At 38.4% G+C, this 144,179-nt stretch overlaps 1 protein-coding gene across 3 annotated transcripts; it reads right to left on the bottom strand.

The window, feature by feature from the left end:
- Positions 1–375: 375 nt before the first annotated feature.
- TPP2 (tripeptidyl peptidase 2) lies at positions 376–71,243 on the bottom strand. 3 transcript variants are annotated; one of them, XM_053564088.1, is made up of 30 exons: positions 70,978–71,243; positions 64,065–64,193; positions 54,872–54,967; positions 52,941–53,045; positions 49,807–49,931; positions 46,687–46,850; positions 45,038–45,192; positions 44,267–44,343; positions 42,197–42,324; positions 41,678–41,777; positions 38,403–38,551; positions 36,330–36,445; positions 35,663–35,831; positions 34,576–34,733; positions 33,810–33,886; positions 31,775–31,881; positions 28,626–28,780; positions 27,396–27,512; positions 27,070–27,170; positions 25,811–25,907; positions 24,944–25,081; positions 22,833–23,077; positions 22,537–22,615; positions 20,506–20,544; positions 14,564–14,715; positions 11,178–11,274; positions 10,010–10,140; positions 5,256–5,463; positions 2,844–2,963; positions 376–1,309 (listed from the first exon to the last, which is right to left on the bottom strand). In XM_053564088.1, exons 1-30 carry the CDS (start codon positions 71,140–71,142, stop codon positions 1,220–1,222), a joined length of 3,789 nt encoding a protein of 1,262 aa, XP_053420063.1. In that variant the 5' UTR covers positions 71,143–71,243; the 3' UTR covers positions 376–1,219. The 3 variants fall into 3 exon arrangements, with proteins under 3 accessions (XP_053420063.1, XP_053420064.1, XP_053420065.1); XM_053564089.1 differs by lacking the exon at positions 20,506–20,544 and having other exon boundaries at positions 70,978–71,218; XM_053564090.1 differs by lacking the exons at positions 376–1,309; positions 2,844–2,963 and having other exon boundaries at positions 5,293–5,463; positions 9,999–10,140; positions 70,978–71,218.
- Positions 71,244–144,179: the final 72,936 nt, after the last annotated feature.

The following is a 144,179-nucleotide window of genomic DNA, read 5'->3' on the forward strand; positions in this document are numbered from 1 at the left end:
ACATGTATCATATTTTCTCATAAGGTTCTTACACTTTCATGAGATAAAATACTTACGAATGTACAGACTAAGTCTTTTGCAGTGGTAAATTTTAAGAGAACAAGATTAAAAAAACATAAAATTCACAATCTATTAGATAAAAGACTAAAGACTTTCATACTGTCTGTGTGTGTGTTTATTTCATGGAGAAATGATGAAAGCTGTAGCCAAAATGATAAATAAGTGGAACATACACAAAGTTAATCACAGGGTAAAAACTGGAAATACATTCAAATGATTGGAAGCCTTTAAGAAAAATTATAAATTACCTTTTTATCTACTGATTTAATACATTGCTATAGCCCCTAATTTTCTTCATGAAAAATTAAGACCAACTTTAAGAAGCTTCAATATTCACTTTTATTATTTATAAAAAACATTAAGGTATAGAGTGCATATGGTGTACTGTGATCTTGGGTTTTGCACATTTATTCACGTGTTTACATTATTTCAACTTTAATAAACATACCGTATGTGTATCTTTACAATACCTGATAAAGATTTAGCTGTCTGGCACTTATACATGTATTATTAGTTCATTCGGATGCTCTGAACTTCAAGGGGATGTTCAAATGACTGCCTGTAATAACCCCAAAATGAACATTTACTGAAGCAGTTACGCTCCAGCAATTGCCAAGCATTTGTGCAGTTTCCCCCCTTAATTAAATGTAAACGTTCGTAAAAAAAAAAAAGAAAAAGAAAAAAATCTGGAAATGAAGTTCTTTTAATTTTTAGTCCAATAAATAATTTTAGCTACACTTAATGTAGCTTTTTTAAGGCCTTCATACAATTGACAAAAAATTAACATTGAGCATGTTAAAACCCTGTTCATTTATAAAATAAAAATAGAATTTTACAGGTTTGCAGTTGGAAGTTACTATTCAAACCTATCATGCATGTAATAAGCTGCAACCCTACTCAAAGTCCTAGGTGCTGGCAGGCAGGGTGCACCCCTGGGCCAGCATGCGAGGCGATAAGAAAACGCCAGGATGTCAGAGGTCTAGATTTACATGTATTAAGCCACACGCCAGTGAATTCTCTGATAAATACACTTCATTTTAATAATCAGTATGAGATAGTGGATGAAAACATGCATTAGACTAAAAATGCCACAAATTTGTTTTTATATCCATTCACTATAAAACTTTCTTTTTTAAAATTTAAAGTCTTGGTTTCTATTTTAGAATACGCAATAATCAGGAGGATACATGATGGGGAGCCAGTTTTCAGTAAAAGACGCACAATGAGTCCATCCAAGTAACTTCATCAGCTACAACAAAACACAATAACATGTTACTAAAGGAAGGAAGATTTTAAGCTCAATATTGATGGTAAATACTGTATTAAATATTTAGTAATAATAAAGTAATAGTATACAGAACAGAACAGGGGTATCTGACCTTTCATTTTTTTGCCACACATTGCAAGAGTAAGAGCTATCCCGAGCCACACACTAAATACACAAACACAGACACTAATGGAAGCTGATTAGCAAAAAAAGGGTCCATGTGACATCTGACACCACAGATGACCAAAAAGGGTCCTCACAAAATCAGCATGCAGGCTGCTGGTTGGACACCACTGAACAGAACCTTCCTTCCATCAACCAACCATCAACCCACCCTCTGATCATCCTTTTTACCCATCAACTTTTCTTATGACTAATCAACCAACTTTCCTCCTGATTATTATCTCTACTAACTTTCTTTCTTTCCTACTAATATGTCTTCCTTTCTTCCTTCCAACTTAACCTACTTGTTCTATTCCTTCCTATCAACCTAACCTCCTTTCATTTTTTTTCCTGAGTGACAACTATTAAGTCCAATATTGTTCTAAGGATCAGGAAAACAGCACTGAACAAACCCCCCCTCCTCCTTTCAGGAAAAATAAATAAGTAAATTAATAAATGGATAAATAATAATTAAGATATTTGTCAGGTGCACAGGGTGGCCATAAAGTTTGTGTGCAATTTAAGTAGTTGTAACTATTTAAACTGCACATGAACTTTATGTCCACCCTGTATAGCAAAGAGTAATACCTGATAGAATACAAAGGAACCAGGGAGTTAGTCAGGAAAGGATCTCTGAGGAAGTGACCTTTAAGCTGTAATTTGAATGACTAGAAAAATTCTCTGATAGCTAGGGGAAGAGCTTTCCAGACAGCTGTAGTAGTGTTAAAAATCCTTCACTGGGAAAGGTGTAGCTGCTTTAGCCAAGCACAGAGAGGCTGCTACGGCAGCGGCAGGGTTTACAAGGACCAGTGTGGAGGAGATAGGGATGGAGAGGTAGGCAGCGGCCTTCTAGACCACGGGGAGGAGTCTGGACCTTGTTCCAAATGTTGGAGATTCACCGACTCTCTTTTCCAGGTTTTGTACAGAGAAGAGACTGAGGTGGGAAGGGAGCAGAGTGGAGGGGGGACAAGTTCTACAACACCCTCTGATGTGAATGTCGGGGGGAGATCATCAGCTTCACAGATTGTACTCTATGTGATGAGAACCACCCGACACATCAACAACTGGCTCCAACAATCTAGCCGAAGGTCTGAAGGAGCTAATTTAAAATGTTTACGATTTGGACTGGTTAAAGACCAAAGTTCTAAGAGTACAGATAATTAGAGCTTACTCTATCAAAGATGTTCAGAAGAACCTACTAGTCCATTTTATATCCAAAGCATACCTAGAGCAGCCCCTTAGCCAAATTCGGCCCCACAAAAATCCTTGGGGGGTGTGTACCTTGGTGTACACTTCAGGCATAAACCTGAAGTGAAGTAATACTTTTAACAGTGACGTTTTAAAAATCACTTACTTGAATACAATTTTTCCAGTTTTCTTTTGTTGGTTTTTCTTCCACAAGTTTAGTTGCAAATTTAAGGCCTCTCCCATACATTTTGTTCACTAACGCATGCTTATATGCAAATGTCAAAACCTATAAGAAGAAAAAGCTTACTTATATTTGCATTTTAAGGCATACAGCTTTAATAAAAACATTAAGGTATAGCCCTAAAATGAACGTGTTGTGTTGTATTGCATAAATTTTTAAAAACTTTTTTTTTTAAAGTCTTGCTCTGTCACCTTGAGAGCCATGGCATCATCACAGCTCACTGCTATAATCTCAAACTCCTGGGGTTAAGTGAGCCTTCCACCTCAGCCTTCAGAGTAGCTAGCTGGATTTATGGTACCTGCCATGCCACCTAGCTAATTTTTCTATTTTTAGAAGAGACAGGGTCTCACTCTTGCTCAGGCTGGTCTAGAACTCCTGAGCTCAAGTGACGTTCCCTTCCTGGCCTCGCAAAGAGAGGCAGGAGCCACTGTGCCCAGCCTTTAAAATTTTTTTAAAAAAACAATTGGTATCTTCAAAGGAGCCAGATATTTCACAAAACAGATCGTTTATTTTTGGGAAAAAACTTAATACTATTAGAAATCACTAGCTGTTAAAATCCATTCTAAAACAACCTTTTCATGCAAAAGAAACCAGAGCTAACAAGTTAATTACAAAAATGCAAATGAGGATAGAAATACAAAAATGTAGTCATTATAAATTACCAAAATTGCAAATGAAGAAAAAGTGAAAAACAAAAAATGCATTGGATTATATAAACATGTTCCTTTTGTACAAGTTTTGTACTGATCAAATATAGTTGTAATCATTTATTTGTATTTTTGATCTCTGCTTTAGAATGTGGAGAATGTAGTCCAAGAGAGGAATCCTGTTACACTGATTTATATTCCAAAGCCAAGCAAAGTGTTCAGCAGCTGTTCCATAAATGTAGCACCTAGGTAATATAATGCAAAGCCCTCATGCAGTAGTGCTCCTACAAAAGCAGAATTAACAGTAACAATTTTATCATGATGGTCATTAATTGTTTATCTATCTCTGTTATATTTCTCTAAGACAGGCACAAGGGTGTTATTCATTTTTATGTTTCCATCAGCCAGTTGTGTCTGGCACATAGCAGGCCCTCGAAAACTGTTAACAATAACAGCAAATATTGGTGGGGACCTTCCAAGTACTTAATACTCATAACAGACTATATGGTAGGTAGGTGGCTCACACCTGTATCTCAGCACTGTGGGAGGCTGAGACAGGAGAATTGCTTAAGCTTAGGGGTTTGAGACTTGTCTGAGTGAGAATGAGACCGTGGCTCATTATAAGAATGAAAAACCCAGCTGGGTGCCATGGCAAGCACCTGTAATACCAGCAGCTTCTGGAGTCTGAGGCAGCAGAATGCCCACAGCCTGAGCCTAAGGTTGCAGTGAGCTAAGACACCACTGCACTCTGCTCAGGGCACGGGGTGGGACTCTGTCTCAACAACAACAACAAAAAGGAAACAAAATTTAGTAATCTGCCTAAGGTCACAGATAAGAGTCGTAGAGGCAAACACAAGGGGTCTAATTTTAGGTCCAAATTCTTAACCTCTGGTGCAATCCCGCCTCCTTCAGTTTCCCGACTATGACTGAGCACCTGCCATAAATGTACCACTGCACAGGGGGTGAGGCTGGGGTGGGGGGAAGCTCTGCAGCACGCAGGAAGGGTATCTCCGTACTTCCTCGATCTTCACTGCGAATTATCATAGTTAATCCTGAGAACAAGCATCTGTCTACCAAACAAAATGTTGATCTGTGCTGGGGGAGAAGAATCCCACTGAGTTCACTTACTTTATTCCCTTTATCTCCACAGGAAAGAAAGATTGGTAAAAACTTGTAGTTCCATAACCTCTACTGTTAGGAATTAAAATGGAGAGCTGAAAGGGACTTAACATGTTTTTATAACCAAAATCCAAAAAGGTTCATCAATATTACTTTTTCCAAACTGGGTTTTAAAACTCATTACCTATAAATCAAGATGACAAGTTATTTGGGGGTTAAAGAGTTTTGAGGAAAACAAAGAACAGCTAAATTAACCAGTGTACTCCCTCCCTCCTCCTGCTCACTGCACACACCAACAGATCAGCACATGAGTACAACGTGGGGAGGCCTCAAGACAATTCTTATAAGACTGTTTTAGCTTTACACACTACTACATATATTCTCAACATATATGGTCAATATTGTGGTAAAACAGCCACTTTACAGACAGGCAAAATAATGGTTAAGAGTTTTTGAAACAGGGAAGACAGTTGCAGTACAGAATGGCTTCTCCTCTCTGACTACCAGGAGGCACGGAAGAAGTGCCAGGTGACCCCAAGACCCGGGGTAAAACAAGCAGCAGAAAGGTTACCTTATTGTCAAAAAGATCAGTCCATTTTGTGGTTTCCCAAAATGTTTCTGCCAGACAATCCAAAGTACTTTCTCCCTCTTCTTCTTTTCCTTCCATATCACTAGAAATAGCCCCATCTGGAGCCTGTGTGTGAAGAAGATGGTCTGCGAGGGCACATCCTTTCCTACAAAGGGCATCTACCAGCGTGGATTTTTGTTTGTCCATATCACTGCATAGCAAATCAAAAAATTACGTAAAATGTCTTTAACAGAAGAGTTGTATCTGAAGTTAAATTCATGCATTCTTTGGCCTGAAATTTACAATGCAGAAATACTGTATGTCCATGTACACACACATTTGTATGTGCAAATAAAATGCCTTATTATTAACAAGTATCAAATGAGCCACTATAATACACACATGATAAATGAGTTAGGGCAGCTATACCTAGTTGACACAGAATGTCATAAACAATAGACTTGAAAGACTATAATCACTATTCTAAATTCTGCTACCTAATATAACTCTTACCCAGGCTAGTATCTTATCATTCTTTAGACTTCTTATAAATAGCAATTATTACATTACTTATTAGTCCATGTATATGTACAGAGGTTATTCGAGCCAGGAACTTTCACGTTCATGACTGGAGAAAACAAATATAATACTTGCTTTGAACGAGCCAGCAACTAACTGTCTTAGTGTTTTCACATATTAATTCATTCACAGGCAAAATAATTCTACGAGTAAGATATTATTAATCATTGCCATTTTGCAAAGGAGGAAAATGAGGCCCATAAGGATGAGAGGCAATTTGTTCAAGGTCCTCCAGGTAGGAAGTGGCAGATTTAGGCTTCTACGCTTAGCAGTCTGATTTTGGAATCTCTACTCTTACCCATTATGGTAACTGTCTTGTTTTGGGGCAGGCATTTTTGTTTTCTATCAATGCATTCCAAGTGCCCAGGAAAATGCCTGGCATAGAACAGACACTTCACAAATCATTTCACTACTGAATGAAATATAATAACAAGCTACACTCCAAGAAAAACTGTTAGTCTCTGGAATGCTTATTTGAAACATTCTGTTCAACTTGGATACTGTGTGAAGACAGTGAGGACCAGCTAACCCAGTTATAACCTAAGAATAGGGGGAAAGGGTGAAGGGAGGAGAGAGAGGGGAGGGAGGGGGGAGGATGGGTAAAGGGAGGGTGATTGGTGGGATTACACCTGCGGTGCATCTTACAAGGGTACATGTGAAACTTAGTAAATGTAGAATATAAATGTCTTAACACAGTAAAAAATATATATAAAAGTGATGAGAAAATGACAATGAGACACTCAGATGTGAGATGACTTGTGAGAGTTATTCTGAAGAACCCAGAGTGAAATGCAAAACCTGTGAACTCGCTAAGACTACGTACTCAACAAGATCGGCAGGAAAGACCATTACCCAACCAACAATTTGAGGGCTCCAGGGCTCAGCCACTCATTCTGCAAACCTGAGCCCTGCTAATTTAAGAGGCTACATGGAAGGGAACATGAATAAGTGTCATGGAAAATGCTGCTGCTGAAACGTTTCCCAAGACTGGGGCATTCTCATGGGTTCAAAGCTCATTTGATCTTTGGGGAGGCAAAGTGGCTACAAGAGCTGCCTAATTCTTTCACATTTGCAGAGTGCACCTGAGAGGGCAGCTACCGACCTCAAAGCATTTGCAATGCAGAAGAAACTATGCCTAAAAGAAACTATGTCTGAGCATGTGTCAGCAAAGTGTCAAAGCTCTAAAGAACTAACTTTCATGCCTGTTTTGTAGAAATTTGTCTGGGGATTGCCTGATTACTTTGGACTGAAAAACAGAGGATTTACCAAATAGCCTATTGGGACTGAAAGGCTGTGGGACATGGACAGAGCTTCTCAGATGCCAGGCACCATCCTGCATGTCTCCCTAGCAGTAATTAAATTCCCTTATGCTTTACAACAACCCTAAGAGTCAGCACAACCATCCTCCCTATTTTGTGACGAGAAAGGGGGCCTCGAAACAGAAATGGATGGACATGCAGGTTTCCTTATCCATGCTAATACTGAAGGGTCCTGGCTGCCAAGAGAAGGACTGGAAGAATGCAGAATTTGGAAGGCTACCTGGAGGTGACATAGGTGTTTTGTAGTCACCAGAGTTCAATTAAATTACCTCTGATTCAATAATCTGAATTCCATATACCTAGAATACTCCTGTCCTGTCTTCTTATAACTTAGCTCTGGCTGGCTTAGGTTGAAAACCTTGTTAATCCATAAGGCTTTATATCCCATACGTGTTTAAATTTTAAAATATTTACTCTATTTCCTATCTCATAATCACTTCTTATCTGGCAGTCTCACTTTCTGTTTTAGATTGTAATTTTCTAAGATTAGGGAGGGTCTTGTTCATTTCTTTCTTTTTTTTTTTTTGTAGAGACAGAGTTTCACTTTATCGCCCATAGTAGAGGGCCGTGGCATCACACAGCTCACAGCAACCTCCAGCTCCTGGGCTTAAGCGATTCTCTTGCCTCAGCCTCCCGAGCAGCTGGGACCACAGGCGCCCGCCACAACGCCCGGCCATTTTTTGGCTGCAGTTTGGCCGGGGCCGGGCTTGAACCCGCCGCCCTCGGTATATGGGGCCGGCGCCCCACGGACTGAGCCACAGGCACCGCCCTAGGTGATTCTCTTGTCTCAGCCTCCCAAGTAGCTGGGACTTACAGGCGCCTGCCACAATGCCCGGCTATTTTACTGTTACAGTTTTGGCCGGGGCTGGGTTTGAACCCACCACCCTCGGTATATGGGGACGGCGCCCTGCTCACTGAACCACAGGCAAGTCCCTCTCAGTGATTTCTTACATATGACAGTTGCTCAATAAACATCTTTTGGATTAAATCTAATCAAGTACCCACAAAAGTGATGAAAGGTATACTTTAAGAAGCAATTTAATTTGAATCAGATACTTTAATGCCTAAATAAGTGCAGTTTCAATTCAACTAAAACATAATACTAGATGAGAAAGAAAAAGTTACCACTTTTAAGACTGTAAAAGGGAGGGGTGGAGAGCCTGTGGCCTCAAAGCCACCTGTAGCCCCCAAATCCCCAAGGATAGCCCCTCAGCTGAATCCAAATTTTATAAAACAAATTTTATAGAATTTGTTCTGTGAAATTTGGATTCAGTCAAAAGGCCTGCATTCAAAGAAGCCCACTGGTTTTCTACCCTTGAAAGCAACAAGGATGGGGAGGCAGGAAGGTGATGCTCCTATTTTTCCTATGAGAATTTTTGAGTTACATTCATCTTCTTAAGAAGAGAATAGGAATATAAAGAGAAATGGAAGGGCACAAGCTTCAGACACAGACACTGGTTTGATGACTGGCTTTCCTACTTCCTAACACTAGAACTTCCTAGCCTGGTCATCTAACGTCTCTATTTCACACGTGGTTTGGAAGGCAATGTATTTAAGTTGAGTCAAATAGTTCCTCACACATGTACCTGGCACCTAATAAATGGTGGCTACACCGTTATTTTATCATTAACAACAACAAAATGACAATGTTTTAAGATGATTCTTTCAGAAAACCTGAAAAGGTACTACAATGTCAAATAACCACTTACAAATAAATTTTATTCTACTTCCAAATTTCTGCTTATAAGAGTCGTAAGGTCCTATAACATCAATATAAACAATACAATAGCAAGAGTTGTAGCAGTTTAGAGTCCAAATATTTTATGTAGAAAAAAAGTACTGACTAGAACTGCTAAAAAATTTTTAAGTAAAATTACAGTATTTTCAAGTGGCGTGAGCAGTTTTAGTTTATTAGTTCAAATGGTAGCATGTTTCAAAGAGTTGTTGAACCACCAAACCAACGTACAGAAAACACACTGTTACATGGAAGCAATCACCCCAATCATTCATCAACCCTACTCATTCATAAGCTTCTCTATGTACATACAAGGTCAGATAGTTAAGTTCGCAAACTGCCCCTAGAAAATGTGCTACATACCTCATTGCTGAACACTGTTACAGTCACCTTTGAAGTACTCCCTGTAGGAAGCTACACACCAATGCCCACGCCTACTCCACCCTTCAAAGCAATTTTGGAGCTCTTTTTCTGAAATGGCCACCAGAGCTGCTGTTGTATGAGGTCTGACAATTCAGTTCACAAACTCATCCTAGACAAAGTGCTTTCAAGGGTGGACTAGGTGCTGGTGTCAGGGCACAGCATCCCAAGGGGAGGACTCTGAAGGGGACCACAGTGATAATATTAAGCGTGCAGCACTTTTTCTCTGAATTCAACTGCCGGACCTTGTACAGCATCAACTAAACTATAAATTCTCCCCAATTCATACTGTAAAAGCCATTTCCATAAAACTAAAGTTCCCAGGTAATAGTTTTAGCCCATTTCTTATCACTTATTCCACTAAGCGTTACAAACAAAAATTTAGGTTTTTCATGCTTTTCGGCAATAAATAGTTTAAATATTAATTTTACAGGTGCTATGCTTTTGCCTTCTCTTTATATGGCACAGCTATTCAAGTCTCTCTACCTCAACAACAAATGGTAGAGAAAAGAAATCTAATTTTCTTCGGCTTAGTTTTAAAAGATTAGAGAAAATTATTACAAAATTTCTAAGGAGGGACTATGTAAATATTGCTAATCTCAATTATAAAGACATAACGCTCATCAGATAACATTAGTCCCTAACTTTTTAAACAAGTTAACTAAGAAATGAGATGCAAGGAAGATTATTTACTGGTTAGGTACTTTTTTATAGTAGCGGCATCAGGCCTGGGATCAGTCTTCATTGCAATATACACTGCCAGGGCCGTCTGATCTATATGAGAAATAACAGCATTTGCAGCTTCAACAATTTCATTAAGTCTTTTCATTCGTTCCTGGGGAAGAAGAAAAAGAATAAAAAAAAAATCAGTATATCAATCAGCACACGCAAGCATTTTCACTTCTGTGGCATTCCGGCTACAGCATGAGAGGATCACACAACTATCCCTGTAGCCCAGGGGCTCTGGGTCGTCACCTGATGTGACTTGTAATTGCCAGTGTCTCTAGAAAGCTTGAAAGCTCAGATGTGAAAATACCTAATTTATATTACCTGCTTGAGCTCAATGGTGACAAAAAGCAAAATATAAAGTCCACATAAATGTGAAGGTTTTTTTTTTTTTAAACCAAAGGCAACTCCCTTTCTGAGTTATCTTAAGATTCTAGAAATGTGACTGGATATGTTATTATTCTGGACCCACACTACATGAAAACAAAGAAAAAGTCTAGCTGATGAAACAAATTCTCTCTAATCCATCACTGAAAACACAAAGATGAGAGAAAACAAGATCATAATCAATAGAGTCTACACATGTGATTCCAGAGTGTTCTCAGAAATTGTTTCTTTCTTGTTAAAGTCTTTCAAGAAGTGTCCGTTAAATACCTCCTACTTCACATTAAACCCTTGATGATTTTTAGCTGATTATGGCTAGCACCTTTCTCCTGCCACCATTACTAATGAAAGCTGGTTAGTTCAGTCTGAAACTACAGCCAATTCTCCCAAGTGAGAATCATTAACAAAGTCAATGCAGGAGGAGGAATCTTTCAGGGAAGGTGTTCAGATTTCCAACTGGCCAAGATCACCGCCTTTTGTTCCTTGCCCTGAAGGTCAAGGTTACAAAAGCAATCTTGAGGGTGTTCTATTACTATTCTCACTGACCAAACACGCACAAGAATCCTAAACTAAACTCACAGTAGTGGGCGAAGTCCTGTACGTACCTTAATAAAGACAGTCTAATACAACATAAAGTTTAAGGAAACATGTTTCTAATCAGCATGAACAGGGAAGACAAAGATAATAATGCACTTTTAATCAAAACATAATCCTTATCTGACATTACAAACAAAATACTATTAAGAATGACTATGCTCCAACCTTTTCAGCATCCAACTGATGAAGTCGTGCCACGTACAGGGGAAGGTAATTAGGATATGTTTCTTTCAATTCATTATAAATATCACTAGAATCCAGCCTACATATGTAAGAAAGAGAGAAACATTCACTTTTTTCTTTAAAAATACATGTCTTCCCCATTATCTAACACTGTTTGGAAGTTTTGAGTCAATAAAATAAGGCATCAATTTGAAATGTAAGTATAGTAGTTAACAAGGATTATTATTTTGACAAGTATTATCATTATTGGCAGATAGTATAAATGCTTACCTTGAAAACAAAATCAAACTGCAACTTCAATTAAGAGTTCAATATGAAATTCAGATAAAAATATGCATTAATAGCTTTCTTACATACTTGTATTATTAGATATGTAAAAAGGAGGACGATACTCACAAATACCTTGAAAGACTAAACACCTCTTGGGGCCAGGACACAATTTAAAAGAGAGACTCTACCTAACAAATGTAAACATTGTAACCTATTCTTTGTACCCTCAAATTTTAACCTGAAATAAAATTTCAATTACCTATACAGAACATTAAAAAAAAAAAAAGATTTATAAGTAACTAAGAGCTACAAGAAGTTTAAACTTTTCTGAAAATTCTAAACTGACATAAAATTTACTTACAATATTATCAAAATTGCGTAGTAATAACATAAACTGGGATTTTGATAGTGAAACTTTTTACAAAAATAAATTTAACGTATAAACAACAAAATCAACACTAATTCTTAGTACAAAAACTAAATCAAGTTTTTTTCCTGTTTGCCCCTGCCAACAATTATATTAAAGCAAAACCAACATTTTCACCTTATATTTAAAATCACTACAGATTACACAGAGGAATTTTTCCAAAAAAATATTTTAAGGCTTCATAAATTCTATGAAGAACCTCTAAATTCTTTGCTGTTTTCTTCTGTAATACCTATTGGGTCAAGAACCTTTTCAGTTTTCTGAATAATCTAACTACATTTATTATGGCTTTGTGAGTAATTTATCTTGTTCTCCAACGTAATTTGCATTAATTTCATTAAAGCTTGCATGTTTTGTAAGATTTGCAATTTCAAGTTTTAAAAAGATATATTTCACATGTAATTTATTTTAAAGGATGTATATTTCAATGGTTTTTAGTATATTAATGGATATATACAATCATCATCAAAGTCAACATTTACAACATTTTCATTAACACAAAAAGAAACCCCTATACCCTTTAGCCATCAACTTCCCTCCAGCCTCCAGGGCCCCAAGCAAGCACTCATCTACTCACTGACCTATTTTCTGTTTCTACAGATTTCCCTACTGTGATATGAATGTATTTAACACTACGTATGAATGGAATCTTACAGTATGTGGTCTTTGGAGACTGGCTATTTCTACTAAGCATACCCTGATTTCAAGGTTCATTCATGTTGCAGCACCCATCACAGAATAATATTTACTTCTATGGCTATACCACATTTTGTATAGCCATTCATCACCTGATGGACATTTTGGTTGTTTCCATCTTTTGGCTGTTAAGAATAATGATGGTATAAACTTTCATGTATTAGTGTTTTGTGAAAATAAGTTTTTATTTGGGGGGGGTATTATATGCAGGTGAGTAGAATTGTTGGTACTCATGGAAACTATGTTCAATTATTTGAAGAACAGCAAGATTGTTTTCTAAAAGGCTTCATAATTTTGCATTCCCACCAGCAATGTCTGAGGATTTTGCATTCTTCATACACTTGCCAAAACATAACCGACTTTTTGATTCTAGCCATCCCAGTGAATTTGAAATGGTATCTCATTGTGGTTTTGATGTGCATGTTCCTGAAGACTAAGGATGCTGAGTATCTTCTCATGGAGCTTATTGGTGTTTTATCTTTGTAGAGATGTCTATTTGAATTCTTTGCTCATTTTAAAAATTAGGCCTTTGTATCATTAACTTGTAAAAGTTCTTCATATATTCTGGATGTAAGTTTCTTAGAGATGTATGATTTGCAAATATTTTCTCTCATTTTATAAGTTGTTTTCACTTTTGTGATGTTTACAACATCCTACGAGCAGCTAGAGATAGCCCTACAGACTGACTTATGATAGAAATTTAACCTGGTTTTACAGAGAAAGGTATATTTGAATGTGAACTGATATAATGGTTCAATCTTTGAAAATTATTCTCACATTATGACTTCTGTTCCCTCTAAAACCATATACAGGGGTCCTCAAACTACGGCCTACGGGCCACATCAGGTGGTGTGATTGTATTTGTTCCCATTTTGTTTTTTTTTACTTCAAAACAAGATGTGTGCAGTGTGCATAGAAATTTGTTCACAGTTTTTTTTTAAACTATAGTCCGGCCCTCCAACAGTCTGAGGGACAGTGAACTGGCCCCCTGTTTAAACAGTTTGAGGACCCCTGCCATATAACTTGCATACATAGTCAGCTAAAGAGGACTCCCACTAAAAATCAGTGGCAAAAGAAGTACTGCAGAACAAATTGAAAAAAGGAATAGATTTGACTACATAGAATTACTTTCTACTATGTAAAAAGCTGAAATTAAAAATCCCAAATCTTTTATATTAAAAGTTTAAATTGACAGTAAGAACCTAATGTCTTCATAGAAAAATGGGCAAGGAATATATTCAACTGAAAGAAGTTAAACAAAGAAGAGTGACATTAAACAAGCTCACCTTCAATGATAACAAAGCAACGTAATTAGGTGAGCAAGGAGGGCTTTCTGTGCCTTTAGTAGGAGCACAACATACACTGTTCAATGGGGCATTAATTATTACAGTTACTCTAAGAAAGCAATTTGGCAGAACATATCAAGATGACTTTTAAAAATTAATGATGCTTAATTCAATAATTGTACTATAAAAATGCAACCAATGAAATTTTCAAAAACACGTATAAAGAAGTTATGTACATATTATCAAATAAAATATTTAAAGATATTATACTGCATCCATAGATGTTGTCATTAAAAATGGTATTTTATACCATTAAAGGCTATTAAATCATAATCAAAAAGTAATTAAAGGCCTAGGATATAATTTTATTATAATGGTACATGTACAAGAAAGAAAAATAATAATGGGACAATCACTATCTTAGGAGTGTGGGCCAAAGTGATTTTTGTTTTTTTATATCTTCCAATATAATTCTCTTCCAAGAGCAAATTAGAGTAATTTACTAAAATAAAAATTATAAAAATTTCTTATCGCAAAAGGTAATTACAAAAAATACATTAAATGCAAAGAAAATTGAAAAGCAGCTGTAACCCCACCATTGCTGTTCGCCCCTGAAGACAGTCTGTACTGCTGTAGCTGGGAAAATGAAACAAAACATTTGAAGAATTAAATTACAGTTAAAAACCTACTTTGTCATCCACTGAATTTTAAGATCTCGTAGTGCTTCAGTAAACTCTTCTTTTAAATCTTTCTCTTTTTCTGGGTCTTTTTCCTTATCTTTGTTGCCATTCTTAGTCTTCGTTGGTGGAGGTATTAGGTAGTAATGAACAGGGATGACATCCTGTGAGTGTGGAGAGACTCAGGTTAATATGCTTCATTTTATACACTTGAAATCCTCTTTGACAGCTAAGTCTCCCATAACAAGGAGAGCACTTAGTCGCACTACACTGTGTTTCAGATTGCAAGGGTCACAATACATCAAAAATTCCAATCCGCAATCATAGCAATTTTCTAACAAACTTTAAAATGCTGATACTTCTGATGTCTCCTTAAAATAAAAAAGAATGTATTTCTCCATTTGAATGTACTTGGTATTCTCAGCTTTACTTCAGATTACTGACAAAAGTACACTGACCTTTCAGATTTTAAATTTGAGAAGGGAAGGAAGTTAAAATTAAAAAGAAAAGACTGTCTAGTCTAAGTAAATTTAAGGAGATATTTACTCCTCTGTCCAATCAACAAGACTTTCTGAGCCCCTGGGATGCCAAATCAGGCTCTAAAGCAAAAATTTTATCTTGGCCAGGTGCAGTGGCTCGCTCCTAGCACTTGGCAGGCCGAGGCAGGAGGATCACTTCAGTTTAGGAGTTCCAGACCAGCCTGAGCGAAAGCCAAGACCCCATCTCTCCTAAAAATAGAAAAATTAGCCAGGTGTAGTGGCACACGTCTGTAGTCCCAGCTACCCAGGAGGCTGAGGGAAGAGATCACTTGAGCACATGAGACTAAGGTTGCTGTGAGCTGTGATGCCAAGCACTCTATCCAAGGCTACAGAATGAGACTGTCTTACACAAACAATAAACAAATAAACAAAAAACCCAAACAACTCTCCCCTACCCATAACAAGTGAAGAACAGAAGAGACAAGGCCCTTTTCTGCCCTTACAAACAGACATTATAATTGGGAAAATTAAACAATGATAAATCACTTCTAACATGACACGTGACATGAAGAAAATAAAACAGAATAAAAACACCTTCACTGTTAAGGTAAGAGGAGGGAACCCATGTACACAAAGTGGTTCTGATCTAAATGACCCCACATGTCCAGCAGAAGATGAGCAAGTGCTAGAATCTTTGCATGGCATATAGCAAGCACAGCTCCACGTGCTACAAAAGCAGGCCGCAGCTACATCACGGTGTGAAACCTGACTTTATGTCAAGTGCACTAAGAAGTCTACAGAAGAGTTTTATGCAAGGCAGTGACATGATTAAAGGTTTTTGCTGTTTAACTCTAGATCCTGTATGGATTAAAATTTTTACTTTGTTTTTAGTAACTACTAATACTGTTTGGAAAATGGACCCTAAAGCGTAAAAGTAGAGGCAGGAAACCAAGTCAGAAAGTCCAGAAAACGCCATACTGCCTTGGACTAAGGAACAGGATGTAGAAATGGAAGAAAATGAATACATATGAAGTAGAACTAATGTGTTTGCTGGCAGTATTGCAACTGGGCTGGCGAATGGAAAAAGCATCTAGTACCTAGACACTATGCGAGTGAGAAAGGTAGAAAGCAAAAAAATTCTGGGGTCACAGAAACCTTAGGAAAAACCACTGTGTACAAAGAGGAAGCAATCGACTGAGCACGCAGCTGAGAGATGGTGTACAACAGGAGCGGTGCTCCAGACAGCCCAGCAGGGACAGCCAGTGTCACTAAGACCAGTGTCAGGGCACGGTGCAGGCCAACTCAGACAGACATGGAGACAGGATGGGAAGTAGGCACATCTAGAGTTCTTCTGAGAAGTTTTGTTTTGAAGAGAACAGAGAAATGAAGAGTAATTAAATCTATTCTATTGGTTAAGTCTTTGCCTATCAAAAGTAAAGAATTATTTGGAAAACAATCACACTGTTACACCTGCTAGATTTGTTTTTGGCACAATACCCAGGTGCCCTTAATTCTTTATTAAATGAGTCTCTCAAATTCTATCTTCAGGTTTATATTAAAGCTGTTAAGTGAAAACATATTCCTTTTTTTTTTTTTTTTGAGACAAGTGTCTCACTTTGTCATCCTTGGTAGAATGGCATAGCGTCACAGCTCACAGCAACCTCAAACTCTTGGGCTCAAGTGATTCTCCTGCCTCAGCTTCCCAAGTAGCTGGGACTACTGGTGCCTGGCTATTTTTAGAGACGAGGTCCTGCTCTGGCTCAGGCTGATCTTAAACTTCTGAGCTCGGGCAATCCACCTGCCTTGGCCCCCCTAAATGCTGGGATTACAGGCGTGAGCCACTGTGCCTGGCCCAGAAAAATACATTACTTTTAATTAATAAAGTTTCTAAAATTGGAACAAATGATGTACCGAAAAAACTTTCATTGCCCTAATCACAGTAATCTCAGGAAAAACATTATATATGTTGAGTAAAAAATAGGACTGCAAACCGCCACCTTTCCCAAAACAGAATTTTTAGGTAAATACATAAATATTTCCACTTTAACAATTTTCACAATTAAACTCAATTTGGGGTATAAAAAGATATAATGGTAAATATGAAAAAGTACTGCTGTTATTCTAAAGGTATTCCAACACAAATAATGACTACCTCCATATGACTCAGTTAAAGCACAGAAAAGCACCACACAAATCCACCTGCAGCTATTCAGTCTCACTCTCCTGCTGGGGTCAGGGAGGCAGAGCCTGTGGACAAACACCTACTGTTGGGGCTAGCTCTTTTAGGACCTTGTCACCCACTCTCCTCTCTACCTTAAGGTTCACTCTCCCAGGTAGGCATCGCCCAGAGCAAAGCCAAGGGAAGGTGTCTGCAAAATCTAAGTTGATAATCTACCAATTATTTCTTACAAAAAGACATTTTCAGTGTCATCTGTATAGCACAGACAACATATCTAGGAATTAAAGGTCTAAGTGGCCTCCAATATTTATTTTGTCACATATTTACCATCCAGTGTGGTAGAATGTGAGTGCCACCTGCGCAGCTGTCCCCATTTACTAAACATCATGCGTTCCCCTTAGCTCCTCATGCCTCCTTACCCCTTATCAGGGAGAGAGGGGACACTTCCAGGCAGGAAGCCTATGTCCTGGGAGGCAATTCCTCCTCTGAAACTCTCTGCTGAGGTATTTGCTATTTTTGTTTTAGTATAGATGAGAGAAAATAGAATTGAATTTAAAATGAACAATCCATTAAAATTTATTATTAACCATGAATTCTAACAAAGACCTGTCAGAAGTAGGAAGAAATCACATACCCTGGCAATACTGAATTATCACTTAAAAGCACAGAGACAAAGAAAATTTATGATGAAATGATCTTAGGAAAAAAAAATCTAGGTTTTGTAATCAGCACTCTATATATTAAATATATCAAATTAGCACACACACATCCATTTTTGTTTTATGAGACAGAGTCTCACTTGGTTACCCTCAGCGGAATGCTGTGGTGTCTTTAGCTCAAAGCAACCTCAAACTCTTGGGCTCAAGCAATCCTCCTACCTCAGCCTCCCAAGTAGCTGAGACTACAGGTGCCTGCCCCAACACCTGGATTTTTTTTTTTTTTTTTTTTTTTTTTTAAGAGATGGGGTCTCGCTCAGGCTCAGGCTGGTCTCGCTCAGACTCAGGCTGGTCTCGAACTCATGAGCTCAGGCAACCCACTTGCCTCAGACTCCCAGAGTGCTGGGATTACACATGTGAGCCACTGTGCCCGGCCAAATTAGTACTTATAAATGTTAGTATAATCCTATAAAATATTTTAGGACAGGAAATTTTTATTATGGAAGACTGTGAATCTGGTAGTTTTAATATAGAATCAAAAGAAACAGGGCACTGTTTTTCATTTGTTTTATCATAGTCATTTGTTCTTTTTGCCAAAAAGTATTTTTACAACCTACTTTTCTGCAGGGCTTAATATAGGGTCAATTTAATAGAAATGAATTTGTACCTTAAATCTTAAGAAATGTTGATTATTGTTTAAAAAGTCAAAAACAATCTTCCCAGCAGAAATGCTATGAACAGTTCTCTATAGTACATATTTAATAACAAGTTTTTAAAAAATCATTCTGACTATTCACAAAGCATTTCAATAGTGTGAAAACTGAATGATTTTTTTTTTTTTTTGGAAGGTCAGACCCACCCATCAAACTGGTAACTACTCTGGGTAACATAACACACCATCATTTAAATTGGTTCAAAAATCACAATTTCTTTAGCTCTTAAATTATTCATAACAATATATGCAAAAATTTAAAAGCTTTACACAAACTATCGCAAAGATTTATATCATACATGAATGCTATTTATGACCCATTAGAAGCAGCTACATTCTTTCATATTACCATGGACTTAAAATTCAGAGTGATGTCCCTTTCCAAATCAAGTCACAAACTTGAGATCAAGTCCATTGAGAATTGTGTACAAACATGTTACCTGGCACCTTAATTAACCAAAAATTATATATATTTCTTCTGTAATGTGACCATAAAACTATTAATACTGACCAATCTGAAAATAAGAGCTTTCTGGTGGACTTGTGCCATAGACAGTGGGGAACGAGCAGAGGTGACTCGCCGTGTTCTTCACATGAAGCTTTACCCACTGTCAAGCAATAAACTTCCTATGTATTTGATACTTTCTTACCTCATACAACTCAATCCAAACAAAAATCCGGAAAAACTCCCAAAAGGTTTACCAAAATTTACAAAAGGAAGGAAAAGTCCACTATGGCTTTTGTGTTAAGCGCCTTCTACTTCTAATGGGTTCCTAGGATACCTTTTCCTCATTCTCTAAAGAGGGCTCTCAAACTATGTTCACGATGACCCAAAGATACACACATCGACACATACAATTAAATTAGTTTTATGAGTCTTATGAACTAATATTTCCTACTTCAAATTAATTTATAATACCCCAAACAGGTTGAGACCCCCTGTGGAGAAATATGTAGTAGTGGCCTTCACTCCTTTACCTGAGAAGAAGATTCCTAGGGGTGCCTTTTGTTTGAACAAAATGTTTACTGTTAGGTAATAATGTAGACATTTCAGAAGATAATTTAATGAAGAAATTTTAGCTATTACAAAATGGTGACCCCAGTTCTGTATTACTATAAATTAAAAAGTTAAGTTATTTTTTATTTACATATTAGAAATCTACTGATTCTCCCACTGTGATGTTTTCTGCTTGAAGGAAAGAAATCGCTAAAATGCTGATATCAGCAGGTCTTCATAAGAGAGCTCATCAAAGGTGTCCCTTTCTCTAGAATATACTTAAAAACATAACTTTTCTTTTTTGAGTTAAATTTGGTTCTCTTACTCAATCAAGGATTGCTAAAGCTATCCTTTAAGAGGGAAGTCGATCAGACCACCTCTCTGTAGTTACGGTCTTAGAATCCGCGTGCGCTCTTAGTGTAAGCTTTAACTTCCGGTCTTTGGCATGTCCATTACTCTCTTTGTGTCTCTACCCTTCCAGAACTAGGATAGATGGGAGTCAAGTTCACTTTAAAGAGCTGCAATATTTTATTAATCAAACCATCCACTTAAAAAATGCTTTTAGACTAAAAATAACGAAGCACTTTGGCCTGCATGGTAAAACAATTACACTTATCTCTCTGCAGGATTTTAGATACACACCATTTCAAATATTGTTATTTGGCAATGTGTTTATAGCAAGAAATGAACAGTATTTCTTACTACGAATGAAGAGAAAATGGGTCTTCCAGGGATTTATGGTTGAAAAACAAAACCTTTAGAAAAGCAGTATGTCGAAATTGTAGGAATAACTAAAAGCACGATACTGCAGAATGTAAAGAAAGGAAACTATGTGAGATATTAAAAAAAAGATTTATAATAGTGACAGAAAAAAGGTTTAATATGCAAATAAGGCTTTAAGACATCTTTTTTAATAACTGACAATCAGTACCTTTTTAAATTTTCCTTGTCGTTTTGCTGCAGACTGCCCCTGGGAGTTAGAACGACATTCTGTAAGAAAACATGCATAATCTACACAAGATGGAGACACGCCTCTGTCTAATTTTCTTCCAGTTTACGTTCCATCTGTGTCATGGCACTTGGAGGGTCAAGTATCTAATCAAAATGGCATGCTCTTAAGGAAGGCAATGTTGCCACTTTTTTTTTTTTTAATAAAAATGAACTCAAATGTTATTCCTAAGGGCAAACCTTTTTCAACTTTTTATGTGAAAAATTTAGTTCAAAATCCATTTGTGATAAAAACATTTTTTGAAACATTAAACTTAAATTAAGCTGTCTACAGAGTCTGATTACATGACTATCACAATCTATACATTCTTGTAAAAAGCATCAAAGTTACTATGAAAGTTAAAGTGAAGTAAAATTGTTATTTCCCCAACTACCAAAAACAAGAAACACACAACTACTGAAGAAAGACATTAAATAAACAATGTGATGGACATTATAACAAACTTAGTCACTTTAGATTATGGTTTATTCCCAATAAAGTCTACCATGATAAATAACCACAATTAATCTCACAAGTTTATCATTTAATACCATAACTGCCTCTGAAACAATACAGGTAGGGTGGAGTAACTATTTCTGAATCGCTAAATGGATACTTTTGCTACTTTTGCCAACAATGCTTTGCTGCTATTCTCTTTCCAAGGAAGTGGACTCTTGGTAAGAGTTGTCTGTCATCGCAATGTAAACTTCATAGCTGAAGTAGCTAGGCTTCCTGTGATACGAAATCTACCCAAAAAAGACTACTAGGATTTTTTACATCAGGGCACGTATGAATTCCAATACCACTAACTACTGAGTTACTTCAAATTATACTGGAGTATGCACGTATAAATAGTATAAACTGAAATGAGACCCAAGAAATGTCAGGGTAGGCAACTTTCCCCCAAGTCTTACTTAGGTTCAACAGTGGCAAGAAATAAATAAAATTTTTAAGATGTATGAGATCCACTCATTTTGAAAACAGCATTTAAAGATTCTGGCATAGACTGTAAATTTAGTTAGCTTTATAAGAACTAAAACTAAGGAGAAATGCAAAACTGTGAGAATGACAACTTTTACTGCCTTGAGCTAAAATGATCTTACAAAAAAGGTGATAAATCTATATAAACACCATTTTCAAATAAATTTGTAATAAAAACACAGATGGAAAAAACAGGTACCTATAGAATTGTACCATTTATCTCTAAACTACAACCAGAAACACGTTTCTAACAAAAAGCACACTTTTGAACTGATAAAAAGCAATGCCAAAAGACATACTTCATATTTACTACGAGGTAAAACTCCAACAAGAAAAAGGTCTGTACTTGTGTGAAAAAACCATTCCTTAGTAATAATTATTTTGACTAGTTTTTAGAAGCAATCCAAGAGAATCTGACTTATTCCTGTATCCCTAACATTATGTTGGTTAAAATTATATAAGTTGTTTTAATTTTAAATATCCTACTTACTTAAGCAAAGTTTAATTTGGATCTACACATTTCACAAGAAGTCTGCATGTATTAGCTGTGTAAAGTAGCATAGGTTCGGGGCTTAAGTACGTACTAGGCTCATGAAAAAGAATACTAAACATTTAAAAAATGACACATTTTAAAAGATAACCAAATATTAATTGACTTTCACTAATAACGTGGGAAAAAAACTATAGTAGAATCTCCACAGTTGACCACTGCCCTACACTGATCACCTCCTTCAGTTGACCTAATTCACAGACCAGACATGCACCACATGTACGTATCTGTACAGTAGGCCTAGTTCCTCATGGTGACCACGTCCATATGTTGACCAGTTACAGTTCCTGGGGTGGTCAACTTAAAATAGGTTCCACTGCATTAATTTACTTTCCAGGGCAATCTTGTCTTTTACCCATTCTAAAATGAGGAACCAATTCACATCTTCGAAGACATGAAAATTTTGGAATAGGAAATTTTAGTGTAGAAGAATTAATACTTACAGCTTTCTTTCCAAGTTCAGTCTTTGACAATGTTAAAGATCCAGCAAGGTAACATCCAGGTCCTGCCCCTTTAGGTATTCTAATAAGAGAATTCAAAGAGGGGGAAAAAAGCAACAAAAGAGAAAGTTTCACAAAGGTAATTGAGGGAAGAAACACCAAAATAATTCCATAATGAATTTATTCCCATAGCAAAGATTTCAAAAATCAAAAGGGAGAAATAACAGCCTACAGCCACACATTAGCCTTGTGTAATGTGTCTAAGATGGGCATTCAGTATAAGGAAAGTGATCACTTACTTATCATCAGGCAAGGAAGTAACAAAGAACGGCTGGTTATATTTGGGTGGTAATGTCAAATTGCTTGATTTCTTCTTTCCCAGAAGTGCAAGACTATGATTTTCATGAATATCTAAGCTCAAGGTATTAGACAATCTATGAGAAACAATAAATGGAAGATCTTTAAGACGTTCCAAATCACTGATTTGCTCATGGCGAATCTGTAGCCGAATTGTATAATCTCCTTTCTCCAGTTTCAAAGAATACTAAAAATAAAAAACAACATTTGGAAAAAGTAAGTTTAACCAAGCAAACTGAAATCAATCACAGTTAAGAGGATAAAGTGAAACAGTTCCACTTACAGACTGCTCATGTGAGGTACGGTGCAAGCCATTATACAGACATTACATTCACACCAAGCCCCAAGTATGCTGTGAGCAGACAGATTCAGGGACATCAAGTGACTTGCCTAACATGACACAAAACTACAAAGGAGCTGGAGTCACGTCTAACTGCAAAGCCCTTAAGTCTTTCCACAACATTTTCCAAAATGTTTCCAGAACATTCCCATATTTTTGGCAAAAAAATTAGTGTCTGCTCGAGACTGATAAACCCACGATTTTCTAGTTTATGTGTTCTCAGAGACATGTATAATGCAAAGCTGAAAAGTTAGCAAAATTGAGGTGCCATGTAATATCTAAAACAAATATACACACTTATGTATACATATATGACTTCTGCTAATCTTATTATTTTCTCTTTTTAGAGATGGGGGTCTCTCTATGTTGCTGAGGTTAGAGTCAAGTGGCTACTGAGAGGTGCAAACGAGCACACTATAGCTTCAAACTCCTGGGCTCGAGCTATCCTCTTGCCTTAGTCTTCTGAGCAGCAGGGCCTAAGTGCACCACAGCGCCCTATTAATCTTTATAATATAACCTAAAGGTCACACCCCTTTACTGCAGAAAGGGAAAAGAGGAAGCCAACAGACATCAGGAAATACAAATCTACTATGCTCTACCAAGTTAACATTTTCAAGAGGACGGGATGCTGTACTCTGCGGCAGCAATTTCGTCTGAGAAGATTTGAAAAGTAACCAAAGTAATGCACTGCAGTAATCCAGTCTATAACGGGATGTAATTGCTGCTTGCTTTGAGGGAAAAAAAAGATGTCATTCCATGAATGACTAAGCAGGAAAAAAAAAACCTTCACAAATTATTTTCGTTATTCAGCATAAAATTATAAACGTTACTATGTCACTTCCTTAGAACAAGCTTTCGTTCAGAGGTAAAATTTCTATAAATTACATGACTACAAGACTTTTTCTCTTCAATGTGACAGCACAAAGCACAGGGCCTGATATACGAGCAATACACGGTTGTGCAAGGAGGCAGTGAATCTGAAGTCCCAGTAAACTGAGGACAGGGGACCTCTGCTGTCGTGCTCTCTATCCCATTCAGATCTGGGACCATTTCCAGGTGCTCATAGCTCTCTGATGATTTGCTTCCCACCCGGAGGCCGGTGGAAGCAGTGTGTAGGAAGGAGAAACACTATAAACAGAAAGCCATCTTGGCCAGTGTGTGCAAGTGTTTTCCACATCCCCTACCCTGAAACATGATTCTCCACAACTACACAACAGAAAAATTGTCACAATCTGTTCAACAATTATAACAAACAACAAAGCTTCTTGTGGTTTGCAAAAGTACTAGATGCATAACTATGGCATTTAAAAAAATAAGAATATTATCATAACAAGAAATCTGAGGTTCATTAGTTCAAGAAACAGAAACAGCTTCTTTTAATTCTTTTCTTTTTTTGAGTCAGTCTTGCTCTGCTGCCCCAGGCGAGAGTGCCATGGCACCAGCCCAGCTCACTGCAACCTCAAACTCGTGGGCTCAAGTGACTCCCTTGCCTTAGCCTCCTGAGAAGCTATAGCTACAGGCACCCATCACACGCCCATATAATTTTTCTATTTGTAGTAGAGACAGCGGGTATCGCTCTTGCTCATGCTGGTCTTGAACTGAGCTCAAGTAATCCTCTGGCCTCAGCCTCTTAGAGGGCTGGGATTATAGGCATGAGCCACTGTGCCTGGCTACTGCTTTTGTTAATTCTAAAAATTACTGGGAATTTTATACCTGATGTGGATAGGCATCGCCTGAGCCCATCTGTCTTTTGTTCTGGTCAAAAATAATCCATAGCTGGCTGTCAAATTCTGATTCATATAATAATTCACAGAGCAGTGGGCAGCTTGGAGTTACTTCTCCACTCTTAGGCTATAAAAAAATAACAATGATTACATATGAGTTCTAATACAGATTTTTAATATTGTTATGAACATACTTTTTCATTTTTTGCACTAAACAATTTTGAAAATGTACAACATCTAGTATTTTGGCACTAATAAAAGACTTTTACAGAGTTTTAAAAATACAAATCTATTTGTATTCATTAATAAGCAATATATAGTCATCAGGACCTCATAAAACTGAAATCTGCCAATTTACTGAAATCGATCAGTAACATCACAATCAAATTGATAATGTGTTTCAACAACAGTTTTACTGACATCTCATCAATCCTACAAAACTCTTTGATCCAGCATTCCCACTAGTCTCAATTACTTTGACCATTCATCCCACCCTGGAGCTAGTCCAATCTTTCACCGCTGTGACACCTGCTTCACGGAAAGCGATCAGGCCCAGAACCACATCAGAAGGCACATGGCATTCCTGACACATCAACTGCCCATGGATCCGATGGCACTGCTGGCCAGGTATCAGTATCAGTGATTCTAATTACAGCTCAAGGCCAGGTCACCACTAATTTACACTTTGTGACTTCATCAATTACAAATTATAATTTCCTAAAGAGCAATTCCAAATTAATTTCATTTAATTACTTTCTTATATATCTCATATACATTTTCTATTTTTGATTTTATAAATCATAAACAAAACAAAAAAGTTCATCATAAGGGTATACTTTGTTAGGTAAACACTTACTTGATGAAAGTTATACGTCAGGACCATCTCATAAAGTTGACGATTATTTGGCAAAACATCCCTTGATCCTAAAGGTTTCGTTTTTGCACTCACTGGGCTATAATGAGGAAATCGTATACCTGATTTAACAGTTCACTGAATGAGACAAATAAAAGCAATAAAATCTGTAAAGTGAGAGATGAGCATTCCTGAAAACTGTCCTTGTTCAATATACTTCATAATATTTTAATCAGTAGCTCATACAATTCTTTACTGATACTAACTGATCCGTAGCAATACATAAGAGTTTAAATCTTACAACAAATATTACAAAGGTAATCTTTCATGATAAAAACATTTTCAAGTGCCAACAAATAGCTTTTAACACAACCAAATCCCAAATCACTCACAGTGTTGAAGGGCAGGTTTGGATTTGAACCCCTCTGTCCAAACTTCTGACTACACCGCCCATGTACAACCTGGGCCACTCCTGCTGGTGCTCACCACACTCCGGGGCCACACTCAGCCCTCATGTTGATTGAGTGAATGGTATTTAATCTTTTTAGTCATCTTCTGAAGCAAGTTATTAAGGTACAGAATTTATAAAGATGGGGAAAATAAGTTTTGCACTCGTACATAGTTCAAAAAGTTGATAAAACTTATCTACTATAAATTTCTATCCAATTTTAAAGGTTTAGGAAGAACATATGAAGATGACAGAAGTTGGATATACCTTCAAAAATTACAAGTTTGAGACATTACTGTGCCACTCTTAACTGATTATCTTTATGCACTCATTACCAGGCTTTATGCTGATATGAATTAAGGTCAGATTAAGCAAGACATTAAGACATTAAGGTCAGACATTTTTATACTATTGTGTGTGTGTGGAAACAGGGCAAGGGGCAGCTGCTGAGGCACCAACAGCAGACATGCTGTAGTTTCTGAAAAGGACCGGACAAAGATTCACAAGATGGAATCAGAGGGAATGTGAATTTGTTCTTTTAGGGCAAGAAATAAAAAGGTTAATGCCCACTTATCCGAACTAGGCACAACTGGGATTGGCTGTTCACCATCCTTAGCCACGCTCCTGCTGGTCAAGAGGAAGGAGAGGCTAGAAGCTGTTCCTGGGGCTGCCTCCCAGAGGGCTGCAAAGATGCATTCTCCTCTCCAGCACTTAGACGAATTAAAAAAAAAAAAAGGGACTGTTTCAAAAAGTGTTAAGAGATTTCCCTCAATCAATATTCACTATTTATACCCCTAAAAACATGGAATGGTACCGTAATGTTTGGACCCAGCTCTTCAAGGTTATGCAGGGAGCCAGATCTTCATATTTCAAGGAGGACTGTACATCAAAACGGTTGATTCCTTCCGATGCATGCTACAATGGATATTTATCAAATTACTTTCTCAAACTATTAAAAGTATTTGTACCTAAAATAATTGTGATTCATACCAAGTTTATAAGCACCCATGAACAATGACTATTGCAATTTTTTGAGCCACAAGTAATTGCCCCATTAAAGTTTAAATCTAACCAATGAAATTACTTGTCAATAATGCAAAGAATTGACATTAAAAATGATGGAAATGCTGTGGAACTTACGATGTTTAACTGAGGAGCAGTGCACACTATCCCATGGAAAGAAATGGTATAGTCAATATTGACATCACTGAGACTTGCCCACCAACGAGCAATACAAAATTCAATTGCTTTACCACCCTGAAAAGAAAATTATAAAATATTTTTTATTTTTCCTCAAGTTACAGAATATAAATGCTATTTTAAAGAAATTCTATGCCTTTAAGCTTTCCTATTTGTAGTGAGAAAACACAAAGAACCTTTACCAGCTATGCTAAGAGACAAATTATAATTGCATGGAAAGGATGCCGGTATTTAAATATACATAGTTATTTACTCATAATCTTGTATTTTTTGTCATAAAAGATCTCAGGCAGCTTTTGAAAGCACAATAAAGTAATGGTGAAAAATAAAATGGAATAAAAATTAGGACCAAGAGAAAAATAATTAAGAATAATGACAAGAGAAAGGAAACTCTTAACTTTGTAAGTCATATTCAACAAAGTTGAGTTTTGGGCTGCTAATCAAAGCAACACGAAGTCATGGTTAGATCATTCTCCTTATTAAAAAATAATGAGGAAGAACTTCCAGCACTAAGTCTTAAGTTTTCTAGTAATTAATGAATTGGAAAGTTTAAAAAAAAAATGAATCATGTAGCTGTAACACTGATGTATGGAAGAATGCAAATGAAAGTAACCAAAAACATGAGATTAAAAAAAAAAACAAAAAAAAAGCACAACCAAGTAAAAACAAAGAGAAGTTTAAGAAACAGCACCAGTACATTCACCTTCCAGTCATCACTTCTAATAGCTTACATACGACTAGAGATCTGGCATCATCTGAGATAACTCAGACATGAAGCAGCAGCAACCTAACTCAAAGATTCTTAACAACAAGGCATCGGTAAAATAACTGACATGAAAAGAAGTCTTAAAGAATCTATTGTCAATGAGGAAACAATCTAATCAGGGTCTAAATTATGAGGCATCAGAATCTACCAAATCTACCAGAGTAGCACTTTTTTTTTTTTTTTTTTTTTTTACTAAATTATTCAAAAAGTAAAGTGATGAACATTTACCTCCAATTGGTTTCAGTACTGTAACTAGACTGCCTTTTATCTTCCTACTTCATTTTTTGGGCATTAACCAATATGCTCTGAATATAAACTACAAAATTAAATTCAAATTCTTAGTCTTAGCCTGTACCAAAAAGGAAGAGAAACAGATTAGGATTTCAAATTTTAATCAAACTTACTAGGACAGGGAAAGCTTCAGTCAGTGTTCCTTTTTCTGGAAGAGAACAGAACTTATAGAATTCATGACTCCGATATGCTCTTTGCTTCACAAGCTGCACTGCATGAAGAACAAACTTGGCCGACACCTCAGAAGAGCATGAACACACTGTAACTTCTAAAACAACAGGGAGAGAAGCAAAAGTTTAAACTACTAAGACTTTTTTTTATTTTTATTAAATCATAGCTGTGTACATTGATATATTCATGGGGCATCATTCACTAGCTTCACAGACTGTTTATCTAAGGTTTCACATATACCCTTGTAAGATGCACCACTGGTGTAATCCCACCAATCCCCTTCCCTCTACCCACCTCCCCCATCCCTCCCCTCCCTTTCCCCCTTCCCCCTATTCTTAGGTTGTAACTACTAAGACTTAAAATAGACACAAAGTTTAAAAATTCCTACTTATTTAGAAAATAAGGTATCAAAAATAAAATATGAAATCTACAAACTTTCTTAAAAAGAATCAACAAAATATTAACAAAGCTAGAAAGATAGAAGGTTTTTTATGGTAAATAAATTGGTATAAAAATGAAAATCCACGGGCGGCGCCTGTGGCTCAGTCGGTAGGGCGCCGGCCCCATATACCGAGGGTGGCAGGTTCAAACCCAGCCCCAGCCAAACTGCAACCAAAAAATAGCCGGGCGTTGTGGCGGGCACCTGTAGTCCCAGCTACTCGGGAGGCTGAGGCAAGAGAATCACCTAAGCCCAGGAGTTGGAGGTTGCTGTGAGCTGTGTGAGGCCACGGCACTCTACAGAGGGCAATAGGATGAGACTCTGTCTCTACAAAAAAAAAAAAAAAACATGAAAATCCATCACGGCTGCAGACATCAGGAAACAGCAAGCTGTCCACAGACACACACACAATTGCCCTAAGCAAGTGCCTTTTAAAATCTTTCCTTTCTTCTTCTAGCTGAAAATCAGTCAATTCCTTCTATAGAGGATTATAATTTATCATGCCTCACTTCCATCAGTACATTAATAATTTCCCCTCATCTTTCCCTCTTTCCCTATCTGCTTCTAGAAAGTATGTCTATGAGAACTACACATGCTCAGCTTTACTCTGATATGGAGCTGGAGGCGTGCCAAAATCACGGTGAAGACCAGCAGCTTATCTGAAGAATACCTGCTCTAATTCCAGGGCACTGAGCAAGGCCTGATCCCCTGGTTCACAAAGCCAAGTAGGCACAGAGCTTTTGGAACCTTGTCAGTTTCCTAGAAACAAAATCTAATCTAATGTTACATGCTATTTCTAACTATTTGAAATAGAAATCATCTGTAGGCTTCTTACATTAAGACTTAAATGCTCTGAGCTACTTCCATTCTAGATCATTTAATATATTTTAAATTAAAGAACTATTTTCAATACTAGTTCAAGACCTAATTATAATTAGAGCATTTTATAATTACTGACATTCACCACTAAACAATTTCAATCCATTATGAATTAACCATAGACTTTTGTTCTTTAATATTTCTAGTGTGCCTTTACCAGCGCCATGAGCTGTAAAATGTCAAGGGTCCCTGCATGAATGACACCACAGCTGCTCAATGCCACAACTCTAGCTCCACTCCCTAGAAGAACTGTCAAGTGTATGAACGTAATCTCAACAAGGACAAGCTACGTACCAAAGACTTTATAAAATCTCTAATCCTTTCAACAGCAGAATAAACACTATCACCAGGAGAATAAGAAATATTTACAGTCCAAACAGAAGTTCAGATAATTAAGAAATCTGCCCCAAGTAACTGTTAGTGTTTGAAGACTCTGGACCTGAACCCAGACTTGTCATGTTCAAACAAAGCCTGTGCCTTTCCACCACGCCACACTGCCTCTCTCTAACCCAGGTTCTCTTAACTGCAAAATAAGCAAGGGGTTTGGACTACATGTTCCTCAGGCACCTCCTAGAAGAGGTCTCTGGAAGCAGGGTCCTATACGTGGCTTACCACCATAGCCCTTTAAAAAGAGCCTGGCACACAGATGGTATATAAATAGACGTTTAATGAGCGTGCCTACTACAACTCCTGATTATCCACAGGGCTATCAATGCTGCAACAGCTCACAGGGCTCTGCTGGGCTACACGAGAGACCATCTGTGTACAGCGCCTGGCAGAGGGCCCGAAGCCAGAAGTATTAGTAAAGTTGGCTGCTAATTTAAATTAACCTACACTCTCTTAATGCCCATATTTCTTTCTTTCTCTTTTCTCTTAATGTGAGTGAGCTCTGACAGCTTACATGCCCTGCCCCCAACTGACTTCTGAATTATATATTTAGGACAGGGACCTTGTGAAGGAAAACACAGTATAACCACAGCCTTGGGTAAAAGCATGACATGATCACCCTCATAAGACTGTAACACAGACTTGAATAGCATTATTTAAGGTAATCATTTACTCTCAAAGTTTCAGAGACACTTTATGAACTTAAAATTTGCTTATAGAGCTTCAAAGAGTAACACTCCACTTCTAAAATTCTAAAAGTTTAACAGTTTCATGTTTAAGCAATAGATGCTTTGCTTAAATTGATTTGTAGCATTAAAAAAAAAATAAAAAAAAAAAAAACCTTCAGATGGCCTAGATCTGTGGCCCCCAATTCCTAGGCGACAGACAGATATAAGCCCACAGCCTTTTAGGAACCTTGCCACACAGCAGGAGTGAGCCGCTCCCTTCGGCTCCCCATCGCTCCCACTGGAGCACCACCTGTCACATGAGCAGCGTTAACCCCACTGTCAGCTGTGCATGGAGGGATCCAGGCTGCATGCACCTTATGAGAATCTAATGCATGATGATCTGAGCTGGAGACACTATGTGCATGAATCATCCCCCGACCACCCTCCCCAGATCCGTGGGAAAATAGTCTTCCAAGAAACCAGTTCATGGTGCCAAAAAGGGGTTGGGGACTGCTGGCCTAGATAATTTGCTGTATGAATGCAACCACTACTGCATTTAAAAACAACTTTGACTCTAATAGCAAATCTAAGATGTTAAATGTATATAGTATTGTTATGAGAAAAGTATATGCTATGATAAATAAAACTTCAACATAGGTCATTCCAGAGGCAGAAAGCACAGAGATAAGCGGTCAAGGCAGACTTTAATTTTACTTACCAGCCCACGTTGCACCCTCAGGAACCTCAATAAAATGCCTTCGAATTTGACCAGGTTTAAAGTGTACATCTGTAAAGGCTAGATCATAATGTGATGATTCGTTTACTCTGAAAATTAAGAAAAATAAATTATTGAATGTGGTTCTCTCAAAGAACAGCTTTATATTTATAATAAGCCCAGTAAATGCAAGAGAACAGTTCAGTAGAAATAAACAGGGACTTAAAAGCTAGTCACAAAACAGTACATACACTATTCTCCAATTTTTGCAACATGCTAACAGAGATAACCTCTGGGTAGCTGAGTATAGATAATTCTTTTTACCTATTTTGTAATTTGGAAGATACATATATACACACTATGAAAAAAGCTTTCTTTTTTTGTTAGAGGAATTCTACAACATTCATAGAATTTCCCAATCACCAGATTCCAAATGACAGTGAGTCCTAGATATTAATTAAAATCAAGGGTAATGTTTTGTGTCAAAGGAAAAATAATCTTATTACTTTGAGACTGGTATTAAGTGCCTCTTGTGGCTTCAAAATGCTCCCAAACTGTAAAATAGTAAAGAAGAAACAAAAACTACTTTCGAAGCATTTTTATAAGAAATCAATGAGACACCAAGGTTATACTATAACCACAGGCTATGGATACAAAGTAGATGTTAGAGAAATTCTTGTCCATGTGACAAACATTTAATGAGTGCCTACCACAGAGCAGGCACTGTTACTGAGAGCTAGAAACATATCAATGAAGAAAACAGGACCCTTTGCCCTGATCTGGTGGGGCTAGAAAAACCACTGGAGGCATTTAACATAAGATACTTCAGGTAGGCAGGAAGCATGGGGGGTGGGTGGGTTGGTGAAGGATTCTTGCCACTCCCAGGGAATCTGGGAAAGCTTCCCAAGGGGACATGTGTAAGCTGGCTCCTGAAGGTCTTATAAATTACTTTATCTAAATGCCTTCTGGACTCCAAGGGAAATTATGGCTGAGAATTTAACTGTTGCGTAATTTTTTCATGTGTATGCTGCTTTTTAAGTTTAATCTTCTCAATTTCATTCTATGTTTCTCATGGAGTAAAACGTGCTGCTTACTTAATATTTGGCCAAATAAGTAATTTAACAGAAATTATTAATTTAGGACTTTTACTTGTTTTCACTATTCTCACCTTTCATCTTCTAGGCAATGTGCTTTGCTTTGTACATATAATAACGGACTCCTACAGGAAGGAATATACTGTCCCTATGCCTTCAGTGGTCTCACAGTCACATGGTGTAAGTTAAATAAAAAATTATAATATTCTGGCTAACATCTGTCCAGGGGCATGTAATGGTGCCACAAGCCATCCTGGCGATGACCAGGAACATCCCTGGTCAGTAAGCTGGGAGAGAGACAATCGAAGCTAATGGTCATCTGTGCCAATGCACAAATCCCAAGGAAACCTGGAGTATCACGATCAGGGAGTTGGTTAAAATGTGCAGTCTGGTACACAGAGTTGACAGGAAACACTGGCCACAAATATAATTGTCAGGGATCATTGTTTGCTATTTTTAAGAAGCCTGAATTTGATACTTAGAAGTGCTACTGATATATTTTACACAGTCCCTGGGTGGATAATAGGAAAACGTAAGTCTAGAAACATTAAGAGCCCAGAAGAGCCAGGAGAAGAGACTAATCCCAGGCCCAAGGGGGACAAAAGGCAGGATGGCGAGTGATTTGCCACTGTCAAATCCTGCAGAGGGACTGAGCGAGGTGATGGCTGAGCTGTCCTCCCAACTGGGGAAGGTAGAGGTTCTCAGTAACCCTGATGATGTGGTAGAAAGCGGGGCAGATGCCAGCGGCCATCACTTGTTCTCACGGTTAACAAAGAACGGCATGGCAGATTCATACCATCTGAAAACGCCGGCCAGGAGCAGAACTAAGCCTACATCCCGGATACTTAGTTCTGGACTAGTGCTCCATTAAAAGTCTGACTACTCTATACACAGTCATTAGGAATTTCAATTTAACAGTAAACTGTGAATAACCTGTTACTTACTTTGCTGCTATAACTGCAGTGATCGGAACTCTGAACAGAGGACCTGCATTAGGGGATGCTATATCATAGCCACATACCTTAAAAATAAAGTGGTAAGTTTCAGTATCTACAAATAAACTTTTAAAAGACGGAAAAATAAGAGTATAATCTTTTCACAGAATAAATTAATCTAATCTTAGAAATTAAAGGTCCTAAGCACAAGGTGAAACCAATTTCCCAACACTACATATCACAATAGCAAATAGGCCAAACAAATTCACGTATGACAACCTCTGACCTATTCAGACTAATGGGGAAATGAGGCATTAAGTACAAAATAAATACATTTTAATTATTCTCAACTGAAAATCAGCTCAAACAAGTATCACAAACAACTTTAGAGGTAGAGACACTGTTGTGATCCTATCCTATTCTTGTTCACAGCCACCATTTAAGAGATGCTTTATACAGCTGAGTATTAAAAGGTAACTGCCGCCAGTATTAGCTGACTGAACAAATGACCAACGAGAAAGAGACCTAAGTGAGAAAGTCCTGCTGTACCAGTTCTTTCCCTCTGCTGCTTCACAAAAGGACACAATGCATTCCTAATGCATCTCACTGCTTAAACGGATGCAGACAACCAGAAGAGCAGCAAAATCTGGGAAGTAAAAAGGTCTAGGTGTTTCTTAACAATAAAACAATACATTGCAAATAAACTTGGGATAGTTTGTTTTTTACCTTTTAAACATTTTAAAGAGTAAAGAAAAAAATGCAGATACATCAATACCTCTGTGTAATGCAATCCTTCTCTTAAGCCCCTGGGGTCCACACGTATGTTTATGTGTCTGCATTGATTCATGAGTTCCAAATGGCTGGGACATTGAACCCAGGACGAATTTGAAGTTAAAGCTAAATGAAGCTGAAGGGATATTTTTTCAGAGTTTTCTGGCATTAAAAAGACCAAAAATTAAAAATTAGTATTTTTTTCCTTTTCTTCCATTTTAAAAAGTTCTGTCTTCTCTCAAAAAAATTTACCAACTTTGGTTAGTTGGTTGTAAAATGTACTCAAAATACAGGTTAAATAAAACAGTCACAGAATCTTCCCTACAGTTCAGTATAATCATGATCCAGCCGTACGTTTACCAAACACCGATACAGCCTTATAATACATTTCAGTGGAGATGCGCTGCTATTGAACCGGGCCTGGGCTGCTTTACTACTCTAAGTCTGTAAGATTATGGCAGCTCAACTGACAATTGCCAAGATGTGGAAACAACCCAAATGCCTATCAATCCATGAATAGATTAATAAACTGTGGTATATGTACACCATGGAATACTATTCAGCCATAACAAAAGATGGAGACTTTACATCTTTTGTATTAACCTGGATGGAGTTGGAACACATCCATCCTTCTTAGTAAAGTATCACAAGAATGGAAAAGCGGGTACCCGATGTACTTAATACTAATATGAAGCCAGCTGAAGAACTAACACATGTCTACACAAGAGAAAAACTCAATTCAATTCAAGTTGGATGGGGAATGGAGGGATGGGGGAAGGGGGAGAGGGGAGGAGGAAAGGCAACTGGTGTGCTCCCACGTAATGGGCACAACATAAGGGCATATGGCACACCTGGGGGGACACACAACTACAACAGGTACCTCACCTAACAATGCAAACACTGCAACCTAATTTCTGGTACCCTCATATTAATCTGAAATTAAATAATTTTTTAAAAAATGTCTGTAAGATTTAAAATAATCAAATTGTCAATTCATGCTCTCTTCAGAACACTGGTCAAACAGCTTCTCTGTTGTGACATCATTCAAACAACAAATGCAGAGCCTTTGGCTGTAGCTGCCTATTACTGACCTGTGTCCTCTGGAAATACAGGTTCGATGCCAACGCCATGATCTGAAGGTGCAGCCACCTGGACAGGGTCTCGGAGGTAGATGCCACGATTATTTCCAACAGTAACGGTGAAACCTAATTTATTAGCGAATGATGTATTCTGAACGAGGTAGTCATAGGCTTTATCAACCTAATTAAAAAATGGCTGTGTCAAGAAAATACTTTGTTGCAATTTACCAATCCACTTGACTTCAGTTGAAGCAAGTGCCAACAGTTTCCCCATGCACTTCTCTAAACTATCCATTACCCCAACTAAAGAGGACAATTCTACATTTTTGGACACCAGTTGCATCTTTCACTGCTCTTTATTCACACTTACTGTTTTCAAGTAATCAAATTTAGGAACTAATCTCTGGGCCATTATGATTGACCAGTTTTTGACCTTCTGTGCTTTGACTTTATAACCTCTATATGGCCCCCATCTATTGTACTTTCTTTCCCATCTTAGTGCAACAAATTTGTCTTAAATATAAAATTTGTTTTTGTGTTTTTGCTTACAGTTCTCCTGTGGTTATAGAATCTAGAATTAGATATACTGAATCACTGTTATAATAGTAAGTATTACCCAGTAGCATCTAAAACATTATCATGATGCTTTACAACCTGTTTTTGATATGGGCAACAATACCTGAATAATACCATGTCCTTGGGCAAATACTTCTATGTTGTCAGCTTTCACTGCGGTGTTTTCGAGAGCTCTTCTGACTGAGTGCACTGTGTAGTCAACATTATTGGCTTTTAGACCTAAAATTAAAAAACAGAAACAAGAAAAGCAGTGCTACAGAACTCACCATCTGAAACCTCAGCCCCTCACCAACCAGTATGATGACACGTAGACGCTCTGGTTTTAATGCCTTATGTTTCAACACCCATTTTTAAAACTTTTCTCAAAGTGATCCAAACAATCCGATTCAAACTGCTTACATCCCAGACTTCATTCCACAAAAGTCGCTGCATGTCCATTATGCAGTGGCACTAATGCAGGTTATGCAAAGGCAATATATTAAATGTACAAGCAAACATCTACACATGTTGGAATGATTTTTTTCTTAAAATATTTTTCTTTAAAAACATTTCGCCTTGACGCCTGAAGCGCAATGGTTACAGCGCCTGCCACATACACCAAAGCTGGCGGGTTCAACCCCTGCCCAGGCCAGCTAAGCAACAATGACAACTGCAACAAAAAAAATAGCCGGGCTTTGTGGTGGGCGCCTGTAGTCCCAGCTACTTGGGAGGCTGAGGCAAGAGAATTGCTTACGCCCAAAAGTTTGAGGTTGTTGTGAGCTGTGACGCCACAGAACTCTACCGAGGGCGACATAGTGAGACTCTGCCTCCAAAAAAAAAAATTTTTTTTTCCTTCAAAACAACATGGCTGTTGGCAATGGTTTTCTTTTTTTTTTTTTTATTGTTGGGGATTCATTGAGGGTACAATAAGCCAGGTTACACTGATTGCAATTGTTAGGCAAAGTCCCTCTTGCAATCATGTCTTGCCCCCATAAAGTAACACAACTGCACATCATAAACACCAGGGAAACTTAAGTAAAAAAGATGCTGAGGTCTTAGAACAAATCAATTATATCAGAACAGTCGAGGACTGGATCCCAAGGATTGCTATCTATTAACAGCTTCCCAGGTGATTCTAGGGTACAGCTGGGTTGGGAAGAATATGAAGGCCATCAATTTGTAAGCTTTGTTATGCTGACTGTTACAGATGAGTAATCTTCTGCTCTCCAGAAATCATCAAACTAAACTATGATATCATAAGAAGCAAACAACAAAGGCAAAGAAACATAATATTATAAGAATAAATCATGGAAGTAACCAATTTTGTCAGTGAGAAATGAAAAAAGTGAAGCTCCATCAGAGGAAATGATAGATGAGCATACAGGAGTTTACAAGGCCAAAGAAATGACAAAAAAGATTTCTAAGCAGAGAGAGCAGTACACTCAAAGATAAGAGATCTTGAAATATGTGGAGAGGTTCAACAGGACTAGAAATGAAGGTAGAGTCACATCAGGGATCATTAACCTAGCAGATCAACTCATCCTGGTAAATGAGGTGAAACCGACAGGTGTTTAAGTCAGTGGAATATAATCCCTGGTTGTATTGGTAGTTCTGTGGCACCAGCATGGATGGACCACTTTGGGGAGATGTGCTGAGCAGACGAGAGCTACAAGGGTAAAGAAAGGGGTGAAAGAAAGACGCAGAGGAGATGCAGCAGGAAGAGGGACATTTCTGAGGTGGGAGCTTCACAACAGCATGGCAACCCTGACTGTGAGTGCTGGCTGACCCCACTGACATCCTATTTAATACTGCACACCAACCCAGAATTCCCTTCTTTCCTTTCTAATTCATTTTGCTTCGTAGCTTTTGACTTCTAACACTTAACATAATGGTTATTTTGTTCCAAGTCTGTCTCCCGTAACTATAATATAGACTTCACCTGGGTAGGTATTTTTGATGTTTTATTCACTAATTTACCCTCAGAGTTAAAATACTACTTGAAGGTCCCTAGCAGGTAGACAGCCAATAAGCATATTACTGAATGAAATGTAGATTCTGTCATTATCATATAAATTATTTTCTAACAAACTTTACTTTGTGCCCAAGACATTACCAATTCTACATATGTTCTTACAACTTCAGAAAACAAAAATATTGGTTCTCAATAAGGTAACAGGGTAGTAAGCAATGTCCTTACCTGAAAGTATCAAAGCAATACCTCCACAAGCATTAGGGGAAGACATAGATGTCCCGTTCATTAGCTGAGTCCCCCTCAATGTCCAGTTAGGAACAGAAGCGATGGCTCCTCCTGGAGCGCTGATACTCACACCAAGGGCCCCATCAGCACTAAATGAAAAGCCAGTGAAGTTTGCTTAGGTGGTGAAATTTGGGGACACATGGACATTCTTAAGGAGGCCACTGTTCAAGTCAATTACAGTATGATACTGTGGACTATTTATAGTCATTTCAAATAGTGACAAAGATATTACTACAGAGAATCACTGGGGAAAAATATTCAGCTTAACTACTTTCTTATATACAGCATTTATTTTTTCCCATAGAAGTGAACAGAAATCTGTGTGTGTCTGGCTTATGTTTGACAGACCAGGTATGTCAGGTATATCTACACAGAGAACGTAAATGAACATCATTGCTCAGACTCCTTAATGAAAGTACTTCTCTTATGTATAATAAGTAGCTTTCTTTCCCTTTTATTAGTTTAACAGATCACTGTGCAACAGAAATATAATGTAGACCCCATCATATAAACTTTAAATTTTCTACAAGCTAGATTTTATTTTTTAAAGCCAGAGTCTCTGTCGCCCTTGGTAGAGTGCCGTGGCGTTACAGCTCACAGCAACCTCAAACTCTTGGGGTTAAGCAATTCTCTTGCCTCAGCCTCCAGAGCAGATGGGACTATAGGCACCCACCACAATGCCTGGCTATTTTTTGTTGTTCTTGTTGCAGTTTAGCCGGGGCCAAGTTTGAACCCACCACCCTCAGTATATGGGGCTGGCGCCCTATCCACTGAGCTACAGGCACTGCCCTACAAGCCCTATTTTAGAAAACTAACAATCTTAAATTTTAATAATATACTTTAGACACATCTAAAGTATTATTTCAATACATAATAAAAAGGAAAAAACAAATTTATGTTCTTTTCTGTATTAAGTCTTCAAAATCTGGTATAAATTTTATACTTATAACACATCTCAATTCATACTAACTCCATGTCACTGGTGGCTGCCGTACTGGACAACACAAATCTAATAGGACTAACCGAGGGCTTTAGTTAAGCAAAATCTAATGAGATAAAGCCCTCAGGGTTCATGATCACTTTCTCAAAAGGCATTTCTAGGTGTTTAAATCAGTACTAGAAAAATTAGTTGCATGAAATGTAAACAAGTGTTTCTTTAAAATTGAAAAACTGCTCATGATTCTTTTCTTTTAAATTACAGGGGTGGGATCATGGTGTGTGCCACACCTTTTGGGGGCAAGACACAATTGTAAGAGGAACTTTACCTGACAAATGTAATCAGTGTAACCTGGTTTCTTGTACCCTCAATGAATCCCCAACAATAAATTGAAAAAAAAAAAAAAATTACAAGTGTAATAAAAATTCAAAACTTGTTCATGCAGACATTATTTGGGAACTTGTAGACACTCAAAGCTAAATGATAGCTGCCTGACAGTCAAGGATGGCCACTGTGGCAATGGTTTTCAGAATACAGAACACATTCTCTTCAATAATCATTAGTAATGTTTTATATATTTTATCCTATAATAAAGTCCAATAATTAAATATTTTATAATATTTCTTGCTTAAAATATAGTAAACATGAAATAAAGTCTATCAATTCTTAGAACATTTGGTTTGTGAATCATTATCTGCTTTAATCCACTTTTCTCCCATAATTCATAAATTCCTTTGTGTTTTTTAAAAATTATTTTTCAAACGTTGTACGGCAAGTAAGATTGGCAAGGCTGGTTTAAACATTCTCTCATACTCTGTTCTTACATTAACTGTAAGAAAAAACAAAATTTAAAAATCAATTTTAGAAGAAAATTAACAAGTTTACTGATTTGGTACTTTTATTAACTGAACATAAAACAGAAACTGTGTTACCTTTGTGTTTTCATTCCTCGTCACTCTTATTCAGTGACACTAGTGTGCTGACAAGAGCAGGAAATGGAGATGGTACAGGGCAAAGCTTTCTGACCCATGTGGAAATCCACAGCTTGTTTTTAATGACAGTTCATAAAAAACTACTAAGTTTATTCTTTAAAAAGGAATTTACCTTAGAGAGGACTAGGAATGTATCTGTTAAGTCAGAGAATTAAATACAACATTATCACATTTAATCTGATCCAAGTCAATTTCTCTCATTTTTTTTCTTCCAACATTCCCTAATATCTCTTTTATATTTACACACACTCAACTCTTAGGTATTTCCTCAAAAACTTTACCCTGACGCCTGCTTATTTCTGTGTTCATGTTATTCTTGGCGTATTTGTTTCTCAACATCCTTTCCATCCTTCAAGGTCAACTTGAATACAATCCCTCCATGAAGGGTCCAAGTGAATTCTCCTACCTCTGTAGCCCCATCGTCCTACAATGGCACTTTGGACTCAGATCACAAACTGTTCATTTATGCCCTGCCAACTTCAGGCACTATGGTGTTTGCTGAACTGAGTTCAAAGGCTATTCTTTTTCTAAATTAACACCAAAGATGTAGAAATGAATTAAAATAAGCTTTATTTTTCAGAAAATAAAAGCTGTACCCCTGATGTCATAATGAAAGATTATATAAATTAGAACTTGAAATGCCTCTTGAGCAAGATAATCAGTTCTTGGAATCAGATAAATATAGTTCATAGAGGGTGTCAGGAAACCAAAACAGATGAACTTCATTTGTCAATCAGAATTTTCGTACTTATGGATCTCACCCAAAGTGTTCAAAGCAGGTCATAGTTTAGAAACATAAACCTTGGTATGAAGTCCCTGTACTGTGATGCTTTACAAAAAGTACAGAGATTAGTGGCGCCTGTGGCTCAAGGAGTAGGGCGCCGGTCCCATATGCCGGAGGTGGCAGGTTCAAACCCAGCCCCGGCCAAAAAAAAAAACCACAAAAAGTACAGAGATTTTATTTCACCGAAGTTCAAATACCAAAATGACTTAAAACAACGCCATCACTGTTTATTAAAGATAACCAAGTCCTTACTTCTTCTTTAGATTCTCATAAATAAAGGACTTTCAATATAGGCATAAAAATTTATACTCAGAATAGTTAGGTTATCTACCCAAAATGAAGTAATTTTAATTATGTGTCCCTGAGGTGAGATTGTTAATCAAAATGAAAATTCTGAAATAAGTAAAAACCAATAGAAAGAAACAGTATCTACGTGTGCTCTTCCCAATTATGTAAAGCTTGACCAAATACATGTAATGGTCCCTGTACCACTAGCACCTACCTAGGGCCTCGAGAAGACCAGGTGTATTGATTTGCAGGTAATTTCTCTCTCAACGAATACTCAGCAACCATCATATCAGGAGAAACATAAGCACCAACACCTATGGATTGAATTTTATCATTTAACAAAAGGAAACAAAATGTGTATCTTAATTCTAAATCCATTGTTCCTTTGGGTAAATTGCTTAATCTCTCTACACTATTCCTGTCTTATAAAACAGAAAGATAAAATTTGGTAAAGAAATAAGAGAAGTCTACTATGAACCAGACATTATACTAAGTATTTTGCTTCTGGGCATAAAACAGCTGTCCTCCAAAAAGTATGCATAAAACCACTTTTTCCAGTCTACTTTAAATTACAGTAAATTCCAGATACACTGGTTTCTGTACTAGATTGTAAGTTTCCTGAAGACACAGTTCTTGTCTTCAGCATCTTGCACATAGTAGAGAGTTAATTAACTTTTAACTGTCATTTGTTTGCTTGTTTTTAAACAAATACATTTCTAAAACAGGCACTAACCTATCACACTTGATGTAGTTCCACCTGGACAGCCGACTGTAGAGAGGCATGGACCATTATTTCCAGCACTCGAAACATAAATTATATTGTGCTTCCATACTGCTTCATTAATTACTTCACAAATTCTCCTGAAAAAGAGAGGGAACTGTCCCACTTTTCAAGAAATACATTTTAATATGAAAAAAAATTTAAATATAGTTCATATGTAAAACACATTAAAATATGGGTTCCAAATTATAGAACTGAACAGCAACTACAAATAAGGTGGTGTATATTACAATCACTTAGATACACTCAAACTATTAATGTTCAGTCTCTATTCCCAAGGTGTTTATAGTACCAAAAACTTGTTCAATTCTGGCACTGACACATGGTGGAACATGATACACCCATTCTAAGTGATGTACTCCAGTTGGGTTTTAACAAAGACTCATGAGGCCAGAATAAACATGGGAAAAATGCTAGATACCAAACTTTATATAGGAAAATATGAGTATACCACAATATTAAAATCTTAGCATGACTGCAGCAATAGGTGGTCCCATTTCCATCCTTCAGTTAAACTAATGTATTCAGACCTAGATGATTCTCCTACATATCTGTAAGAACTGTTTCACTAAATGAACTAGTTCCTTTAGAGGCACTAGGAAGAACACAGGAGTAAAATTTTAAAATATAAGAAATCCAGAGTTTGATAGTAAACAAGAAAAACCTGCTTATAGTAAGTAAGAAAAGCTTTCTGACATTAAAGAAGATGAAATTAGACAACAATGAAGAAGTGAAGAAGAAAATAGAGTTAATATAAAAAAGGTATTTCCAATGCATTTATCCCAGACCACAAAAAAGGTATAGGGCAAAAGGACCCTTCCAAATTATAAGCTTGAATATTTGCACAAGAAAAAAGTATTTGGGAAAGAGGAATTCAAACGATGAATATTAAGGAGAGGAAAAAAAATACACTTACGTAAGACAATGCAGTGAGAAAAGACAGGGCAAGATTGTATTAAAGAATGAAATGAGTGAGGATGACAGAGTTACAAGGGCAATAAGGTGACATTTCCCAAGAAACCCAGTACTAGTTCTTTGTGAAAATTAAGTAATTTGATAACAGGAAACTAAAGGATCTGACTTGGTAAAATTTCCGTTCTGAAAGGACATTCTTCAGAAAGCACATAATGGGTATATTTGCATGGCTTGGTGGTGAGATTAAGGGAGAGATGGCCAATAAGTAAACAGTAGACATAAGATTATTTCCAATAGTTATTACTGTGAAGAAAAAGGGCAAAGTAACCTAAGGTCAAGGACTTTAAGTTGGATTCGGTGGCAAAAGATTTTCTTTCTTTTTTTCAGTTATTTTAATTATACTAGACCCTTTTGGTGGCAAAAGATTTTGAAGACAGAATGAAGAGGAAGTGGTGTGTGTGATGCTGTAGGGCAGTAGTTCTCAACCTTCCTAAAGCGGGGACCCTTTAATATAGTTCTTGTGGGTTGTGACCCACAGGTTGAGAACCGATGCCCTAAGGTGATATGAAGAGATGTGGACCCTGAGCAGATGGAGGCAGTGAACGCACACAACCAACAGGCAGTTCTGCACATCAGGTACAAGGTCCCTGAAGGGCATAGTAGGGCTTCAGCAAGTCTGTGGGTCTGTCAGGTACACAGCTTCAGCGTGCCTATGAAATGAGTAATTATAATGATGGATGGACCATTGCCTAAATTGCCTTGGAAGAAAGTGAAGCAATGGAGTCAACAGTGAGAAAGTACCAGACTGGTCTGTGGGTTCCAAGTCTCAGAAGAAGAGTTACAGCGGGCTGATATAAGAGCTACCACATGGACAACACAGGAATGTCAGAGGTAAAGGTTCAGGCCTGGTGCAATGAATGCGTTAACAACACTGAAGATATGACCATGGGAACTGTGGGGGGCCTGAGGTCAAGGAGACATATAGTGGTTATCTAATCACTGCAAATGTTCTTTTATCCACTGTGACTGTCAATCTACTTATGAAAAACATTTAATCCTCTCTATCAGCTAAGGTTCTATGACTAACAACTACCAAAGGATACTCACCCAGAGTTTGGCCAGTGAGTTGCTTCTCCATAGCTGTAGTTGACAAGATCACACTTATGATTTATAACTTCTATCATCTATTAAAAAGATTAATAGTCTAGCTTAGGCAGCAATTTATAAAAACACATTAGCCAGTAAAATAAAAGTATACACATAATCCTACAGTTTCTTGAGCCAATCGTATTTCAAGTTACTTTCAGGCCTATCAATATGCCTGAACATACAAACAAGTAAAAACAAAAAAGGTAAGAGGAAACACACAATAGTCAATTAAAAATACTAACTAACATTTCCAGAATGCAGCGGAGTTAGAGGTTAAGGGAACAGAATGGTCCTTACTAGATTCTAAAATCACTCAAACTGAAGTAAAATAAAATACAACTGATATGTTAAGATGAAGTACCAGCTGTGGTTCTGAATTTCCCTCAGTCTGATGGAACAAACTGGGTACTTACCTTTTGTTAAACAAATCATCTCATAATTGCTTAGTAGGAAATTTATACTAGAAATGATGAATATAAAGTAATTCTTTAAAAAAGGTAAAACAAAAAACTTTATTGTAATAATTTTGAAAAAAAAATTTTGTAAGAACTTAAAACATTTTTCTTTTTAAAACAAAGTCCTATATATCACCCGCTGAGCCACAGGAGCCGCCCCAAAGTCCTATATATCAAATATAGTTCAATGTATTTTTCATAAATCAGGAATACTTCATAAACTTAAAAATATCCAAAATCATTAATCTTATAAATCAACAACTCAGATACTTACAGCTCTTATGAGGCCTGTGCCTGTTTCCATGGTGCTTAGTCTCGTATCACCAATCTTGATGGAAAGAATCTGAGCCCCAGGGGCAATCCCATTCCTCTCAGGCTCTTCTGGAAAATGCCCGGCAGCTATACTGCCCACGTGTGTCCCATGAGCTCCTAGAGGTGAGGGTGGAGACGAGTGACAAATACTCTCACAAATGGCAAGTTTTAACCATCCAATTCAATTTACATATTATTAATCATAATAAAATCAACCAAATAACATACTCTGATCCATACATCTAAAGATATATTGTCTTATCAATAATCATATATATATATATATATATATATATATACCCACGATTCTACTACCTTGTTCAGAGAGCAAAAATGCTAGTCACAGAAGAAAGTATCTGCAATATACATGACAAAAGTCCCATCACCAGAATAAAGAATCTTTCAGATTCAAAAGGAAGACTCCTCCAAATGTTTACATTTGAAAAAGCATTTCAAAGAAAATGATACTCAAATGGCAAATAAATACACGAATACATGTTACACTTCATTAGTCATCTGGGAAATGTAATTAAAGCCACAAGGGGATGCCTCTACATACCTTTCAGACTGGCTAAAATTTAAAGGCTGACAGCAAGTGTGAATGGGAGTCCTCATCCACTGCTGTAGCTGAACATGGCCAGCCATGCCCTACAACCAGCAATCCCACCTCTAGCTACACCCCCAAATTGCATGCTCATACAACTAAGACAGCCACAAAAAATGTTCATGGTAGCACTATTTATAAAATTCAAAAACTTAAAAAACTTCAACATCCATTAATAGCGAATAGTCAATATGGTCTACTGATTCATAGAACTAACAGCAATACACATGAACCACCTCCACGCACACTGAGATAAAGCTCACAAAAATCAAGTTAGAAAGTCACACACAAAAGGAGATATACTGAATTCCATTTATATAAAAAAAGGCCAAATATGTGAAATTTCCACTTTTTTAGCTTTTATGACCATAAGAACAGCAACATCACATGGTCCAAACTAATGTGTTGAAATCAGGATAGTAGTTTACTCTGGGAGGAGGGGAGTAGGTTAGTGATTAAGGAAAAGCACAACAGACTTCTGTAGCTAAAGAATGCGTGCAGATTACATGCAAACACACTTTATATCAGGGACTCAAGTATCTTCACACTTGGTATCTGAGGCAGATACTCGAAACAATTCCCCACAGATACCAAGGGACAATTGTATTTCATTGCAAGAACATACAATTAAAAAAATATTTTTATTATGAATGCGTATTTTGGTAATTTCCAACTTTACTGAATTTACATAGAACACTGTAGTGAGACTCCCTGTACTCTGATTTTTTCAAGGGTTAATATAAGGAAGTGAAATTACTGTTCACATAATAAATTATGTTGATGGATTTTCTGATGTTGGACCATGCCTGTATTCTTGGAATGAATCCTACATGGTTATGGCTTTAAGAAACAACACTTCAACTGAGTATCAAATCATATCTATGATTCCAGACCTAATCCTACTACTAGGATCTCTAGTTTTCTACAAGGTTGCTCTGGGCTAAAGAAATTTACCATCTTACTACCTTACAAAGTTAGATCTCAATAGTCAATCTGAAAGAGAATACCTCCACTGGTCACGATGGAGAGCAGGTTCCCATCATCATATATGTTAACAGAGTAATTCAACATCTCAGCTGTGCCAAAAGAGCCATATTCTTGGGCCTCTTTGTAGTTTCTCAGTATAGTAGACTTACTCAAGTCCCCATCTTCATTAGAATCAACGCAGGCTCTGTTAATTATAAAGAAAAGAAGATACGAAAATTTATGTTTTCTTACCTTCCTAAAACTCATGTAAGTTTTTCTCTGTTACCTTCTTACTACCTACAATTTCTACCACATCAAATATAGTCACTGCCTGGTTTAGGTGTTTCATGGAGTCAGCAGTACAGAGTAGGCAAGAGAGCTTTCAAGAACCAGTCCTCATGCCAAGCACAAAGGGCTTCCAGAATACTGTCTTCCACGAAACTGGGTAGAAAACCATCTGGTCACTTAATTAAAACCAAAACCTGGCCTACAGTTTTGGAGCAGTTTAAGATGGTTTAGAGACATTGCATCGGCCTTAATTCTTGCTGCTGCCTTTAGTAATGGCCAGGGACAAGCCAATCCAACAGTTTACAGGTGCTCCTTGACACTAAACGAACTTCATGGAGCTTTAGTCCCATAGTTATAACAGACTTAGGCAAATCTTATTTTTTACAAAAAACATTTGCTAGGCTCAGCACCCGTAGCACAGTTGTTACAGCACTAGCCACATGCACTGAGGGTGGTGGGTTTGAACCCAGCCCAGATCAGCTAAACAACAATGACAATTGCAACAAAAAAATAGCCGGGCGTTGTGGTGGGCGCTTGTAGTCCTAGCTTCTTGGGAGGCTGAGGCAAGAGAATTGCTTAAGCCCAAAGAGTGGGAGGTTGCTGTGAGCTGAGATGCCATGGCACTCTACCAAGGGGGACATAGTGAGACTCTGTCTCAAAACAAACAAACAAACAAACAAAACATTTTCTATACAATTTTATGATTGTCTTCCTGCCTGCTCTTTTCTCATTTTACCAACATTTAAAAAATATATATATATTCCAAAACCTTAGAAGAAAGTCTGATCAAAACTAAATAAATTTAATGCTTAAAAAGTCATAAATGAAATGCACATCGTAAGTTAAAGGCCAATATTATGTTTTTAGCTGTTAGACCTTAGTACACATTTTTTAAAGTAAGAATTGTGTTTTAACAAGCTAAGAAAGTTAGTTAAAATTACTGAAATGAATTACTGGAAGCCCACCAGTATAGCACAGAGAGGACATTTATCACAAATACTAAAGCATACATCTCATTAACAAAGAGTCTGGAAAGCAGCACACTGGAAAGTTTGTTTTTATGCATACCCTAATATAGTATCCTAAAATAACTGATGGTGTTTCTAAAGACATAGAATATACCATGGTATAGGAGATCAAACACTTATGGGGAAAATGAAGCAAAGAGAAAACAAATGGAGTGACAACCAAGGTTAATAGGAGAAAATACATACCACTAAATTTTCTATATGCTACAGGAAGGAGCCATTTGCCTCTAAAATGTATATAATTGGCTAACACCCATCCTAGAGGTGTTTATGAAGTCCCCTCTTTCCTTAGCCCATCTAACCACACTCCTATGACCCTAAAGGCCTTCCATGGGTCTTCCAATCTAAACTTCACAGCAACGTTCCTCACTATGTACTTATCTCCAACATCTCCTCCCCCATCACACACAGTGTCCACAACAAACTTCTCACAGTTTCTTCCTCTGGGTCTTGTCCCTAAACCTTCAACACCCTTTCCTACCCCCTTTGCTTAGCTAACTGTACCGATTCTTCAAGCCTTAACTCATGTTACTTCTAAGAATTCCTTCCTGAGGCTTCCTAGACTCATTCAGATGTTCTCAATACACATTTCTTGGAGTCTAGAGTCCATGAATTAGCTTGCAAGGGTGTCCAACCTCAGCCCACATGCTGACTGTGTGAGTATTTTTCTGCCTTATCTGTGGTGGTGGATATCATGAAAAAGCACAGACCTTTTTTTGCTGATCAGCTTTTGTTAGTGTTTGTGTACTTAACATGCAGCCCAAGATAACCCTTACTTTTCCAATGTGTGGCACAGGAAGAAAAGGCTGGACACCCCTGTAAGAAAGTCTTCTTGGTACAAAGAAAGTGTTCAATAAATATTTGCCCAATGATGAAAGAATTAGTGAACATTTTTAATAACTTTCTCATAGTAAATACAGTGACGTGCTTCATAAGTCAGTTTCTTATAACCTCCATCAATGTAGGGTGACTCAACAAATACAAGCACCACATCAAAACAAATTACTGACTTCACTAACTCCACAGAGGAAAAATATGAACACAGGGCAAAGTTACTGCTTTCTGAAGGTCTGGTTAGCCTACTTCAAGTAGTAGTTGCTAGAATGCAGAGAAAGGGAGTATGAGAATGAGGCCCATATAATGTGTAAGAGTGAAAAGGAAGAGGAAGAGGGTTTATGTTTTATAAATCTCTTGAGATCTTCCACACATTTCTTCGCTCATTTTCTATTCATCAAGAATCACAAAGGAAACATGACATAAGGTCAAAAACCACTGAAAAGAAATCAATTAATAGCCTCTCCTTTGTATAATCCTCTGTAAATACTGTTTTTCTCAACCAGTATCTGTTGATAGTACATTCTACGTGACAGTACACATCCTGACAACTATTCCCAGGAGAGTTACTTTAGGTTCTTAAGCACGGTATCATACTCCCTAGCTTCAACTTAGCAACTCTATCTCTGGTTTTTAATCTTCGACCAACTTTCCTCCTTTGCTCTTAAAATGTCTGCAGTAAATGATTTGTTTGCAATATTCACTTGCAGTTACTTTCCAAATTGTCCAGCTTCAATTAGGAACCAATAGTCAATCTCCTATTATCCGGTTAAGGAAATTAAGTTTCCTTAACAAACACAGGTAAAAGTCAGATTTAATATAAAAAAACTAATTAGAAGTTCAAAAGGTTTGTCCAGAACTACCCCACAGCCAGTTTGGTTTTCAAATACTTTTTCTAGGTGCTAATGTCACATAAACCAAATCTCTGGGCAGCTCTGAGGGTGGAATGTTCATCAGAGTAGATAAAAACATTTTTAAATGTAGAAGATGTGCAGGATGGATTAAGTTTACCTCCAGGTTTCACCATCGTGCCACACCAAGCAATCGTACACAGGACCAGGATCACTGTATTTTTTCTCAAAAGAATTTAGCAATTCCACTTGACTTTGAAGCTCTTCCTTGATTAGTTTATTTGCCTAAATCAATTTAGAAAACACATTAACATTAGTATGTGCTGTGCTTCTGAAAGTTGTATTAACATATAAACAAAAATACAATGCTGCCCAATAGCAAAATCATTTTACTCCAGAAAATTTTAAGAAAAACAATTTTTTTTTTCTTTTGAGACAGAGTCTCACTCTGTCGCCCTTGGTAGAGTGCCGTGGCATCACAGCTTAGGGCAACCTCAAACACTTAAGCAATTCTCTTGCCTCAGCCTTCCTAGCAGCTAGAACTACAGGCGTCTGCTACAACGCCCAGCTATTTTTGTTGTTGTTTAGCAGGCCCAGGCCAGGGTCTAACCCACTAGCCCCGGTGCATGTGGCTGGCGCTCTAACCACTGAGCTATGGGCACTGAGCCAGAAAATTTTCTTGTTGTATTTATAACTTATAGTTCAATTTAATGAGCAGATATTACTGTATTAAACATTAAAAAAAGCTTCTTTTACTCCATATCATCCAGACACTCATGTCGTTGATAAAGACACTCTGCTACATGTTGGTCACATATCTGTAATCTACGTAACTATTTCCTAGAGTACTGCTAAAATAAAATTGCTATAAAGTAGGTTATCTATTAACTTAGATTTTAATATTGGGACCTTTTCCATCTCAAGTTTACTTTTTTTTTACATGCAAATAAATAATAAAAACCATGAACTGTTTTATCTTTTTAGAATTTGCTAAGTTAAATATATAGAAAAGTTTAATGAGGGTATGTAAAACTTTTATTTTAGTTCTGTGGTCATGAATAAAATGCTTCAAAATAAGATTATGTACAAACTAGACAAGTGGCACTATCAAATCTTATCCCTCCAAAATAGTTCTCTAACCTACGGGACAAAAAAAAAAACTAGAGTTAGGTATTCAAATAATTATGATGGAAAATACCAGGTTTTAAATAGAGAATAAGTTGGAAGGGATAAAAGCAAATCAATTCTGAGATTGAGACAAATAATATATTAAATCCCTTAAAAGACACCCAATTATAGTTTGAAAAAACAAAAAAAACCTCCAGACTCACTATATCACTGTACTAAGATCCAGCAGGGTTGACAAATCATGGTACTTGGGCCAAATCCAGCCCATGACACGGCTGTGTAAATGAAGTTTAATGGACACAGCCATGAGTATTCAGTTACACATTACCTATGTACATCTTCATGATACCAGGGTAGTGCTGAGTCATAACAAAGAGTGCTAAAGATATTTACTATCTGGCCATTTACAGAAAATGTCATCATAACAACACTTAATATGGTTTTAAATCAATTTTCTTTCTATGAATTGTGTGGTTAGAGTATTATCCTAGAGCCAAGAGATTCAAATTTGGTCATGTATTAATTAGCTGTGCAATACTGAGCAAGTTACTCATCTTTATGTTAATTCTCTGAGGATGTCACAAACTGGTAGAATAGCAAATTATTATCTTGGCCAGCGGTTACCAAAGTATTTTTGAAACCCTCTTTGAAAAGATATGATACAAATACTTAACATATAATTACAAAATGTATTAGTTTGAATTAATCATACGAAATTGCTGTTATTTAACCATTTTTGACCTACAAAAATGGCAATTTCATATGCTTTAGGGTTTTTCGATAACTACATACTGTACTAGATTGCTCTACATTCACCTAAGTGGTTCTAGTGAATGAAAATTTGATTTTCATATGCTCCCAAAATCTTGTTTTGCTTCATTTTTATTTGTTCAATACAGTTAGTATTACTCCTCCTTCAAGGAAACAGCCAATTATACAGATACTGTTAGTATATAACATGTAACAAAATGACTAATGAAATTCAGATCTTTTATAAAGTTAGCTATACATATGGCACCTGAAATCCTACATTTTAGCGTGTCTAAGAGTAGCTGAAGTACAAATATTGATTTAACAGATAATTGCATAGGTGTTTAAAAAGAATGATATACATAAAGTAAATTAAAGTTCAAATCGTATATACAAGCCAGTGGTTCTCAACCCCAGTCACACATTAATTAAAGCACCTAGGGAGTTTTTAAAATGCTCCTCCTCCATAAGGTTTCATTTAATTCCTCTATAGAACACAAGCACTGGCAGTTTTTAAAGCTCTTCATGGGATTTTAATAGTATTCAGAGCTGAGAACTACTAATATAATTCTATGTTTGATTAACAAAAGGTACATGCACACATTTAAAGAACAATTTAGGAGGATAAACACAAAGTTGTGGTGATTATGAAGCCTCTTCTAAAAACTTGCAACTTTATACACGTGTTGTCCAAAATTGCTGCAACTAACACATGCTATAGTTACCTAAGAACACCAAGACATTATTTTCATTTTAATAACTGGTTCAAAAAAATTTAACGACAAGGGTGTAACAGTAAGAACTTTCATATACTTCTTGTGGGAATATAAATTAGTACAACCACTTTATGACCCCCTTTAAATGTTTAAAATAGCATTTTAAACACAAAAATATTTAAAATAGCATTATTCTTAACAGTCATAAACTGAAAATTAACTGCAGAATTGTGGGGCGCCTATTTAACACAATATCACAAAGCAATGAAAGTATCAATAACCAAACATGGATGAAGATCATAATGTAACAATGAGCAAAAGAAACTACAAATAAAAGAATACTGTGGTTTTATTTTACAGAATTCGAAATAGGCAAAATCATCCTACAGCATGAGAGTCAGGATGGTGGTTGTCCTTGCGGAGGAGGAGGACCACAGTGATTAAGGAAGGTGCCAGGGAGGAATTTCAAGGGGAGCCTACATGACAGAATTTGTAACTACACACTTATGATTTATGTACTTTTCCCCAATGTGTATTATGTGCTAATTTAGCTTTTAAAAAATTGATAAATACATATGGAAACTGACTTCAGGATAAATAATAAAGGAAAATTTAGTAAAATTAACTTAAAAGAAAATTTAAGAGCTCTATAGTAATGTGGTTGTATGATAATGTTTAAGCAAAAGCGACTAGCACCAACTTGAGAAGAGCCATTGTTGGCAACATCAAATTCTTCCTGTTTTCTACAGGCTTCTGCAAGTGCAACTCTGTGAACGGGGTCCCAGATTTTTTCCTTCCGTTCTTTCTGCAAAGAAAAAAATTCACCCTACAATTAAGCTGACAAATATTCAGGTAAACCTAGATGGTTATTTACATGTGAGTCTTCTTACCAGTTGTGATGCTACACCATCTTCTATACACAAAGATTTATAGGATGTTTACCAAGACACATCCGAATGTATTTTTATATACCATATTCCCCAATTTAAATTCTTCCTTTCTCCAAGAATATGTAGTATTACGTCAGGAAACTGATTAAATTTCCAGTTAAAGAAAATTCTGTATTCTGGGCCCACACAAAACTAAAACATGTCATAAGCCAAGGCCCAGAACAGGACTGCAGCTGCAAGCTGTGCTGACAGTCACACAGGGTTTGCTACTCAGTTTCCTCCCTCCTCTCTAGGTTATTTTTTCCCATCTTCTTTGGGACGGGAAAAACAGAACTTGATAGCGTTCTGTTACTGAAATTGGTCTGAACCTTCATCTCCAGGCTGACTCTCAAGGGAAGCTTGCTAGTTAAACAATCAACTCAGCTAATCTTAATGGTCAACTTTCACTTGGCCACTCTGTATCTGCATGTTAACACAGCTGATTAAATTTAATATACTGCACAGGAATGCTATCTGTGTATTTCAGTCAGAAATTTAAAAACATGGTATCCAATAAAAGTTAAGTTATAAACACTGGAACTGATAAATGTAAAGGTTAAATATGTAATCTACTGAGAAACTTCTTATGGGGTCCACAGACCCCTGGGGAATCAAATGACAACACTGGGATCATATAAAAGGGCCGTAAGTCTTACTCATTTTCAAGGATTACACGTTACCTTATAGTTGAAACCCTGGACTTAAACCAGCTATTAGTATCTTTTAAAGAAGTAATGTCCAACAGGGTAGCCACTAGCCACACGTTGCTATTTAAATTTAAAAATATTATATAAAATTAAAATTCCATTCCTTAGTTATATTAGCCACATTTCAAGTTTTCAACAGCTACTGTGGCTAATGGTTCTCATAACAGAGCAGACACCAAACACTTCAAACATTTCCATCATCACGGAAAGTTCTACTGAACAGCACTGTGTTAAGTCAGGCTCCTGATCACTCTACTTACAACTCTCATCACTCTACTTACAACTCTCATCTGTGCAATGACACACTTGTGTTTCTTCAGCAGTTGTAGGTCTGGTTGACCCTTTTATAGTGAGTGATGACTAACTGGGAGCAAGAAGGCTAAACAGCAAAAGAAGAAAAAAATGCGGAGAAACCATCATAGAAACTGTGTAACAGAAACAAATAAGGAAGTCTGGGCTTTAAATCAACTATCTTTAGCCTTTTTCAAACAAGTCCTTTAACACACTGACTGCCACACTACGGGTGGAAAACTTTTTCCCTTTGCGCCATCGTATTTAATTACAAAAATAAAAGAAAAACTTCAAAAACAAAACAATCCTAAAACATACATCAATGAAAGGTAATATAAAAACCTGAAAATTAGTAAGATAAAAGTAATGTGAAAAAATGAACAATAGTTCATAATTCACATGGCAGTTCTGTGTTAAAAATCCAATGAAAGCTCTATCCCTACGTCCCAGAAAAACATGAGTACATAAAAATTTGAATGCAATTTTAGCTTGATCACAGATTCCCTCGTGTATTCAAAATGAAGAACCACTAATGCAAAGTATAACATTCCATTGAAAAAATCTTTAACCACTGTTTGAAAGCCATTCAGTCCCCTAAATAATTAAAGAGTTATTGAGATTTTAAGAAAAACACCTTTTTCTTCAGTAGAATTAAAACCTGAGAAAGAAAACATGAAAGTCATTGATGCCAGGTTGTATATTACCTGTATCCTTTCCTTGAGAGCCTTAGGATAGAAGTCATAACCATTTTTTATGCCAATATGATATTTGCCTGAGGGATTTGTCCAGCTTGCAGGAATCTACAGAAAAAAAGGTAAATTGCTCATTCACTAAATGCTTCTCCATTCCAATGCTTTACTACTGAGAAAAAAGTATTTTATTTTATTTATTATTATTTTTGTTGTTGTTGCAGTTTTTGGCCAGTGCCGGGTTTGAACCCATCACCTCTGGTATATGGGGCTGGCACCCTACTCCTTGAGCCACGAAAAAAGTATTTTACTGTAACAGCTCCACTTGGGTAAGAACACTAACATACTACAGCAATATTTTTAATACTCTAAGTAGTCAGTATCTGTGTGGCTTCTTTTTTTCTCATCCATAAACGAGATAGTTCAACCAGAATACTACCTTTCATTCATACTATGCTTTAGTCTATAAATGCTTTCAACATACACTAGCTCATTAAACCACTCAGATTGTTAGTTCTTTAATATCAATGACTCCTCATCTCCCTCTTCAACAGTCTATCACATCAAATGATTGAGAAACGGAAGCAGCAATATTCAGAACCATCTCTATGCTTAGATTTCCTGTTATGAAAAAGAATTTCACTCTCTTCTATAACACCACAGAGACAATGCACAGATGCTAAACAAAAGCTCTTTGAATTCTTAAGAAGAAAATTCTATAAAATCATGTTAATTATATCTAACATTTTATAATACTGTTTTTAACTCTTTCAAAGTATTTAAAAACATTACCTAATGCTTTTGATTAATAGAATGACAGACATAGCCCAGATTGCAAATAGAAGCAGCAAAGAGAAATTAAAATTACTTGCTCCAACAACAAGGTTGAAAACTGGAACCTATCTATCATAGAGCCAAACATTCGGTGTAAAGGATATTTGATTTCAAGACATATAAATCTGGCTGAGAATCCAAACTCAGTAACTAGGTGAGACCCACAGACTTCTACTTCCTTATCTGCTCAAGGAAGAAAATAGTACCTACCTTATGATTCTGGTAAATAATGCAGTGAGCATCAACAAATTTGAAATGTCAATTAAGAAAATGAAGAATATTCATATTCTAAACCATCATAGCACCTGGATCATCAAAATTAGCTTTTAAATCTGTATAAATTATGAAGTTGAACATCAACCACTCAGGGCTGGCTGACTCCACAATCCTTTCCTGTGAAATATCTTCAACCAACTCATTCCCAAGTCTCTCATCCAGTTATTTCCCATGTAGAAAACTTTTGAATGAAATATGCTCACAAACAGAAGAAATGGCCATTCACAAAACTTGAAAGACCTATTGAATGGTGACTTTTCACAGGTTTATGTGTCATTAATAATTTCTAAATCAACTAAATGTCTGGAGACTGTGAAATTTCAGTTATGTTGGCATACAAATAAGCATTTTTCATTCAAAATTTATCAACCTTTAGAAAATAGGGATTCTTAACTAATGTTTCCACAACGGACCACAACAAAGCAACAATAATGTACTGCAACACTTCCAAAGCAGTCACTTGCTGACAAATCAAAGAGTATTTGGTGAGTGTCCCTTACACAGGGCAGCCTTGTAACCTTCAGCTAACGGCACCTTCATTATTGATGAGATAACAGAAAGTTCTGAAATCCCAAAGGATTAAATGGACAAAGAACTAAATAACTGTTAAATAAAAAGGGGTTAAAACATATTTAATTCCAACTACTTACAGAATATATACAATAAAAATAATCTAAATACTGTGCTAAATCTGGCTGGGTCATTCATTATGCCTGGCTTTACTTTAAAAAAAAAAAAATTAAGGCTAAATATTGACTTAAAAACAACTTCAAGTTAAATGTGGTAAAATTAAAAAAGCACTGTGCTCCCTTCTGAAATGCTACTCAAATCAGAATAAAGGAGGGGAGAAAACACTCAAAAACCAAAGGGGCAAAGAAAATAGGAAATAAGACCTTAGAACGTGGTTCTCAACCTTCCTAATGCCACGACCTTTTAATACAGTTGCTCATGTCATTAGGAAGGTTGAGAACCACTGCCTTAGAAGTTCACCACATTTTGAAGGTTACAAAGTGAGAAGGCACTAAAATTTAGCAGGGAGATTGTGGAATATTAATACATGGTGTTGGGACTACTGGGTCTTCTCATGGGAAAAAGAAATAGAACTACTTCAAACTAAGGACATAAAATTAAGTCCAGGTGAATTCTACAATAAATATGAAGAGAAAAGCTGTGAAACTTTTTAGAAATAAAGGAGAACATTTTCATGATCATGAGGCCAGAAAAAATTCTGTTGAAAGAAAAACCCTAATCAAAAAGGCAAAGATTGACAAACCATCATAAAAATACAAGTATAGAATGGGAGAAGATACCAGTAACAATCAAGAGATAAAGAAATTGCACAAATAAGAAAACAACACACTAGCATAAAATGACCAATGAACTTTAATAGGTACTCACAAAGAGTAAATACAAAACCACAACATACAAAAAGCCACTCAACCTCAGCAGAAATTAGGGAAATGCACATTAAAACTACAAAATGATATAACTAGATTCCCGGCACAGTTTCAAAAATTAAAAAGTTTGAAAACATCAAGTGTTAAAAGAGTAGTTATCTCCATCTCCAATGACGCAGCAATTCCACTCGTAGGCAGATGATGTGGAGACGGCCACACACGTGTACACAGGATACACACAACACAGCAGGACGGACAGAATATGGCTTAAACAACCATGGCAGCAATGAAACTGAAAAAAATCACTGCTACACTGAACAACATGGGCGAATCTTACAGATCTCAAATCTCACAAACACCACCAAGGGCGAGAAGACATAAAATCAAATAGAGGTGACACTATTCATGTAAAGTTCAAAGATAGGCAAAGCTAACAATATGTTATGTGTCGACACAGGTTTGGTAAAACTGCAAAAGAAAGCAAAGAAATGATTATCACAAAAGTTAAAATAGGTTATGATACTGGCCACAGGCCATTAAACTGTCCATGTGTTTTATAAACTTTATGTATGTATATTTTATAGTAAGAAGTGTTAATGTTCTATTCACTTTTTGCTTTTACTGGTTTATGTGAGTACCAATGGCCAGAAGTAACCTACCATTAGTTTCTCAAGGAGGCTTTGAAATATCACCCATCCTTAGAAATCAGACTACTGAAATGTTCAAAATATCTAAGAGTTAACCTTAAACTCATAAGATATTACATGTCAGCAGTTTATGAGGCTTTTTGGAAGGAGGAATAGAATAGACATATTTAATCATTTTAAGGCAGGACTAAGTCAAAGAAACTTGAAGACTTTATTGTGTTGCTTTCGGAAAGCTGTGCAGTGAGAGTTGGGACAGCTCCAACTAGCTAGATCCCAGTGAGTAGTAATTCTTCTTAATGACCATCACAAAATACATGAGCACCTGCACATCTTTGGAAAAAAATTAACTGAATGCGTGTGGGTACATTTTATATATGGATGGAGAGGGGATTTGTAACCAAGATTGGTGGAAAGTTGGTATAAGGAGCAATTAGACTCCCACCACCCCATCCCACTTCCTGCCCTAACTTCACTGACGAGGCAACTCTCCCTGTTTGAACCAAAGAGATGTTAGGATGTTAACCTTCTGGAACATTCTACAGTGTGAAGGAAAGAGGGAAGTGCAGGGTTGGGTTCAGTGGTAGAGCATTTGACTGCAAAAGAGAGATGAGACACACTGCCATGATCTCCCCAAGCCCCTTTCGTGGCCAGAATCCCTAATAACAACAGTCAGGCTTACCTCTCTCTCACTCTTACCTCTAAATCCCAGGCCAGATAGGCCAAGGTCCTCTTTCAGGTAACTGAATATATCAATGGAAGAAAACATACTACAGACTGACATTCTGGGGACCCCAGCCCGACATTCTCATTATCCTACAGAGAAACACACCACCGCAAGACACTGCACAAGTAAAGAACCTGCAATCAGTATTTCTTGTGCCTTGCTAGGGATGATTAGACACCCAAGAAAAACAACAACAGCACAAAGCAGAGAACAGGTAAAGAGAAAAGCAAGAAGAGTCCCAGAAAGGAGGAAGAAGAGGGTGAAGAAAAAAGGAAGAAAGGCAAAAAGGAAGCAGAGGAGGAGACTAAGAGAACAAGAAGAGAACAAAGAGCAAAAAAAATTTAGAGACAAAAATTAATATTCTCATAGAGAAAAAATGTTGCATACATGATTATGCTGAATGAAAATAAAGGAACTTCTGCAATTAAAAAATAGGCAAAATTTAACAAAGTGTGCACAAGGGCTAGAAGACAATGTTGAAAAAATCTTGGAAAACTCCAAGAAAAGAGACAAAAAAAGTGAAGAAAAGATGGAAAAATATAAGAAAATTGGAGGATCAATCCAAGAGGTCCAAGGTCCAAGGGTAAAAGAACAACTATAACAACAGGGAGGAAGTTACCTAAGAGGCAATACAAAAAAAAAAAATAAATAAATAATGGTGGAAATAAAGGACTTTAGAATTAAACCCTCTTCAACTACATATTAAGCTACAAATTAAGACTAGGAAAAAAACTCAAGAAAAAATATTAATGTGCTACTTGAAACCCTAAAAAGAGTTTAAAGTACCAATGACTTAAGTTTGGTGGGGTGGAAATCAGCAGAAGAGAGAGGAGACAGGGACTTAAGTTTTCTTGTTAGAAGCCTTACAGAAATGTTTGTCTTTTCAAATTATGCAGACGTATTGGATACTGCAATACTGCATACTGGCAATCTGTCCAGCTGAGAAAGACAACATTGTCAATTTTCAAATTTTACATATCAGTGACATACATAGTACACACAATTCTACCTTTGTACACCTCTGTCTGTGCAATGCTACCTCTGTCACTTTGTGTAGTTCATGTGGTTATCTGAAGCACTGGGTTACTAGAGCTATATAATATTTTTAAGTAAGTGGTTGAGAATAACACTTTATGGTTCTAAATCTGTGTAACTTACCAGGAAAGCTCTCTAGTTTCCCAGAGTAACGTATCTCTCTTTCAAATATTTTCTAAATGAATTTTTTTTTCCTTCAGTATTCTTCTGCTAGTCAAAAATCAGCCCACTCTCTGTAATATACATTAGGATTCTACGTTAAAAAGTTCCTTTGCAAAGATCTTATTAGGAAGACAAGAGATTGCATTTTTTTCTCTTTTGTATTCCACTCTGCCATTTTTCTAAACTGGGAGCCTGAAAAGCCTCCTGCTCTGACCTAAATGCCCCTTTATTTAATAATAACAATCTGTTCTCCAAAGTATGGATTCCTTAAATGAACACAGCTCCTGAGAAGAAAATCCATTTTCCAAGTTACTAGATTCTGAAAGGTCTATCTTCTCTGTGACATTTTTTCCTCTTGGCCCAGGAATGATAGCTTCTTCCTAAAATCTCTAATCTGTAGACGGCTCTTTCTCTCCCCCCTCCACTTTTTTTTTTTTGCCTTTTTAGACCACTGACACCCTTTCATTAGATCATATTATCATGAAACACCTAATATGGGTTATGTAAGGTTTTTTTTTCTTTTTAGACACATGATAAGACTATTACAGTCTCAATTTCTATGGTAATAAACACTGTGATTTTTACTGAATATATGCTTATCCAAAATAAAGTTCTCAAATCCTAGCTCCCTTAATGCTATATTTAATCACATGACAAAATTTTAGTCAATTAGACCTAAGAATACATGATAGGATGTCCTCAAAAAGAGAGGGGAGATCCTTTTCATTTCACTTTTCTTCCCTACTTTCGCTGGAAGGTAAACATGAGGTTAAGCCATTCTGAATCTCTCACAGAAGGGAAACATCTCAGGAATATGGAGATGAAGGTATAAGATAGAAGGAAACTGAGCCTCAGATATATCATGGAGTGGGACTTCCTTGCATGTATCTACTTTCGAAGAGAGAGAAATAAATTTTGTCCTACTATTTTAGGTCTCTATCACAAACACCCAATGAAGAACCAATAAATACATCTACAAAATATGTTTAAATTCTTCTAACTAGTAATAACAATAGAAATTTTAAGTATGCTGATAATATTTCTCAACTTTTAACTTTTTAAAATTTCTCAACTTTTCAAATATATATTAGTCTTAATTTTCAGCCCTTTCACCAAAACTAGAATCAATGCAAAACATGTAGAATTTTCTCCTTTTCTGTGTGCTTCCACTTGTAATAATTCTGTCTATGAATAGCAAAACAATGAATTGGCTGGGATATGCCATGTGTTTGTGTGTTGGGGGTGGAGGAAAGAAAAGAGAGAGAGCAAGTATGCCTCCAGATTATTAATAAAGCTTCCAAAGTAAAAAAAAAAATCAAGATTGACTGAGGGGTAATTCAGCTATATGGAAATTAATTTCCTTGCATTTTCTTTTCTTTTTCTTTCTTTTTTTTTTTTTTTTAAATAAAAGTGCACGGTGTCTTAGCTCAGACTGCCACAAGAAAATACAGGTTGAATATCCCTTATCTGAAACACTTGGAACCAGAAAGGTTTTGGATTTCAGATTCTGGAATACCTGCACTATACACATAGGTTAAGCATCCCTAATCTGAACTTATGAAACCCGAAAAATGTCCAGCGAACATTTCCTTTGAGCATCATGTTGACGCTCAAAAGAGTTCTGGATTTTGAAGTATTTAGGATTTTTAAAGGATTTGGGGTTTAGGGACTCTCAACTGGTATGTATAATACAAATATTCAAAATCCACAACACTCTGGTTCTAAGGCTTTCAGATAAGGGATACTCAGGCTGTACCATAAACTGGATGACTTTAACAGCAGAAATTTATTATCTCGTTGTTCTGGAGGCTGGAAGTTCCAATAGGGTACCAGCATGGCTGAGTTCTGGTTAAGAGCCGTCTTCCTGGCTTACAGAGGCCATCTTCTTGCTCTGTCCACACAGTCTAGAGAGCAAGCTCTCTTGTATTCCTTCTTTTAGGGCTTACTAATCCCATCCTGAGGGGCCTCACTTTTATGACCTCATGTAGTACCCAACCCTAATTACCACCCAAAGATCCAACCTCCAAACACTATCACATGAGGGGTTAGACCCCAGGCAGGGGTCCTCAAACTACGGCCCGCGGGCCACATGAGGCCGTGTGATTGTATTTGTTCCCATTTTGTTTTTTTTACTTCAAAATAAGATATGTGCAGTATGCATAGGAATTTGTTCAGTTTTTTTTTTTTTTTTTTTTAACCTATAGTCCGGCCCTCCAACAGTTTGAGGGACAGTGAACTGGGCCCCTGTTTAAAAAGTTTGAGGACCCCTTAGAGCTTCAACATTTTAAGTGTAGGAGGGACACATTCAGTCCATAACACATGGAAATGAAGCAAAACCTGGACATTAATGCCTGCCATCTGCCCATGACAGGCAGATTTCTAAGATGACCCAACCTTGATTTGCAGATGCAATTAAGGACTTTGAGTTAATCAAAAGGGAGATTTATTCTGGGTAGGCTCAAACTTAGCAGATGAGCTCTTTAAAAGAGCTGGGGCCATCCCCACAGTCAGATTCTCCTGCTGGCCTTGAAGAAGTTATCTTGAGTTTTACAGCTGTAAGGAAATGAATTTTTCGAAACCAGGTGAACTCGGAAAGAGGACCCTGAGTTTCAGACAAGGCTTTGACCTTGACTGATGTCTTCTAAGACCCAAACCAGAGGGCAGCGCCTGTGGCTCAGTCGGTAGGGCGCCAGCCCCATATACAGAAAGTGGTGGGTTCAAACCCGGCCCCGGCTGAACTGCAACCAAAAAATAGCTGGGTGTTGTGGCGGGCGCCTGTAGTCCCAGCTACTCAGGAGGCTGAGGCAAGAGAATCACTTAAGCCCAGGAGGTGGAGGTTGCTGTGAGCTGTGTGACGCCACAGCACTCTACCGAGGCCATAAAGTGAGACTCTGTCTCTACAAAAAAAAAAAAAAAAAAAGACCCAAACCAGAGACCCATAAAAAGCCATAACTGGACTCCTGAACCTTGGAGATAGCGAGATAGTAATATAAAAATGTATGTGATTTTAAGCTGTTAAGTTTGTAATAATTTGTTACACAGCACAGAAAACCAATATGCTACTGTAGAAAGTGTAGACAAAGGACAATGCCTAAATATAATTCAGATAGATGGTAGGAAGTGGCAAGTGTTAGCTGTAGCTCTTTAGGATATCTATTAACCGCAATTTTATATTCCAAACTAATTCTCCGTACTGCTTTAAAAGATAAAAGTGCCAAATCACAAACCCCTGCCATCCTCTATACTCATTAGCTAAAATGTCATCATCTGCTCTGTGCTTCCTTATAATCATTTTTCATGTTTAGCTATCCAAGCCTTTCTACTAAGTACACAGAGTAAGACAAAGCCAGGCATTTAAGTCTACAGCTATTAGACACTAAATATTTTTTCATGGTGAAGTTCACTGGGCATACTGGGAAGGAATAGGGAAAGATGAAGGCAAAACCAACATGCAGTAGCTTTCTCTCCCTTTCTATTCAAAACATAAGACAGAATTTGGCAACTTCATTGAAAATAACAACTCAATTCCAAATACTTTACCAAATAATAAAACAATGGCACCTTCTAAGATGGTCCTAATGAGCCACACCTACTGGTATTCATGCTTTTTGTGAAATTCCCTCCCCTTAACTATGTACTGGATTTACTGACTCACTTCCAATGAATAGGATATAGTCAAAAGATGGGCTGTCACTTCAAAGGTTACTTTTATAAAAAGATTATGACCTTTATATGGTGGGAACTCCCTCTTGGATCACTCTTCACTCAGGGAAGACAGCTGCGATGTTGTATAAAACAGCACTGTGGAGAGACCCAGGTAGCAAAGAACCAAAGCCTGCCAATGACTACTTGAGTAAGCCCCACCCAGGTTGAGCCTTCATATGAAGCCACAGTCGCTGGTGTTTGCAACCTCATCAGAGTTCTGGAACTAGAGGCACCCAACTAAGTCACACCCAGGTTCCTGACTCATAGAAACTGTAATAAAGACTTGCTTGAAACCATGAGGTTTTCAGGTAATTTTTTATACAGCCAGAGGCTAATACCTTACCATCAAATGTAAGCTAAAAACATTAGATGCTTTAAGGCAACAGTACCAAGGAAAGAAAATAAAAAAAGAAGATAAACGGTCCAACCTTAAGCACTCTTCCTGAAAGTCCAATAATTTCACCATCTTTGGGCTCAACTTCTGTAGCAGTATTCACATCACCACTTCCTGTTGTATCAATGATATCAATGATTTTTGGTTTTCCATCAGTTGTAACCTGAAAATTGAGACAAGTCAGATAAGAATTACAGATTTTAGGTTTTTATTCTTAAAGAAAGCAAGGTAAACTTATGGGTGTGTCTGTGTGTGTATTGTATGTCCCACAAAACTGCATTCATTTAAAAAAAGAGAACTGAATTCTTTTAATACAAAAGCTTGATGAATACTAACAAGAAAATTTAGTTCTGGAACCACCACATGACCCTTCAAGTGGTTTCATACATTCACCTAACAAATAGTTACTGACCATTTACTATAGGCCAAATCCTATTTTAGGTTTTGGGGATACAGCAGTGTTAAACCTCAAAATCCCTGACCTCAGAGATCTTATTGTTACAGAAAGGAAGCAGTCAATAATCGAACTAAAATAAAGAACATGTCAGATGGTGACATCACTGTGGAGAAAAAATTTAGCAGGGAAGGGCGATAGGTGACCTGGGGCTCTCAATTTTAACTCAGCTAGTCAAGGAAGGCCTTGCTGAGAAAGTAACATTTGAGAAAAGATCTGAAGAAGGTGAGCTTTGGGCTGGACAAGTATAACACTTCAGTCAAAAAAGCTGTAGTACCATTTAATGGAATCATTACTGGATGCCACATTAACACATTAAATGCAGCAAGTCAACATGACCTCCAAATCCATTTTTCTCCAGCGTTTGCCATCTCAGGAATCACTACACACCAAACTGCTCAAGCCAGAAACTTAAAAATCCTTCTGATTCTTTACTCCAGTTTACTCCTCACCTCAAAGCTATCAGAAAGTCCTGTAATTATTTCTCTAACACATAGTTCCAATCCATCTTCTCTGATTTTCACTACCACTACACTAATCCTTCAGACCACCATCACCTCTTGCCTTCATTTTGTGGATCACCTGCTTGGAGGCTTCTCTGCTTCCATCCTTGGCTCCAATCAAAAGAAATGTGGGTTGAATATCCCTAATCCAGAAATCTGAAATGCTCCAAAATCTCTTTTAAAGCTGACGTGAAGCTCAAAGGACACATTTATCAGAACTTTTCAGATTGTCAACACTTAACCTGTATTAAAACAAGCCCTTAAAGCCCATTGATGGATACATGGAGCATTCAGAGAACTCATTTAAAAGCCCTGCTCTATCAGACCCCTGCCACTCCAGTCACTTACTACTCTAACCACACCAACTTCCTTTCAATTCCAGAAACATGACAAACTGTTTCCTATCTCGTGACTTTTTAAGCAGGGTCTTTCTGCCTAGAATCCCTTATCCCTTCAGCTGTTCCATGGAATTCCATCTTATCTTTCCGTTTTCCACTACTGTTGCCTCTCAGAAAGGCCTGCCCAATGACTTCTTTTAAGAGACTGCCATCCTGGGTGGCACTTCTGGCTCAAAGGAGTGGGATGCTAGCCCCATATGCCGGAGGTGGTGGGTTCAGACCCAGCCCTGGCCAAAAACTGCAAAAAGAGACTGCCATACTAAATTTGAGTATTCTTTTTTCACCGTACCTTGTTTCCCTCACAACACGTAATTCAATTTCTAATTATACAGTTAGATGATTCTTTATCTATTTCCCCTATCAGAATATAAAGTAAGAACTATTTCTATTTTATCACTCAACATATGCCCAGTGTCTAGCAGTATTTGTTAGGCACTCAATACTTAATTATTGAATGATCTGACACTAATTATTTAGCATTAAGACTGATTTTCATGAAGTATGGTTTCTTGGCAGCCCACAAATTTTCATTTCAGCCATAAATGACTGTAACAGGTAACAGTAATGGTAATTTTTCATGCTGTTTTTGTGGGAAAAATCATTTCTAGGCTCTTTGGAATTTGTTGCATTCAGGATATATGCACTGAGTTACAAGCAGGAATCAGATACACAGAGACTGACAAAAGATGACTCCTACCCTCAAGAAAGAAACAGGAACGTGAACAATGTCAACAATGTGAAAGAATACAAAGTTTTCAGACTTGTTTTCCACCTGGAAATTCCTCATTTTAAGACAAAGTTGAACGTCCATTTTGTCTTTCTGACCAACATACACCCCTTCCCAACACCAAGTAATTCATCTAGCAGGGGTCCTCAAACTACAGTCTGCAGGCCACATGCGGCGGTGTGATTGTATTTGTGCCCGTTTTGTTTTTTTTTTTTTACTTCAAAGTAAGATACGTGCAATGTGCATAGGAATTTGTTCATAGTTTTTTTTTTTTTAAACTATAGTCTGGCCCTCCAACAGTCTGAGGGACAGTGAACTGGCCCCCTGTTTAAAAAGTTTGAGGATGCCTGCAGTATCCTCAAAGCTTTGGAATAAGGTATATTAAGAAGGAGAAGGAAATTCACTATGTGGAGAAGACAAAGGCACTCATTTTTTTCTCTGTAAGACAAAGCAAGGGGGTAGCTAGTGGTCTCTAAATCTCACTTCAGTTACGTTGCCATAAAAAACTGAGGGCCTGTCAGCTTGAAGGGCCATATAGTTCTCCCAGGTACAGCTGTTACTTTTGCCTATTGTCATTCTTTACTTCTTGGGAACTATCTATATCCGTAACAAATGAGAATTCTAATAGGAGGCTCAAAGTCATATTTTTTTAAAAAAATTACTGTGGAAAACATACTAAACCCTTATAAAAATTATGATAGAACTTAAATCAAAAAATTTATTTCACAAAAAATAAAATAAAAATGTAAGGAAGTTTACTAAAATAGAAATAATTAAGAGGAAGTTAATGCTATCTACCAAATTAAAATTAGATAGGTCATATAATAAGAAAATAACCAATTTTAAGATGTATTCCAGGGCGGCGCCTGGCCCCATATATCAGAGGTGGCGGGTTCAAACCTGGCCCCAGCAAAAAAAAAGAAAAAAGTATTCTAAATAAGTACATAATTTGAAAACTACACAATGAGCACTAGGAACACAAACCACCTATCTTCTCTTGTCATTCAATGAGGAAACTTCAGTGCTCTCTCTCATTAGAAACCTCATTATGAGCACAGGAGCAAGGGAAAAAGTCTAATGGGATTTAGTGACTTATTTACCAGCTATTTCCACAAGCTTCACTTATAAGAATCTCTCTCTCTCTAGAAATTCTCATTAAAAATTCTTTGTTTTTGTTTTTCAGAGACACAGAGTCACACTCTATTATCCAAGCTGGAGTACAGTGGCAAAATCATGTCTCACTGTTAGCTCAAACTCCTGAGCTCCAGAGATCCTCCTGCCTCAATCTCTTGAGTAGCTGGGACTACAGATGTATGCCATCATATCTGGCCAAATTTTTTTTTTTTTACTTTTTATAAATGGGGGCTTGCTATGTTACCCAGGCTAGTCTCAAACTCCTGGCCTCAAGTGATTCTCCTGCCTCTGCCTCCCAAAGTACTTGGATTATACTGGGATTACTGCACCTTATTTTGTGACTTTTATTCTGAGAATATAACAATCAACAAATAAGACAATCTTTGCTTTCAGGAAGCTTTTACTATCAGCTGGGAAGACAGATGAGTGGAGAGCTGATTACAATACAAGACAATACATAATAGCAGTAAGGACAACATCTGTGAAGCATAGAAGAACACAAAACCAGCTTGGGGGGAACCAGTATATACACATAAATATATGGAGAAGGGTGGAATTAAATCAACTGATTTCTCCAAAAGTAATGCACTTAAGATCCTGGGTCTTAATGGATTAGGTGGGAGTTTAGAAGTGATGTAGAAGGCTTGCAGGAAGAGTGACCATCACATGCCAATACAGGTGCTGGGAAAAGGACATGAAACATCTGGGAGAGTGGCAAAGAGTGAAATGTTCAAGGGGAGCATAGAAGTGATGGAAAGGGATGGAGGGGGGATGGGCTGGCAAAGTGAGGCTACATGAGGATGCTAGTGTTATATAGTAAAGGGCTTTATATACAAAGTTCGAAGTTTTGGATTTGTATGCAAGAGAAGTTAGGACTCCAAAATGATTTTGTTTTAAATAAATTTTTTTTTTTTTCCCCAAGGAAAATAACTTGGGAATCATGAAAGATGAATCACAGAGAAGCAAGATTGGTGGCAGGGAGACCTCCAGGTTACTGCATATATAGTATATTCTGGTCTGGTCCAATTTCCATTTTGTCTATGAAACCGAACTGGCCCAGTTCTCATTGGCTGCCACTGTCTCCCATTGCCAGATCTCTGTAACAGTTACAGATTGCAAGACAACATCATTTAACACAACCTTAGGCACCTGGCAGGCACTTGAATATTTGCTGAGGAAACAGTTAATTGTTTATTACTTTTCTCCTGCTGTCCACTACCCCCTCTCCAACACACTTTTAACATGCCCAGAGAGCTGTCACAAAAGAACTGGGCCCAAGAAGGTCATCAAAGAATGAGATGAGTTCTTCAAAGTTTTCACTTTGTGCCTCTTGTTTTTTTTTTCCAGATAACTCACCTGGCCAGTTCAGCCTCCTCCCCCTATTCCATTCTTTCTTTCCTTTTTATTTCTACCAACTTTCTTTTTCTTTTTTTTAGAGACAGTGTCTCACTTTACCAGTACTTCGGTAGAGTGCCATGACGTCACACGGCTCACAGCAACCTCCAGCTTTTGGGCTTAGCGATTCTCTTGTCTCAGCCTCCCGAGCAGGTGGGACTATAGGCGCCTGCCACAACGCCTGGCTATTTTTGGTTGCAGTTTGGCCGAGGCCAGGTTTGAACCCGCTACCCTCAGTATATTGGGCCAGCGCCCTACTCACTGAGCCACAGGCGCCAACTTTCTAATCTTAATGATGCATATACATAGATCCCAAGATAAATCTATTATAGATAAGAGGGAAATGTTCCTTAAAAATTCACTCATGTTTGTAAGTACTTTACTGAATTTCTTTTAAACAATCACATTTAGGTGTCTGAGAGTTCAAGCTTTCGGAAGATAAAAGTTTTCACTGGACCTCAATATTTTATTGCTTGAATATTTATGTTATTCAGCAATAATATAACTCCTATTTACCCTTCAGATAACTGATTAAAGATTCAGCATCAACTCCTTCTACTAAATATCCTTATTTTAAAAAATCCGGATATATTCAATATATTAATATTGTATATTTATATATATTTTATATTATATATTTTTATATATTTCTTGAACACTCCAAAAAGTCAGATGTAATTAATCCTCTCAATCCATTTTCATAGCAGCTCTGTGAGGTGAAAATCACTGTTACTTTAGACAGAGTAACAGAGTAATTTGATAAGCATATCTGAAAATTGTATAAACAAATTTCTAAGGAACAGTAATTCTCCAAATTTTTCTGATTCTCTTACTATCTTGACAAAAGAACCAGTGAACCACTTATCCCAGCTGTTCTCCTCCCACTTATCCCTATAAAAAGTAAATACACTCCACAGCAGAACAGAAAGCATTACTACTATGAAATAAAGCCTCATTGAGGTGACGGCTATCATTAATGAGCTAATAACACTATACAACTACAGTTAACAGGAGGGTACTCATCACCTGCTCCTCTTCTAATTCCTCAAAGGTGTGTATTGTACTCCACAATGATGAACAATTAACACCAGGAAGCAAGATTCCCATAGGGTTTCTATACAGTTGGCCAGATAGCCTCCCTCCCGCCCCCCATATTTGCTGACCTCCAAAATGCCACCTCATTTATCAGAGAACACAATAAAGGATCCAGAGGAGAAGGGATATTGGGGGCAGGAGGAAGAGAATTATTAAACATCAATGTTTAGTGCAGAAAGGGAGGTAAGATACACTGATTAGGGACAGATAAAAAAAGAGACATCAGCACAATAGGATTAGTCAAGGAAGACCGTGGGAAACTAATCTTGAACATGGTGAAATTTTGTTTATAACAGGATTTTGGCAAAAAGCTACATTTACAAAAGTTATACTGTAAAGACTAAACAGAATGCTTTCAAATGAGAAGCAATTTTTTTTTTTTAATTACCTTTTGGCATGGTATTCTGATCTAGATATTTTAAAGTTGCCTGAGGCAAAACTTAAGCCATAGTTAAAGTATGTTGTCTTACGTTTTGAGGGACAGAAAATTTCGTAAGACCTTCAAAGTTTACCAAAAACAAACTTTGACTGGATTCTTGCTATGTAAACGAAGGCTAAGCCACAAGACTCAGTGACCGTAAGCAAATACACGCAGAAAACCGTTTAAAAATAGAATACACAAGACTACCAGAAGAAACAATTCCGGAAGTGTATTATCTTCCAAAACTGGCTCTCATGTTTAAAGACTAAACCAAACCAAATCACCTGAACCTTAACAATTAAGTTTTGATAGGTCATTTGTCCACCTGTTTTCTCCACCGCATCCCAGTGACAAAAATTGTAAAATTCTCCTTTGAAAATATCCGGCAAGGACTGGTACCCAAGACACCGAGGACCTGCAGCCTGGCGGCGTGGGGGTAAGGAGCCCCGAGGTGTCCGGCCTGGTAGCGACTGGGCAAAAATGGGCTTCCCCGGGGTCGAAGAGCGGACCAGGCTCCCCTAACCTGCCGCGCCAGACACACAGCTTTTGTCTTGGGCCACGAACGGCCCAACCCGGGCACCCAGGTTCTGGGCCCTCGTCCACTCTGCACGTCCGACACTCAGACGCCTCCAGGTCCCCTTGGCGGGCGCCTGTCGCTCCAGCACCCGCGTCTGGCCTCTCCCTCCTCCTGGCCCTGTTCACCCCAGCGCAGGCTCGGCCGCAGAGTGCGGGCTACGGCCCGCCAGGCTCGGATGCTGCGTCCCCGCCTGCGTCCCGGCCACCCGCGCCCCCGCGCCCGGGCCCTCGGGGGCTGCCTCACCTGCATACCCGGAGCTCCGGGGTCGACCCCCGTGTCCAGGACAGCGATGAGCACCCCACGCCCGTCATACTCCGGGTAGCGGCAGAGGAAAGATGCGGCCCCGGTCTCTTTTTTTGGCAGGAGACCGTGAAAAGGGAAGGGCTCCTCAGTCGCGGCGGTGGCCATGGACGCAAGCTAGAGGACGAGGAAGAGACAAACTGCCAGGTTGCGCGCGGACTAGCAGCGCGAGGACACCAGGGGAGCCGCGGGCCGTAGGCGGGGGTGAGGGGCGGGGCCGGCACGCCTCCACCAATCTCGGCCCGCCAGGGTGAAGTGGCCAATCACGCACCGAAACGTAAGCCAACGGCGCCGCTCTCGGGAGCTAGGCCGGAGTGTTGCCGCGGCTGCAGTGACGGGGGCGGAGTCTCAGTGCTTTACTAGAGGATTCGGTTCTCGAACCTGCGCCCTTAAGGTGGCCTGCTCTTGGAATTTTTTTAGGAGACCACCGGCCAGCAAGTAAAGGTTTTAGTGTCCCGGACCGACTAAAACAGTCGCTGAGAGACAGGGAAGGAAATGGAACGCCAGCCAGGAGTAGCGGGAACCTTTCGTCTGGCAAACAAGGTTTCCAAACTTGAAGTGTTGGACGAAACTTTAGGTGCCAGGCCCAGCCACAGTGTGCTGACCCGAGGAAAGGGAATACCCTGCGGTATCAGCGAAATCTTTAGACCTACTTTTTGAAAGATCTTAAATTCAATGGTTTAGGTTTGGGGTCCGGTTTGTGCCCCTCTGATGGAGGATGGGGAGTTAGCGGAGTTGGGGGAAGGATAGGGTGGGGATAGGCAATAGCTTCAGTCAACAGGAAGTGGGTTGTTGGCCATTCTGTCGCCTTTGTTGCCTGTAACAAAGCACGAGACTGAAATGGGCCCCTCCTATCCTCGTTGCTTACCCTTGTCTTCCGGGATTTCGCAAAAACATTTCATTTCCTCTTAAATTGAAGTTTTGATTGCTCCTTACGGCTTTCTGCTCAGTTTGCAGTTTTTCAGATTCACAGTGTCTCCCATCATTTGCACCAACCCGCACAGTGGTCTTCTGATGATCTTTATGTCTGTGCTTTTGCCAGGCTGATACCTTTTTTTGTGCCATAGACCCTTTGGCAATTAGGCCTATTTCTCAGAGCAGTTTTTTAAAAACATGAAATATATAGGATTACAAAGGAGGTGAATTATGTCGAAATATGGTTATCAAAAATATTAACGCCAAACTTGTTACATAACAGTAGTGTTAGGTATGTATGTAGCTATGTGGGTACTTCTTTTTGCATTAAATAACCTAACCTGGCCCCGGGTCTAATAAACAACCGTAATTTCAAAATGAAGAACATACATATTTTGAAATAATCTGTAACAACTGCACCATAAGAAACTGATTTTAATTGGTGATGGTAATGTCAAATACTACTCTGGTTATGGCCTACTTCATAATTCAATAAAACAAATTTAACTTAAGAGGTAGGTGAGAAGAAAGGCATATTTTTTTCCTACATAAGATTTTGAACCCTTTGCATTCTACCTATGGACGCCAATTTAAGGATGCTTGGTATAGGCTGGGGGCCCATACCTCCGTGGTTAGGGCGCCGGCAACATACACCAGAGCTGCTAGGTTCCAACCTGGCCCAGGCCTGCTAAACAACAATGACAATTACAAGAATGCCTGGTATAAAGAGAAGCCATATATATGGCTTCCCTGAAGTCTCAAAAATTACACTTTGGCTGTACAGTGGTTTCACCTGATTCCTTGACCATTTATTCATTCTGTAAGCCTTGGGGAAGCATGTTCTCTAAATTTAATTGCTCTCCTTATTTCCAACTATGTTTACATTATTTCTAGAAAAGAACTCCAAATTAACAGAAAAAGAATGATGAACTCTGAAGACATTGGTATAATAGAACTTATAGTGATAGAATAGTATGGCTCCCAGTTTTAAATAAATAATAGTCCAATCACTTCATTTTACAAATGAGGAAACAAAGCTAGCTAGGTCAGCCACTGTGGATTACAAAATGAGTTAATGAAAAAGCTGGATTTCTATTGTCATACTCTCTCCCCAACATTTTCTACCACACCATGTTGTTTGTGTCCCCTGCTGCCGGAGAATCACCCAATGAATAAAGAATGAATTGTGCCTTATGAAACCTAAGTGTTAGACTTTTTATTAGACTGTTCTGTTCTTCAAGAGTTGTGCTTTGCTTACATGCCTTATAAACATGTTTTAGAAAAATCATTTATCCTTTTGTATATTCTAAGATGAAGTCTAAATTTGTCATAACTTTTAAGTAATTATATAAGGATGTAATTTCTGGCTTATTGTAAATATTAATATTAATGAAATTTTACATCAGTCATTTAAATATATCCAGTTAAATGTAACTCTTTGATACTTGCCATTATTTATAAAATACCTGAACATGTTCCATTTATAATCAGCCAGATATTTTACCTCACTATTTTTTCTTGAAGCTTTATTTCCATTCTACACAGAACCCTCATGCAATTTGCATTTATAATGGAAGTCATATTAATAATTTATCATCTGCAACAAAATAGGTATATTAATATTTTAATTTTTAAAAATTTCCTGGGATCAAAATGTTGAAAATTTTGAATCATCTTTTAGTTATTACAAAGTTGATCAAACAACATGAGTAAGTCTTAAACTTTGATTAAAGATTATAGAACAAAAAAATTTTATTGAAAATTCAGCTTTTAGGCTGGGCAGGTGGCTAACATCTGCAATTCTAGCACTTTAGGAGGCCCAGGCAAGTGGATTGCTTGAGCCCAGAAGTTCTAGACCAGCCTGAGCAAGAGCCAGACACATCTCTACTAAAAATGGAAAAACTAGCTGGCATTGTGGAAGGCGTTGATAGCCCCAGCTACTCAGGAGGCTGAGGCAAGAGGATTACTTGAACCCAGGAGTTTGAGGTTGCTGTGAGCTATGATGCCATGGCCCTCTACCCAGGGCGACAGAGTGAGACCGTATCAGTCCCCCTTCCCACCACCACCCCCACCAAACAAAAAAAAAGAATGCAGCCTTTAAAAAAAGATGCTTGATGTAAGTCACACTTCTATTTAATGATAGGACAAGTTACCAAGAACAAGGTTTCCATGTCTGTTTCTCTTGTAAAATTGGAACCATTAGCATGTAAAGTCTAAGGGAGCAAACCAGGATATCTAAGTATTATGTAATATGCCTAAGAAGGTGATGTGAACAAGATTCAGAAACAAAACCACTCCCATTTTGAGAACCACTCATATGACAGATGTCATCTTTTGCTATAACCTTTGCCTAAATTGGAGAAAATATGGATTGAACAAGAGGAACAGTTGTTTAACGGAACGCGCAGCAGCAGAGCACTATGTGCTGTTATGCTTTGGCGTTTATTCTCTAGCACTTGCTCCTCACAGTAGATTCTGGGATATTTTTTAAAGACTTTAACCTTTTACGAATTCTGGTCTTATTTAAAAAATATTTTTTTCTAACCACACCACAATATTGTTTTTAATTAAAAAATTTAGGGGATTGGTTATTGGACTTCGATTAACGTTTTATTGACAACATTTCAAATTGCTCCTTTCTTTGATGCCCTAGAGACTATCACACCTGCAGGCGCTGCACAGTAGTGGGATTTCAGGTGTGTGCCTTTCTTCTAAACCGTGGGAGATACCGCTGTGAAATAGGAGATGCAAAGCAGAAGAGGTACACCCTTCCTCACAGGCGCCTTGTCAGGCAGATGAGGGTAAGCGTCTGCAAGTGGATTTTGTTGAAGTTATTTGTGACTTTGTGCCACAGTTTGAAACCACTATTTCATATATAACTCCTGAAATCACTAACTCAATGCAAAGTCGTTTACTTTTGTCTTCAAGCCATAGTATTCTACATATTACATGTGTCTACAACATTTCCTCCTTTAATAACATTTTCGGCTACCGGGACTCATGCTAAATCAGTTGTGAAGGGGAAGGGGGGGGAGGTTAGGATGGAGGGAGGTTAATGGGTGGGGCCACACCTAGGGTGCATCTTAGAATGGGTACAAGCGAAACTCACTAAAGGCAGAATACAAATGTCTACATACAATAACTAAGAAAATGCCATGAAGGCTAAGTTGAACAGTCTGATGAGACTATTTCAGATTGTATATGAAACCAGCACACTGTACCCCTTGATTGCACTGATGTACAATTTTTATTTAACAATAAAAAAAATAAAAATAAAACCCACCTCCCCCCCTCCAAATCAGTTGTGCAACTTGACAAATGATAGATCATTGAATACGGGAAGGAAACAAATAGAGGACATTTGGAAAAAACAGTAATAGAAAAGTGGCTTAGCGTGAGGGAAGGAGTGAAAAAACAGAACAGGGTTAGTAGACCAAGGAGAGTCACCCTGTGTGGGATAAAGCCGTAGGCGGTGCCAGCGTAAACTTCGCCCCCGCAGCGTCGTTTACAGCGGAAAACGCTGCGTTGGCTGTTCTCGTTCCCGCTTCCCTTTCCCCACACCTGCCCCATCTGAGGCTGCAAGCCGATACACAGGGGTGGTGAAGCGCAGTCGTTTCCTGGGAATCACCTTCTTTGCAATTGCTGCACCATGTTCCTTGAGAATATGTAAAAAATCAGTTTTCCCAAACCGTGTAGAGATTGCGTAAGCAGCACGTCCCAGCGGCTGGTCTCTGGACCTCTTCTTTGGAGCTGGCAGCGAGGCCACACCTCCCGTGGGCGGCTCCCCGCCCGGCCCCAGCGTTGTAGGAGTACGCGAGCACACTGGTTCCCCAAGGAAGGGGAACGTCTTTGACAGCCATCTAAAACTGCTCGAGGATTCCCCAAGGGCTTTACCACGCCTTCCCTAGACTGCACAGTACACTAGGATGCTTGCAGGCAACCTGTCCCTCCCTCTTTACTCAGGGTCAGGTTTGCATCGCGGCCTGGTGCCTCTCCCGCCTTTGTGGACCCTTGAGTATTTTCCCTCGCACAGACACTACCCTCAATAGAATACTTGCTCCTTTTAATCTTCTCTCAGGACCCGAACTGAAATAGCTCACATCAAAGAAACTGAGGATCAGATGCCTAAAACTTCAACCGCTGCTGCCCTCTAAAGGCAAAAGCCTACCAAAGATGCCCGCTTCCTAGCCCATTGATCCAAAAGATGGGGGGAAGTGGGGGAGGGGACCTCATCCTCAAAGCTTGAGTCATAGGCCTGTGCCTAGTTGTAAAGCAGGCTGGGAGATCAAGTTGGGGCTTCTAACATGGAAAGGCAGAACTGACAATATGGGGAAATTCATAGACATAGAAAAACTATTCAGGAGATGCCAACAAATCATGACAAATATCTATTATGCAAACATGTACATGTAAATGAATATATATCATATATTTATTTAGCCTTGTGACTTCTATGATTCTAAATCCTTTAGTTGGGAGTATCTTTGCTATCCTCCCACTTCGTACTTTTTTCTACCCACCAGGTCAAAGTAAGTGATATAGCACCAAGTTCCAGATACTTGAGCCTCCAGGAATCAAATGGCAAGTGAGGCAATTTGGACCAAGCCTGGTGAGAATGAGAAAAAGTGGACAGCATACAAAAAATACTTGCTTGAAAGATACCTTCCTGAAGGCATCAGAGAGATAAATGTGTGGCGAAGAATTTCTGGAGAAGATGTAAAATCTGAGACTTGGACCTAACATTGGAGATAACTTTGTCTTTCAGAGATTTTGCTAATTTTTTTTTGTTGTTGTTGGGGATTCATTGAGGGTACAATAAGCCAGGTTACATTGATTGCAATTGTTAGGCAAAGTCCCTCTTGCAATCATGTCTTGCCCCCATAAAGTGTGACACACACCAAGGCCCCACCCCCTCCCTCCGTCCCTCTTTCTGCTTTTCCTCCCCCCATAACCTTAATTGTCATTAATTGTCCTCATATCAAAATTGAGTACATAGGATTCATGCTTCTCCATTCTTGTGATGTTTTACTAAGAATAATGTCTTGCTTTTGCTAATTTTTAAAGCTGCATCTGAGAGACTGGGAATCTTTTTTACAGCCTCCCAGTGCTATAGTTATAAGGATGAGGACACAACATGCCCAGAGTGGGGTGGCCATGGTAAACTTCTCACCATGGGTTGCTACCGCAAGTACTGCCTCCCAGAAGAACAAATGACTTGAAAGCAAACCTCGACTGGCCCTTGGAGGGATAGCCCAGTATAAATAATATTAAATCCTGAACTTCCATCAAGGTGATGATTCTCAGTTGTGGGTGTTAATTGGAATCACTTGGATAACCTAAATCATATTACTGTCTGGGCTCACAGAATCTCCCAATCTCAGAAATTCACATTTAATTGGTCTGAAGTTTATCCTGTGCACTGGGATATTTATACCTACCCAGATTATCCTAGTAGGCAACTACGGCTGAAACCCACTCAACTAGCTGGTGGTGCCTGGCAGAAGCAAAGTCCTTTAAAATAACTTATGCTTTCTACATTCAAGAAGACAAAGTTGAGAATTTTGGCAGAAAACTAAAACTTAAAAAAAGACACAGCCAATTTAGAAAAGAGCCAATTGAAAAATACAAAAACAAAACCAAATTAAGAACTCAGTGAACGAATTTAATAGCAATTTTCATTTAGCCAAAGAGAACTTTTACACCAGCAAATAGATTGGTAGAAAATATTTGAAAATTCCTGGGGTTACGAAAGGATAAAAAAAACACAGAGAGTTAAACAGTCATAGAGGTAATGGCGAGAAGTTGTAACAAGCTTTTAGGAATTGAGGAAGAGAATGTGGTAGAAGCAATATTTGAAGAGGTAACTGACAATAATTTTCCAAAACTGGTGGAAGGAATCAAGCTGTATATTCAAAAAGGTTCTATGACCCTGAAGCAAGAGAAATAAAAAGAAATCTATACCTAGGGATATCACAGTGAGAAAACAGAAAAGGTAAGAGTAGCTAGAGAAAACAGACTTTCAAAAGAGCAGCAATTGACTGACACCCAAATTCTCAACAAAAATGAAGAAAACTAGAAGACAGATGACAGCTCACCAATGCTGAAATAAAGTAATTGTCAACCTAGAATTGCATAGCTAGTGAAAACAGTTGTCGAGAATGAGGCTGTAGCTTCTTGCCTCCCATAAAAGCCAAAATAGGAAAGGAAAAGACCCATACCAACATCGTCATCAGTGGACACATAGATGGACTTTAGGTAAGTCACTGCTACTGACCATCTGATCTATAAATGGGGTGGGGTCAACAAAAGAACTCCCCAAAAATTTGAGAAGGAGGCTGCTGAGATGGGGAAGAGCTCCTTTAAGTATACATTGGGTCTTGGATAAACTGAAAGCTGAGCGTGAGCATGGTATCACCACCATTGGTAGCTCCCTGTGGAAATTTGAGACCATCGAATACTGCATGACTATTATTGATGCCCCAGAGACTTTATAAGAAACATGATTACAGGTGCATCTCAGGCTGACTGTGCTGTCTTGATTGTTGCTGTTGGCGTTGGTGAATTTGAAGCTGGCATCTTAAAGAATGGGCAGAGAGTGAGTATGCTCTCCTGGCTTACATGCTGAGTGTGAAACAAATAATTGTTGGTGTTAACAAAATGGATTCCTCTGAGCCGCACTACATCCAGAAGATATGCAAGGAAATCATTAAAGAAGTCAGCACTTACATTAAGAAAATTGGCTATCACCCTGACACAGTAGCATTCATGCCAATTTGTGGTTGGAATAGTGACAATACATTGGAGCGAAGTGCTAACATGCCTTAGTTCAAAGGATGGAAAGTCACTGGGAAAGATGGTGATGCCAGTGGAATCACACTGCTTGAAGCTCAGATTGTATCCCGCCACCAGCTCTGCCAGCTGACAGGCCCTTGCATCTGCCTCTGCCCGATGTCTACAAAATTGGTGGTCTTGGTACTGTCCCTGTGGGCTGAGTGGAGACTGGTGTTCTGGTCTCAACCATAGTACAGTGGACACCTTTGCTCCAGTATTACCACTGAAATAAAGTCCTTTGAAATGCACCATGAAGCTTTGAGTGACGCACTTTCAGGGGACAACATGGGCTTCAACGTCAAGAATGTGTCTGGTGAAAGTAAAAATGGCCCATCAATGGAAGCAGCTGGCTTCACTGCTCAGGTGATTATCCTGAACTGTCCAGGCCAAATTAGTGCTGACTCTACTCCTGTACTGGATTGTCACAGGGCTCACATTGCCTGCAAGTTCGCTTAGCTGCAGGAAAAGACTGATTGCAGCTCTGGTGAAAAGCTGGAAAATGGCCCTAAATTCTTGAAGTCTGGTGATGCTGTCATAGTTAATATGGTTCCTGGCAAGCCCAGATGTGTTGAGAGCTTTTCTGACTATTCTCCTCTGGGTTGTTTTGCTGTTCATACATGAGACAGACAGTTGCTGTTACTGTCATTAAAGCAGTGGACAAGAAGCTGCTGGAACTGGCAAGGTCACCAGAAAACTCAGAAGGCTAAATGAATATCATTATCCCTAATACCTGCCATCCCATCTTAATCAGTGGTAGAAGAACGTCTCAGAACTGTTTTTTTAATTTTAATTTTTTTGTAGAGACAGAGTCTCACTTTACCACCCTCGGTAGAGTGCCATGACGTCACAGGACTCACAGCAACCTCCAGCTCTTGGGCTTTCGCGATTCTCCTGCCTCAGTCTCCTGAGCAGCTGGGACTCAGAACTGTTTAATTGGCCATGCAAGTTTAATAGTAACAGACTGGTTAATGAAAACAAAGTATTGCAAAACCTTCAGAAGGGAAAAGGAATGTTTGTGGACTATTTGTTTCTTTTTGTGTAGCAGTTTTAAATTATTAGTTTTTAAAGTCAATACTTTTTTAATGGAAACAACTTGACCAAAAAATTTGTTACAGAATTTTGAGACTCATTAAAACAAAGTTTAATGAGAAAAAAAATGAGGTGATGTGGTAATGACATTTTCGGAGACAAAAAAGCTGAGACAGTGTGCCACCAGAAGGGCAGCAGAAAACTAGTATGAAAGGAAATTCCTTAGGCAAAAGAAACATGGTCCAGATGCAATGTTGGAAATGTATGGGTAAATCTAAATTAATATTGACTTAGGAAACAAGGATAATATTAATGTATTGTGAGATTTAAAATACATATAGTGTCTGCCCAGCAAGCACAGTCAGTAAGTCAGTACAGCACAAGAGTCTTAAAACGTACTAGAATTAGGGTGGCGCCTGTGGCTCAGTGAGTAGGGCGCCGGTTCCATATACCGAAGGTGGTAGGTTCAAACCCAGCCCCGGCCAAACTGCAACAAAGAAATAGTCAGGCGTTGTGGCGGGCGCCTGTAGTCCCAGCTGCTGGGGAGGCGGAGGCAGGAGAATAGCGTAAGCCCAAGAGCTGGAGGTTGCTGTGAGTCCTGTGACGTCATGGCACTCTACCGAGGCAGGTAAAGTGAGACTCTGTCTTTACAAAAATAAAAAAATTAAAAAAAAAAAAGTACTTAGAATTAAAGTACCTAACAGCAAAAAATTGGAGGGGGGATAAATGGAATTAAAAAGGTTCTGAATCCTTTTCTGGGATGGGGATAAACGTGCCAACTGAGACTCTAATAAGTCAAGGATGCATATTTGTCATCACTGAAAAGATATTATCAATAAAAGAAGATATACCACACAAACTCTAGCCAAAGGAAAGCTGGTGAAACGACTTAAAACTTAAACTTCAGGGCAAAATTTAGTAGAACTAAAGATTGTCACATCATAATAAAATATAATAAGATGGTTCTAAATTAGTTTGAATGGAATAACTTCAAAATATCTAAAGCAAAAGCAGGTGAAAGAAAAGACCTATAATCACAGCAGAAATTTAAAATATTTTTCTTAATGACTGATAAAACAGACAAAACAATTGGAAAGAATGTAAGCCATTGGAACACTACTTGTTTTCGTTGTAACTTTTTTCAGGAAGTTTGTCCTGGTTCCTACCTGCTCCCACTTCTGTCTACTTCTTCTCTTGCATCAGGCGTAGAGCTCTGTGCTCTTAATTGCAGCTCATACTCCTCCACCTTGGAAATGACCACCCCGACCATAACCGCATGTTCAATTGGCTGTCTCACTAATCCCATCAAACACTGCACAAGGGCAGTGACTATGTCTCTCTTACCCTTTGCCACACACAGCACATGATATACTGTCAGAATGATTTACTGAATTGAGTCAAACAATATTATCTTGCACTTAAAAACCAATAAGTAATTTGTATTCTCCTTCAATTTGTATCACCATTCCCAAATAAGTACTCCATGGGGAAATAGATATTCCAGTCTGGATTATTCCTGGATGGAACTCTGGTGTTACTATTGCTAAACTTAACCTCCAAGACTCGTTAGATAAAACACTGAAGTGAAATATATATTAATATGTATAATTACTTTGTTATATTATACATGTATCTAGGTAAAAAGTGTGTATGCATCCGTACACGCATGTGTACATATGTATGTTACATAGACTCTCTCTATATGTATCCCTGTATATGTATATACACACCTAAGAAATTACACCAAAGAAATCTCCATAGATTGCAATATAAAGCAAAGCTTCCAAACCATACTTATCCTCCCAGCCCCAGGGCAGCCTGAGAATTCAGCTGTGGTGTCTTTAGGCTACCCACCCATTTTCTTCAGTGTGCCATACAAATATTCTCATTTTCTTTGGGTGAAATGATGTAGGAAAGGTTGGGTAACTCTGAAATATAGGCTATACCCATTCAGTCTGATGTCGTTCCTCTTTGAAGGAAAGCTAGCAGTGATAAATTCTCAGTACAGTACATGTCTCATAGAGAGACTTATTTTCTTGCTCTCTCACTCTGGCACTCTGAAGCCAGATAGAAAAAAAGGATTTAGGATGGGTACTTAGTGGTTAGGGTGCCAGCCACGCACACTGGGGTTGGTGGGTTCGAACCCGGGCTGGGCCTGTTAGACGACAATGACAACAACAACAAAAATAGCCGGGTGTTGTGGCTGGTACCTATAGTCCCAGCTACTTGGGAGGTTGAGTCAACAGAATCACCTAAGCCCAAGAGTTTGAGGTTGCTATGAGCTGTGACATCACGGCACTCTACTGAGGGCAACATAGTGAAACTCTTGCCTCCAAAAAAAAAAAAAAAAGGATTTGGATTTAGCTTTTGCTGTTAAGAAATGTATTATCTAAAATATATCATCTAAAATCTAAAATCTTTTAGTCTTGAGCAAATTAGCCTACTAAGCATTCCCTTTGTGGTATCATCTCTCCACAGCTGCTGGCGCGGAGGACCCACCTACCTGTGGGTTTGCTCCCTACCACCCCTCAGTTTCTGAGCCAACCCTTGCTCATCCTCTGTAAATTAGAAGATAGGAGTTGATTTCCAGCATAGGTGACACATTCTTTTTGATTAGAAAGTTGACTAATGGGAAGCTAGATAGCTATGCAGAATTGCAAGGAAAGTGGGGAGAAATTTTTATTTTATTCTTACCTATTTATTTATTTGGAAGTAGAAAATTAAAAAAATTCAGATTGTGGAGGCCATAGACTGCTAGGGAGAGGCAGTGCCAATTGTCCATCCAGGCCTATCCCTGTAGAAGTCACTGTTGGGAAGAAGAGGAAAGTTGGCTGTGGAATTCTAGACATCTGAAACTAGTCTTCGCTTGTTTTTTTTTTAATATTTTATTTTTAATTGACATATGATTATATATATTTATAGGATGCAGTGCTGTGTTTTGATATCTGTATACAATGTGTAATGATCAAATTAGGGAAATTAGTGCTTAACAAATTGTAGCTGAACTATACCAGGTCCTTCCTGGGTGAAGAATTACATTCTGTAATACCCAATTATTTCTCACACTGCTTCTAACTTAGATAAGTTCTCATATCTTTGTGCATTAGCCCAATTTATTTTAATATTAAATGTTCAAATTATTTGATTCTGATTGATTGCATAGTCTTTCTAGCTCTATTACTTTGGTATTCTAAGTGAGAAAAGAAAAAAATGTAGAAAAACAAAATAATAACCTACTTTGTAGTACCACAGGAAGTGTTGGGTAGGAATGTTGAAGAAACATCTCAGCTTGAAGAGTGTAAAATTTTCTAGACTTCTTTAAATTGTGTATCCTTCTGGAAAGGTCTCAGACGTACAAAGAATATATATACGTGTATGTATTATATATATTTCCTTTTCTTTTTTTTACACAAATGGTAGTATACTATACTCATTGTTCTGTACTTTGTTTTATTTCTTTGTGAAAGTCCTTGAAAAATACTAATATATAAAATTATTCTTTTTTTTAATCCTATACACTATTAATTTTTTTGGACATGTCATTCTTTATTTGCTCGTGTGATTTTGTTTTTAAATCTCTTGGGAAACTGGAAACGGGTATGGTTTTGCAAGTACAGTTGTTTCCAAAACATAAATCTTCTGGGTAATAAAAATCTTCATTTACTTTACTTCTGACAAAGTAAACTTTCCAGATATGGCTTCTGTAAGGCCCACTCCATGTGTAGTTGAATTCAACTTATGGTTGTTGCTAAGTGGGCAGGGAGGGTGTAACTCACCCACTTTCCAGCTGCAGATGACGGGGCCAGGTGTGGCCTTCTGACCTGAGGTCAAGAGCAAGAAGAAGATAAGTATGGCGTGGGCGGGAGAGGCCTGGAGTGAGACCCTGGTCCAGTCAGCTTCTGCTTTTGGGTTGACAGGTAACTCCTTTGTATGTGGATCATTACAAAAGTTTTGAGATACACTACAATCAAGAAATGTAAAATCCATTCAGACGGAAACAAATGAAGCCTTCCCAGCAACACTGATAAGCCCAGCATGTTGAAACTTGTACAGGTGAGTGAGAAAGGACTGTGTCCACTGTATTTCTTGGAAGTGAAATAATGTGCCCTAATGGGCTGTCTCAAAACTTCTGTAGTGACCCACGTATCCTTGTACTAAAGACTTACTTGATATCATGTGGAATTCTCTCATTAAAAAAAAAAACAAAAAAACTTCAACTTGGACAGACATATGATACTTACTTTTTTCACATAAATATCTAATATGTTTCAGTCAGTAAAAAAAAATATTCCCACTGGTTTCCAGGCGAGTAAGTCACCATAAGGATGTTAAACATTCGTTACAATGGACAGAGAAGGGGTTGTTCAGTGAGTAGTTCCCACCCTCCGTTCTTCAGAGCAGGAAGCACCTCAGAGAGCCTCAGGTCTCCATAAGGGCTCCTGCCTGGACTCGCCTAACCGGGACTGTTGCTATGTATGGCATCTGGGTGGGATTTTGTAAACCCTGTCCATTTGCCCACACTCGGAATGCCAGAAAAGCATGTTAGGTTTAGGAACCCAATTAAAGATCAACCCTGATGATGATTATCCTAGACATCTTGAATTGAACAGGAAGCTGATGCTGTCATAGTAAAAGCATTTTCAGAAGCTAAAGGATCTAGTATTCGAGGTCTAGTTCTGCTGCTAATTAGCTGCCTGACCTTCAGTGAGGCCTCTATGTCCTCAACTAAGAATCTGGAAGATATATGGGCAATTAGAAAAGTGAATTGAGTTAAATGAGAAAAAATATCATCTTCAGTGGCAATAAATGATCTCTCTTATTATAACATGGCTGGTATATAGTAGAGACTCAATAAACTAAACTGAGGCTGGTCAGACTTAGCACTCCACTACCTCAAGACTTAAGTAGGACAACATTATTCTTTTTAGAAAAGGTCTATTTATTTTGCAGAAAAAAAATTTTTAAATGAGTTTAGGCATATACAGATAAAGATATCAAATAATTTCCTCCAAATAATATCAAACTTAATGAGTTTAGGCATATAGAGATAAGGATATCAAATAATTTTTATAATTTGATAAAGATCTCAAATAGTTTCATGATTTCTGAAATGCAGTATAAACAGGTAAGTTTGTACTGTTTCCAGAATTTAATTTTTAAATAAGACACGTCTCTGATCTTGTGGAAACATTTTTTTCCTTTAATAAGAGATGACAGATGGAGCACTCAATATAAAAGTCACTTTGTGTGTGTGTGTACATGACTGCAGGGCTGCATTTTGGGTGCCAGCCTGAGATTTCTCTTGTCTTCTGAACAAGCGATACATACTTGTTTAGAACAAACCAATTTCTAGTAAATTCGTAAAGTTTTGGGGTGATTGCTTTGGACTGATTTGGGGAGTATAAAAGGAATTAGGGAGAAGGTAGGAAGGAAGGAGAAGAGACTATCCTAAAAAATAAAATATTAAGTTTCTCAAAGATTTTGAATGCATATTTGTTAATTAAAAAGTTTAACAAAACTTCACATTATCTATGTGTGTAATATAGTATACAGCATATAACATATAGCACATATACACACACACATCCCCATGCCCACGTTAAAATCAGGAAGCAGTTATCTCTTGATTACTGAGAAAATATCTCCTCAAACAGCGTCTCCAAACTTGCCCAAAGAATCTGAATCACCTAGTGCACTTGTTAAAAATGCAGATTACCTACTGCGTCAGAGTACCTAGGGCAATCCATAACACTCTGAGGTTTTAAACAAAGGCCCCGGGTGATTCTTATCACCAGGGAAGTTTGGGGGAGCATGGCTTACTCTCCTGAGATAGCTCTGTGGTACAAAGAATTGAAACCAGAAAGTTTCTGCGGGGTCTTCATTCCAGGGCGTGATGCACCAGTTACCAGTTTATTTCTTCTTGTTTTCCAATGACCCCTTCTCTGCTCTGCTTTGTCATGTGGAGCTGGACTCCATGAACATGTCTCCTCCAGAGGGCACAATGTTATGCTTTGCCAATTTTCTGCATGTGTTGTCTCCAGTTCAATCCTCTCCTAGTTATAAGAACCACTTGGATAAGGTCTCCCCACCTTTGAGACTGTGGTTACTCTACAACTCCCACTGCTGGATCTAGAAGTTGACTCTCATCTTTTTACCTGGCCATAGTCAGTAGTGTTTGGCACAGCCAAGGGCTCTTCCTCCTCCTTCTTGTGGTTTCCAGAACAACACTTCTCCTAGCACTTTTCCTGTCTCAAGCCTTCAGTCTCCTTTGCTAGTTCTTTTTTTTTTTCTGACTTGAGAGCATCAGCATTCTTGGGGACTCAGTTGCTGGACCTTTTCTTCTCTTTTCTCCCACACTTACTCTCTCTTTTTTGGATGTTTCTTTTTTTAAAATGTCAGAATATTCGGGGGTACATGTGTGTATTAGTTTACGTACTTTGTTTTTGTCCAGACTGAGTGGCACACTTACTCTCTTGATGATGAAATTGAATTGCGTGGTCTGAAGATTCTGAAACTGGAGTCTCCACTTGGACCTCCTTTCTCATCTCCAACTGCTTGTTCTCTCTCTTCACTTGAGAGAGATAAGAATCTAATAAGAATATCACACATTCCGTGCTCCAGACTTTAATGCGGATCTTCCCCAGATCTGTTCTTCTTTTAGTATTCCTCTTCTAAGTTTCTGGAAACTTCACGCTTCTGGTCACTCAGGCAAAAGTCTTGAGTGACCTGCAGTCTCTTGTCATGCGTCCTGCCCGTCAGCAAAACTTGTTGGCTTTGTCTTTGAAATGTGTCTAGGATCTGATTACTTCTCATCACTTCCACTGCTGACTTCTTTACCCAAGCCCACAGGTTGTTTAGTCTGGATCACACAAGAGCTGCACTACGAGGAGAGGCTAGGTTATGTTGTAATCAGAACAACCCCTTTGGGGGAGGAGCGGGAAGGAGGGAGAGGATTAGTGGGCTCCCACCTAACGGCACAATGTAAAGGTACATGCCACATCTGGGTATGGGGCACTACAACAAATACTAACAGTGTAAACTGATCATTTGTTCCCTCATATTAACCTGAAATTTACAACCCCCCCAAACTATCCGTTTTATTAATGACTCACAACGACGTGTTTTCTCTCTCCAGCATGATCATCCCTGCTTTATTCCCCGACATCTTCTGTTCAGGCCCTGGCTGGTAGAGCATCTGTATACTGGAACATTGCTGGCTGGCCATGGGGCCGAGGGAAAACAAAGCATAGTGAACAATATGATGGTTTGATAGCTCTGTCTGTTCACCAAACAGGTCCCCTCTGCTTCCATTTCACTGGTCAAAAAGTGTGGACACACTTGAGTTCCACACAGCAGGGGTGTGTGGCTGATTCTTACTGGTTGTGATAGTTACGCTCTATAAGGTCATAGCAAGCACTGAATTAGCAAATGCCGAGCCATTGCTCCTAGGCTGGGGGAAGCAAGATTAGGTTCCTATAACCTTGTAGTCACAGCATGTTCACCAGCTGAAATGCTGCTTGTGTTAGTAGGTTCCTCTGCCAACATTCTTGTAAAACAAGCTAGTCTCATCAGTGTTGAAAACTTGCTGTTCCACATAACACCTTTACTGTATGACGCATAGTAGGTACTTTTTATATCTATATTTTTATATTGAGGGAGATAGATACCTTTTTTTTTTGCAGTTTTTTGGCCTGGGGCTGGGTTTGAACCTGCCACCTCAGGTATATGGGGCTGGTGCCCCAGTCCTCAGAGCCACAGGTGCTGCCCTATATTGAGGGAGAAAAGAAATCATCCCGCATTCTGGAACTGATTCAATGGCAGCTTCTTGTTCCATAGGTTTAAGGCAGACTTAGAGGAATTAAAAACAGTTGTAGTTGCTGTGGTGGGTCAAAGGGGTGAAGTGAAGTGTGAAGGCCCCTCACACCTTATCTTGCTTCAGACTGTGTCCTGGAACACAGGAGAAGTCGCCTCTCATCTGCCTGCTTCTTGGGATAACCGTGTAGTAACAGACAACAGCATACAAGGACACCCGCTTGGCACATGGGCAAGACGGGGAGCTGCACCGTCGGGAAGGTCCTGGTCAGTGACGGTCCTGGTCAGTGACGGTGCTGGTCAGTGACGGTCCTGGTCAATGACGGTGCTGGTCAGTGCTCTGACACCGACGCAGTCTGAGCCCAAGATGGGGGCAGGAGGCAGGAGGCAGGAGGCAGCAACTTGGGGTCAATCAGGCCCCACCCAAGCACTTTTGGCCTCCTGGCCCCGTCACAGTGGCCTCTCCAGCCCTGCTAGCTCACCTGCTTCAGCCAGGGCGTTTCAAATTCTTCCTCAGCCTCGGGATCTGCAGAACCTGCCTCAGCTGCAGTTTGGACATTTCTCGTGTGGCCTTTTGAAATAAGCTGGCCAGGGCCAGCTGAGAAGGGCTTACCGTTTCCCCAATCCAAGAAATGTGGCATGCAAGCCTTTGGCTTTCAGCCTCAGAACATTGCTGTCAACTGTGCTTTCTAAATCAGTGGTCATCTCATCCACAGATTTGGCCACTTTTGCATCTTTTCCATAGCTGTAAGTGCAGCACTTTCTGGGGGTGGCCTTATATATAGATTGATGAGTCTTTTCTTTGTTTTTCTGGAGGTACCACATTGTTGATTCGTTAACATTGAACTCACAGCCATAGCACTAGAAATTACGCCTGAACAAAGTTTATCTAACTTGTATTTTCTCCATAAGGCACATCACAGCCTGCTTTTGCTTAAAAACACCAGGCAGTGCTTGTACTGAAGGGCTATTTTGAACAGCAAAATTATCAACAAAAAGCACAAGAAATGTCAAAAACCTGGCATTAAGTAGAAATGGAAAAAGATGTGGATTGTTCTCTCACTTTCCTTTGCGGATGGTTTCTTATCAGTGCATAGAAATGTAGATGTGATTGCCAGGAGGCTTGCATCAAGCCTCTTAAGGTTGTAACAATCTATTTAAAGCTGAAAACTTAACTTCAATTGCATGCAAAGCTTTACACATTTACCTACCCCCTGTTGTGTTATCTGATGGCATAGTTTATTTCTTTTTTATTCTGAAACTATGTACAAGGTTTTGTGGTTATAAAAACCACGTAACTCATCATAGCTCACAGCAACCTCAAACTCTTGGGCTCAGGCGATTCTTCTGCCTCCACCTCCCAGTAGCTGGGACTGCAGGCATCTGCCACCATGCCCAGCTACCTTTTCTATTTTTAGTAGAGATGGGGTCTCACCCTTGCTGAGGCTGGTCTCAAACTCCTGAGCTCAACCAATCCACTCGCCTTGTCCTCCCAGAGTGCTAGGAGTACAGGTGTGAGCCACTGCACCCAGCCTATAATTATTCTTAATACTTTTGCCTTTTAATTTTAATACTAGGGTTGAAAGTGGTTTATGTGGGGCCCTGAAACCTTGTGGTGGAGAAGTTGCGCTCAGATCGCAACCAGGATTCAGACACACACAGCTGCATTCACGGCGTTACCACCAGGAAAAGAAGAGGGTGACATGGGAGTTGGCAATCTGCCAAGGAAAGAGACAGGGGAAGAGAGCACCTAATCTCCCAGACCACACTGAGCATGCTCAGAGAGTGCAGGTGAGTGGGGTGATTTGGCCCTGACACCCCTGATGGGTGCCCATGTTGAAGAGTTGGATTCCTGCTCTGTCCTATCAGAGTGGCTGAGAAGGGGCTTCTGTTTCCAGTGGGAGTGGGACATGGTGATCTTTACAGTCCCTCCTAACTTCCAGAGGTTATACGGTGCAGTGCTTATGTGGGTAGGCTGGAGCTAGGCTTGGTGGGTTTGAATCCTGGCTCTGTCACCTATCAGCTCTGTGACCTGGGGCTGTGACTTAACTTCTCTGTTTCTCATCTTCCTCATCTAGAAAATAGCGATGCTAATATAATATAAACCAATTCCATAGGGAGGCTGTACAAATTAAACAACTATGTAAAACACTTAGAACCATTCCTGGTAAGCGGGGAGAGCCAGGAAAGTGTTTACTGTTTTGCTTAAATGACTGTGATATTTATTACTGGCAACAATTGATAGTAACCTGCAAACATACACACTGTGGGGAAGACATGCTGTTGTGGGAGCAAACTTTTAAATCATGTTTTTTACAATTATAACTCTATAATTATCAACAGGAGCACATATTTCTTGATACTTTGTTCATATAAAATTCGATTTAATATCCCTTCGTGTGTGTGCATGCATTCACAAATGCACACGGATGAGTAAATCCTAGAAAATCAAAAACATTTCTTGAGTGTCTTACTCGCCATTGGTTTTGCAAGAGTGCCACCTTCTGGTTGAAGTCCACCTTTACAAGCCAGCTTCTCGTTTGGGCTTACCTGATCCCACTGCTGGGTAAATTGTGATTTTTTTGCCTGGGGATACTAGAGTGAGCTGTGGTAAGCCAATTGCAGCAGCCTATTCTCTGAAGACATCGGCCTGATAGGTGCTAGAAGAAGCAAAAGCATACAGAATGCAAGACAACATAAAGAAAACAGCTCTAAGAAGTTATGGTAAGCCTATGAACACTCCAAAAGCATGGATTGGAATATTTATTTGCTTCTCATTGATCAATTCCTTCGGAGTTATACAGTGGACCAGAATAAGTTGCAGACAAGGCCAAATGAAATGAGTGTGTCAAAAAAACTAGGATTTTCCTGCAGTTTTGAACAGACAGAAGGAATACAATGTTCTGGAAAAGTAATTGTGATAGTATGGGGCAAAGGCAGACTCTTGAAGCCAAAACTTATGAATGATAGTACCACACTCTACATTATAGCAACTTTATGTGATTCATTAGGGTGAGGGGATAAGGAAAATAAAATGTGAACATTCTGCATAGTAGGTATTTTACACATATTATCTAATTTAATTCTCATCATAATCATGTCATACAATTGACCTCATCACACCCTTTCAAATAGAAGAAAACAGAAGCTCGCAAAGTTAAGTATCTTGGTGAAGTTTATAGAATACACAAGTGACAATTGTGTCTCTTGACTCTAAAGGCTGTGTTCATGCCAGTGTTGTATGTGCCATGTCACCCATTTTCATTGTATTTCACTATCATTTTTTAATTTTTAGAAAAAGAAGAAGAAAAAGACAACATGCGCTAACATTTCTTCAGCATTAACTTTGTACTATGTATTATCGTAAATTCTTTTACATGTGTGGCTTCATTTACTTTATAAATAGTATGTAAATTACTTCATTTACTTTGTAAGTAATATTTAATCACAGTTTTTTTTTTCTTGGAGCTCATGCATGCCTCAGTTACTTGTGTATTTTTACTATTGTTTGTCTTGTCCAAGAACAAGGTCTTCCCTTCCCTCTTCCTTTCTTTCCTTTGTCCCTTGCTTGTGTCCACACTCCTCACTTCCATCTCCAAAGAGTATGGCTCTGACATGTGTGGCAGATGTGCCTTCATTCTCATGTAAGTATTCTGTGTTGTTTACTTGTCTCATACTGTTTCTTACTTTGTTCACTCAACACTATTTTAAAAGTCCCTGAGTGTGCTGCTCTGTGTACATCAATCACCTCTAATGGCTGACGAGAGCTCTGTTACATGCTTGTGCCTTGGCGTACGCCTCCCCTCCCCAGGGACGGCAAAACAGTGACCCTGTGCATGCCCTCCCACAGCCTGGGGTGAGAGTCATACCGAGGATTCACATCCCCTAGGCCACAGAGACCAGTCCACGTGTATTTTGATGGAGACCTATCTAGCTGTCCCCCAGAATGGCCTCCAAGAATGGAGACAAGGCTCTCCAGCAGTACAAGATCCCTGTACCCTCATCTTTCTACTGGCAGCAGAATTATCCAGCTTTCTGGTTTCTTCCTGTGTCCTCTGTCTAAATTGAAACCTTATTGTTTAATCTGCAATTCTGATAACCATATATTTGAACTTTTCTTCATAAACGTAGTGACCCTTTGTTTCCTAGTCAGTCTTTGGCTCATCTGATTTATTCTTATTGATTTACAGGACTGTCACATAAGGTCCTGTAATTTCCACTTGTAGAGATGCAAGAAATGACTGTCAGTGAGCGTAAGTGCCCTAAGGCAGTCAGAGTAAGCAGCAAAGCAGATATTTTAATCCAGCTTTATGCCTGTGGATATCAGGAGATAACTCGTTGAATTATCTGTTAACTCTAAGGTTAAGAAAATTTGAGAATTTTGATTGTTGAGAAAGGAAGATGGTCCAAAGCAAAAGAATGAAGTTGTCTTTTATCTTTTTGATAACTTTCTTCCTTTCTCTCCTATATTCTTCTTCAGAAGAAGACTAAATTATTTTTTTATTTTTCATAAATTAAAACCAAAATATTAATCACCCATAACATGACATACCCTATTCTCTCTTACCTTGAAAATGTGTATAAGGCAGCGGTTCTCAACCTGTGGGTCGTGACCCACAGGAACTGTATTAAAGGGTTGTGGCATTAGGAAGGTTGAGAACCACTGGTATAAGGTATTTAATATGTGCGATATCCTTTTCTAGACACCATAAAAAACAGAGGCAGCACTGTGATTTCATATATTTCTTTAAATTTCTATCCAATGGACAGTTACAAGGATCAGTTTAATTCCTCTTGAATTATTTATAATCACATAACCAGTACCTATATTGATTATATTCTTTATCTAGTCCTTGTTGGAAAGTTATAGATACATAAAATATGGTTTGTTATCAAATTTGAGTTCATTTTCAAGAGCATGTTTTTAATGAGACATCATTATTTATCCAATAAGTGACTCATTTCTGTAAGTAGGAACAGTGATAATTTAAAATTAACTTATGGCTAAAATTGTATAAAAAGGAAGCAGGCAAGACATTTAATATTGTTTCTTGGGATTATCAGCGCTTATGGTTATTTTCAAAGGTTTCTGAACATACACTCTATTAACACTAACTTAATTTCTGAACATTAATTTAATTAGTAGAAGTCACCACTAGTAAAACAGTTATAAACTTGAATAGTTAGAAAATGATATTGATTATAAAATAAGATATTAGTTCATCTTTTTTAGATTGTAAAATGGTTTTTACCAGAGGCTGGAGAGTTAAGGGGTCTGGGAAGATGTTGGTCAAAAGACATAAAATCATATTAGGGCTGAGTACCTTGGGTACTTTTTCTTCCATTCTTGGGATACCTTGCTAAGAAGAATACTTTCCAGCTCCATCGATGTAAACACGAAAGAGGTATAGTCTCTATCTTTCTTTATGGCTGCATAATATTCCATGGTGTACAAATACCACAATTTTTTAATCCATTCATGAGTCGATGGGCACTTGGGTTTTTTCCATATGGAACCAGCACGTTGTACCCCATGATTGCATTATTGTACACAGCTATGATTTAATAAAAAAGGACATAAATTCTCAGTTATATGAAAGGGAAAAAAGTTCGAGAGATCTATTATACATTCTGGTGACTATTGTTGATAAAAATAAATTTTATACTTGAAAATTGCTAAAAGAGTAAATTTTAAGTGGCTCTCACTGCCAAAAAGTGATATGTGAGGTAATTCATATGCTAAATAGCTCAACTTAGCCATTCCACAATGTATACACATATCAAAACACCATGTTGTATACCATATATGTACACACACAATTTTTACTTGTCAGTTCAAAAGAAAGGCACCTCACAAACAGAATTTATATATTCCAATAAACAAAACAGAATTTAAAAGGCATTGTAATATTTTAAATAAAATTTAAGGTCTAGCTTGAGAAGTGCTGTACTTGGTAAATATTATGGTGGTGATAGTTTATAGCTCTATTCCTTCACTTTTCACTTACTGAAGTATCCTGGATTCATATTCCATTGAAGTATATTGATTATATTATAAAAAGTATTAATTTAGCATTTCTTTCCTCTTTGGTTAAATATTAACAAACAAAACTTTGAAAAAAATGTGGCCCCTTTAAGTTAGGAACTGTGTTTCACTGTTAGCAACAGATCTGAAACAACAGTGGCTTAAGCATTAATAATGGCTTATTCTTCTTCTCTAAAACATCATGGTCAGATATACTCAGTTCATGGCGGCATGGTGGTGTCAGAGAAACAGGCTCCTTCTGTATTTCTGCTTTGTTTTCCTTAGCACCTGGGTTTTCATCCTTAAGATTCCTTCCTGGGTGACAGGTGATCACTGGAGTGCTAGAACATGTCCCTGTTTCAAGAAGGAAGAAGAAAGGGAAAAGGACAAAAGTGGTACATCTGCCAGTTGAGGATACCTTTAAACTTTCAACTTTTACTTACGTGTCATTGACCTCTGTCTACAAGGGAGCCAGGGAAATGTTTAGCTGGTTTCCCCGACACAACACAGAGGCTGGTTAATAAAGAAGAAAATAACTTTTGGGTAGGCAATTAGTAGCATCTAGCACAGCTCTTAATTATCGTTTTTTATTCAGTACAAGGTCACCCACCATGAATGTGTGTTTAAGTATGTTGAATATCATCTTAAGTAAAAAAGTTTTAAAGTTCCAGGTAATAAAAAAATTCAACTTTATAAGGAAACTCTTCATCATTCTACTTGATCTTAAAATTGACTACAAGACTATAATCAAAACAGCATGGTACTGACAGGAAAGACATATAGGCCAATGGAACAGAATAGAAAGTCCAGAAATATGTTGACCCATTTATGGTCACCTGATCTTTAACAAAGGTGTCAAGAACACAGAATAGGGAAAGGGCAGTTAATACGGGGTTGGTACACCTGGATATCCACATAAGGAAGAAGGAATTTAGACCCTTATCTCACTCCACACACAAAAATCAACTGAAAATAGATCAAAGACTTAAATGTAAGACCTAAAACTGTGAAACAAGTAGAAGAAAACATAGAAGAAAGCTCAATGACATTGGTCTGGGCAATGATTTTTTGGATATAGCCCCAAATACACAGGCAGCAAAGGTAAAGAGAACAATGGGATCACAAAAAAAAAAAAAAAAAAAAAAAAAAAGCTCTGCATATCCACAGAAACAATCAACAGAGTAAAGAGTTTGATGCAATGCAATAGAGTTTGCAAATATTTTCTCCCATTCTATAGGTTTATAATCTGATAAGGAGTGAATATCCAAAATACGTAAGGAACACAAACAACTCAACAGAAAGAAAACAAATACATGTTTCATACTTCATATGTAATAGGAGGAAAAGACTGGAGGTGAGGAGTTTAGATGAACCTAATTCAAAAAATGGGCAAAGAACTTGAATAGATACTTCTCAAAAGGCATTCAAATGATGAACAGGTATTATCAGGGAAATGCAAATTAAAACCACATTGAGGGGCGGCACCTGTGGCTCAAGGAGTAGGGCGCCGGTCCCATATGCCAGAGGTGGCGGGTTCAAACCCAGCTCCGGCCAAAAAAAAAAAAAAAAACCACCCTGAGATACTGCCTACTGTTATAACAGCTGGTATGAAAAAGCTGAAAGTTCGGAGGAGGCGGAGCAAGATGGCAGCCGAGTAACAGCTTCCTTGCATCTGGGCACCGTGAGTCTGGGGAGATAGGACTCCAGGCATCTCTGGCTGGTGGGAACTGCCTATCATCACTCCTATGAAGATACAGGGAGTCAGCGAGAGTCTTCTGGACCCCAAGAGGAGGACTAAAACAGTGGAAAACCGGCAAGTGGTCGCGTGTGTTCCATCCGTCTAAACCCGCCCACAACTGTAAGTTCAGTAGCAGCGAGACTGCAAACCAGAAAGGCCTTACCTGTGAACTGTTTTGATGTCCTTGGACTTGGCACTGAGTTGAACTGCCTTGGGGAAGGCCTGAGCAGAAGTGCGGAGAACTTTGGCCGTTGTCTAGGGCCCCAGTCTGAGCTGCTGAGCCAGACGGAGCTAATAGTGTTTGGCAGTCGGTCACACGGATCCATTGTCAGTGATCTGCCCCGGCAAGCTCCGCCCTCAGGGTCGCAGAGCTAGAAACGGGTGGGAGCTGGTAACCCAGCAACCAAGTAGCCTAAGGGTGGGGTTTGAGCCGCCTTGCAGCTCTAACCCTCAGGGGCAGAGTGAGACCAGTTTTGGCACACTGAGTAAGTGGATAGCCACTTCAGCAGCGATTCCAGCGAGAAAGCTGGGAAAGCTTCTGCTCAGCAAGTTTACAAGTTCAAAGTGCCTTTTAAGTAGGCTGAAGAGAGATTTAGGGTGTCTACCTGCTGGGGTTTGAGAAATCAGCAGCCTCCAGTCGTATCAGAACTGTGACTAACATCTCATACCCCAGAAGACCACGTGTTGCCCAGACAATATTCAATAACATATACAAACTGCTTTGTTTTTGGTTGTGTATTTTTTTCTTCTTTTTTTTTTTGGTTTGGTTGTTTTTTTTGTTTGCTTATTTTGACGTTGCTGATGTTCTTTTGTTTTTTTAATTTCAATCTTTTCCACACAGATCCCTTTTTCTTTCTCAATTTTCCTAGTTTAATTATAATTTCCCATTGCTGCCTTTTTGAATAACTTCAACTTCATTTTTGCTAGTGTTTCTACCGATATAATTTGGTTTTTCACCCAATTTTATCCCCGAAAAGTTTTCTGTTTGCTTCTTTTGGTTTGATTTATAGCATTTTTGTCTTTCCTCTCTACTTGGTGGAGGTGGGGTACTGTGTCTGATCAGGTTAGCAAAGAGCTGCTGACCTCAAGGGAACCACGCAACTGGGCACCCCCAGAAGGTGGGGTTTTTTTAAAGTTGTGTCAAAGTACCCTACTGTACACCTATATTGCCCGGTCTCCCTCTTTCTGTGCCTCTCTTCTTTTTGTCAATATTCCTTATACCCACCCCCTCTCCTTTCTCTATCTTTCTTTTTTTCTTATCACTCGGTCCTCCTTTCTTTCATCCCCTTTTTTTGCTCTTCAACCTTCTCACCCTTCTGGTCCTGTAACCCTTAGTCCACAGGCACAAGAACTTAAAGAGCAAGAGGAAGTGAAAGGAAAATTAGGGCAAGGAAACAGATAAAAGAAATCACTCAGAATAATATCTTCCACGTCCATCCAGGTTAATACGAAGGATGTAAAGTCTCCATTTTTTTTAATGGCTGAATAGTATTCCATGGTATACATATACCACAGCTTGTTAATCCATTCCTGGGTTGGTGGGCATTTAGGCTGTTTCCACATTTTGGCGACTGTAAATTGAGCTGCAATAAACAGTCTAGTACAAGTGTCCTTATGATAAAAGGATTTCTTTCCTTCTGGGTAGATGCCCAGTAATGGGATTGCAGGATCAAATGGGAGGTCTAGCTTGAGTGCTTTGAGGATTCTCCATACTTCCTTCCAGAAAGGTTGTACTAGTTTGCATTCCCACCAGCAGTGTAAATGGAGACTTTACATCCTTCGTATTAACCTGGATGGACGTGGAAGATATTATTCTTAGTAAAGCATCACAAGAATGGAGAAGCATGAATCCTATGTACTCAATTTTGATATGAGGACAATTAATGACAATTATGGTTATGGGGGGGGACAGAAAGAGGGAAGGAGGGAGGTGGGTGGGGCCTTGGTGTGTGTCACACTTTATGGGGGCAAGACATGATTGCAAGAGGGACTTTACCTAACAATTGCAATCAGTGTAACCTGGCTTATTGTACCCTCAATGAATCCCCAACAATAAAAAAAAAAAAAAAAAAGAAATGGTAAAAAAAAAAAAAAGAAAAATGTTGTTAAATGCAAACAAACAATAACTAGATATGTATTTAATAAAATCTATTCTTTAGAAGTTTAAAAAAAAAAAAAAAAAAAAAAAAACTTGGCAGAGAGAAATTCTGGCTGCAATATGACTCCTTGGTATAAAGTGCATTTTGAATCAAAGGTCCTTAGAGATCAACAGGCCTTAGAAGGGGCTTTCCCTCTTTCTTCAAAAAAAAACCGACCCATCAGAAAGAACAACCAACTCCCTTTACCCTCCCTGTTATCTCAATATATTACAAGAAAGAAGATCAAGAATGCAACCAGATATGGCCCAAATCATTTTAAATATAATACCTATCTCTCAGTTTAATTTAATTTCCAAAGAGGATTGTACGAGGCAATCTGTTTCCTCCACTCACTCACTCTCACAGTCTCCATTCATCCTCCCTAGTAAGCATTTATTGTCCCTAAACACAATTACCTACATAACTTGTCTTCCTCTTCCCTTTAAAATGAGGCTGTATAAATTTCTGGACCCCACTGGGACATTGGGTAATCACTCTGTGATCCTCCCCATGTGCACTGTAAATAAATCTCTTTGTCTTATTAAAAAAAAAAAAAAAAAAAAAAAAAAAAAAAAAAAAGAAATCACTCATGAGGAAGAATCAGCAGAAAACTCCAGGCAACATGAAGAACCAGTCTAGAACAACCCCACCAAGGGACCATGAGGTAGCTACTGCAGAGGATTCCACCAGTATAGAAATGTTAGGAATGACAGAAAGGGAATTTAGAATACACATGTTGAAAACAATGAAAGAAATGATGGAAACAATGAAGGAAATTGCTAATAAAGTGGAAAATAACCAAAAGGAAATCCAAAAACAGAATCAAATAAGAGATGAACGATATGAAGAATATAAAAAGGATATAGCAGACCTGAAGGAACTGAAACAGTCAATTAGGGAACTTAAAGATGCAATGGAAAGTATCAGCAACAGGTTAGACCATGCAGAAGAAAGAATTTCAGAGGTAGAAGACAAAGTTCTTGAGATAACTCAGACAGTAAAAGAGGCAGAAAAGAAGAGAGAGAAAGCAGAACGTTCACCGTCAGAATTATGGGACTTTATGAAGCATTCCAACATACGAGTTATAGGAATTCCAGAAGGGGAAGAAGAATGCCCCAGAGGAATGGAAGCCATACTAGAGAATATTATAAAAGAAAATTTCCCAAACATCACCAAAGAGTCTGACACACTGCTTTCAGAGGGATATCGGACCCCAGGTCGCCTCAACTCTAACGGAGCTTCTCCAAGACACATTGTGATGAACCTGTCCAAAGTCAAGACAAAAGAAAAGATTCTGCAAGCTGCCAGGAGTAAGCGCCAGTTGACCTACAGGGGCAAATCCATCAGAGTTACCACAGACTTCTCTAATGAAACTTTCCAAGCAAGAAGACAATGGTCATCTACCTTTAACCTACTTAAACAGAACAATTTTCAGCCCAGAATTCTGTACCCTGCTAAGCTAAGCTTCAGAATTGACGGAGAAATCAAATCATTTACGGATATACAAACATTGAGGAAATTCGCCACAACAAGACCAGCTCTACAGGAAATACTTCAACCTGTTCTGCACACTGACCACCACAATGGATCAGCAGCAAAGGAAGAACTCAGAAATCAAAGGACAAAACCTAACCTCCACACTGATGCAAAAGATAAAACTAAGCAATGGACTCTCACCAAATAAGACGAATAGAATACTACCACACTTATCAATTATCTCAATCAATGTTAATGGCTTGAATTCCCCACTGAAGAGACATAGATTGGCTGACTGGATTAAAAAACACAAGCCATCCATTTTCTGTCTGCAAGAAACACACCTGGCCTCAAAAGACAAATTAAAGCTCCGAGTCAAGGGTTGGAAGACAATTTTTTCAGGCAAACAGAATTCAGAAGAAAAGAGGAGTTGCAATCTTATTTTCAGATACATGTGGATTTAAAGCAACTAAAGTCAAAAAAGACAAAGATGGTCACTTTATATTGGTCAAGGGAAAACTACAACAAGAAGACATTTCCATTCTAAATATTTACGCACCCAATTTAAATGCTCCCAGATTCTTGAAGCAGACCTTACTCAGTCTGAGCAATATGATATCTGATAATACCATCATAACAGGGGACTTTAACACACCTCTTACAGAGCTGGACAGATCCTCTAAACAGAAATTAAACAAAGATGTAAGAGATTTAAATGAGACCCTAGAACAACTATGCTTGATAGATGCATATAGAACACTCCACCCCAAAGATAAAGAATATACATTCTTCTCATCACCCCATGGAACATTCTCCAAAATTGATCATATCCTGGGACACAAAACAAATATCAACAGAATCAAAAGAATTGAAATTTTACCTTGTATCTTTTCAGACCATAAGGCACTAAAGGTGGAACTCAACTCTAACAAAAATGCTCAAGCCCACCCAAAGGCATGGAAATTAAACAATCTTCTGTTGAATAACAGATGGGTGAAGGAAGAAATAAAACAGGAAATCATTAACTTCCTTGAGCATAACAACAATGAAGACACAAGCTACCAAAACCTGTGGGATACTGCAAAAGCAGTTTTGAGAGGAAAATTCATCGCTTTAGATGCCTACATTCGAAAAACAGAAAGAGAGCACATCAACAATCTCACAAGAGATCTTATGGAATTGGAAAAAGAAGAACAATCTAAGCCTAAACTCAGTAGAAGAAAAGAAATATCCAAAATCAAATCAGAGATCAATGAAATTGAAAACAAAAGAATCATTCAGAAAATTAATGAAACAAGGAGTTGGTTTTTTGAAAAAATAAATAAAATAGATAAACCATTAGCCAGACTAACTAGAAATAGAAAAGTAAAATCTCTAATAACCTCAATCAGAAACGATAAAGGGGAAATAACAACTGATCCCACAGAGATACAAGAGATCATCTCTGAATACTACCAGAAACTCTATGCCCAGAAATTTGACAATGTGAAGGAAATGGATCAATATTTGGAATCACACCCTCTCCCTAGACTTAGCCAGGAAGAAATAGAGCTCCTGAACAGACCAATTTCAAGCACTGAGATCAAAGAAACAATAAAAAAGCTTCCAACTAAAAAATGCCCTGGTCCAGATGGCTTCACTCCAGAATTCTATCAAACCTTCAAGGAAGAGCTTATTCCTGTACTGCAGAAATTATTCCAAAAAACTGAGGAAGAAGGAATCTTCCCCAACACATTCTATGAAGCAAACATCACCCTGATACCAAAACCAGGAAAAGACCCAAACAAAAAGGAGAATTTCAGACCAATCTCACTCATGAACATAGACGCAAAAATTCTCAACAAAATCCTAGCCAATAGATTACAGCTTATCATCAAAAAAGTCATTCATCATGATCAAGTAGGCTTCATCCCAGGGATGCAAGGCTGGTTTAACATATGCAAGTCTATAAACATTATCCACCATATTAACAGAGGCAAAAATAAAGATCACATGATCCTCTCAATAGATGCAGAAAAAGCATTTGATAAAATCCAGCATCCTTTTCTAATTAGAACTCTGAAGAATATAGGCATAGGTGGCACATTTCTAAAACTGATTGAAGCTATCTATGACAAACCCACAGCCAATATTTTACTGAATGGAGTAAAACTGAAAGCTTTTCCTCTTAGAACTGGAACCAGACAAGGTTGTCCTCTGTCACCTTTACTATTCAATGTAGTGCTGGAAGTTCTAGCCAATACAATTAGGCAAGACAAGGAAATCAAGGGAATCCAAATGGGAGCAGAGGAGGTCAAACTCTCCCTCTTTGCTGACGACATGATCTTATACTTAGAGAACCCCAAAGACTCAACCACAAGACTCCTAGAAGTCATCAAAAAAATACAGTAATGTTTCAGGATATAAAATCAATGTCCACAAGTCAGTAGCCTTTGTATACACCAATAACAGTCAAGATGAGAAGCTAATTAAGGACACAACTCCCTTCACCATAGTTTCAAAGAAAATGAAATACCTAGGAATATACCTAACGAAGGAGGTGAAGGACCTCTATAAAGGAAACTATGAAATCCTCAGAAAGGAAATAGCAGAGGATATTAACAAATGGAAGAACATACCATGCTCATGGATGGGAAGAATCAACATTGTTAAAATGTCTATACTTCCCAAAGCTATCTACCTATTCAATGCCATTCCTATCAAAGTACCTACATCGTACTTTCAAGATTTGGAAAAAATGATTCTGCGTTTTGTATGGAACCGGAAAAAACCCCGTATAGCTAAGGCAGTTCTTAGTAACAAAAATAAAGCTGGGGGCGTCAGCATACCAGATTTTAGTCTGTACTACAAAGCCATAGTGGTCAAGACAGCATGGTACTGGCACAAAAACAGAAACATAGACACTTGGAATCGAATTGAACACCAAGAAATGAAACTAACATCTTACAACCACCTAATCTTTGATAAACCAAACAAGAACTTACCTTGGGGGAAAGACTCCCTATTCAATAAATGGTGTTGGGAGAATTGGATGTCTACATGTAAAAGACTGAAACTGGACCCACACCTTTCCCCACTCACAAAAATTGATTCAAGATGGATAAAGGACTTAAATTTAAGACATGAAACAATAAAAATCCTCAAAGAAAGCATAGGAAAAACACTGGAAGATATTGGCCTGGGGGAAGACTTCATGAAGAAGACTGCCATGGCAATTGCAACAACATCAAAAATAAACAAATGGGACTTCATGAAACTGAAAAGCTTCTGTACAGCTAAGGAGACAATAACCAAAGTAAAGAGACAACCTACACAATGGGAAAGGATATTTGCATATTTTCAATCAGACAAAAGCTTGATAACCAGGATCTATAGAGAACTCAAATTAATCCACATGAAAAAAGCCAACAATCCCTTATATCAATGGGCAAGAGACATGAATAGAACTTTCTCTAAAGATGACAGACGAATGGCTAACAAACATATGAAAAAATGTTCATCATCTCTATATATTAGAGAAATGCAAATCAAAACAACCCTGAGATATCATCTAACCCCAGTGAGAATGGCCCACATCACAAAATCTCAAAACTGCAGATGCTGGCGTGGATGTGGAGAGAAGGGAACACTTTTACACTGCTGGTGGGACTGCAAACTAGTACAACCTTTCTGGAAGGAAGTATGGAGAAACCTCAAAGCACTCAACCTAGACCTCCCATTCGATCCTGCAATCCCATTACTGGGCATCTACCCAGAAGGAAAAAAATCCTTTTATCATAAGGACACTTGTACTAGACTGTTTATGGCAGCTCAATTTACCATTGCCAAAACGTGGAAACAGCCTAAATGCCCACCAACCCAGAAATGGATTAACAAGCTGTGGTATATGTATACCATGGAATACTATTCAGCTATTAAAAAAAAATGGAGACTTTACATCCTTCGTATTAACCTGGATGGAAGTGGAAGACATTATTCTTAGTAAAGCATCACAAAAATGGAGAAGCATGAATCCTATGTACTCAATCTTGATATGAGGACAATTAATGACAATTAAGTTTATGGGGGGGGAAGCAGAAAGAGGGATGGAGGGAGGGGGGTGGGGCCTTAGTGTGTGTCACACTTTATGGGGGCAAGACATGATTGCAAGAGGGACTTTACCTAACAATTGCAATCAGTGTAACTGGCTTATTGTACCCTCAATGAATCCCCAACAATAAAAAAAAAAAAGAAAAAGCTGAAAGTTCACAAGTGTTGATGATAGGAAGAAAATGGAACTTTGCATATTGTTGGTGGGAATGTAAATTAGTATGGCCATCATGGAAAAAAGTATGGAGGTTCCTCAAAAAATTAACAATAGAACTGTTGCATGATCTAGCAATTCCATCCCTGAGTATATATCCAAAAGTTATGAAATCAGTATACTGAAGAGATAAGTGCATCCCATGCTTACTGCAGCACTATTCACAGTAGCCAAGATACGGAATCGACCTAAGTGTCCATTGATGGGTGAACAAACAGAAGGTGGTATATATACACAAAAGAATACTATTTATTTATTTTTTTGACACAGAGTCTCACTATGTCACTCTCGGTAGAGTGCTGTAGCATCACAGCTCACAGTAACCTCCAACTCTTGGGCTTAAGCAATTCTCTTGCCTCAGCCTCCCAAGTAGATGGGACTACAGGTGCCCACCACAATGCCTGGCTATTTTTTCTTGAGGTCGTCATCATTGTTGTTTAGCTGGCCCAGGCCGGGTTCAAACCCGCCAACCTCCGTGTTTGTGACCAGTGCTGTAACCACTGTGCTACAGGCACCGAGCCAGAATAGTATTTATTCTTAAAAAAAGGAAGGAAACTATCTCATTTGTGATAACATGGATGAACCTGGAAGACACTATGTAAGTGAAATAAGGCACAGAATGACAAATACTGTATGTATCTCAACTATATGTAAGATCTGAAATAATTGAACTCATAGAAGAAAGTAGATTGATGGTTGCCAGGGGCTAGGGAATGAGTGTAAAGATTGAGTGATGTTGGTGAAGGGGTATAAAGTTTCAGTGAGAAGGACTGGAGATCTACTTTACAGTATAATAAGTATAGATAATAATTTATTGTCCACTTCAAAATTGGTAAGAGATTTTTTACCAGAAATGGTAAGCATGTGAGATGAAGGATGTGGTCATTAACTTGATTTAATTATTCCACAATGTAGACATCTATCAAAATATCACATTGTGCATCATAAATTGATAAAATTACCATTTTTCAATTTAAAAATAATTTTAGAAAGCCTATATGGGACCTTTCAACATATTCTGGTCATAGAAGCTATCTCGCTGGGTTGGGTTGACGGTGGGTTTGTTAGAGACATAAAGAGACAGGTCTCACCTGGTTATTCATTCATTCAGTGAACAATACTTAGCATCTATTGTATTAAGGCATTATACTATTATTGGGGGCAGGGTAATAATCACTACATTTGTGTGGTGCTTCATAATTTATAAAGAACTTTCATCTACATTTCCCCACATAATCCTCATGTGACACCAAAAGATAAGAAACAGGTGTTATTTCTTTTTTTTTTGGTAGAGACAGAGTTTCACTTTATTGCCCTTGGTAGAGTGCAGGGCATCACACAGCTCACAGCAACCTCCAACTCCTGGGTTTAAGGCCATTCTCCTGCCTCAGCCTCCCAAGTAGCTGGGACTACAGGCGCCCGCCATAACACACGGCTATTTTTTTATTGCAGTTTGGCTGGGGCTGGGTTTGAACCCCCCACCCTCGGTATATGGGGCTGGCGCCCTGCTCACTGAGCCACAGGTGCCACCCAACAGGTGTTATTTCTTCATATGGCAAATGAGGATTTTGAGGAAATCCTTTTTAAGAAAGCTTGGGCTCAGAGTTTGAGACCAGCCTAAGCAAGAGTGAGATCCCATCTCTAAAAAGAAAAAAAAAAAAAAAGCTGGACATTTTGGTGGGTGCCTATGGTCTCAGATACCCGGGAGGCTGAGGTAAAAGGGTCACTTGGCACTCCACCCCAGGCGACTGAGTGACTCTCTCTCTCTCAAAAAAAAAAAAAAAATACAATTCATAAAATCTTATGGGTCAGAGCCAGGACTTAAGTTGGGGATTTCCATCCCTACTCCTCTGGCTTTAGAAATTGAGGCTCTGTTGCTAAGTAGAGGACTAAGGCAATTCTGTCTGTCTGTCTCTAAACGTGGGGCATGTGTAGGTCAGGAACTGCCAAAGCTGGGTCTGTTGGGCTACCAGGGCACCTGCTTTGATTTCTTATAAGCATTTGAGTGTAGCCATTGGAGTTCATCTAAACTGATAATTCTAAACCCTTCACCCCAGCCTTTCCCCCTATTGCGTATGAAGTATGAAGTTAAAGTTTGAGGCAACTTTAATGAACATATCCAGATTTTTACAAATCTCTTCCTCCTTTTATTCTGGTAAAATGGTGCATCACAATACGTAGTATTCAATACTGCTATTAGGGTTCCATAGTGATGGTTACTCACTGCTAAATTCGGGTGAAAGACATATACAGTGCCCCTACTCCATCACTCACTTTCTCCCTCAGAAAAGCTTAACACAAATGAAAGTTTGTTACCAAAAAACTCTTGAATTCACCCTGAAGTACAAAGCTCAATGACTTTTCCATTGCACTGGATCTTGCATATGGTCCTAGCACCAGATTGACATAAAAGTGGTGCTTTATTACGAGTGCAGCTTACTGAGACTACCTCACAGATGATCAAGAGAGCTACGGTTGAGACTGTCAGGTTGAGAATCTCTGTCGTCAGTGTCCCAAGCTCAGTTTATATAGATACACTATTAATTCTCATTTATTCAGCCCTTACAAATGTTAAATGCTGTTAAATGCTTCTTCAAGCATCAACAGTCTTAACAGCAAAGGCCACTAACAGCTCTCTAGATGACTGTCTGGATGCATGAAATCCTTTGCATACTATGATACTTTAAAAAATTTCAGATTGATATAAGGGCACATGTGATTAGGTTACATTGTTTGCGTTTGTTAGATAAAGTCCAAGCCATGATTCTTTAAAGCAAGACATACACACACAAATTATCAATCGTGGAAAATAATAAAAGATTTCTCTTTAGAGATAAAAATGGGTAACAAAAAGAGTTAACTGGTTATTTTTGTTGCTGAAGCTGTCAAACTTCTGCATAGGAGACAAAGCAGACAAAGTGCTGATCTCCCAATTTAGTCTTGCTTTGACATGTGAATATTAAGAATTTATACAATTTTTTCTTTTATTTTTTCCTCAAACCTGACAACAAGCAAAGCTTTTAAATCACATGTACATATTTATATATTCACTTATAAAATTTGTTCATATCACCGGGATGTCAGTTAGTCACCAAAACTAAAAGTAGCTTTGACAGACCTGATCTGGCGGCTTATAAATATAGATTTCCTTCAGAGAGCAAGGCCCTGAGCAGTGCACCAAACAAGGAAGAACCTGTGATGTCTCCAGTTCATCTTCTATATTTGGACTTGTGAGATCATTAGTCAGCTGTATTATTTATCTCCTACACAAAAGTATTTCAAGGTCTGTGGGAGTTTTCTCCAGTTAAGGTTAATCAATCTTTATTACCTTCAATTTATAGCTCCCAGATGCTTCAGTTGGTGAAGACTTTTCTTATTTAAGAAAAGCGAGTTCCTTATTTGCCCTCATATAACCATTCTCAAAGACCTGAATTCACATGGCCATTAAAAATGAATAACAGGGAGACTCACATTTTTTGGAAAGTCTCTGAGGAAAATCTACAGCATAGTATATCATAATAAAGTAAGAATAAGGGGGAAATGTGAACAGGTTTAGGCTTTTGAATGCAAATGTATTTCTACTACCTTTAAAAAATATAATTGTGTTTATGCTTAAAATAAAATCTATTTATATTTTGTGTCCTAGGAATGAACTATGATGTTAGTCCCTGGGCTTCCGTGTGCTTCTGACTTGTCATCACGAATGCTCCATGCAGATAAATAGGATCCCTTTTCTCTGGTTGCAAATCTGGTTTCCTCACTTTGCATTGGTATCCTCAGAAACTATCATTGCCAATATTGTCATTCCTTGGTATGCCCAGGGGATTGGTTCCAGGACCCTGAACATAACAAAATCAGTGGATACTCAGGTTCCCCACTTGGAACTTGTGTACCTCCTAATACCCAGGTTTGAATCTTTTGAATACTGTATTTCTCATCTGCATTTGCTTGAAAAAAATCACAGATCAGTGGACCTGCATTGTTCAGACCCGTGTTGTTCAAAGGTCAGTTTCATTTTCTTCCCTTTGTCCTGTCAGATGATGATGCAAACAATACGATCTACAGTTTCTTCATCAGTAAAGTGAACCATCCTGCTTGAGATCCTTTGCTGAGTCCTGAAGCCCCCGGGCATCACGGCTTCTGTGGTTTGGTTTCCATCTTCACCTCTGGCTGAGGAGTGCTGTTCTCTGTGCTCGGGTTGAAGCAGTGCCATTTGTCCTTGCTTCTGCTGTCCCCAGTCCTGTCCCCAGCAGGGCCCTTTCAGGATTCTTTCCCTGTTAGCCGCTGAAGACAGCCCGAAGCATTGTCAACTTTGCTATCTGTGCCTGCACTCTAATTCCACTTTGCAGCAAGCCATGCGGTTTGCCTTAACTACATTTCTGTGCGAAGCTAATTCAATTTTCTCAAAACTCACTACTTAATTTTAAATTCATTGTCAATCAACGAATCTTCTTGAGATATAGCATTTAAAAGCCTCCTGAAAATGCAATCCAAATAAAGAGTGTAAGTTCAAAGGGCTTTTAGTACAGTCTCTCAACGGAGTCGGTGGTGGAATCTCAGGGCATAGAGGTGTTCATGCATAGTCTGTAGTGACAGTTCCCTGCTAGGAAGACTTTTCAAGATTTTTAGATTGGAAAAATCCTTATTCTTTTTTTTTTTTTTTGAAAAATCCTTATTCTAATGATTTTTTTGGGGGGGGTGACTGTCAAGGAACAAGGAACGGATAATATTTCTGGAGTACTTAGCTCCAAGACTTAACAGGAGTAAAGATTGCAAGATATACTTTCTTCTGATACAGTAAATAACTAGAAAAAGTGTTATGTATAGGGATTTTTTTTCTTTTGGTAAACAGGGTGGGAGTTAGGGCTGAGTATGTGGGGGGAGAAAAACAAAAGCAGGAGATGGAGCAACTAGTTTCATTTTGGTAAGTAGCAAGGGGATGATGTGATGGGAGTGATTGCACTGAACGAATGCTGTGTGAGATGTGGCCATCTGAGCAGAGGGGAGGAGCACAGCTGTCAGGGACAGCAGGGACAGAGAGGTCCCTTCATCACAGGACCACAATGCAATGTGATATGCAGGTGGCGGGGACAGAGTGGTCCCTGCATCACAGGACCACAATGCAATGTGATATGCAGGTGTAACTTCTGCACACCATCCTCACAGACTCTGACCTACATCAGAGTCTTCTCCATCTTCTAAAGCTCTTCACTGCTGAGGCATTACCTGCTCTCTTCCCCAGATCTGACCATTTAACCCCCCCAGGCTGTGTAGCTCCTTAGTCAAGGATCAGGGAATGATGCAGCCAAACAGGAGTGCACCTGCTGTGGCAGGTGTCTGCATGGTGAAGACTTTCTGCTTTGTTGTTAGGCAAAGCCATGAACTGTAGTAATAGCTGCCATGTGTTGTAAGATGTCTTTGATGTAACAGATCCTTAGGCTTTTTGAGCAAAATGCCTCAAGCAGAGTAGGAACTTGATAAATATTTATGATTAACAGTTTCTAGGACTTGCATCATCAATGTCATCTTTGCAGCCCACTGTTCTGGCTAGAGAAATGGAAATTAAGAGAAAACAAGCAAGCCCTGTGTTTCCAAATGCGAATATACCTAAGGAAATGAGCTAAGCATAAAGGTCCTCCCAGACTGCAGTTCCCATTGTTTATGTGAATTTTGTTGATTATACATATGTGATGACTGCTCAGATGATTCCCTGTGACACCCCCTCAAACGGGAAGGCATCTGTTTGGTCTCGGTTGGGAAAGCATGCTAAAAATGTCTTTACTTTGGTGTTAAATCGGCTTACTGGAACTGTGTACAACTCTGAAGTAGATTTTTTTTCTTTTTTTAGTGAAGTATTAATATTTCATTTATAATCTGTTCTTGGACAGTGCAGGGACTTTACGCATTGCATTTAACCTAAATCCTAAGCTGAGGGCAAGTTTCTGCTAGTTAAAAATAGTGGTAGTTTCCTCATCATGGAAAGTGATCACAGAGAACAATTTCTTAACATTTGGAAAGATTTACTTTTAAGGTGAAAATCATAAGGACTCACGGATATGTTAGTTTAGCAGAAAAATCACTTCTCATTCTACGCTGAAAAAGTGCCATTTAATAACATTTATAACAAAAGGGGGATTTTCATAGTTGATTTTTAATAAGAATGTGTCCAGATGAGAGGAAGCAGTGGCTGGAGCGTGTAGGAGGAACCTGGGACAGGGCGGTTATAGGGCTGCGGGGGCTGCACTGGAGCACAGACAACCTTGGCAGGTGCCTTGGAGCTCTCCTGACTTCCCCAGACACTTCGGGGGATCTGTCATTATGACCAAACACACTGTGACGTGCCTCTGTTTACTCTAGGCTGTGTGTTACTTAGGCAGTTTATTAAAGATGCAGTGGCTCTCACCTGATTCATTGAGAGCTGTCAGCTCCAAAGGAGTCTAAGGAAGCACTAGCCTTCTGAAACTCTGTCAGGGAGGAGAGGAAGCAGAGTCTGTCACACAACATTTATTTTGTAAGGAGCCACATTCACTACCCTTTGCATTTGCTTTCTGCACACCGGTGAAGTTCAGAGACTAAGGAGAGCATTCACCAGGAAGGTGGCTGTGCAAAGTGGCTGGGCTAAAAACCAGGCTCAATGCCACGCCGTATGAAGTGGGCTTTGAAGAGAAAGGAGAAACACAGAGTCATCAGAGAGAGAAGGCATGGATCTCCCATGTCACCCCAAGGGAAACGTTCTCTGTTGGACACCCAACATGGAGTGAACTTTGGAGAGAACACCTACTAGGGGCAACGGTGAAAGTGACCCTGTCAGGGGGGAAGCCAGGCAGTCTGGATTTGCGTGCCAACTTAGTTTTCTAAGGACTCAACTTAGTTTTGTAAGGAGCTGTCATGAGTTTGTGAGGAAACAAGGTGCTCAGGACTTGGTGACTTTGGGGGACGTGGGAGAATAAAGCCAGAAGAACTGTGGGAAGATGAGTTTGGGAAGAGGTCTCCTGCTGGGTGAAGAGTGTGCTCACGCTGCTCTTCTGAGCCAGCTTATTGTCAGGCCAACCAGAGTGGGAACTTGGTCATTTGGGGGGAACTTGGGAATATAAAGGAACAGAAGAAAGACTGCTTTTAACCCCGTGATTAATGTGCACTGGACATTCTCCATTTACCTCCGCCAGGTGCTCTTTTCTTCCTTCTATCACCTACCTAATTGCCAGGGTTTCCCTGCTGCTTTCACCTGCTATAGAACCTAGTGAGCTTAGGTGTGGAGAAGGTAGCAAAATGCCCTTGGGCCAAAGATTCTAGTTATCTTCCCAGTAGCCTGCCATTGTTCCTAAAATTTCTTCAGTGCTACATCAAATATGTGCATTATAATTACATCTGTAAGAGTGAAACACTGGGAACAAACTGGCTATCTGGCTATTGAAAAATGAGTAATTTCCACTTGATGTCATGATAAAAAACAATTTTGAAATTTTGAACAATTGTTGATAATAAATGCTAACATTTAAAAAAAATTCCCCAAGTTCTATAGATATTGTGATTCCTCCATAAAAAATGTGTGTGGGGTAATTTGAAGGAAATATTTAAAATTTCCATTAGATGTTATACTGTACAGTCATGGATGGGTTTTTCTAACATTAGAAAAACCTAATGTTATGCTTCCTTTGCAGTTACACAATTAATTCCTTTGAATTTATTCTTATTTTTTAAAAAACCTCTATTCAATTGCAAATGTATTACTTGTCAATGTAATGACAAATGGTGATTTGTGAGCTAAATCAAATATAGAATCCCATAAAGTATTATTGCATAAGAGTGCAACTTCAGGTTGAGCATGTAGAATTCACTCTATTCAAATCAGACAGTAAAAGCATAAATTGGATTTGGATAGGTAGTGCAGAATCATATCAAGTTAATCACAAAATGTTGTATAAGAAGTTGCCTCATGCTAATTCTGTAAGAAGCTATTCAATGGCTCACATTGAATCATCCTGGAAACAGCTCTCAGCTCCTGTATTCATATAATAAGCTTAATTTCTGTCATAGTCCCAAAATAGATAATTCTATTTTTTTTAGTTAAGGGATTAAACTGCACCCTTGAGAATGTTTTTATGTAAGAGTAGAGATAATGAGTGAATTCATAATTTTGTATAAGTTGGATCCATATAGGTATGACAATAATTTCTCTAGCCATTCTGCTTTCTGCCTTTTTCTTTCCCTGTTTTTAAATGTTTAAAAGAATTAAAATGTTAGTTTCAACTATATTCTTGGATTTCTTAAGTCCCCCAAGACCCTCTCAAGGGAGCTAAGAGGTCAAGATTATTTTCATGATAATATAAGACACTATATGCTTTATTTTCACGTTATTTGCCTGTTAGGATTCTGTAACGTTTGAGGAAAACAACTTGACAGTTTGTCATCAATCATAAAACTTCAGTTCTCAAGAGATAATTATATTCTTGTGTCTGTCATTGAGAACTTGATGGCTTCCAAACACTTACTGAGATTGGGGGTAATATTACCACCCATACTATTTTGACATTGTAAAATAAAATATGTTCACCCCTGGAAAAATTATCTATATAACTCAATGAGCTAATATATTCCAAATGACCAATGCATGATGTTACAAAATGTTATGGGTAAAACAATATCTTTGAAGTACATAATAGACTAATGGATTTTAATGTTACAGGATATGAAAGTTTCATTAATATGATTTCAGATTCTACATTGCAACTAACCTTCATGAAATTATTACTTTTTGAATTTTAGTGTAATATCGAAGAAGAAAAGCTACAATTATTTGAAAAGGATATTAGAAATACTCTTTCCATTTCCAAATACTCATCTGTGTATATCTGAATGTTCTTTATACACTTTAACCAAAACAAAAGATTACAATACATTGAAAATACAGAAGCAGATACAAGAATCCAGCAAAACTATTCTGCAGAAATGAGGGATAATTAAAAATTTTCTCAGATAAGCAGAAGCTAAAGGAATTCATCATCACTAGACTGATCTTAGAAGAAATGCTCAAGGCAGTCCTACCTCTGAAAGCAAAAAAGACAATAATCACCATCATGAAAACATGCAGAAGTATAACACTCACTGGTGTAGCAAATATACAAAAGAGAGAGCAAAACAATAAAATCTTAATGTTTCAGAAAACCATCAAACTGCAATGATAAAAAGAAAGGAAGAAAGAAACAAAGGATATAGAAAGCAACCAAAAACCAATTAACAAAATGATAGGAGTAAGTACTCACATATCATTAATAAGTACTCACATATCATTGAATGTAAATGGATTAAATTTCCCCACTTAAAAGATACAGACTGGCTGACTGGATTAAAGAAATGATCCAACCATATACTACTTACCAGAAACTCACTACACTTGTAAAGACACATGTAGACCAAAAATTTAGGGATAGAAAAAGATATTTCATGCAAATAGAAATCAAAAGCAATCAGGTAATATACTGTCTGTTTTGTCTGGTGCTTATAGACATTAGGTAAAAGCTATAAAAAGAGACCAAGAAGGTTATTATATTAGAATAAAAGAATCAATTCAGCAAAAGGATATAATAATTCTAAATATATATATACCCAACATTGGAGCACCTGGCTATATAAAGCAAATCTTGTTCATTTAAGGAGAGAGACAGAATCCAATACAACAACAGCCAAAGACTTCAACACTCCATGCTCAGCATTAGACAGATGATCCAGACAGAAAATTAACAAAGAGACATTGACTCTAAACTGTGCTTTAGACCAAATGGACCTGACAGACATCTATAGAACTTTTCAGCTAACAGTTGTAGAACACACATTCTTTTCATCTGCATTTGGAAAATTCTCCAGGATAGACTACATATTAGGCCACAAAATAAATCTCAACAAATTTAAAAGAATTGAAATAATATTAAGTAGCTTTTCTGACTACAATGGAATTGAAGGAATGCAAATGCATGGTAATTAAACAGTCTGCTCCTGAATGACCAATGGGTGAGTGAAGAAATTAAGAAGAAAATTAAAAAATGTCTTGAAACAAATGAAAATAGAAACACAGCACACCAAAACCTATAGCACATAATAAAAGCAGCTTGAGGGTAGAAGTTTAGAGCAATACATGATTATATCAAAAAAAGTATAAAGATTTCAATTAAACCACCTAATTGTACATCTCAAAGAACTAGAAAAGGAAGAGTAATCCAAACCCCAATTCAGTTAAAGAAAAAAAAAATCAGAGCAAAAGCAATTGAAATCGAGACTAAACAATACAAAAGATCAACTAGACAAAAGGATTTTTAAAGATAAACAAAGTTTTCAAACTGTTAGCTAGACTAACAAAGAAAAAATGAGAATGACCCAAATAAATAAAATCAGAATAAAAAAAGTAGGCATTATGATAGGCACCACAGAAATGCAAAGAATCATTAGAGACTACTAGGAACAATTATATGCCAAAAAATTAGAAAAATTAGTGGAAATGGCTCAATTCCTGTACATACCAAAGCTACTAAGAATGAATCAAGGAGAAATAGAAAACATGAACAGATCAATTATGAGTAATGAGATTGAATCAGTAATAAAAAAAATCTCATCAAATAAAAGCTCATGTCTTGATGAAAGGCCTTCATTGTTAAAATGTACTAAACATTTAAAGAACTAATACCAATTCTTCCTAAACTCTTCCAAAGGATTGAAGAGGAGGGAATTTTCCTAAACTCATTGTATGAGGCCAGCATTACCATGACATCATAATCAAACAAGAAGACAATAAAAAAGAAAACTGTGTCACCATCCTTGATGAACACAGGTGCAAAAATTCTCAACATACTACATGAAACTGAGTACAGTAACATAAAAAGATCATTCACCATGATCAAGTAGGATTTGTCTTTGGGATGAAAGTATGATTTAATGTATACAAATTAATAAACATGGTACATAACACAAACAGAATAAAGTTTAAAAACCATATAATGTCAATAGACACATAAAAAGCACTTATAAGATTCAGTAGTCCCCCAATATATCAATATTGTTGAAAAACTTTCCACAAACTAGGTAAAGAAGGAGCATAGCTCAGCATAATAAAGTCTATATATATGACAAATCCACAATTAATGTCATATTGAATAGGGAAAAGCTAAATATTTTTTTCCCTACGAACTGGAACAAGACAAGAATGCCCATTCTCACCACACTTATTGAGGAAAGACCATCTCTTCAACAAATGGTACTTGGAAAACTGGATAACCATATGCAGAAGAATGAAACTAGATCCCTATCTCTTGCCATACACTAAAGTCAACGGAAAATGGATGAACTATTTAAATGCAAGCCCCCCAAAATATGAAACTGCTAGAAGAAAACATAAGCAAATCTTTAGAACAGTGGTCTGGGAAAAGATTTTATGGAGAAAACCTTAAAAGCACAATCAACAAAAGTAAAAATAGATAAATGGGGTTATATCAAGCTAAGTTCTGCACAGCAAAGGAAACAATCAATAGAGTGAAAAGGCAATCCGCAGAATGGAAGAAAGTATTTGCAAACTATTCATCCAAGAAGGCATTAATTAATACCCAACATACATAAGAAATTCAAATAATTTGACAGCAAAAAATAAAATAATCTGATTAAAAATGAGCAAATAAGTTTAATAGAAATCTTTCAAAAGAAGATATACAAATGACCAATAGTAATATTAAAACATGCTCAACCTCACTAATCGTCAGGGAAATGAACATGAATACCAAAGAGACAGCATCTCACCCTAGTTAGAATGGTTACTATGAAAAAGACAAAAAATAACAAATAGTGGTAAGAATGTAGAAAAGAGAGAACTCTTACACCATTGATGAGAAAGTAAATTTGTACAGCCATTATGGGAAACAATTTGGAAGTTCCTAAAAAACTAAAAATAGAACTACCCTATGACTCAGCAATCCCACTACCAGGCATATATCCAAAGGAAAGGAAATCAGTACATTGAGGAGATCGCTATACTCTGATGTTCATTGCAGCACTGTTCACAATAGCCAAGATACGGAATTAACCTAAGTGTCCATCAGCAGAGGAAAGAATAAAGAAAATTCAGTGTAAATACACAGTGGAGCACTATTTACTGCTAAAAAAGAACAAAATTCTGTCATTTGCAGCAACCTAGATGGATTTGGAAGACATTATGTTAAGTGAAATAAGACAGGCAGAGAAATAAAATACCACATGTTCCACTCATGTGTGAAAGCTAAAAAGCTTATCTCTTAGAAGTTAAGGGTAGAAGAGTGGTTCCTAGAGGATGTGAAATGTCAGGGGGAAAGGCCACAGCCAGAAGTTGGAAATTTTTTGTATATTGTCAAATAGCTACAAGAGTGAAATTGTGTTAGTTAAAAATGATAATAAATGCAAAAAGAGAACCTAGTCTTCTATTAGGACATTAAAAATGTTTACTACAATATAAAACAATGCTACTCGACATTATTTTTGTTTTAGAAAATACTGTTTTTCTGGGGCGGCGCCTGTGGCTCAGTGAGTAGGGCGCCGGCCCCATATGCCGAGGGTGGCGGGTTTAAACCCGGCCCCGGCCAAACTGCAACCAAAAAATAGCCGGGCGTTGTGGCGGGCGCCTGTAGTCCCAGCTGCTCGGGAGGCTGAGGCAAGAGAATCACGTAAGCCCAAGAGTTAAGAGGTTGCTGTGAGCCGTGTGATGCCACGGCACTCTACCTGAGGGTGGTACAGTGAGACTCTGTCTCTACAAAAAAAAAAAAAAAAAAAAAAAAGAAAATACAGTTTTTCTTTACTTCTCTGTAGATTCCAGTTATCCCTTTGTCAGATTGGTACCCTGCAAATATATTTTCCCATTCTAAGGGTTGTCTTTTTGCTTTACTTGTGTCCTTAACTGGGCAGAAGCTTTTCAGCTTAATTACGTTCCATTCGTCAATTTTTGTTGTTGCTGCGATGGCCGCTTGAAGTCTTTGTCATAAAATCTTTCCCCAGTTCAAATTAATCAACAGAAAAAGAGCAAACAATGCCATGTACAAGAGATACGAACAAGAACCTTCTCTGACGAAGACAGACGAATGGCTAGCAAACACATGAAAAAATGCTCATTGTCCCTAATCATCAGAAAAATGCAACTCAAAAGCACCCTGAGATATCACCTACCCCAGTGAGAGTAGCCCAAATCACAAAGTTTTAAAGCCGCTGATGCTGGCGTGGATGTGGAGAGAAGGGAACACTTTTACACTGTTGGTGGGCCTGCAAAGTAATATAACCTTTTTGGAAGGAGGTAAGGAGAATACTCACAGAATGCAAATTAGACATCCCATTTCATCCTGCAGTACCATTACTAGGCATCTACCCAGATGAAAAAAAAATTATTTTATCATAAGGACATTTGCACTAGACTGTTTATCACAGCTCAATTTACAATTACCAAAATGTGGAAACAATCTAAATGACCACCAACCCAGGAATGGATTAACAAGCTGTGGCATATGTATACCATTAAATACTATTCAACTACTAAAAAAGATGGAGACTTTACATCTATTAACTGGATGGAGGTGGAACACATTCTTCTTAGTAAAGCATCCTATGTAGAGAAGCAAGAATCCAATGTACTCAATTCTAATGTGAAGGTAGTAGATGATCTAATATAAGGGGTGTGGCGGGGGAATGAGGGATGGGGAGAGGGGAGGAGGAAGGAGGATGGGGCTTGGGGTGTATGGCACACCTTTTAGGGGTGGGACACAATTATAAGAGGGACTTTACCTAACAATTGCAATCTGTGTAACCTAATTCTTTGCACCCATAATGAATCCCAAACAATAAAAAATAAAGAAAATACAATTATTTTTAAATTAAACTTTGTTTTTTTAATTAATTATTTTTTATTAAATCATAAGTTTGTACATTGATGAATTTATGGGGTTCAGGATACTGCTTCCATATACAATGTGAAATGCTTATGTTGAAGTAACACATCCATCACAATTATACTCATTTCTTAATAGTTTTGAAATGTACCATTGCATCATGCATATTAGGTGAGGTCCCCCAAATACTCTAAAACTTTGTTTTTATGTTAACTGTGTAGGTAAGTAATAAATTAAAATTTTTGTATTTTAATTTTAATACAGTAAATGCCAGTAGATAAAGTGCACATAAACAAATGCTCTTTGAGATTCTGTATGCTTTTGTAAGAGTTAAAAACAATCCTGAGACCAAAAAGTTTGAGAATTAACATGCTGAGAATCTGATTTATTAATTTTTCATGCCATTTTATAAAAGACCCTCAGAAAATCTTCCTGCTTAGATTTGTAAGTCTGTCCTTGGAAGCATTTGAGAGAATCATACTTTTGCCTGTGTAATAATTTGAAATATCCTAGGAAATTTATTATTTGTGTAATGTAATGTTGATTCTTTAAGGTAAATTAATGTTACATTTTAAAATTAATTGAATATTAATGAAAGAATCAGCGATCCTTTTATAGAATATACTAGTTTGATTTTATAAATTTAATAACATTTATAATTTAAATGACAAAAGCTATATATTTTGAAAAGTTTAAAATTAAACTTTTTATATGTTACATGTTATTTACAACATGAATAAGTATATTAATCCTTTCTATGTATAACAGAAATTCAGATATTAAAATATAATATAGCAGATTTTAAAAATCTCAGTAGCAAATATTAGGAGAGCACAGATGGCTAAGAAAATAGGACACAGGACAAACACACTTTGATAAGGGGCTGAGAGGTATTAGAGGTGTCTCCAGGAGGAACCCAGTAAGTTGACCACAGAGGCACTGGTGGGTGCTGGGAAATTCTAGGGAGGAAGAAAGCCCCATAGACGTGGGCTTTGAACATTGAAAATAACCTTCATCAACACTATAGAAGGTAGTTGAGATTTATTCTTAAGAGATTCATATCCCTTCCTCTTGGGGGCTTGGTTAGAAGTGATTATCCTCCAGTTATGATTTACTTATGGCCCTTTCTGCCTACCCTGACAATCAACCCCCTAACCCCACATGGTAGGTTCTAATCATATGGAACCCTTTGCCTTTCCCTAAATTTACCATATTCTTTAATTTCTGCCTATGTTTACATACACTATTCTAACTGAATATTAGAAGTTCTGGTTGAATATTAAGAGTTTAAGTCCTATGCCAATAATAATTTGCTATTACAGTATTTAGAGATTTCTGCAAAATAAATTAGTCAGCTTTTTAATAGGGTATATTTAAATAAAAGCCATATGTCAAGGTTTTCTAGAAATGGCCTGTAGTAGGTGAATCTCCAAAAAGATATGTACAAGCACTCACCTCTGGGAGACCTGGAAATCTGACTTTAGTTGAATTCAGACACCATTTAGTAATGGCTGTGGGGATGAAGTTGTCCTAGATTTAGCATGGGCTCTAAATCCAAAGGCTGGTGTCTTTCTAAGGGAAAGGAGAGTGAGATTTGACATGGAGACTCAGGGGGAAGGCCATGTGAAGACAAGGCAGAGAATGAAGTCACACAGCTACAAGGCAGAGAACATCCAGGGATGCCCACAACCGCCAGCAGCGGAGGGCTGCAAGGAAGGGTTTTCTTCCAAGGGGCTTCAGAGACCTGGGTTTTAGACTTCTAGCCTCCAGAATTGTGAGAGAATAAATCTGTGTTATTTTAAGCCACAAAGTTGGTGGTAATTTGTTACAGCATCCCGAAGAAAGCTCCTGAAATACAGTCTTTAATTGAACAGGGATAGACTCATCCACAATCATATGCGTATGCCTGTTTAAAATAGGGTACTATTTTTGGAATTATATAGAGTCATCATCGAAGCTATATTTAGAATGTACAGCCTCAGGACTGAAGTAATTTTCTTGATATGGTTAATAAGTCTCTCTTCATGTTCTGATATTTAACCAAGCCTGAATGCATATTACATGTTTTATATCTTTAGTCTCTGCAAATATTTCATGCTAGTAATGACATTTTCCCCATTTTTCCCCTGTGTAGTTTTTGACCAGGTTTTGTCTCACTTGTTTGTACCGTCTACTTCTATGTCCTGCCTTGATCTCCCCTCCTTGTGGTCTGTGGTCCTTCCTTGTCTGGACTATATATTTTGGTTTATTAATTGAACTTGGTCTGTATTATATAACACAGTCCAGGTTAGTGATGATGAGGTAATAATAGCTACGGTTTATTGAGCACATATACGTAGTAGGTATGTGTGCATAATGTATGTCGTTTCTAAATCCTCCAGCAATGCTACCAGGCATTACCTGTATTTTATAAATGAGGAAGCTGAGATCAGAGAAGTTAACTGATGGATATTATAGGGAAGAATCTTAAATGAAATTTGCTGTCTCTGTAACTTCAAAGCCTCAAGCCTTTCTACCAGGCTATTTGGAGTCTTTAGAAATTTCTGTAAGTCAGTAATTTGAAATATTTTTTAAATAGAAACAATATCTCCCATATGTTTATATAAGCTATGGTGTACGTGGGCAACAACACATACAGCCACAGATAAATGTTGAATTCCAACTTGATTTACTTTGAAAATATGCTTCCCAGTTGGAGCAGCAGAAACTGGGAACTTACGCTCCCAGTCACTGGAAACCAACTAAGTTCTCCATGAGTTCATAAGATTGCTGGTGAGGTAGAAGTTTAAGGTTATGAAGGAGATCCCAAGGGTTTGGAGAGTGAAGCGCTTTGAAGGGGCCCTTGGCAGTCTTCTGCTGGATAAGACATCTAACGGACACCTCTGGGCCCCGGACTGTCTGCCTTCCACCTGCTACTCCGGAGAGCGTTCTGTGGGGCAGAGAATCTGTCTTCACACATTCGTTTCCACTACATTTAACAGTTGATTTGGATAGGGGTTTCTCTGGGAAGAATAAAATCTCACAGCTTTCCCCCCAAATAATTGAAATAAGCAGAGAACAATTTAGGCATGTATAATGACTTCCAACCACTAGCAGTTATGGAGAAATAGAGGACGGAAATAAGAAAAAAGTAAAACTTTCAAGTTAAGAATTCTGTCCAAAGCAGCTGCCCTTGATGTTCATCGGATGCAAATAAGTGAGACCTCACGCTCTTATCTTTCCTTTCCTACAAACCCGCCTCTACTCTTAGGATTTCCAAACAACATTCTCTTCCTTTTTTCTTCTAAAATTAGTGGTTTGGGTCTCATTCTCTTATAAAACAAAATTCCGACCCATGTCTTACTCCTCTCAATCCCTTAGCTCTTGAAATTAAATGTGGAGTTATATGTTGGAGTTTTCTGGTTGGCCTCTTGGGGGCAGCAGCCCCTCAGTGCTGAGTGACATTTTCTCAGCTGGGATGATGTTAAACTGAACGTGAATCAGTGGCGGCTTGTTTTGCCTTCTCTAGTGGAGTTCGTTGTGATGTCACTGTTTTAATTCCATGTTTCAGTACACTAACTAAAATATAAGTAGTAAACCTATGAATCAAAGTCAGATATCTTTGTTAATTTACAAAGAACAAATTTGCACGTTCTATGAAAAGAGCAGTTGATAAATTGGCTCACAGCTTAATTTAGCTCACTTTCATTTTTCTGAAAAATCTATAGAGGAAAATTCATTTTCTTCATTGTAGCCCCAAGAATGGGATTGTTCTTTAACTATTTTATGTGTTTGTTTCTGACTATAACTTCCATGAGGTCAAAGGCTACCAGGCATATTTTTCATTCATGTTTTAACAAGCCCGATGCTCCTGAATGTATGTAAGTAGGTACTTCGTAATGTGAAAAATTAAATGTAGTTCTTCTAATGAACAGTTAAGTGTCCATTTAAGGGTAAGCATAATGCCAGATAACTAGAACATGAAGGAAAACAATATATAATCCCTTTATTCTCAAGGACTTCACATGTCATGTTTATTTTGTGTTCTAAATCTTTATGTATTGATTTGAATAGGTATTAGAGAAACATGGTTCCAAATTAGAACCGCATATTAAGGATTTACAGTGAGATATGCTCCTTTCACTTACGTCTCCACTTAACCCTAACCCCCATTCAATCAATCCCCATTTGGTAATCATTAATTCCACGTGTATCTTTTCAGGGTTTCTTTATGCAGACAGAAAAAATATATATGTATTTTCTTTATTTTCACACAAAAGCTAGCATATAAACTAATCTCACCTTTTTTTTCACTTTACGCACTCTAATAATTGTTTTATGTCTGTATATAGGGAGTATTCTTACTCTATTTTTTTCGTGACTACATACTATTCCATTGGGTGAGTAACTGTTTAGCCCAGGATTTCTCACTCTCAGCACTACTGATATTTGGGGGTGTTTTCTTTCTGTTCTTGTGGAGGTTGTGCATGCAGTGTAGGATGCACCTCTGGCTTTGGTCTGCTCCATGTCAGGAGTGTCCCCTCCCCAGTTGTGACAGCCAAAACCAAATAACTCTTGGCTGAGAACCCCTGTTTTAAAAGCTTCTAATGAGGAACACTGGGGTTGATTCCAATCTTTTTATTATATACAAACTAGGCATTAATGAGCAACCTTGTACTCATGTTATTTTTATGTGTGCAGGATATTTGTAGAATAAGTACTAGCCATGGAATTGATGGATTAAAGTTAAAGTATTTTTTTTAAATATTGGAAATACTGCACACTTTGTGCAGCCAGCCAGCCATTAAAAACAGTTCAGTTTGTTAAAATTCCATGTTGCTCCATGCTTTCAGGAACCCAAATATCCTGCAGATGTGATATGTTTCCAAACTATTCTTTTGTAGTTTCTGCTTTTCTTCTTTCCTTAATTATTAATTAATTAATTATTAATCTAAAGACCAAATATTTTAAACTTTTGAATCAATAGAAAAGTTAACAGTTTATCTTGGGGAAGTTGTTTCTTCCCTACTATCTCCTAATTAATGGCGTAAGATAGTTACTTCACTTACAAAACCCATTATTTAAAAAACAAAAACATTTAATTGGAGTAGAGTAATTTGAATGCAATTTAAGTGAATTCTTAATAATTTCTGTGTGTTTTAGGACGCTTTCAGCTTTAAGAAACAGAAATCCCGACTCAGGAAACTTACGATGTCACCATCACAGAACCTCTGAAACAAGGTGGCTTTCAGGGTTTGGTTCTTTGGTTTATGGATGTCACCAGGGACACAGGCTCTTTCCGTCTCTCTGCTCTGACATCCTTGGTGCTGGCTTCAACCCCAGGCTGGTGGCATGATACTGCAGCAGACTGTTCCCTCCTGTCCCCTAAAGTTCAGAATCCTGAGCCAGTTGCTGGCAAGGAGAATTAGATTAGCAGTACATTCAGGACAAGAGTGGAGTCACTGTCCCCTGCGTGCCCTGGCTGCCTAAAGAAGGTGCACAAATGAACTCCTTATGGATCTCTCAGGGAGGAAGAACGGGAGAATGAAATGCTGCCTGGGCAACCACCATCTTTAGAGAGCTTCTTTTCTTTTCTTTTTTCTTTTTTTCCAGTTGGATGCCTCCGTGGAAACTCCTTCAAGCTCTTCTCAGGGTAGCATCAGCACAGCAAAAGGAAATAGATAAGCACAACTTCTGAAATAAAATTTTAATCTTCAAAGAATTTTAAATTAAAACTGACAGCTATATTTTCCTAAGATTTAAGCAAATTCTTTGGGTTGAGATATACTATGGAAAGTTCCATGTGAGAGGGAGATTTAAAAATATCTAAGAGGATATTGAGGCAATATCTTACCATTGTGTTTACAAAGCATTGATGGTCATTGCATGAAATAACTCCACTATTTAATAAAAGAAGTAAACTTTTCTCTGTTCAACTAGTAAATGATATGATAGTGATATATATGTGTGTGTATGAATGTACACATATCCCACATATGTATGTATATATGTATGTACACTCTATGTATGTATATATGTACACACACTATATTATATGTATACTCATTGTATATATATGTATGTATATTCTATGTATGTATATATACTCTATGTATGTATATACGTAGGTACACTATATGATATGTATGTTTACTCTATGTATGTATATATGTATGTACACTCTATGTATGTATATGTTTATGTACTTTATGTATGTATGTATACTCTATGTATGTATGTATACTCTATGTATGCATATATGTATGTATACTCTATGTATGCATATATGTATGTATACTCTATATATGTATATATGTATGCATACTCTATGTATGTATATGTGTATGTATACTCTATGTATGTATATATGTATGTATACTCTATGTATGTATGTATACTCTATGTATGTATATATGTATGTATACTCTATGTATGTATATGTGTATGTATACTCTATGTATGCATGTATACTCTATGTATGTATGTATACTCTATGTATATATGTATGTATACTCTATGTATGTATATGTGTATGTATACTCTATGTATGTATATATGTATGTATACTCTATGTATGTATGTATACTCTATGTACATATATATGTATACTCTATGTATGTATATATGTATGCATACTCTATGTATATATGTATGTATACTCTATGTATGTATATATGAATGTACACTGTATGTATGTATACTATTGGTAGAGAAAACATACATACAAATGTGTGTATGTATTACATATGTCACTATGTAATGACAATAGTAGTCTATGTTCTCATGTTGAAAAAATATTATTTATTTTCTCTTAAAACTCTCATATGATTGGCAACTTTCAGCCTCCTCCTTTGGGGGTTTTTCTGCCTATTTCTTCTGGTTCAGTTTGACTCTCATCCAAGGCTTGCTCTCTTTGGGGAGCTGTTATGGTACTGTGCCCCATTTGTTCTAAAAAGAGACAAAGGAGGTGTCCATATTTCACTCAGAAAAATGCTACAATGTCAGGAAATATTAAAGGGAGTTGAAGAGATGTAAAAGAAAACCATATTTTTGGATATTGTTTTGCTTACATTAGCCTCAAATTATTCTCCATTTTTCTGTGGAGGGATTATTTAATCACAATAATTGAGATTTTCATTTCAAGGACGATTTAAAGTGTTTTGTGAAGGTTTCACATTGAGCCATTATTATTGACCTCAGGGAGCAGAAAAATGTAGAGAAACGATGTGTAAATGAAGGGAGCTCTTTACAAGCTTGAGAAACTAACATGAGAATATCAGCTATTTCAAAAATAAGGCTTTTAAAATAAATAGCCTTGGGAGTTCATAAACACAGAAGCTTGGCACATAACAAGGCTGACTTGGGCTTTAAATATGGACGGAATAAAATTAAGGTATTTAAACACACCTCAGGTTCAAGGCTGTCTTTATACGTATTTCCCCTTTTTGAAATGTGAACTGAGCATGCCAATCTGTGTAAATGTCACCACTTTCTAATCACTACTGTGAAAGCCTCAAGGCTAATTATACAGTTTTTTAACATGCCATTGATCTGATATCTTTCCCTACTTCTCTGCTCAAACCCAACTTTCCTCAATCACCCTCTGTTAAGAGTACTTTAGGGACGGCCGACTCTGCTTTAAAAGATATCTGGGCATCTTTAAAGACAATCATAATCATCTACGATGCCTAGTGTTTCTCTTTCCCACTCAGGCATGAAATATTTGAGGATAAATGCTGTTTCAGTCACTTTTGTGTCCATCATCATGTACACAGTTGGAAAACCCACGGTAGTCAATAAATGTGTTGAGGAAACAGAGGAGGGAAGGAGGTAATTTTCCAACTCAGTTTTCCCTTTAAACATTTCTATGGTTGTCTTTGAAATATTTGCTAAATAGTATGAGGATTTCCATGTCACTTTAGCAAGTGCTAAAGATATGGCTGGAACTGTCCTCTTGTTGAATTCTCGTGTTAGAGAGGAGACTGCTATGCTGCCCGCCTCAGGTGGTCTACAATCCAGGTGGAAACCATACAGATAATTTACAGCAAAAACCATTTCCCCTCAAACATCCAGATGATGGAGTCTGAGGATGTTCAAGCTATTGTGAAGACTTGTAGATTACGCTTGATTTATTTAATTTAGATTGACTAGAAAGCACAGATGGTTAATTCAAGATAAGATACAATCCAGGAATGGTAGCTCAAGCCAGCAAGCCCAGCACTTTGGAAGTTTGAGGTGGGAGAATTGCTTGAGGTCAGAAGTTAAGAGACCAGCTTGAGCAACACAGATATCTACAAAAAATAAAAAATTAAGGTGTGGTGTGGTGTGGTGTGGCACAAGTGTGGTGTGGCACGAGCCTCTAGTCCCAGCTACTCATGAAGCTGACCCAGGATCCTGTAAGCAGTTTGAGTTTGTGGTGAGGTATGGTCATGCCATTATACTCTAGCCCAGATGACAGAGCAAGACCCCGTCTCAAAATAAACAAATATATACATATATATTATGTGTATATATATATATATATATATATACATACATACACTCATGCTTTGGGTAATGTCCAAATTTCTTTAATTTATTTTGGTATCAAATAATCATGAAGTCTGGTTTCTTTTCTATTTATTATACAACTGAAACGTTGGTTTGTTTGTTTTCAGTCACCCAGATAATAATGCTCAAGTTCCCTTTCCTGATCTATAAGTTTTAGGGAATTAGATTCACTTTCTATAACTAAACGGTAGCAAACCAATTGGTCAATTGGTGGGTAGGTGAAGGGACAGAACTTCAAGAGAAAAAAAAAGCAACCAAACTGTTAATGAGGAAATAATGGTTGTGAAACTGGTGCTTGCATGTAAATAAGAGGGCTCAGTAATCTCTTTGGCTCATCAGAAAATGTTATGAGGCTTCAGGCTTCATCAACAATTTGTGATACTCCCTTTAATACAGACCAATGAAGACTGCCAGGAAAACATAGTTATTTTAAAAAGACAGCACTGCTGTGCATATACACGAATCAGACATCTCCAGTGGGTCAGAAGCTGACGGTGGGATTGACGCAGACACTGGCATTGCTCAGCAACTGGGGATGAACAATTTGAAGAAGAGAAATTATGAAATAAATGTTGAAAATTAACTTTTGCTTTATTTTATTAAAAATCTTAAGATCAAACTGACCACTATACAGAGGCAAAAATAGATCTTCTATGAAATGCATAAGCCATGAGCAGGTGCTTGAGTTTTCCATTTCATGTTTATATCCTACTTAAATGGAATATATGCTGAGTTCATTTAAGAGAATTTTGCAATTTTTTTACTTTAGCTTTGAGTAATTTTGTTATTTTCCATAAAAAACATTCAATTAATTTTAAAACATTTGTCTTGTGCTATTACCCTTTCAATCATCTAAACTTACACAGAGTATAATTACATAATTATTGGTTATTAGAATGTGGATGTTTAGTTTTCAAAATGTTAAATTCAAAAAGGATGACATAAAATAGAAATGATTTGTTGTATCTCCGTTAGTGCCATCAAAGTGAAATAATTTTGGTCTCATTATACATTGCGGGTTTTTTTCTTTATTAAGGTGGGAAAAATAAATAAAGCAACTGTTTCCTCATCAATTCTTCTCATATACAGCAATGTCAAAATGCTTCAAAATCTATCTTCAGGAGACTGACCTACTGAGTATCACTTTAAGGGTAAAGTATAAGAGAGGAAACAGTCATGAAACAATATTTTGATAAGGAAAAAAATCAATTTGCCTACTTGAATGAATCTCATTAATTAGCCGCTCAGTTTAGACAAAATTAAGCCAGAAAATCATCCAGACTCAAATTCTAAAGCAAATTTTATTCACAATAAGATCAGGTCTTAATAATTCTGTTAATTGTGATATTTACTTTGAATCTTAGCGAGGGCCTTTATACATTTTTTATTAAAAATAGTACATGTGAAAAGAGAAGTAATCTTTGTTGTTTTGCTTATAAACATCCCAACCCCATATCAATTATTTAGTTTATAAAAATTCAGGAACATTTTGTATACACAAAATGTCATGAGGGTGGGGAGGAGGCTGCTCCTGTCATTTGGTGTTTGGATGTCTGGACCAGTCAAACTTTGCTTAATGACAAATGTAGCTCCCTACAGCAAAGAATTAACCAGCCCCAGATGTCCATAGTGCTGAGGCTGCAAAGTTCTGAAATAAATCCTTTAGAAGGAATTTCCCAAATTAGCTAACTTAAGTCCATAGAAAGACAGCACAGATTAGCAAAGGTCTGGAATTCAAGTTCTGGCTCTGCTAATTAATAGTTGTGTGGTTTCATGTAAATCCCTTAATCGCTCCATTTCAGTTGTCTCATTTATAAAATGGGAATAATCCCTGCCCATTGCATATATTACTATGAGGATCAAATGAGATAATGTGTATGAACACACATTGTAAACTGCAATGCTAATTAAATTGAACTGAAGGATTTTTCCAGTGGGAAGAAGATATAGACCAGAAGTGGGTGTAGGATGCTGTAAAAGGTCTGAGCATCTGATTCAGCTGTCTGAAAATAACCAGATTCTTTAATGTAAATCTGATTTGTGGTTGGAGATTTTTTCCCCAGTGTTTCTTACATCCTTTCCTGTAACCACTTCATCTCAGCTTTTTTTACTTCAGTCACTGCCTGGTACAGAAATAACTTGCTCCTGGCTTCTCTCTATACTAGGGGCTCTCAAGCGTTAGCCTGCAGCAGAATCACCAAAAGGTTCTTGTTTAAGCTTGGTAAGACACAGATTGCCAAAGTTACTTTCCCAGTAGGTCTGAGAAGGGCCTGGGAAATTGCATTTTCTAACAAGATCACAGGTGATGGTGATACTGTTGGTCTGGTGACCCTATTTATCAGAGCTGCTCTCAGCCCTATTATTAACTGGACAACAGAAGATAACCACCAGCTTGCTAATTTCTGACTGTCACTGGAAAACTTTGGTTCTGCACATTTCAGTGGTTCATTGCCAAGCCTATTTGACATAAGGCACAGCTTCTATTTCCCTGGCAAGCGAAACCATTTTCCTTATTTATTCCTTGACTAAAAAGGCCCATTTATTTCTCTTCTCTATTCTCAGTGATGTTAATGATTTTAGCAATTTAGTATTGATAATGGCTTTGGCTTGTTCGTGGTTAATAGACGCCACTCTAGTAATTACATTTAACAGTGGAGGATGTACACTTGGCTTACTCAAAGGATGAGCTCATGTATTTTAGGTAAAAAATAGTTTTGTTAGTCACTGTTTGTCCTTAGTCCAGGAAAATACTGCGCTACCAGAAAAACAAAAAACATGAAAATGTAGGGACACGTATGACCTGAAATCTTTGTTTCTGAAATGTGAATGTGCACTGGGTGGCTATGTACTATTTGCCTCAGAGTAACTTGGAGAGTTTGCTTAAAATGCAGTTTCCTACGCCTCGTCATGGAAGTGAGGGTCTCTGAGAAAGGGCGCTGCCTCAGGCTAAGCCCAGGATGGGGAGAACAAAACTTCAGATGAGCTGGGGGATTTGGCAGCAGACGCGTGGGGTGGAGCATGCCTCCATCCAGTGGAGAATGCTGGTGTCCCTGGCACCATGCCCATGCACAGCCACACAGAAGAACAGAGGTGACCTACAATGGTCCAGCCCGAGGGAAACTCAGATGGTCCCAGAGTCTCCTGTGACACAGACGAGATCATCTCACAGTTTCTTAGACTCCCAGGAAACCACTGAGAGATGGCTGGCTGAAAGGCATAAAGTGGCTTTGCCATTAAATGGAAAAGCTGTCGAGGGCTGGCGCCTCCAGACAGAGAAGTTCATGCCAGGAATGCAGGTTCTCAGGGCAGTGGAGCTTGGCCTCTGCACAGATGAGCTACTTTGTGGGGGTGAGGGATTGTGGTACAAAAGCTAGAAAAAAATTGAGGTCACCTGTGGGGAGGTGGGCAGAAAGTGACCTGCAGGGATAGAGCAGAGAAGCCTCCATCTGAGCTCATCACTGCATCTCTGGGCCCTCTGGGGACACGTGCCTGCAGCCACATCCAGATCTTCCAGTCCACATTCTTACATATTGAGAAAAAGCCCAGTGTAACTCAAGTGTTCTGATTTGGACAGACCAGACTGTAACTTAGGCAATGAAGGCAGGTGCAACACGTCTTTGTTTAGCTCATGGTGGCTGGTGAACCACGTAGGAGGTTCACCTTCACCCAGCTCACGGCAGCAGGTGAGCTACATAGGAGGTCTGTGCAAACAGGAGGTTCTGTGCACCTTTATACCCAGGGAGACAGTAGAGGGAAGGCACCAAGCAGCAGTTACGTAATCGTGACATCACTATGTACAGTTATGGCCAAGTAAGAAAACATAGCGACTTCTGGTGGCACTGTGGGGGAGAATGCCCAAACAAATTTGTCTGGCCTTACAACCAGATTCATAGACAATTTCTTCAACTTCTACAAGGAAGAGAGTACAAACAAACTGGAAGCAAATTTACAGATATTTATTCTGATATAGTAGGCATCTTCGAGTCTAGGTTATAAATCCCCCAAAGTATCATTAAAGTTATCAACAGACTGAATTGAAAGGATCCTATTAGGCTGCCCACAGCCTAGTGCATTTAACGTTGCAGGTGTGTCCTATTAGTGGGTAAGACCCACCTGAGCCTCACACATGACGAGGAGGGGTCTAGGAGAGAAAGTGTGTGTGCGTGCGCACATGAGTATGTTGCGATGAGGCTTCCAAGCTGCTGTGTGATAAATTCAGTAGGTCTGGACTTCTGAAACACCAAAGTTGTTGAGGAGGCTGGGACAGGACTTTCCCTTCAGTACATTCTGTGTTGAAACTGACCAGGTAAGCTACAAAACTGTTGTTCTACTGAAAGTACAGACCTGTGACATCAGCAGGTCTATGAAAGAAATAGGTCTTTACATCAAGGGAGAAACGTGGCGCGGTAATGTTACCAAGTATTCAGCACAGCTTCTCTCCCACTTTTTTATTTCAAACTATCACGGGGGTGTAAATGTTTTTGTTACACGGATGTATAGCTTTTATAATGCTTAGGTCAGGGCCATTTGTGTGCCCACCACCCAAATGGTGTTCATTGCACCTCAAAACAGAAGTAGGCTTTGACCTCTCCCTTCCCACTGTGTTTTAATTTAAATGCTCTTTCTCTGATTGGACCTTGAATCATTAGCTGTATATACCTGGCAATGAAGGAAAGAAGAAAATATGAATTAACTGATTTGGTCAATAATGGCCCCCCACAGGTGTCCATGTCCTAATCTCCAGACCCTGTGGACATGTTCCATTACATGACAAAAGGGACTTTGCTGATATGATGAAGTTGAGGATCTTGAGATGGGAGATCTTCCTGGGCTATGTGGATTGACCTTCTAAGATCTAGTGGTTCTCAACATGTGGGTTGCGACCCACAGCAACTGTATCAAAGGACTGTGGCATTAGGCAGGTTGAGAACCACTGTTCTGAGAGAAAGGGTGACAGTGGATGTAACATAGAAGCTGGGGTTGGAATGACGTGGTTGCTAACTTTGAAGATGGGGGAAAGGGCCAAGAACAAAGGAATGTGGCAACTTCCAAAAGCTGGAAAAGGCAGTGGAACGAATTCTCCTTTAAAACCTTCAGAAGCGACACACCCCACAGACACCTTAATTTTAGCCCTGTGAAGTCGACTTTGGATTTCTGACCTGTAGCACTGTAAAATAATAAATTTGTGGTAAGTCACTATACTTGTGGTGATTTGTTATAGCAGCCATAGGAAACTGACACAAGTGAATTTCAATTTTAATGGAGAACTCACCAAGCTAATATTTTCTGAAACTGGACAGAATGGAGCTTTAAAGTGGAGATCAAGTTCATTAGTAGAAAAAACTACCTTGAGAACTAACTTTAGAGACTTTCAGTAACTAACTTTAGTAACTTTCAGTAGGAAATGGTGGTTTGAAGATTTAAAATAGAAAATATTACACAGGGCAGCATTCTTTTCTTATTGTTGTGAAGGCACAGACTGCAGAGTAATCACATTTATATTTCAGTGCACTTCACGGACTGTATTCCAGGAAACTGAATATTTACAGACATTATATACACTGGTATATTCCTCAGCACCCACAGAGGATGAAGGCATTCCACCACAGATATTGTTACATTCTCTTACAATCTGAAACCTTAAAAAATTAATTTTATTCCATATGTCATAAATGTACAAATTTCTTGACCATTGGAAATGATCTACAAGGATGTGTTAATGGGCATTTAAAATTTTCAAAATTGTAACATCATCTCTTAATTGTATTCTATGATGAGAGTAACGTTAAGCAAGCTGGTAGTCTAGATTTCATGTTATTTTCAAGAAGCAGAGTTTTTGCCTTGTTGTGTCCCCTCTCATGTATTTTTCCAACTTTGTTGATGAATTCCTCGAAATTAAATATTGGAAAAATGACTCTCAAAGCCCAGCTAACTCCATTTAGTAAATTAATAGTAAGAGGTGATGAGTTGACACTCTCCAAGTGTCTAGGCCTAGAGTGTAGATACATCAAGGGCGGGGAAGCTGACCTGGGCGCACAGCAGGTGCGTGTCTCACTCCTTCGACCCGGGCCCACAGCAGGTGCATGTCTCAGCCCTTTCTTAGCGCCTCTGCTTATGTTATCTTCAAATCTTCAAAGTGGCTTGTCTTTTTACACCACTTTCTCATTTTTGCTCCTCTCCATAACTTGATAAAACTATTTCCACTGATGTGCCAGCTCTTCTCCACGGGTCACAGTGTCTAAGGTGGTACCACCAGAGGAGTTATCTTCATTTTAGAGGAAAGCTCTCTCAAGCAGAAGGTAGCTCTGTTTCTCTCCTTGCCAGCTGGGGCCCTAACTCAGTGCTCCTTCTCTCTTACTGGGTAGAGGGACTTGGCTTTGCTTATAGTGACCCTGCCCTGTCGTTATAACTAACACATTTCTGGCAGGATTATTTCCAATAATTATAATGGTAGACCCTTATGTGTTAATACCTCTAAGCTTGTTATGTATTACACACTAATTTAATCCTTATAACAACATTATGGGGCAGATCTTTTTTTTTTCCTTCTTTTTTTTTATTGTTAAATCATAGCTGTGTACATTAGTGCAATCGCCTGTACCCATTCTAAGATGCACCATAGATGTGGCCCCACCCATTACTCTCCCTCCACCAAAACCTCACCCCTCCCTTCCCCTTCCTTGGCCCTTTCCCCATAGTCTTGTGCTATAGTTGGGTTATAGCCTTCATGTGAAAGCTATAATTTAGCTTCATAGTAGGGCTGAGTACATTGGATACTTTTTCTTCCATTCCTGAGATACTTTGCTAAGAAGAGTATGTTCCAGCTCCATCCATGTAAACATGAAAGAGGTAAAGTCTCCATCTTTCTTTAAGGCTGCATAGTATTCCATGGCATACATGTACCACAATTTGCTAGTCCATTCGTGGGTCGATGGGCACTTGGGCTTCTTCCATGACTTAGCAATTATGAATTGGGCTGCAATAAACATTCTGGTACAGATGTCTTTGTTATATTGTGGCTTTTGGTCTTCTGGGTATAAACTTAGTAAAGGAATTATAGGATCGAATGGCAGGTCTATTTTTAGGTCTCTAAGTGTTCTCCAAACATTCTTCCAGAAGGAACGTATTAGTTTGCATTCCCACCAGCAGTGTAGAAGTGTGCCCTTTCCTCCACATCCACGCCAACATTTCTGGTTTTGGGATTTTGTTATGTGGGCTACTCTTACTGGGGTTAGGTGATATCTCAGAGTAGTTTTGATTTGCATTTCTCTGATGATTAAGTATGATGAGCTTTTTTTCATGTGTTTGTAGATTTTGCGTCGGTCTTCTTTAGAGAAGTTTCTCTTCAAGTCCCTTTCCCACCCTGAAATGGGGTCACATGTTCTTTTCTTGCTAATAAATTTGAGTTCTCTGTGGATTCTGGTTATTAGACCTTTATTGGAGGTATAACCTGCAAATATTTTCTCCCATTTTGAGGGCTGTCTGCTTGCTTTACTCACTATGTTCTTGGCTGTGCAGAAGCTTTTTAGTTTGATCAGGTCCCAGTAGTGTATTTTTGAAACTGCTTCAATTGCCTGGGGAGTCCTCCTCATAAAATATTCACCCAGGCCGATTCCTTCAAGAGTTTTACCTGCACTTTCTTCAAGTATTTTTATAGTTTCATGTCTTAAGTTTAAATCTTTTATCCAGTGAGAGTCTATCTTAGTTAATGGTGAAAGGTGTGGGTCCAGTTTCAATCTTCTACAGGGTGCCAGCCAGTTCACCCAGCACCATTTGTTAAATAGGGAATCTTTTCTCCACTGAATGTTTTTAATTGGCTTGTCAAAGATCAAATAACGGTAAGTAGCTGGATCCATCTCTTGGTTCTCTATTCTGTTCCAGACATCTACTTCTCTGCTTTTGTGCCAGTACCATGCTGTTTTGATCACTATGGATTTATAGTACAGTCTGAGGTCTGGTAGCGTGATTCCTCCTGCTTTGTTTTTATTGCTCAGTAATGTTTTGGCTATTCGAGGTTTTTTTCTGATTCCATATAAAACGAAGTATTATTTTTTCAATCTTTAAAGTATGACAATGAAGCTTTAATAGGAATTGCATTAAAATTATATATTGCTTTGGGCAGTATGGACATTTTAACAATGTTGATTCTTCCTAGCCATGAGCATAGTATGTTTTTCCATCTGTTAACATCTTCGGCTATTTCTTTTCTTAGAGTTTCATAGTTCTCTTTGTAGAGATCTTTCACATCCTTTGCTAGGTATACTCCCAAATATTTTATCTTCTTTGGCACTACTGTGAAAGGAATAGAGTCCTTGACTGTTTTTTCAGCTTGGTTATTGTTGGTATATATAAAGGCTACAGATTTATGGGTGTTGATTTTGTAGCCTGAGACATTGCTATATTCCTTGATCACTTCTAAAAGTTTTGTAGTAGAATCCCTAGTGTTTTCCAGATATACGATCATATCATCAGCGAAGAGTGAAAGTTTGATCTCTTCTGACCCTATGTGGATACCCTTGATCGCCTTTTCTTTCCCAATTGCAATGGCTAAAACTTCCATTACAATGTTAAAGAGCAATGGAGACAATGGGCAACCTTGCCTGGTTCCTGATCTGAGTGGAAATGATTTCAATTTAACTCCATTCAATACGATATTGGCTGTGGGTTTGCTGTAGATGGCCTCTATTAGTTTAAGAAATGTCCCTTCTATACCAATTTTCTTAAGTGCTCTGATCATGAAGGGATGCTGGATATTATCAAAAGCTTTTTCTGCATCAATTGAAAGAATCATATGGTCTTTATTTTTAAGTTTGTTTATGTGTTGAATTACATTTATAGATTTACGTATATTGAACCAGCCTTGAGACCCTGGGATAAATCCGACTTGGTCATGGTGTATAACTTTTTTGATGTGTTGTTGGATTCTGGTTGTTAGGATCTTATTGAGTATTTTAGCATCAATATTCATTAGTGATATTGGTCTATAATTTTCTTTTCTTGTTGGGTCTTTCCCTGGTTTGGGGATCAAGGTGATGTTTGCTTCGTAGAATGTGCTGGGTAATATTCCTTCTTTTTCTATATTTTGGAAGAGGTTTAGTAGTATAGGTACTAGTTGTTCTTTAAATGTTTGGTAGAATTCTGACGTAAAGCCATCTGGTCCTGGGCGATTTTCTTTTTAGGGAGATTTTGTATAGTTGATGCTATTTCAGAACTTGATATAGTTCAACATTTCCACTTTGTTCTGGCTAAGTCTTGGTAGGTGGCGTGCTTCCAGGTATTGGTCGATTTCTTTCAGATTTTCATATTCGTGAGAGTGGAGTTTCTTGTAGTATTTGTTAAGGAGTTTTTGAATTTCTGAGGGGTCTGTTGTTATTTCATCATTACCATTTCTGATTGCTGAAATTAGAGATTTTACTCTTTTTTTCCTGGTTAGGTTGGCCAAAGGTTTATCTATTTTATTGATCTTTTCAAAAAACCAGCTTTTGGATTTATTGATCTGTTGTCTTTTGTTTTCAATTTCATTTAATTCTGCTCTGATTTTGGTTATTTCTTTTCTTCTGCTGTGTTTGGGGTTGAAGTGTTCTTCTTTCTCCAGTTGCTTGAGATGTTTCATTAAGTTATTGACTTCCTCTCTTTCCGTTTTCTTGAGGAAGGTTTGCAGTGCTATAAATTTCCCTTTTAGGACTACCTTTGCAGAGGTTCTGGTAATTCGTGTCTTGATTGTTGTTTTGTTCCAAAAATATGATGATTTCCTTTTTTTTTTTTGTTGAGACAGGGTCCCACCCTATGCCCCTGAGCAGAGTGCAGTGGGTGTGGTAGCTCACCACAACCTCAGACTCGGGCTGCGGGCACCCCGCTGCCTCAGCCTCCGGAAGCCGCTGGGATTACAGGCGCTCGCTGCGGCGCCCGGCTGGGTTTTTCCATTTTTTTCACGAGTTGGGGGTCTCACTGTCGCTCAGGCGAGTCTCGAACTCCTGAGCTCAAGCGATTGTCCCTCCTCAGCCTCCCACAGTGCTGGGATTACAGGCGTGAGCCACCGCGCCCGGCGGTGATTTCCTTCTTAATCTTGTCTATAACCCATGTATCCTTCAGCATAAGGTTGTTTAGCTTCCATGTTTTTGTATGGGTATGAAGGTTCCTTTTGTTATTTAGTTCAACTTTTATTCCATGATGGTCTGAGAAGATGCAAGGAATAATTTCTATTTTTTTAAATTTGCTGAGGTTAGATTTGTGGCCTAGGATGTGGTCGATTTTGGAGTATGTTCCGTGGGCTGATGAGAAGAATGTGTATTCAGTTTTTTTGGGATGAAATGTTCTGTAGATGTCTGTTAAGTCCAGCTGTTGAATGGTTGAGTTTAAATCTAAAATTTCTTTGCTTAGCTTCTTTTTGGAGGATCTATCCAGGACTGCTAAGGGGGTGTTAAAATCTCCAATGGAAGTGGAGGAAATCAAGTTGCTGATGTCTGTTAGAGTTTCTCTTATAAATTGAGGTGCGTTGTGGTTGGGTGCATAAATATTAATAATTGAGATCTCATCATATTGAGTATTACCTTTAACAAATATGAAGTGTCCATCCTTATCCTTAATTATTTTGGTTGGTTTAAAGCCTATTGCGTCTGCGAACAGGATTGCAACACCTGCTTTTTTCTGCTTTCCATTTGCCTGGAATATAGATGACCATCCCTTCACCTTGAGTCTATATCTGTCTTTTAATGTAAGATGCGATTCTTGTATGCAGCAGATATCTGGCTTGAGTTTTTGTATCCAGTCCGCCAACCTATGCCTCTTTAGAGGACAATTCAAACCATTCACATTATTTGAGAGTATTGATAAGCCTTTCGAGAGACCGGTGGACATTTTTAATCCTTTTGCGGCTGTGGAAGTTGGAATTTGATCAAAAATTTTTTGGGTGGGTTTACTTTTGTGGTGAAGAATTACGCTGTTCTTTATGGAGGATAGGTCTAAGAATGTCCTGGAGAGCTGGTTTAGTTGTGGCAAATTTCTTCAACATGTGAATGTCGTTGAAGTATTTAATTTCTCCATCATAAATGAAGCTTGGTTTAGCTGGGTACAGGATCCTGGGTTGAAAGTTCTTTTGTTTTAGGAGATTAAAAGTCGATGACCATCCACTTCTAGCTTGAAAGGTTTCAGCAGAGAGATCTGCAGTTATTCTGATATTTTTCCCCTTGTAGGTAATGATTTTCTTACATCTGGCAGCTTTCAGAATTTTCTCCTTCATATTAACTTCAGTGAAATTGATTATGATGTGTCTGGGGGATGTCTTATTTGGGTTGAGTCATGCTGGAGTTCTGAAACTGTCTGCTATCTGAATTTCGGAATCTCTTGGCATGTCTGGAAAGTTCTCCTTCATAATCTCATGGAGAAGAGACTCTGTGCCTTGTGAGAAGTGACTCTCAGTGAGCTTCATCACTTTCGGGGATCCCTATAAGACGAATATTGGTTTTCTTCAAATTATCCGAGAGCTCTCTGAGAGAGTGGTCTGTTTTTGCTCTCCATTTCTCTTCTTCTTTGAGGGTTTGGGAGCATTCGAAAGCTTTGTCTTCAATGTCAGAAATCCTTTCTTCTGCTTGCTCCATTCTGTTATTGAGGGATTTTACTGTGTTTCTCAGATCTTTGAGGGATGCAACTTCTTGTCTCAATGTGTTGAAATCTTTGGTCATTTGGTCTTTGAATCCGTTGAATTCTTGAGATAACTTTTGGAATTCTAATTCAATCTTATTTGCTATCCAGATCCTGAATTCAATTTCTGACATCTCAGCTATTTGTTTGTGCATGGGGTCTTGTGCTGTTTCTGCCCCATTGATCCTTGGGGGAGCTGATCTACTCTGATTATTCATATTGCTAGAGTTTTTCTGTTGATTTCACCTCATGATTGTTTTTCACCATTGCCTCTGGCTGTCCTCAGAGTTGGGGAGGTGTCTCTCCAAGATTAGACCCCAGCGGGATCACTGTATTGTTGCTGGATCTTTGTAGGGAGTGACCCTGTGTAGTTCCTCTGGGGCTGCTCTAGCTAGGGAGTTCTGGTTGTGGAAGCAGCTCCAGTTTGTGACACACCTGGATCCAGCGACAGGGCTGGGGGTGGTGTGCACGGTTCTGGGAGTGCCTGGCACCCAGTAACTTTGGCACAGAGAGCCCAAGGCTCCAGCAGTCTCTGGCCAGGAGAAGAGCTCTGCACAGAGGCAGGGAGGGCTCCAAAGGGCACGCAGCTACCAGAGTCCCTGTCCAGATGAACGGGCTAGTGTAAAAGCTGGGAGGACACAGGAGGGAGGACGCAGGGTTGTGTGGCTCCCGCAGTTCCTGGTCAGGGAATGCGGAGGCCCAGTGGGTGTGGGTCACTGGTCAGGGGTTGCTGCACAGCTCTTATGGAGGTCTGGGCAGTGCCAAACCCAGGAGTTTGAGGTTGCTGTGAGCTGTGATATCAAGGCACTCTACCCATTGCAACAGCCCAAGGCTCCAGTGTGCCAAAACCATCTCACTCTGCCCCTAAGGATTAAGGCTGTAAGGCAGCTCAGTCCCTGCCTTTAGGCTGCTCAGTCAGTAGGTTACTTTGACCCACCCAGCCCTTGCTCTGAGACCCTGAGGGCAGAGCTTGCCAGGGCAGTTCTTTCACAATGGCTTCCTGCGCCAGCTCAGTGGCTCAGTCTGGGGCCCCAGACAATACCCAAAGTTCTCCACACTCCTGCTTAAGCTCTCCCCAAGGCAGTTCAACTGAGTGCCAAGTCCAAGAACACCGAAACAGTTCACAGGTAAGGCCTTTCCAGTTTGCAGTCTCACTGCTGCTTGTACTTACGGTTGCAGGCATGATTAGGTCGATCGAACACACGCAACCACTTGCCAGTTTTCCACTGTTTTTGTCCTCCTCTTGGGGTCCGGAAGTCCTTTGCTGGCTCCCTGTATCCTCACAGGGATTATAATAGGCAGATCCCACCGGCCAGAGATGCCTGGAGTCTTGACTCCCCAGACTCGCTGTTCCCCGTTGCAGGGAAGCTGTTACTTGGCTGCCACCTTTAATCTCTCCCCTATGGGGCAGATCATATCTCCATTTGCAGACATTCCTCCTTTGAAACTCTGAGAAGTGAAGTGCTTGCTCAAGACCTCAAAGTGGTAACTCCAGGTTGCAGAGACTGTGTTATAGTTGCATTATTCTGCCCCTCTGAGTCAGGTCACTTCTCTGTGGTGATTTGCTGTTTAGATAGCATCCTTTCGCATTCCCTTTGAGAGCTGGAAAGCAGACAGACCCAATTAAAGGCCTGCTCTGTTGCCACTAAACTGTTCTGTGTTTCTGGCTTATTTCTGTAAAATGGGAGTAATGATATTAATCTCATGGAGCCCTCATGAAGAACTAAATCAAACGTGAAAGAATTCAATGGAGCTACAGTGTTGTAGCCTGAGAAACTGGGGCCCTGTCTGGTGTGGTGGGGCTAAGTGGTTCTGTCTTGTTTTCAGCTGGTTTCTGTTCCACCCTAGTGAAACAGATACTTTGGATTAAAGTCTCAGCTGTGGAGAAGTATCAGCAATTAAGTCACCCCACCCCCCACCGGCAAACAATTGGAAAAGAAAAATCAAACCTTCCATGCACCCAGGGCACCACCTGATTTGTCCTCAGGTGATTGGTTCAGTTCAGAAATGTCCAAATCAATTGTCTCAGTCTGCACCTGTCTTGGGTGAGAGAGTTTAAGAGGTCTCTGGATCACAGGGGTCTGATGACTACTCTGGTGTGGCTTGCTCCAGTGCTGCGTGGAGTCAAGAGAAGCCACCCAGCCAATAGATCAGTCTGGGAAGGTTGCTGCCTCCTTCCCCACCTTGCACCACTTCACATCCAGTCACTGATAGCCCTGCAGTTGGCTGACCCAGTTGCCTGTAGTGAATCGGTACTCCAGGAGTTTGTACCTGCCTGAATCACAAGGAAGTCTGCCAGGCCACTGCGCTCCGCCTCTCTCCAGCAGGAGGAGGTAAGACCTGACAACCTCGGGTGCTTGATGAAGGTTGAGGGGTTTTCATTCAGGTCCAGTGTCACCCCTGATTAATGTTACTCACAGAACAGAACAATGCGTTTCCCCTGCAGAAGAGAAGCTGAATTGAGTTCCAAATCAGCTTGAATTGAGCTGAATTGAGTTTCAAATCAGCCTGTCTTTCCTCTTGTATTGTCTATAGGCTGACGATCCCCTGAGGGCCAGGTGCGTCTTAGGTTTAGTAAAGCGGACCTCTGGGTCAGCCCCGCCCTGGGAGTTTCCCTGGTTTGCAAGTTGGAGTTGCCTCAGGCAAACTCAGAGTTTCTGGTTGCCCAGGGAGACAGGGGGTGTGGCTTCAGAATATTCTGTAGTGAGCCGTATTGCTAGCAAAAGAGGGCTGCTGCCTTATGGCTCAGGCAACCGTCGCTCCGGTGCATCTCCGCTCCGGCCAACCATACTCTCTCCGCTCCCATACTCCAGAGTCTGCACCAACCGGCTGCAGCCCAGCACTGTCTACACCCCTCGAGCAGTCGCCCAAGAGTCTGGACCCCTGGGGGACAGGCCTCCAGACCTTGGAGCAAGAGCAGAGGGGAGCGTGAGGAGTGCTAGAAGCCTGGGGCTGCGGGCAGAGAACACACACAGCTCTACACAGTTTTATGCCTGGCCGTATTGTCACGAAAAGACGGCCATTGCACTGTGCCTCAGGGAACTGCCACACCGGTGCAGTCCCCTCTCCGCCGACCGACTGGGACTGGCCTCCAGACCCCAGTGTGAGTGAAGGGGAGTGCTGGGAGCTCAGAATTCCAAGTAGAGACTATATACAGTTTATACAGTTTTATGCCTGGCAGGAGGATGCCGTGGCACCACCCTAGTAGGGGAGGTAGGTCCAGTTTTTAGAGGGTCTCTCCTGTGGAGTGTAGTGGGAGGACCTTTGAACTCTGCCCAGTTGTTTGTGGGGCACTCTGAGCCATTCTCATGGGGGAGGGGACCCCCATCCGCTTGGTGATAGATTTTGTACCTTTTGTTTGTATCCTTGTGGTCACCGCTCGCCTCAGCGGGGTTGACGTGCGTTCTACAAACTTCTCTCTTAGTGCAGCTCAAATCCACGAGGTTACTTGATGAATTTTTGTCCTTTAACTCTCCTTCTGGACGGGAGCCTCTGTGGAAAGCTGGCTTCAGTCAGCCATCTTGTCTCCTCCCTGAATCCTTTTTCTATAGAACCAGGACCACCAAATTTACCCAAGAAAAGTAGATTCTCCCTTGGTCTTGGTATGCAGCATGTTCAGGCCATGGAAGGCTTCCTAGTCTCTGGCTTCAGTACTGAATTCTTGACTCTTTCTCCCTCCTAAAACTTGGCTACAACAGAGGCCAGTATTAAGGAAGTGCTGTGCAAGAAACTGCCTTTCTTAATTGTTTCAAAGCTAAGAACTTCCACCATTTAGAGTCAAAAGAAAATCTTTCTTTAGTTTTTCTTTCTAGGAGACTATCACTTTGATACCCACTTCTGCTTTAGTTCTAGGCTAGGCTGGAGGAAGTAGAATTTGGGAAGTAGAATTTTGTCCCACTTGCAGAAGGACATGCTGGGCCTAAATCTTGCAAAATTAACTAGGACTCACCTAGAGGAAGGGGATGGACGGGAGAGAAAGATCTGGGCTTTCTAGGCCAAAGGAGATTGTGGAGATGTCAACAGGTACATGCACTGATGCAAACCACACGTGTGGCTTACATTTCAACAAAAGTACTGACACTTACTGAGACCTGGTATGGTTAAGGTGCAAAACCACAGCAGTTCAGTCTTGAAAGGGAGCAGATGCTTGTGAAGAGGAGGTAGGGTTGAGTAAGGGCTACCTGATGAAGGTCCAGCTAGAATTATATCGGGTAGATTAGTGGGACTCAAGAATGAATTTTAGGTAGAAGCTCCTCGGTCACATCTTTCCTACTAAGATTTCTATCAATATTTATTAATGATTATAAAGAGTAGGCTTTAGTCTTTACTTATTTTTAAATTTTTTTTTATTAAATCATAACTTTGTACATTGATGCATTTATGGGGTTTAGGATACTGCTTTGATATACAATGTCAAATGCTTACATTGAACTAAGTAACACATCCATCACAATTATACTCACTTCTTAATAGTTTTGAAGTGTACCATTGCATTGTGCACATTAGGTGAGGTCCCCTTAATGCCCTCCCTCCTCCCATATCCACCCTCCCCTCCCCTCTCTCTCCTCTTCCCTTCTACTTTCTGGACTATAGTTATGTTTTGCCATTCATATGGGTGTGTAGGTGATTATGTATTGATTTCATAGTAGTATTGAGTACATTGGATACTTTTTCCCCCATTCTTGAGATACTTTACTAAGAAGAATATGTTCCAGCTCCATCCAGGTAAACATAAAAGATGTGAAGTCTCCATCTTTTTTTAATGGCTGCATAGTATTCCATGGTGTACATATACCACAATTTGTTAATCCATTCATGGGTTGATGGGCACTTGAGCAGTTTCCATGTCTTGGCTATTATGAATTGGGCTGCAGTAAACATTCTGGTGAAAATGCCTTTGTTGTAAAATAATTTTTGATCATCTGGGTATATACTTAGTAGAGGAATTGCAGGATCGAACAGTAGGTCTACTTTTAGTTCCTTGAGTGTTCTCCAAACAGGTCATATTAGCTGGCATTCCCACCAGCAGTGTAGAAGCGTTTCCTTCCCTCCACATCCATGCCAACATCTGTAGTTTTGGGATTTTGTGATGTGGGCTAGTCTTACTGCAGTTAAATGGTATCTCAAAGTGGTTTTGATTTCCATTTCTCTGATGATTAAGGGTGATGAGCATTTTTTCATTTTTTCAAACTTCATCAGAGAAGTTTCTGTTCAAGTCTCTTGCCCACATAGAAATGTGGTTATTATTCTTTTCTTATTGATTAGTTTGAGTTCTCTGTAGATTCTAGTTATCAGATCTTTGTCGGAAGCATAACCTGCAAAAATCTTCTCCCATTCCGAAGGTTTTCTGTTTGCTTTACTTACTGTGCTCTTGGCTGTGCAAAAGCTTTTTAGTTTGATCAGATCCCAGTAATGTATTTTTGGTGTTGCTTCAATTGCCCAGGGGGGGTCCTCCTCATAAAATATTCTCCCAGGCCAATTTCTTCAAGTATTTTCCCCGCACTCTTTTCTAGTATTTTTATGTTTCATGTCTTAAGTTTAAATCTTTTATCCAGTGAGAATCAATTTTTGTTAATGGTGAAAGGTGGAGGTCCAGTTTCAGTCTTCTACAGGTTGCTAGCTATTATTATACATATTTTCATAAATATGTATCTATATTATCTATATGTACATAAATATATTTAAAGATCTAAGAAGCTCCAAGATACTCCTAAAGTCTATGAATCACCTGTAATTTTATGCACACTTTTGTGTGTGTGTGTGTGTATATATATATTTCACTGCCTGAGACAATTTGGTTGGAACCCGTGTCTGGGGCCGTCCACTCGGGGACATTCTGAGGTTGACTTTTGAAGTTCTGTAATGGAAAAGAACTGAAGGGTGGGGGCTGGGCACCACAGCTGTTTGTATCTCTTCATAGTTGAGATTTAAATCTAATACTGTGTTTTCGTAGGATAGGGTAGAAGTTGGCTGATATCAAAACAGAGCTAGCTTGTGCTATCTCACCAAGTAGGTGCTCAGAGTCTCCAGTCAAAACTCTGAAAGGGGCCTTTGTAAGGTTGTAGGAGATAAGCCACTGTTAGGCTTTAGTCTTTAATATCCAGCTATCAGAAACAAGAGGAATATTTCTTGTTAGAATGTATGCAGCTTACATTCTTTTTAGAATATAAGATACGTAGCTTCAGAAATAGGGAGAATGCTGTGCTAGAACGGAGCGTATAGCCAAGAAGACTTTCTCTGTTGTAGTTTTAATATGCACAAAAAACTCTTAAGTAAACGTTACTGATGTTTGTTAACTATTTATGGGTAAGCAATTGCTTTACAAAAACACATTGGCAAAGCTGATACAACTCTCGCCAACCATTGCCTTGTCTGTTCAGCCAAATATTTATGGAATTCCTATAATTTACGAAGAGCTGAAATTGGTGAGGGGAACACAAAAAGAACAACAAAATAACTGATCGAGTCCTTGCTACGTACCTGGATGCACTACACTAAGTATTTTCCGTGCACTTTCATTTATTCTTAAAATAATTGCATAGTGTCAGTTCTGTGCCACCTCCTTGAGAATGTTAAATAGACCATGATCTACATACTATTTGCAAATTCATTTACATGCAAATAGCATATTTGACTTTCATTTCAACAAAAGTATCAGCACATTACTGAGGACCTAGTGTGCATGAGGTAAAAAGAAGTATATGAGGTAATTTCTGACCATAAAGGTTTTGTATAATCTGGTTGAGTAAATTACACAATTTCAAATACACAAATGTTATAGGACCTCTCAACAGGGATGTAGGTACCACTGCTGGAGAAATTC

This window comes from Nycticebus coucang, chromosome 15 (assembly GCF_027406575.1).
Source record: "Nycticebus coucang isolate mNycCou1 chromosome 15, mNycCou1.pri, whole genome shotgun sequence".
NCBI lineage: Eukaryota > Metazoa > Chordata > Mammalia > Primates > Lorisidae > Nycticebus > Nycticebus coucang.

What these genes read in the sequence shown, in the direction of transcription:
- TPP2 (XM_053564088.1), bottom strand. Translation starts at nt 71,142, where the DNA reads ATGGCCACCGCCGCGACTGAGGAGCCCTTCCCTTTTCACGGTCTCCTG. An exon ending in CCAACAATGGCTCTTCTCAA is followed by an intron (nt 49,932 to 52,940) that starts GTTGGTGCTAGT and finishes AAATTGATTTAG; the next exon opens with GCAAATAAACTAATCAAGGA. An exon ending in AGCTGGGTCCAAACATTACG is followed by an intron (nt 25,908 to 27,069) that starts GTACCATTCCAT and finishes TCCTCATTATAG; the next exon opens with CCCAGTGAGTGCAAAAACGA.